The sequence below is a fragment of the Halictus rubicundus genome, unplaced genomic scaffold (assembly GCF_050948215.1).
Source record: "Halictus rubicundus isolate RS-2024b unplaced genomic scaffold, iyHalRubi1_principal scaffold0121, whole genome shotgun sequence".
Lineage (NCBI taxonomy): Eukaryota > Metazoa > Arthropoda > Insecta > Hymenoptera > Halictidae > Halictus > Halictus rubicundus.
Genome location: NW_027488662.1, coordinates 9590 through 148916, shown reverse-complemented (window position 1 = coordinate 148916; position 139327 = coordinate 9590). Strand labels below are relative to the sequence as shown.

At 59.3% G+C, this 139327-nt stretch overlaps 1 protein-coding gene across 1 annotated transcript in view; it reads left to right on the top strand.

Moving 5' to 3' along the window:
* LOC143363779 (uncharacterized) overlaps positions 1 to 3692 on the top strand; it is a 5103-nt gene extending 1411 nt beyond the window's left edge. The window contains exon 1 of the mRNA XM_076804311.1: positions 1 to 3692. This exon is cut by the window's left edge and continues 1411 nt beyond it. Within this exon, the coding sequence (XP_076660426.1) occupies positions 1 to 3692 (3692 nt within the window).
* The last annotated feature ends 135635 nt before the right edge of the window (positions 3693 to 139327 follow it).

Genomic DNA, 139327 nt, shown 5'->3' with positions numbered 1-139327 from the left:
CTCAGGTGGTAGTCGGCGCCGGTGCCAAGGCCACCGCGACCGCACGAGGAAGAACCCGCCTGGACGTCGCCTCGAGACTCCACGCCAACTTCTCCTGCACGGTGGAGGCGCTCATTCTACCTCGGCTGACCTCGTACCGACCGCGCTGCCGCACCTTCGCCTCCGCCTGGCCGCACATCTCGGGACTGACTCTCGCGGACCCGACCTTCAACTCCGCAACCCCCATCGACCTGCTCCTGGGTGCGGACGTATACCCGCAGGTCTTGCTGACGGGCACCAGAAGCGGAGGACATCGAGGTCCGGTCGCACAAGAGACCATATTCGGCTGGATCCTGTCAGGCCCGACGACCAGCCCTGGGCCTTCGACACCAATAGCAACCAGCCACACCGTCACCATCGACGACCTGACCGCTCTCGTCCGGCGCTTTTGGGAGCAAGAAGAGATGCCGCCACCCGCACCGCAGCGGACTGCCGAGGAAGCAGCGTGCGAGGAGCACTTCCAGCGTACCCATTCCCGGCAGCCCGACGGCAGGTACGTCGTGCGTCTGTGCCTGACAACGCCAAACCCAGAGCTGGGGCAGTCACACTGCATCGCCAGGCGCATTCTGCTGGCCAACGAGCGCCGGTTCGCGACGAACCCGCAGCTGCAGGCGTTGTACACCAACTTCATGGAGGAATACCGCACTCTCGGCCACATGCAAGTGATCCCAGCAGCCGACTACACCCCTCGACGTCCACACTTTTACCTGCCTCACCACGGTGTGCTGAAGGCAACTGGCACCTCCACCAAGCTGCGAGTGGTTTTCAACGGGTCTCGCCGCTCCAGCGTTGGGACGTCTATCAACGCACACCTCGCAGCCGGACCCAAACTGCAGCAGGACATTACGAACATTCTGCTCAGGTGGAGGCGCCACAAGGTCGCATTCATCGCGGACATCGAAAAAATGTACCGCCAAATCCGGGTGCACTCAGACGACTGGGATCTCCAACGGATCCTGTGGCGTGACAACGAGAGCGAGCGGATAGACGCCTACCACCTCACGACAGTGACCTACGGCCTGACCTGCGCCCCGTACCTCGCCCTGCGCACGCTGCTGCAGCTAGCCGAAGACGAAAAGCAGCGATTCCCGAGAGGTGCGAGCATACTCCGGACGGCCACCTATGTCGACGACATCCTCGCTGGGGCTGACAGCATCGAGGACGCCGAGAGGACGCAGGGGGAGCTCATCGGCATCTGCAAGGCGGGCGGATTCGTCCTCAAGAAGTGGAGCGCCAACCACTCCGCGCTGCTCTCCGCGCTACCCGCCGACTTCTTGGCAGAGTCGTCCACGATCCCGTGGCATCCTGAGACCGGATGCAGTGCACTAGGACTGACGTGGCACCCCGCCACCGATACCTTGGCGTTCTCGCTGCACGCCCCCTCAGAGACGACCTCGGAGCCGCCCACCAAGCGACGCGTGCTCTCCCAGATCGCCAAGCTGTTCGACCCGCTCGGCTGGCTCGCCCCCTTCGTCGTCCGGGGAAAAATATTCATCCAGGACCTCTGGAAGATCAACCTCGCGTGGGACGAGCGCCTCCCACCCGACACAGCAGCAGCCTGGAACACCCTGAGAGAGGACATGGACGAACTAGCGTGCATCCGGATCCCTCGGTGGCTCGGAGTGGACGACACCGCCGCCACCCGACAGTTGCACGCATTTGTGGACGCGTCCGAGAAGGCATACGCCGCCGCTGTCTACATCCGCATCGAAGACTCCCACGGGGTCGCACGAGCACACCTCGTCGCCGCCAAAACCAAGGTCGCCCCACTGAAGACGGTTTCGCTGCCACGACTGGAGCTGTGCGCCGCCACACTTGGAGCGCGCCTCCTGGTGCACATCCGGCAGGAGATCCAGGTGCCCATTGATGCCGTCCACCTCTGGAGCGACTCCACCGTCGCGCTGGCCTGGCTCCAGGGAGAACCAACCCGCTGGCGCACCTACATCGCGAACCGCGTGTCGGAGGTCCAGACCGCACTGCCCGACGGTCACCTCCACCACGTGGGGACCAAGGACAACCCTGCGGACTGCGCCTCACGAGGCGTCGCAGCAGCTCAGCTGGCAAGCCACCCGCTCTGGTGGCACGGACCAAGCTGGCTCACCAGCCCAGAGGCGGGCTGGAACACCGCGCCTCCGCCGCACTGTACCACCGAGGAAGAGAGAACGCCGGCCACGTGCCTCCAGACGAGCCGCCAGGAGGACCCAGAGCTTCTCCTTCGGTTCTCGACCTTGGACCGGCTGCTCCGGGCCACCAGCTGGTGCCTCCGGTGGACCAGCCCTTCCCGGCGCGACGCAACTGCATCTCCGCCGCACCTGCGCCCCGACGAGCTCCGCCGAGCCGAGGAAACGTGGATACGGCTGGTGCAGCGCCTCCACTTCGCCACCGAACTCACCGCCGTCGAACAACAGAAGCCAGTCCCGGGAGGGAGTGGACTCCGCAAACTAACACCGTTCCTCGACGAATACGGCATTCTGCGCGTGGGAGGGCGACTCCACAACGCCCTCCTGCCGTACAACGAGCAGCACCCTATCATCCTGCCCGCAGGATGCCATTTGACCCAGCTGGTCATCGAGAGCGCCCACCTCCGGACGCTGCACGGCGGAGTGCAACTGACCCTCGCAGCCCTCCGCCAAAAGTACTGGATCCCCCAAGGCCGGCGACAGGTGAAGCGGTGCACCTCACACTGCCTCCGGTGCATCCGATGGCGGGCGGCGCCGGCGACGCAGGTGATGGGCAACCTCCCAACACAGCGGGTCACCCCCTCTCGGCCCTTCCAGCACGTCGGACTGGACTACGCAGGGCCCTTCCAGCTGAAGACGACCCCCGGACGCGGCCACAAGGCCACCAAAGGCTACGTGGCCGTATTCATTTGTTTCAGCACGAGGGCCGTCCACATCGAAGCTGTGTCGGATTACTCCACCGCCGCCTTCCTGGCGGCCTTCCGCCGCTTCACGGGCCGCCGCGGAACCTGCAGCAGCCTGACAAGCGACTGCGGCACCAACTTCGTTGGCGCGGACCGGGAATTGCGGCGCCTCTTCATGGCCTCGACGCGAGAAGCTGCAAGCATCGGCCGGCAGCTCGCGAAGGACGGCGTGACGTGGAAGTTCATCCCCCCGGGCGCCCCACACTTTGGCGGGCTCTGGGAAGCAGCAGTCCGGTCCCTGAAGCACCACCTCCGCAGAGTCGTCGCCGACGACCCCCTCACTTACGAGGAATTCTCCACCCTCCTCTGCCAGGTGGAGGCCTGCCTCAACTCCCGGCCGCTGCAAGCTCTCACCGATGACCCGGAGGACCTCACCCCGCTGACGCCAGGACACTTCCTCGTCGGCGGCCCACTGACGGCTGTACCAGAACCGACGCTACTGGAGGTGCCAAGGTCGCGGCTAACCCGTTGGCAACTGCTCCAGCAACGCCTGGAACACTTCTGGCGCCGATGGGCAGCGGAATACCTGCACCAATTGCAGACCAGGCCGAAGTGGACCACCGCGGAAACCTCTCTCAAACTCGAGGACCTAGTCCTCATAAAGTCGGAGCTGACCCCCCCCCCTCCAGATGGCCGCTGGGGCGCATCGACGAGGTCCACCCAGGAGCCGACGGACACGTTCGCGTCGCCACCGTCAAAACAGCGACCAGCAGATACCAACGGCCGGTGACAAAGCTCATCCCCCTGCATCGCGCGGCAGACGCGTAAACGACGGGCTCCTCGCGGACAATATCCTTCCGACAACGTGTACCCCACCGCAACGTAGTATGTAAGCTCACCGCCCTGCATTTCATCGCGTCGTTCATTCATTCACCAACGGTCATTAGCATCCCGCTCACCCGCGCGCGTTCATTTCGTTCGACGATTGTCGAAGGCGGGCGGAATGTTCGAAATCACTGCAGGCGTTACCGAGAATCTCGGTAACGCAAACATCATTTCTTGTGCCATAGTTTTTGCGACCTAATCCGCAGGCGAGCGGCCTCGGTGCGACCGTGTCTCGGCGTTGACAATAGCCAGCTGATCGAGCACGGCGCCGAGACCGGGTGAACGCACTCAGACGTAAACTTTGTGTTTACGCCTAAACGTTTACTTGTCGCGTGAGCCACCGTTCCCATATTCCAAAATATCAAACCCGTCACCCACCGTCCTTGTTTCCTGTGCAGTAGCGGCCGTTAGGGCATTGCCCTCGTGCGCTAGCTAACGTTCGACACTGCCAAATCCTTTGTCATTTTCAAAAACCCCACTCCTTATTCCTTCCGACGCCGGTGGCCACGCACAGTATAAATAACCCGCGATAACCGCGAAACGAGGTCTTTAGACACGCTCGATCGCTCGATCACAGTCTCGCTTTACTTTCGCTTATTCGTGCGCTCCACGACACTTCACTCTCCCAAATCGTGCGCTTCACGATTTGCGCGTTACATCTCCGACTACTATCTATTCTCCGCTTTCTTGTACCTCTGCACTTCACCGCTATCTTGTATACTTTCCACTTTATTCTTAATACATTATTTATTATTTCATACAGTCCACTTTTATTCTCTACCTGTCTCTATCGCAACCTATACCTCTTTCCTTTCGCTATAGTTCCAAACAGAGGTTTTATTGACGAAAAAGGTGAGGAACCGAAAATAGAGCCGCGAGGAGTCGGTTTTTACATCTCTGAAAAATCTCTTTTCAAAAAAAAATCCGCGGAAGTGAGTGAAAATTAATCCGATTTTTACTTTTTATTTCCGAAAATAGGTAAAATCCCAGTGGAGGTTAACAGATTTGTGCTAGTCAACAATTTTGGTGAAAATTAGTGACAAATACTGAAAAAGTGTAGTGGTGGACAATTTTGCAAAGGGGAAAAACGTTAAAATACAGCAGAAGCTGCCGGGGCGGCTCCCCCCCTTAAATTAACGTAAAAATTTAGAAAAAATTAGGAAATTAGCAAAAACAGTTAAAATAGGGTAATTAGTGAAATTTAGAATAATTAAAAGTAGAATTAGCAGAATTTTAGCGTTTATTTAATCAGTAGGTACGTAGAAATACAGATTTACCGATTTAATTTCGTTAGTTTCTAGTTAAAAATAAGAGAATAGTTAGTTTATAAAGTAAATAATTAAAATTAATTAAACAAGTAGTGAGTAACATTTATAGTAACTAGGGTATAATACAATAGCAAATATGTACAAATAATATAGTTAGAAACTAGTTAGTTAATAAATTAAATAATTAAATAAATTAAATAAATAGTTAATAGCATTGATAGTAAATAGGGTATGTTCAGGATTCAAGCGTTGGAATACGGCGGCTATTGTCTTGGCGGGCGACCGCTGTTTCATACGGTTTTTGTCTCGTATATCAACACGCGGCAAGAACGCGTGTCGCTCTCATTGACCGGATTTCAACGCTTGAATCCTTCAAATCGAGACAAACAAGGATTATCCGATTCGGGAGCACCAATCACGGTGCTCCACATTCGATGGTCCTTGTTATTTAAGGCACCTGCGCGTGCCTTCTCGCTCTCTTCAGGTTCGCCTCTCGCATCGCTCCTGTAACTTTCGTCAGTCGTCACGGTATATTCTAATCGTCCGGTATTAGTTCTCGCGCCCGTTCGCTGATCTCTCGCGCTCTCAAAATACTCGTTCGTATTTTTCTCGCGCTCTTTCGCGCCGCGTTACGAGCCTTCTGCTTCGCGCCAAGATTTCCGTCGTCCGCGTCGAAGATTTCCGCCTCGCGACGGCACGTGTTTCGTGTCGTTCAAGATCTCCGCTTCGCGATCCGACGGCAGAAGTTGGCTCGCTCAAGATCTCCGCTCGTCCGCCGGCTCGCGTCTCTCACGGCGCATTGTAAGTGCGAGTACTGTAATAAAAGTGCAGTTACACCTTTAATCCTCGCTCTCTCTCTCTCTCTGTCTCAACCTCTCATTGACCCATCCTGTGGATTCATTTGCGCGCTCAAATCTGAGTGGTCCCGGCAGCAGGCTGCTCCGACCGTCGGTCGACGCCGAAACAGGGTATAATAAAATAGCGTATATGTACAAAGAATTAAATTACAAACTCCGGTTAAAAAGATAGAGACGGCAGAAGAGGTTGAAGCTTCGGCGGCACGCTTTTACTGCTCCTAAAACAAAAGAAAGTAAATTGAAATTAGTTTCTCGACCTGAAAGGATAAAATTTACATGAAATAAACGCTCAGAACGTGATTAGTGACTAATTAAGGATCAGGAAAGCAACTGTTAGAAGAGAAAGTAGAGTTAATGAACGTGTAATAAGCGAAAAAAGATAAAAAGCAGGAAAAACAAAAGACTAATAGGAAAGGTAGAGGATAGGTAAATTTGCTCCGATTAGGCTGAAAATTAATACACAAGTATTATCGAGTACGGGCTACAAATGAAGGGAAATCGGAGAGCTTCTCTCCCCCCTGCGACAGAATTTCGATTTCCCCCTCCCCTTTCCGAGATATTGGAAAAGGGAGGGTCGTTTTGAGGGAGGATCGGAAGGGCAAGTAGGGGAATAGGTAGAGGGTGCCGAACCCTTCGAAACGAGCCCTCACACGACCTAATCGGAGCAAGTTGAGTTTGGCCATATACCGGGTGTCCGAAAGGCACTTGGAGAAAATCGGAGAAACTGAGGTCGTGGGTCCCTCCGAGGGGTGATTACGCATAGGGGTAGGGAGAGGGGGAATGCTGGTTCCCCAGGGTAAAAAAATTTCGCCGATACCCCCCACCCCTTTTTCCGAAATACGGGCCCCTGCTAGGCGAAATATACGTCTGATTAAAAAATACTCTTCAGACCGATTGACAGACACCTCGAGACCTATACGTGCGAAAAATAAAAAGTGGGGGTTCGCTAGCGAAAAACCCCCACTTCGCTCTTGTGCGGACCACAAAAAAAAAGCATTTTTTCGGGCAAAAAGGGCTAGAAATCGGAGATAGGGAAGTAAATACGAAGTATACCGTGCGCGCTATACTTAATACCCCGTTTTACCCCAATTTCGATGCGTTTTGTCACAATGTGTACGTCGAGTTTCAAGCGTTAATATATTATATTTTAAGCGAGCGAACGTAGTTTAAAAAAAAAAAGGCGATAGAATTAGACTGCGAACACGCGTAAAACTAGAACAGTAGGGTAGAATTAAGTTTAGTAAAACTGAGTAGATTTAAGCAAAATAATATTGTTATAACCATCAGTCTGTGAAATCTAAAAAATATAGGAAATTTCGATACTAAAAAAAAAAAAAAAAAGAAAGGGTTAGGGTTAGGGTTAGGGTTGGGGTGGGGACCGAGGGGATACCCCCCCCCCGGAGGGGGGCGGAGAGGGTAGGGAGGGCGCGGGGGTCTCCCCCGCGCCAACGTGTGCCCCCGGTTGTGGGGGGCGGAGTGGGGCTGGCGCGGGGAGTCTCCCCGCGCCCTGTTATGCCCCCACAACTGGGGGCGGTGAACTCGGGGGCCCGGGGTGTGAGCTGACCCGGGCCCCCGGGGGGGAGCATAGCTCCCCCCGTGATAGGCCGACACCCCCCGGGTTAGTTTCCCGGTGTAGGGGGGTGTCGGTCCGTCCCTCCCCGATTGGGGAGGGGGATCCGTGGGGGGTTTGGGGAAAGGAAGGGTCGGGGCGTGCCGGATCGCGCCTCCGACGGCCCTTCCTCCCGGTGGCGGCGTCTTCTTGCCTCGGCCGGGGCTGGTTCCTTCAGGATACCGGCTCCGAACGGGGCACGAAGACTCCGGGAGCTGTGGGGGGACCGAGCTGGGGCTCGGGAAGCCCAATCCGAATGCTCCAGGGACGGGGACACCGGGCGGGTCCCTCCGCCCGGGGTCTTATAGCGTAGGCAGTGGGGGAGGTTAACTCCTCCCCCGGGGCATGATGATAGCTGGGAGGTGTCCTGTTGAGTACTCGCGTGATCCAGGCACCTCCCGTGTAGCTTAGGTGGGCGTGAGGTTTTAGTGGGTAGTCCCCGGGGGTTCGTCCTCCGGTGAGAATCCCACATAACCCCGGCTTCCCCCAGGGAGTCGGGGTATGTATAAAACATTTCCTCACGATAAAAAAAAAAAAAAAAAAAAAAAAGGGACCGAGGGGATATGGGCTTAGTAGTGGTGACTCGGATCCACTACTAGGTATGCCACAGTGGTGGCGGTCATATCCCTAAAATCCTCTACGCTCCACCTCCTCGTGGTGGTCCCTGGGAACACACATAGTTGTGTGTTGCTAACGGAGCGAGGGGTATTCCGCGGGAAGTAGTCCCAATGACGTGTGAGGCGATGCCGGCGGGATCTTCGGATCCTGGCAGGGCCTCCCTTGCCGGTAAGGCTCACACGGAGGGATGAAAACCGCGGAATGGGTCCTGCGATAACGACCGGGGAGGTCGCCGCAGGGCCCTTGCCGTAAACCGGTGGTCATGTTTTGCCGGAACGGTGGTCTTGCCTTAATCAGCCGGGCCGCGAGGATGATAACCTCTATAAAAAATCCCCAACCCTAAGCTTAGGTGCGCGGTGAGAGGGTACGCCCTGGTAACAGGGCGTGGCTGGTGGGGTACACCAGTCGCGAGCGCACCAACAACCACTGGATACCTGGCGCCTCCAGTGCGTATCTAGCCTTACCCGGGTAGTGGGGGCTCTGCCCGGGTGGACCTTATTTCCCGCCATATTCGTGGGATCTTTATGGATTGTTACAATAATAAAAATGAAGAGGGTAAGGAGGGGGAACCACACCCGGAAGTGGTTGAGGGGGGAGCTGTGGTGGCACCTGTGCCACCACAGGTTATGGGGCAGCCGGCCCCGGCGGTACCCACGCCGTTGGTGATGGGACCGCCGCTTCTTCCGGTTCCCCGGGATCTCAGGCCCCGGCCTGGGAGGGGGACTCCGATCCCGGACCTGGAGGATGACGGGCTGTCGATCATCTCCGTGACAGCCTCCTCCAGTGGCGCTGGGAAAAAGCGCAAGCGGGATCGCGAGCGTGAGCGTCTGGAGGATCCAGCGCGGCCGGATATACGGAGCCTGCTCCCCGGGGAGCTGACCGCTCTAATGGTAGAGCGGTCCGACGAGGTCCGCGAGCTGGCCGAGAGGTCCGGCAATCTTAAGGGCACGTACCTTAAGGCCTTCCGGGAAGCCTCCGGCGATATCAAGGCATGCGCGCGGGAGATGGACCGTAGGGGTGTCCAGGGTGGACACCCTGCGGCTTGCTCCTGCGTTACGCCCGTAGCGAGCCCCGGGGAGAGCGCTCTCCGGGAGAGATGCGCGGCGTTGGAGAGGGAGCTCCGGGGGACCCGCGACTCGCTGGAGGCCATCAGGGGAGAACTGATGGCCGTAAAGCGGTTGCGGGACGCTCCTCTCCTGCCGGCTCCCGGCGCCGGCGTGGCCACCATGGCGCTCGCATCGGACGTTATAGCGCAGATGCGGGCCCTCATGGAGGAGGGTCTGAGATCCCTCCGCGAGGAACTGCGGAGGGATTTGCGTCGCGTGGTTGGCGCGTGCGGGGCCTCTCAGCCACTGCCGCCGGCGCCTCCGACGCCGCCGCGGCCCGCCCCTGCACCGGCGCCGCCGACGCCTGCACCCGCTCCTACCCCGGCGTCGGGAGGGGCGGGAAAGAAGAAGAAGAAGAAGAAGAAGAAGAAGAAGAAGAAAGGCGGAAATTCTGCGGGGGGGAGCGCCCCCGTCGCCACCCCGCCCCCGCCCCTTCTCCGCCAGCACCGGGTGTCCCCGATAAAGGGGATACCTGGTCAGAAGTCGTCAGGAAGAAGGGAAAGGCCAAGACCAAGGCTGCGTCCCAGGCTGCGGCATCCGCGGCCGGCACCTCCAAGGCCAGGAAGGCCGTTGCCCCCGCCCCGAGGGGGGGGGGGAAACCAGTGGCCAGGGTGAAGGCCCCTCTCCGCGCGGCGGCGGTCACCTTGACCGTCCCCGAGGGGAGCAAGGCCTCGTATGAGGAGGCCTTGAGGAGGGCCCGCCAGGGCATCGACTTAGATGCCCTAGGCATCGGGGCCCTCAATTGGAAGCGGGCGGTCACCGGGGGCCTCATTATTGAGGTCCCTGGTGCCGACGGGGGCCCGAAGGCCGACGCCCTGGCGGCCAGGATGGCCACCGTCCTGGGAGGGATGGAGGTGAGGGTCTCCAGGCCCGTCAAAAAGGCGGAGTTTCGCCTCACGGGCCTGGAGGTGTCGGTCACCCCCCAGGAGGTGACGGCGGCGGTGGCGGAGGCCGGGGGCTGTGCCGCCGAGTCCGTCAGGGTGGGCGAGCTCAAAGCTCCGCCCAACGGACTCGGCACTGTTTGGGTACAGTGCCCGGCCGTGGCCGCGCTGGCCATAGAAAAGGCCGGCAGGGTGCGAGTGGGGTGGTCCACCGCCCAGGTGGTAGTTTTGGCTCCGCGTCCGTTGCAGTGTTTTCGCTGCCTGGCCCTAGGCCATGTACGGCAGCGATGCACTGCGGAGGTCGACCGCAGCGGTCACTGTTACCGCTGCGGGGACGCCAACCACCGGGCGGTGGAATGCAGGGCGCCACCACACTGCGTGGTGTGCGCTGCGGTAGGCAGGCCGGCGGGCCACAAGGCAGGGGGCAAGGCGTGCTCCCCGCCGCCCAAAAAGAAGAAGGGCGCAAAGGGGGACGGTGTGGCGTCCCCCAAAACCGGCTGGGGCTTATGATAGCCCCGTATATAGCCGGTCCAGTGCTGGTCCTGGGTGACTTCAACGCGAAGTCCACCACTTGGGGCAACCCCGGGACCAGCGCCCGAGGCGGAGTCCTGGAAGACTGGGCGGAGGGGGTGGAGCTCCGGCTGTTAAACCGGGGCTCCGTGCCTACGTGCGTGAGGTGGAACGGCTGGTCCATCGTGGATGTGTCCTTCGCGACCGCCGCCGCCTCGCGCCGGGTGTCCGATTGGCGGGTCTGGGATGGAGAGACCTTGTCCGACCACGCCTACGTCCTGATGGACGTGGCCGTGGTCTCGGACTCGCCATTGGACGCGCCCCTCCGACGTGGCATCCCGTCGGCGCCCAGATGGGCGCTGAAACGACTAGACGGGGACCTCCTGAGGGCCGTGATTATCGGCTCCGCCTGGCCGTCGGCCAGGGAGCGCGGGGCAGATGTGGGGGTGGCTTGGATCCGGGACACGTTGCAGATGATCTGTGACGTGGCGATGCCCCGGGTTCGAGCTCAGCCCCCGAGAAAGTCTGTTTACTGGTGGTCGGGGGAGCTGGCCGAACTTCGCAGTTCGGCCGGCCGAGCCCGCCGCCGGTACACCCGCGCCCGTCGCCGCCATTTCCTGGGCGGCGACGCGGAGCCGAGGGTCGCCGAGCTGTACAGGGAGTTCAGATCGGCGGCCGTGGCCCTCAAGCGTGCGATTGCCGCTGCTAAGGCCAAGGCCTGGGATGAGCTCCTGCTCACCCTCCGTGACGATCCGTGGGGGCGCCCGTATAAGGCGGTGCTTGGGAAGCTCCGCCCCTGGGCGTCCCCGGTCGCGGAGAGGCTAGACCCGGAATTCCTGGGGCGCGTCGTGGATACCCTCTTCCCCCGCAGCGATGGGGAGGAGGGGGGGAGGGAATGCGCCCCGGAGCCGACCACAGAATTGTCGGATGAGTTCCGGGTCACCGAGTGGGAGCTGTACCGGGCCATCCGGGAGCTCCGGGCTGGGGGCAAGAAGGCCCCTGGCCCCGATGGGGTTCCCGGTGGTGTAATGGCCTTAGCTCTGGATGTCCTCGCCCCGGCGTTCAGGAGCGTCATGGACGCGAGCCTGCGCCGGGGAGTCTTCCCCAAAGAGTGGAAGAAAGCGTGCCTGGTTCTCCTCCAAAAGGAGGGGAAACCCGCAGAGTCTCCCTCTGCCTACCGGCCGGTGTGTTTACTCGACGAGGCGGGCAAGCTGTTCGAAAGAATAATTGCCGCCCGCCTCGTCGAGCATCTGTCGCGGGGTGGTCCCGACCTGAGCGACAGCCAGTATGGATTCCGGAGGGGGCGCTCCACAATTGACGCCCTGGAGCGTCTGCGCCTCCTCCGGGAACGGGCTGTCGCTCGGGGCAGGGTGTTGATAGCCGTGTCGTTGGATATATCTAACGCCTTCAACGCCCTGCCCTGGAGGGAGATAGTGGGGGCGATGGAATATTTCCAGGTGCCCCCCTATCTCCGGAAGGTGGTCGGCGACTATCTCCGCGGCAGAGAGGTGGTGTTTACCGGCCGGTATAGCGTTGTGCACACGAGGGAGACGCACCGCGGCGTCCCGCAGGGGTCGGTCCTCGGACCGCTCCTGTGGAACTTGGCGTACGACGCGGTGCTGCGGGTTGTCCTCCCCCCGGATACGGGTGTCATCTGCTATGCGGATGACACCCTGGTTTATGCCGAGGGGGGGGACTGGAGGAGGACCAGGCACCTGTGTGAGGCCGCCCTGGACTGCGTGGTCGGGCGAATCCGGGGGATGGGACTGACCGTGGCCGCCGCAAAGACCGAGGCGATCTGGATGTATGGATCGCCTCGGCCGTGGCGGCTACCCCGTGGTCGAGATCTCCGGGTTCGCGTCGCTGAAACCTCCGTCGCGATCGGGCCCAGGATGAGGTACCTGGGCCTGATCATAGACGGCCGCTGGCGATTCGATGGACACTTCGAGCTCCTCGCCCCCCGACTAAAGAAGACGGCGGCCGCATTGGCGCGGCTGCTGCCAAATGTCGGGGGGCCGGATTTGAAAGTACGCCGCCTCTATGTGGAGGTGGTGCGGTCTATAGCCCTGTATGGGGCCCCCGTGTGGCACCGCTCGCTCGAGGCCAGCACGCCCAGCCGCAAACTCTTAGAAAGAGTGCGGCGGCGGCTGGCCTTGCGGGTCATACGGGGGTACCGCACCATCTCCACCGAGGCGGCGGGACTCCTCGCCGTGATTCCACCCTTCACTGTGGTGGCGGCGGAGCGGGCGAAGTTATACCAGATCGCCCGCTCCTTCCGCCGCCCGCCGGGGGTGGAACTCACGCGCGAGGAGGAGGAGGAGCTCGAGGGCCAGAATCGCCAGGCCCGGACGGAAAGTTTATCGGAGTGGAGGGCGCAGCTAACGCCCTCCACACGTCCGATTGTCCGGGCCCTCCTGCCCATATTTTATATATGGTGCGGGAGGCGGGGAAGGTTGACCTTCCGCCTCACGCAGGTGCTCTCCGGCCATGGCTGTTTTGGAGAGTACCTGCACAGAATGGGGCGGGAGCCGACGGCGCAGTGCCATCACTGCGGCGAAGATGTCGACACGGCGCGGCACACTCTGGAGGAGTGCCCTGCTTGGGGTTCGGGCCGCGCCGTGTCCTGCGAGCCGCAGTGGGCGGGTGGGACCTCGCGCTGCCGACCGTGGTCGACCACATGGTCGACTGCGTGGGGTCATGGAATGCGGTGGCCTCCTTCTGCGAGGACGTTATCAAGCAGAAGGAGGCCGCCGAGCGGGCCCGGTAACGGGACCCGGGCTCCGCGAGGAGGGTGTGGGCGCGGGGACGACCCCCGCGCCGGCGTGTGCCCCCCACGAGGGGGGCGGTGAGGGATGGGAGGGCGCGGGGTTCTCCCCCGCGCCAACGTGTGCCCCCGGTGGTGAGGGGCGGAGGGGGTCTGGCGCGGGGAGTCTACCCGCGCCCTGTTATGCCCCCACAACTGGGGGCGGTGAACTCGGGGGCCCGGGGTGTGAGCTGACCCGGGCCCCCGGGGGGGAGCATAGCTCCCCCCGTGATAGGCCGACACCCCCCGGGTTAGTTTCCCGGTGTAGGGGGGTGTCGGTCCGTCCCTCCCCGATTGGGGGGGGGGGGATCCGTGGGGGGTATTGGGTGAGGAAGGGTCGGGGCGTGCCGGATCACGCCTCCGACGGCCCTTCCTTCCGGTGGCGGCGTCCTCTTGCTCTGGCCGGGGCTGGTTCCTTCGGGACACCGGCCCCGAGCGGGGCACGAGGACTCCGGGAGCTGTGGGTGGACCGAGCTGGGGCTCGGGAAGCACAATCCGAAGGCTCCAGGGATGGGGACACCGGGCGGGTCCCTCCCGGTTTTAGTGGGTAGTCTCCGGGGGCTTCGCCCCCCGGAGAGAATCCCACATAACCCCGGCTTCCCCCAGGGAGTCGGGGTATGTATAAAACATTTCCTCACGAAAAAAAAAGGGTTAGGGTTGGGGACCAAGGGGATATGGGCTTAGTAGTGGTGATTCGGATCCACTGCTAGGTATACCACAGTGGTGGTGGTCATATCCCTAAAATCCTCTACGCTCCGCCTCCTCGTGGTGGTCCCTGGGAACACACATGTAACCGTATCGATTACATATCGATATGTATCGATCGGGCGGCGTGTCGCATGAGCAACGCGGACACCCACCGCGACGTCCCTGGTCGTCCTGTCATCCTTCTCTTAATGAAGGATCGCAGGATCCCCCACTAATTAGCGTGCGCGCGCATCGATCCCCACGCGATACGGATCGAATGAGGTCGATGCGCGAGAGAATTATGACACTCTACGTCTGGGCGCGAGCTTGTTCGGGTTCGGGAATTTCGGGCTGTCCGGTACGCAGCGAGCGAGTCAAACCGACTGCGTTCCTTCGTCTCGTGAAATCCTCAAACTGAGGAAGTGTCGTATAAACCGCACGACACGGGTCCATAAAGTCCTACGAGCGGCAATCAACGGCCGTAGCGATTAATCAAATAATAACTACAACGAGACGAGCGAAGCTGTATCGGTCTCGAGTCGTATTCTCCACAAAGGGAAGTTAATTTTCTTGCTCGTTTCGGGATATCTCCGTGCGGAGCTTCGCGATACGGTAATCAGAGTAAGTACGGTAAACGTCTTTCCACCGATACCGGATAGTCTCCGAACCCACTGACTAGTGACGACGGAGGCGATCCTCAGGGTCGGCTGTCTGACCGACGCCTCGTACGTGTCGTCATTCGGGCACTTTTCCTGCGTGAGCAGCGAGTGCTCGTATGCTACGACGACTCACGTTCGTTCGGGAAATTCGCGATACGGTAATCAGAGTAAGTACGGTTAACGTCTTTCCACCGATACCGGATAGTCTCCGAACCCACTGACTAGTGACGACGGAGGCGATCCTCAGGGTCGGCTGTCTGACCGACGCCTCGTACGTGTCGTCATTCGGGCACTTTTCCTGCGTGAGCAGCGAGTGCTCGTATGCTACGACGACTCACGTTCGTTCGGGAAATTCGCGATACGGTAATCAGAGTAAGTACGGTTAACGTCTTTCCACCGATACCGGATAGTCTCCGAACCCACTGACTAGTGACGACGGAGGCGATCCTCAGGGTCGGCTGTCTGACCGACGCCTCGTACGTGTCGTCATTCGGGCACTTTTCCTGCGTGAGCAGCGAGTGCTCGTATGCTACGACGACTCACGTTCGTTCGGGAAATTCGCGATACGGTAATACGATTAAAGTATAAGAAAGGGACCCAGACGTGGAGCCAGGATAGGGCTCGGGCAACTGCCTATGCGAAGGCACGATTCTACGAAGTCGCGATCGATTAGGCGCGAATTGCGAACAGCATTGATCTCGCAACCGTCGTATTGCGGTTACTGTACATATAAAGAAAAACAGAATATATCTTATTTCTACCTCCAACATCGTCTCCGAATGATTCAAAGTTAGTTTGAACCTCTCCGTCTTCCAGTGCCTGGAGGCACGAACCTTATCTTACTAGGGTTGTAACCGTCCCTATTTCTCTATCGGAAGCTCAACATTGATACGATTTCTCTCACGTGCCTTCTTCGTGCGGAGGCGACAGCGTGCGCGTGGAAAGACACGGCAGGAACACGAAGAAGAAGAATAAAACGGTTACACACATAGTTGTGTGTTGCTAACGGAGCGAGGGGTATTCCGCGGGAAGTAGTTCCTTTGACGTGTGAGGCGATGCCGGCGGGATCTTCGGATCCTGGCAGGGCCTCCCTTGCCGGTAAGGCTCACACGGAAGGATGAAAAACCGCGGAATGGGTCCTGCGATAACGACCGGGGAGGTCGCCGCAGGGCCCTTGCCGTAAACCGGTGGTCATGTTTTACCGGAACGGTGGTCTTGCCTTAACCGGCCGGGCCGCGAGGATGATAACCTCTATAAAAAATCCCCAACCCTAAGCTTCGGTGCGCGGCGAGAGGGTACGCCCTGGCAACAGGGCGTGGCTGGTGGGGTACACCAGTCGCGAGCGCACCAACAACCACTGGATACCTGGCGCCTCCAGTGCGTATATAGCCTTACCCGGGTAGTGGGGGCTCTGCCCGGGTGGACCTCTTTTCCCGCCACGCTCGTGGGATTATTATGGATACGTCAATAAATAAAAATGATGAGGTTAAGGAGGGGGAACCACACCCGGAAGTGGTTGAGGGGGGAGCTGTGGTGGCAGTGCCACCACAGGTTATGGGGCCACCGGCCCCAGTGGATGGAGACCGGCCCAAGGCCAAACCGGTCAGAGGTTTGGCGGGACGCGGCGGGCTCGACGGGGAGGGGGACCGTGGATCGGTCGGCTCGATCAGGTCGATTTTATCGATCAGGTCGGCCAGTACGACCCCCTCGACCAGCGGCGCGGGCGCTAAGCGCCCGCTCCCCCTGACTCCGGGGAGGTCTTCGCCGACCCCAGCCGACAAACGGAATAAGCTGGACGAGGATGGGAGGTTTTCCGAGCTTCCCCGTCCGGAGGTGAGAAGTCTGCTCCCCGGGGAGCTGACCGCTCTCCTCGTCGAGCTCGCCAACGAAAACCGGGACATGGCCGGGAGGAGTCGGAACCTAAAAGGGACGTACGTCAAAGGGTTCCGCGACACCTCCGACCTGATCGAGGAGGTGGCCAATGAGATAGACCGCAGGGGCTTCCCGGGGGGAATCCCTGCGGCTGGCTCTGGCCCCTCCTCCCTCACGGATCCCGAGACCGGCTTCCTGCGGGAGCGCTGCGCGGCCCTTGAGAGGGAGTTGCGGGAGACCCGCGACTCCCTCGAAGCCATCAGAGGGGAGCTGATGGCTGTCAAACGGCTGCGCGACGCTCCCCCCTGCCGGTACCCGCTGTCGTCGGGGATGCCGGGGCGCCCGCGTCGTACCTGATGGTCCAGATGCGGGCGCTCATGGAGGCTGGGCTGAGCTCCATCCGCCAAGAAATGCGGGTGGAGCTCCGGCGCGCGGTCGCGGCCGTTGCCCCGGCTGCGGGGGCGAGTAAGCCGCCCCGCCCGTCGCCCCGCGTGCCGCTGGCCCCGCCGGGGCCTGCGCCTGCGCCTGCGCCTGCGCCTGCCCCTGCGCCTGCGCCTGCGCCTGCGCCTGCGCCTGCGCCTGCGCCTGCACCTGCGCCTGCGCCTGCGCCTGCCCCTTCGGGGCAGAAAAAGGCTAAAAAGAAGAAGGGCAAGAAGGCTGGGGAGATCCCCCAGCCTCCGGTCGCCCGTCCGGCGCCGCCCCTGGCACCGAAGCCGGGCATCCCGGAAGAGGAGACCTGGGCCAAGGTCCTGGGGAGGAAGGCCAAGGCTGCGGCCAAGGCGCCGGCGGGCGCCCAAAGGAAAGGGAAGGCCGCTGCCCCCGCGAAGACGGAGGCGAAGATAAAGGCTCCCCCCCGGTCAGCGGCGGTGATGATCACCGTTCCGGAGGGGAGCAAGGCCTCCTACGAGGAGGCCATTAGGAGGGCCCGCCAGGGCGTCGACCTCGACGCCCTTGGCATTGGGGCCCTCAACTGGAAGCGTGCTGTCACCGGGGGCCTCATCATCGAGGTCCCTGGTGCCGACGGGGGCCCCAAGGCCGACGCCTTGGCGGCCAAGATGGCTGCCGTCCTGGGGGGGATGGAGGTGAGGGTCTCCAGGCCCGTGAAGAAGGCGGAATTCCGCCTCACGGGCCTGGAGGTATCAGTCACCCCCCAGGAGGTAACGGAGGCGGTGGCGAAGGCCGGGGGCTGCGCCGCCGAGTCCGTCAGGGTGGGGGAGCTGAAGGCTCCGCCCAACGGACTCGGCACGATCTGGGTGCAGTGCCCGGCCGTGGCCGCGCTGGCGGTGGAGAAGGCCGGCAAGGTGCGGGTTGGGTGGTCCACCGCCCAGGTGGTGGTGCTAGCTCCGAGACCGCTGCAATGCTTTCGCTGCCTGGCCTTAGGCCACGTACGGCAGCGATGCACGGCGGCGGTCGACCGCAGCGGTCATTGTTACCGCTGCGGGGATGCATCCCACCGGGCGGTGGACTGCAAGGCCCCTCCGCACTGCGTGGTGTGCGCGGCCGTGGGGAGACCGGCGGGGCACAAGGCGGGGAGCAAAGCGTGCTCCCCGCCTCCCAAACAGAAGAAGGGCGCAAAGGGGGGCGGTGTGGCGCCCCCACAAAGCGCGACGAAGGGGACTGCCGGGAAAGCAGTAGCCACCCCCACCACCTCCACTGAGACAGTGGAGATGGAGGTGGCGGCAGTCCCCAGCGGGGAGGGGGTCCCATGCCCCCCGCCACCCTCGTCGGTGGCTGAGAAGGGGAGACCGGCTGAAGCCAATTAATGGCCACGCCCAGCCGGTCCCCCCAGTTGGTAGTCCAGGCCAACCTCAACCACTGCTGCCGGGCGCAGGACCTGATGGTCCAGTGCCTGGAGGAGTGGGGGGTTGGCCTGGCCGTCGTCTCGGAGCCGTACACCGTCCCGGACCATCCACACTGGTTCGGTGACGCTAACGGCTCCGTGGCGGTGTGGGCACGTCGACATTCGGCGACCGTACCCCCCTGCTCCGTGGTCGAACGGGGCAGGGGGATGGTAATGGTGAAGTGGGGAAGACTTCTGGTCGTGGGGTGCTACAGCTCACCCAGTTATGACTCCGCCGCAATCGGGAGGTTCCTGGACCGGCTGGGGCTTATGATAGCCCCACATTTAGCCGGTCCGGTGTTGGTCCTGGGGGACTTCAATGCCAGGTCCACCACATGGGGAAACCCCGGGACCAACGCCCGAGGCGGAGTCCTAGAAGACTGGGCGGAGGGGATGGAGCTCCGGTTGTTAAACCGGGGCTCCGTGCCTACGTGCGTGAGGTGGAACGGCTGGTCGATAGTGGATGTATCGTTCGCGACCGCCGCCGCCTCTCGCCGTGTGTCCAACTGGCGGGTCTGGGATGGAGAAACTTTGTCGGACCACTGCTACATCCTGATGGACGTGGCAGTGGTCTCGGACCCGCCGATGGACACGCCCCTCAGGCGTGGCACCCCGTCAGCGCCCAGATGGGCGCTGAAACGACTAGACGGGGACCTACTGAGGGCCGCAATTATCGGCTCCGCCTGGCCACCGGCCAGGGAGCGCGGGGCACAAAAGGGGGCAACTTGGATCCGGGACACGTTGCAAATGATTTGCGACGTGGCGATGCCCCGGGTCCGAGCTCAGCCCCCGAGAAAGTCAACATACTGGTGGTCGGGGGAGCTGGCCGAACTACGCAGTTCGGCCGGCCGAGCCCGCCGCCAGTACACCCGCGCCCGTCGCCGCCATTTTCTGGGCGGCGACGCGGAGCCGAGGGTCGCCGAGCTGTACAGGGAGTACAGATCCGCGGCCGTGGCCCTCAAGCGTGCTATAGCCGCTGCTAAGGCCAAGGCCTGGGAAGAGCTCCTGCTTACCCTCCGTGACGACCCATGGGGACGCCCATACAAGGCGGTGCTTGGGAAGCTCCGCCCCTGGGCGTCCCCGGTCACGGAGAGGTTAGACCCGGAACTCTTGGGGCGCGTCGTAGATACCCTCTTCCCCCGCAGCGATGGGGAAGAGGTGAGGAGGGAACGCGCCCCGGAGCCGACCACAGAATGGTCGGATGAGTTCCGGGTCACCGAGTGGGAGCTTGACCGGGCCGTCCGGGAACTCCGGGCTGGAGGCAAGAAGGCCCCCGGCCCCGATGGGGTTCCCGGTGGTGTAATGGCCTTGGCCCTAAGGGTCCTCGCCCCGGCGTTCAGGAGCGTCATGGACGCGAGCCTGCGCCGGGGAGTCTTCCCCACAGTGTGGAAAAGTGCGTGCCTGGTTCTCCTCCACAAGGAGGGGAAACCCGCAGAGTCTCCCCCTGCATACCGGCCGGTATGTTTACTCGACGAGGCGGGCAAGCTGTTCGAAAGAATAATTGCTGCCCGCCTCGTCGAGCACCTGTCGCGAGGTGGTCCCGACCTGAGCGACAGCCAGTACGGGTTCCGGAGGGGGCGCTCCACGATAGACGCCTTGGAGCGCCTGCGTCTCCTCCGTGAACGGGCTGTCGCTCGGGGCAGGGTGTTGATTGCGGTGTCGTTGGACATCTCCAACGCTTTCAACTCCCTGCCCTGGAAGGAGATAGCGGGGGCGATGGAATATTTCCAGGTGCCCCCCTATCTCCGGGAGGTGGTCGGCGACTACCTCCGCGGCAGAGAGGTGGTGTTTACCGGCCGGTACAAGATCGTGCATATGAGGGAGATGCACCGCGGGGTTCCGCAGGGGTCGGTCCTCGGGCCGCTCCTGTGGAACCTGGCATTCGACGCGGTGCTGCGGGTTGTCCTCCCCCCGGGTACGGGTGTCATCTGTTATGCAGATGACACCCTAGTATACGCGGAGGGGGAGGATTGGAGGAGAACCAGGCACCTGGCAGAGGCTGCCCTGGACTGCGTTGTCGGGCGAATCCGGAGGATGGGGCTAACCGTGGCCGCCGCAAAGACCGAGGCGATCTGGCTGTATGGATCGCCTCGGCCGTGGCGGCTGCCCCGAGGTCAAGACCTCCGGATTCGTGTCGCCGAGACCTCCGTCGAGATCGGGCCCAGTATGAGATACCTGGGCCTGGTCATCGACGGCCGCTGGCGTTTCGTGGAGCACTTCGAGCTCCTCGCCCCCCGATTAGAGAGGACGGCATCCGCCCTTGCGCGGCTGCTGCCTAATATCGGGGGGCCGGAGCTGAATGTCCGCCGCCTCTATATGGAGGTGGTGCGGTCCATTGCCCTATATGGGGCCCCCGTGTGGCACCGCTCGCTCGGGGCCAGCCAGAAAAGCCAAGACCTCTTAGAAAGAGTGCGGCGACGGCTGGCCCTGCGGGCCATACGGGGGTACCGCACCATCTCTGGGGAGGTGGCGGGCCTCCTCGCCGTGGTTCCACCACTCCATTTGGTGGCGGCGGAGCGGGCGAAACTATACTATATCGCCCGCTCGTTTCGCCGCCCGCCGGGGGTGGAACTCACGAGCGAGGAGGAGGAGGAGCTCGGGGCTCAGAAACGCCAGGCCCGGGCGGACGTATTTGCGGAGTGGAGGGTGCTCCTGGCACCCTCCACACGTCCGATTGTCCGGGCCCTCCTGCCCATATTTCTTATATGGTGCGGGAGGCGGGGAAGGCTGACCTTCCGCCTCACGCAGGTGCTCTCCGGTCACGGTTGTTTCGGAGAGTACCTGCATAGGATGGGGCGGGAGCCGACCACGCAGTGCCACCACTGCGACGAGAATGTGGACACGGCGCGGCACACCTTAGAGGAGTGCCCGGCCTGGGCCGAGCCGCGCCGTGTCCTTAGAGACGCAGTGGGCGGGTGGGACCTCTCGCTGCCGACCGTGGTCGACCACATGGTCGACAGCGAGGGGTCGTGGAGAGCGGTGGCCTCCTTCTGTGAGGTTGTAATGACCCAGAAGGAGGCCGCCGAGCGGGCCCGGGAACGGGACCCGGGCTCGGCGAGGAGGGTTTGGGCGCGGGGACGACCCCCGCGCCGACGTGTGGCCCCCAGGAGGGGGGCGGCGACGGCTGGGAGGGCGCGGGGGTCTCCCCCGCGCCAACGTGTGCCCCCGGCTGTGGGGGGCGGAGTGGGTCTGGCGCGGGGAGTTTCCCCGCGCCCTGTTATGCCCCCAGAACTGGGGGCGGAGAACTTAGGGGCCCGGGGTGTGAGCTGACCCGGGCCCCCGGGGGGAGCATAGCTCCCCCGTGATTGGCCGACACCCCCGGGTTATTTTCCCGGTGTAGGGGGGTGTCGGTCCGTCCCTCCCCCATTGGGGAGGGGGATCCGTGGGGGGTTTGGGGAAAGGAAGGGTCGGGGCGTGCCGGATCGCGCCTCCGACGGCCCTTCCTCCCGGTGGCGGCGTCTTCTTGCCTCGGCCGGGGCTGGTTCCTTCGGGATACCGGCTCCGAGCGGGGCACGAAGACTCCGGGAGCTGTGGGTGGACCGAGCTGGGGCTCGGGAAGCTCAATCCGAAGGCTCCAGGGATGGGGACACCGGGCGGGTCCCTCCGCCCGGGGTCTTATAGCGTAGGCAGTGGGGGAGGCTAACCCCCTCCCCCGGGGTGGCATGTATTAGCTGGGAGGTGTCCTGTTGAGTACTCGCGTGATCCAGGCACCTCCCCTTTAGCTTAGGTGGGCGTGGGTTTTTAGTGGGTACCCCTTGGGGATTTCCCCCAAGGGCAGTCCCACATAACCCCGACTCCCCCCAGGGAGTCGGGGAATGCGTAAAGCATTTTCCCACGGAAAAAAAAAAAAAAAAGGGTTAGGGTTACGGTTAGGGTTAGGGTTAGGGTTAGGGTTAGGGTTGGGGACCTAGGGGATATGGGCTTGGCAGTGGTGACTCGGATCCACTGCTAGGTATGCCACAGTGGTGGCGGTCATATTCCTAAAATCCTCCACGCTCCACCTCCTCGCGGTGGTCCCTGGGCACTCACGACTGTGGGTGGCTAACGGAGCGGGGGGTACGCGGCAGGAAGTAGCCTCGACGATGTGCGAGGCAATGCCGGCGGGATCTTCGGATCCTGGTAGGGGCACCCTTGCCGGTAAGGTTCGCACGGAGGGGCGAAAACTGCCGAGTTGGGACGGGATATTCGGTGACGGACCAGGGCAAGGCTGGGTGGTTCACAAAATTGACATGGACGGCACAAAGGAAAAGAGTTTAGTTTACGGTGCAGGGGAGGGATACCCCAGTACCGGCGCGACTGTTGGTGGGCGAGCAGGCCACAGCGCGTCGTTATCCAACGACTGCGAGCCGAAGGTGGTGGACCACTGGGCCCCTTCGGAGGTAAATACTACCAGCGAAGCTGTGGTGACGGAAACGTCATCACAGATTTCGGGAGATTCGGACGCGGGCGTGTCGCGCGCGGGAGCCGAGATGCGGGGGGCGGACGGAGCTCCGACGGGGAAGCGGCCCCGGCTGGAGCCGTCCGTGGCAGGAGGGGGGCTGCAGACGCGCAGCGGGAGGGTCGTCGGGGGGACCCCTGAGGAGGGCTCCTCGGGGGCGGGTGCTGAGCAGGTGCTCAGCGACCGCGCCGAGAGGGGCCAGCTCCACAAAATCGCGGAGCTAATGGAGTCCGCGGGGAAGCTGCCGACGGCGCAGCTGGCGGAGGAGGTGGAGGACGCGATGAGACGTGTGGAGGGCGTCTCCACCGTCTCCAGGGGCCTCAAGGGCAATTTTGCCAAGGAGCTCAGAGATTGCTCCGCGCTGGCCAGGGCCTATTGCACTACGCTGGTGCAGCGGGCATACACTGGCACGGCGTGGGGCAATAGCCAGGAGGTCGCCCGTCTCCGCCAACAGACCGAGGCCCTCGCCAAGGAGGTACAGGACCTCCGGGCGAGGCTTCGCGTCGCGGAGGCGGAGAAGCGGGCGGTCGCGGGAAAGACGGCCCCTGGGGCGGTACCCTCCGCCTCCTCAGGCGGGACCGCGGGGACGGGACCGGCGGCGGAAGCGGCGACGCGGGCGGCGGAGGGGGCGGGGGTACTGGACCCTCAAGCCCTTCTCCTCCGCGTCGACGCGATGGTGGCGGCCAGGAATGCCGAGCTGGAAACGAGAATGGAGAATCGTTTCCGGGCAATCCTGGCCGGGATGGTTCCGGCTCTCCAGGGCAGGGGGGGAGGGACGCGCGATGCCCCGCCGGTGGCTTCTCCGCCGGCGGTGGTCGAAACCAAGAGGACTGGGCCGGTGGTGGTGTCCAGCGCCGGGGTGGTGCCACCCGTGGACATCCCGCCGCCGGTCGACCCAGCCTCCTGGTCGGTGGCGAAGTCGAAGTCCGCGAGGAAGGCGGAGAGGAGGCGGGCAGCGGCGGAGGAGAGGGCGGCCATAGCCCTCGCCGCCGAGTTGGCGGCCGCTGCTTCGGCGAAACGGAGGACGGCGACCGGGGGTTCGGCGGTCGGCACGCGAAAGGGGGCCGGCGCGATCACGGCGAAGCCGTCAAGTGGGAGGGTTGTTGCCCTGGGGCGCGCCCCCAAGTCCGGGGCCGTGGCGATCACGATCCCCGAGAGCTGTAAGCTCACCTACGCGGGAGTGATCGCCAGGGCCAGAGAGGCAATAGACCTCAAGGCGCTGGGGATTGAGTCGGGGGTGCTCCCCAGGAGGACCAAGACGGGGGGGATCCTCCTGGAGGTAAAGGGCCCGGAGGGCCAAGAGAAGGCACGGGCCCTCTCCACGAGGGTCTCTGAGGCCTTACAAGGGACTGGGGTTAAAGTCGTCCAGGCCGTCAAGCGAGGCGAGTTGCGCGTCGCTGGCCTGGACGACTCGGTTAGCGCAAGGGAGGTCGCGGCGGCACTTGCGGCTGCGGGGGGGTGCTCGGAGGCCGAGTTCCGGGTCGGAGAGATCCGGAGGTCCGCCTCTGAGCGGGTGCTGGGCTCCTGTTGGGCCCAGGGCCCCCTCGCGGCCGTCAGGAAGGTGGTGGCGGGGGGCCGGCTGCTGGTCGGCTGGTCCTCGGCGCGGGTGGAGGCACTGAGGGAGCGACCCCTTCAGTGCTTCCGCTGCTTGGAGACGGGGCACACGCGGTCGACCTGTAAAAGCACGGTCGACAGGAGCGCGAGGTGCTATCGGTGCGGTGCGACCGAGCACCGCGCCTCGGCCTGCGGGGCTGCCCCCAGATGCCCGCTCTGCGCGGATCTGGGGAGGCCCTCGAACCACAGGTTCGGGGCCAAAGCGTGTGCCCCGGCTCCGAGGAGGGGTCGCGCGGCGGTGAAGGGAAGAGGGGAAAAGTCGGCGGCTGCACCCGCGCAGCAGCAGCCGACTACACCGGGGGCCCAGTCCCACCAGGGGGGGGAGCCTGCAGAGCAAATGTCAGGGTAGGCTGTTTTCAGGCCTATTCCGGTTCTGCAGGCGAACCTCAACCACTCGCGTGCGGCCCAGGACTTGTTTGTCCAGGCCGTGCGCGAGCGGGGGACTGGGTTGGCAGTGGCGGCGGAGCCGTACTCCGTTCCCGATCACCCCTTCTGGGTGGGGGACGAGGCCGGCTCCGTCGCCATAGTGGCGGAGGGCCGCCGCGGGTCCCCGTCGATCTCCCTTCTGGAGAGAGGCGAGGGATTCGTGGCGGTGCGGTGGGGGGACATCGCGGTCGTCGGAGTTTATATCTCGCCGAACCGTGGCCTCGATCATTTTCGGGGGTTCCTGGGCGGGCTGAGTAGCTGCATCGCGCGGTGCAGCGCCCGTCCGGTTCTCGTCCTGGGAGACTTCAATGCCCACGCGGTATCGTGGGGGAGTCCCAGGACGACCACTAGGGGAAGCGAGGTGTTAGACTGGGCGTCCGGCCTGGATCTCCGGTTGATTAACCGGGGATCCACGCCGACGTGCGTGCGGCCGCAGGGTGTCTCTATTGTCGATCTGACATGGGGGACGCCGTCGGCCGTGCGCCGAGTGTCGGGATGGAGGGTGGCGGAAGAACTAGAGCTGGCCTCTGACCACACGCCCATAGTCATGGACGTGTGGCCCGCCGCCCTCTACGCGCGGGATTCCCGGCACGGCCAGGTGGACCGACGGCCGCGATGGGCGTGGAACAGGGCGGACGAGGACCTGTTCCGGGCCGCTGTCGCCGCGGTAACGTGGGGGGGGCCCCAGCCGGCTGGGGGGGCACCGGCGCGCGGGGCGGAGCGGCTCCGGGAGGTGATGACGGCGGTGTGCGACACCGCGGTGCCCCGGAGCCGGTCCGACCATAGAAGGGCGGCGTACTGGTGGTCCGCGGGCATTGCAGAGCTTCGGCGTGCCTGCAATGCCGCGCGGCGCCAGTATGGCCGAGCGCGCAGGAGGCGCGACGACGAGGAGGCGAGGCTCCACGGGGAGTACCGAGCCGCGCTCGGGACTCTCCGGAGGGCCATCGCGAAGGCCAAGGCGGACGCGTGGTCGGAGCTCGTCGGCACGGTGGACGCGGATCCGTGGGGGCGCCCGTATAAGCTTGTAATGAGCAAGCTGCGCGCGTGGGCCCCCCCACTGACGGAATCGATGGACCCTCCCTTACTCGAGGAGGTGGTGACGTCTCTCTTCCCGCGTGAGGGGGGACAGCGACACCGCCTCCATCCGGGCCAGGAGCCTCTCTCCTGGTCCGCGGAGTGGGAGGTGTCAGCCGGCGAGCTCGGGGAGGCGGTGACCAGGGCCCGTCGGGTGGGCCGCAAGGCCCCGGGTCCTGACGGGGTGTCGGGCCGCGCGTTGGTCTTGGCATTGGAGGGGGGGCTCGCTCCCGAACTCAGGCGGCTGTTAAACAGTTGTCTGAGGGAGGGAGTGTTCCCCCCACTATGGAAGTCGGGCAGGCTGGTCCTCCTTCCAAAGGCGGGCAAGTCCCGGGACTCGCCCTCCGGGTACCGGCCAATTTGCTTGCTGGACGAGGCGGGGAAGTTGTTCGAGCGCGTTCTCGTTGGACGCCTCGTCCGGCACCTGTCGGGGGGAGGAGTCCCCGATCTGAGCGAGGCGCAGTTCGGCTTCCGGGGGGGTCTCTCCACCGTCGACGCAATTCGGCGGGTGAGGGCTCTCTCGGGGGCCTGTACGGAGGGGGGCGGTGTTGCGTTGGCGATCTCCTTGGATATCGCCAACGCGTTCAACACCGTCCCCTGGGATAGAATTTCGGAGGCCCTGGTCTTCCACCAGGTGCCTCCGTACCTTAGGAGGGTGATCGGGGACTATCTCTCCGACAGGAGCATAGAATATCCTGGCCGGTACGGGATGATTCGCAGGAGCGTCGTGCGGGGGGTTCCACAGGGCTCGGTGTTGGGCCCGTTGCTGTGGAACCTCGCGTACGACAGCGTCCTGCGGGAGGGGATGCCTCCCGGTGTCAGCCTAACGTGTTACGCCGACGACACGTTGGTGCTTGCCACCGGGAGGTATACGAAGGAGGCCGTCTGCCTGGCGGAGCGCGGCGCGTGGCGCGCGGTACGCGCGATCCGGTCTCTGGGCCTAGAGGTGTCCGTCGCTAAGACCAGGGCCATGTGGTTTTACCACCGGGCCCGGCTGGCGGCGCCTCCCCAGTGCTGGATCGCCGTGGGGGGGGGAGCGGTCGAGGTCGGGTTCCAGATGCGGTACCTGGGACTCGAGCTCGACGGCCTGTGGCGTTTCTGCCGCCACATCGAGTCGCTAGTGCCCCGGGCGGAGAGGGCGACCGCTGCGCTCGGTCGTCTTCTCCCGAATCTCGGGGGACCCTGTGGACGGGTGCGTCGCCTGTTCGCGGTGGTGGTGCGGGTTTTAGTCCTGTACGGAGCCCCTGTGTGGGCGTACGATGTCTTGGCCGGGGGGCGTAGCGGTGTGCGAGCACTGCTGCGCCGAATCGAGCGCAGGCTGGCCATTGGCATCGTGCGGGGGTATCGCACCATCTCTTACGCGACGGCGATGGTGATGTCGGGGCTTATCCCCCTCGAGCTGGAGGCCCGCGTGTTGTCGGACGTACACGGGTACGCCAGGGACCTCCAGCGGAGGGGGATGGCTCCGGATCAGGTGGCGCTCGATGTGGCGGAGTACAGGGGCCGCGCTCGGCGGGCCGCCGCCCGGGAATGGCGCGAAAGCCTTCACGGGACGGAGGAAGGAGGGAGGCGGGCCGTTCGGGCCATCCTCCCCGTGTTCGACCGGTGGAACAGGGGATGGATGGGGCATAGGGTCTCCTACCGAGTGACGCAGGTGATGACCGGGCACGGTTGCTTCGGTGTGTACCTGTGTCGCATCGGGCGGGAGGCCGAGGAGGCGTGTCACCACTGCGGCGAGTCGCGGGACACGGCGCAGCACACTCTGGAGGAGTGTCCAGCGTGGGCGGGTGAGCGCCGTGCTCTGCGGCGCGCAGTGGGCCATGACCTCTCGCTTCCGGCTGTCGTCTCGGCGGCAGCGGGCGGCGAGGGGGCGTGGAGAGGGTTCGCCTCCTTCTGCGAGCAGGTAATGCTGCAGAAGGAGGCTGCGGAACGGGGTCGTGAGCGAAATCACGATCCCGGCCGAAGGGGTGGGAGAAGGAGACGCAGGGCACGCCCCGGGGGCGTGCCTCCGTTGCGGCGTCCTTAACGCGGGCGGGGGCGCCCTTGGTGATCTCGAGGCGGGGGACCGACGGTCTCCTTATACTCGGTTGCCAATGGCGTCCCCGGAGGCCGTCGGACGTCTCGGGCGGGGGCCCGGACGTCCATCGGGCGGCCTAAATGGGGGGGAAGGCTTCACGTCGTCCGTTGCGTGGCGCCTTCGGATAGAGTAGGATAGGGTGGAGGCCGCGTCCCCCACCCAGGGAGGAATGCTAAGGCGGGGGCACACCGGATAGACATGCGCGCGCGGACCACGGGTGCCCCCAGGAGCCTAGGGACGGACGGGGAGGAGTTAGTGGGTATACTCGGCATTGCACCCACCAGCCGAGGAGTCCCACATAACCCGGCCCACTCCCCCCCCGGGAGGGGTCGGGTATCCGTAATAGTGATTACCTCCTCGGAAAAAAAAAAAAAAAAAAAAAAAAAAAAAAAAAATAGGGTTAGGGTTAGGGTTAGGGTTAGGGTTAGGGTTAGGGTTAGGGTTGGGGACCTAGGGGATATGGGCTTGGCAGTGGTGACTCGGATCCACTGCTAGGTATGCCACAGTGGTGGCGGTCATATTCCTAAAATCCTCCACGCTCCACCTCCTCGCGGTGGTCCCTGGGCACTCACGACTGTGGGTGGCTAACGGAGCGGGGGGTACGCGGCAGGAGGTAGCCTCGACGATGTGCGAGGCAATGCCGGCGGGATCTTCGGATCCTGGTAGGGGCACCCTTGCCGGTAAGGTTCGCACGGAGGGGCGAAAACTGCCGAGTTGGGACGGGATTTTCGGTGACGGACCAGGGCAAGGCTGGGTGTTTCACAAAATTGACATGGACGGCACAAAGGAAAAGAGTTTAGTTTACGGTGCAGGGGAGGGATACCCCAGTACCGGCGCGACTGTTGGTGGGCGAGCAGGCCACAGCGCGTCGTTATCCAACGACTGCGAGCCGAAGGTGGTGGACCACTGGGCCCCTTCGGAGGTAAATACTACCAGCGAAGCTGTGGTGGCGGAAACGTCATCACAGATTTCGGGAGATGCGGACGCGGGCGTGTCGCGCGCGGGAGCCGAGATGCGGGGGGCGGACGGAGCTCCGACGGGGAAGCGGCCCCGGCTGGAGCCGTCCGTGGCAGGAGGGGGGCTGCAGACGCGCAGCGGGAGGGTCGTCGGGGGGACCCCTGAGGAGGGCTCCTCGGGGGCGGGTGCTGAGCAGGTGCTCAGCGACCGCGCCGAGAGGGGCCAGCTCCACAAAATCGCGGAGCTAATGGAGTCCGCGGGGAAGCTGCCGACGGCGCAGCTGGCGGAGGAGGTGGAGGACGCGATGAGACGTGTGGAGGGCGTCTCCACCGTCTCCAGGGGCCTCAAGGGCAATTTTGCCAAGGAGCTCAGAGATTGCTCCGCGCTGGCCAGGGCCTATTGCACTACGCTGGTGCAGCGGGCATACACTGGCACGGCGTGGGGCAATAGCCAGGAGGTCGCCCGTCTCCGCCAACAGACCGAGGCCCTCGCCAAGGAGGTACAGGACCTCCGGGCGAGGCTTCGCGTCGCGGAGGCGGAGAAGCGGGCGGTCGCGGGAAAGACGGCCCCTGGGGCGGTACCCTCCGCCTCCTCAGGCGGGACCGCGGGGACGGGACCGGCGGCGGAAGCGGCGACGCGGGCGGCGGAGGGGGCGGGGGTACTGGACCCTCAAGCCCTTCTCCTCCGCGTCGACGCGATGGTGGCGGCCGGGAATGCCGAGCTGGAAACGAGAATGGAGAATCGTTTCCGGGCAATCCTGGCCGGGATGGTTCCGGCTCTCCAGGGCAGGGGGGGAGGGACGCGCGATGCCCCGCCGGTGGCTTCTCCGCCGGCGGTGGTCGAAACCAAGAGGACTGGGCCGGTGGTGGTGTCCAGCGCCGGGGTGGTGCCACCCGTGGACATCCCGCCGCCGGTCGACCCAGCCTCCTGGTCGGTGGCGAAGTCGAAGTCCGCGAGGAAGGCGGAGAGGAGGCGGGCAGCGGCGGAGGAGAGGGCGGCCATAGCCCTCGCCGCCGAGTTGGCGGCCGCTGCTTCGGCGAAACGGAGGACGGCGACCGGGGGTTCGGCGGTCGGCACGCGAAAGGGGGCCGGCGCGATCACGGCGAAGCCGTCAAGTGGGAGGGTTGTTGCCCTGGGGCGCGCCCCCAAGTCCGGGGCCGTGGCGATCACGATCCCCGAGAGCTGTAAGCTCACCTACGCGGGAGTGATCGCCAGGGCCAGAGAGGCAATAGACCTCAAGGCGCTGGGGATTGAGTCGGGGGTGCTCCCCAGGAGGACCAAGACGGGGGGGATCCTCCTGGAGGTAAAGGGCCCGGAGGGCCAAGAGAAGGCACGGGCCCTCTCCACGAGGGTCTCTGAGGCCTTACAAGGGACTGGGGTTAAAGTCGTCCAGGCCGTCAAGCGAGGCGAGTTGCGCGTCGCTGGCCTGGACGACTCGGTTAGCGCAAGGGAGGTCGCGGCGGCACTTGCGGCTGCGGGGGGGTGCTCGGAGGCCGAGTTCCGGGTCGGAGAGATCCGGAGGTCCGCCTCTGAGCGGGTGCTGGGCTCCTGTTGGGCCCAGGGCCCCCTCGCGGCCGTCAGGAAGGTGGTGGCGGGGGGCCGGCTGCTGGTCGGCTGGTCCTCGGCGCGGGTGGAGGCACTGAGGGAGCGACCCCTTCAGTGCTTCCGCTGCTTGGAGACGGGGCACACGCGGTCGACCTGTAAAAGCACGGTCGACAGGAGCGCGAGGTGCTATCGGTGCGGTGCGACCGAGCACCGCGCCTCGGCCTGCGGGGCTGCCCCCAGATGCCCGCTCTGCGCGGATCTGGGGAGGCCCTCGAACCACAGGTTCGGGGCCAAAGCGTGTGCCCCGGCTCCGAGGAGGGGTCGCGCGGCGGTGAAGGGAAGAGGGGAAAAGTCGGCGGCTGCACCCGCGCAGCAGCAGCCGACTACACCGGGGGCCCAGTCCCACCAGGGGGGGGAGCCTGCAGAGCAAATGTCAGGGTAGGCTGTTTTCAGGCCTATTCCGGTTCTGCAGGCGAACCTCAACCACTCGCGTGCGGCCCAGGACTTGTTTGTCCAGGCCGTGCGCGAGCGGGGGACTGGGTTGGCAGTGGCGGCGGAGCCGTACTCCGTTCCCGATCACCCCTTCTGGGTGGGGGACGAGGCCGGCTCCGTCGCCATAGTGGCGGAGGGCCGCCGCGGGTCCCCGTCGATCTCCCTTCTGGAGAGAGGCGAGGGATTCGTGGCGGTGCGGTGGGGGGACATCGCGGTCGTCGGAGTTTATATCTCGCCGAACCGTGGCCTCGATCATTTTCGGGGGTTCCTGGGCGGGCTGAGTAGCTGCATCGCGCGGTGCAGCGCCCGTCCGGTTCTCGTCCTGGGAGACTTCAATGCCCACGCGGTATCGTGGGGGAGTCCCAGGACGACCACTAGGGGAAGCGAGGTGTTAGACTGGGCGTCCGGCCTGGATCTCCGGTTGATTAACCGGGGATCCACGCCGACGTGCGTGCGGCCGCAGGGTGTCTCTATTGTCGATCTGACATGGGGGACGCCGTCGGCCGTGCGCCGAGTGTCGGGATGGAGGGTGGCGGAAGAACTAGAGCTGGCCTCTGACCACGCGCCCATAGTCATGGACGTGTGGCCCGCCGCCCTCTACGCGCGGGATTCCCGGCACGGCCAGGTGGACCGACGGCCGCGATGGGCGTGGAACAGGGCGGACGAGGACCTGTTCCGGGCCGCTGTCGCCGCGGTAACGTGGGGGGGGGCCCCAGCCGGCTGGGGGGGCACCGGCGCGCGGGGCGGAGCGGCTCCGGGAGGTGATGACGGCGGTGTGCGACACCGCGGTGCCCCGGAGCCGGTCCGACCATAGAAGGGCGGCGTACTGGTGGTCCGCGGGCATTGCAGAGCTTCGGCGTGCCTGCAATGCCGCGCGGCGCCAGTATGGCCGAGCGCGCAGGAGGCGCGACGACGAGGAGGCGAGGCTCCACGGGGAGTACCGAGCCGCGCTCGGGACTCTCCGGAGGGCCATCGCGAAGGCCAAGGCGGACGCGTGGTCGGAGCTCGTCGGCACGGTGGACGCGGATCCGTGGGGGCGCCCGTATAAGCTTGTAATGAGCAAGCTGCGCGCGTGGGCCCCCCCACTGACGGAATCGATGGACCCTCCCTTACTCGAGGAGGTGGTGACGTCTCTCTTCCCGCGTGAGGGGGGACAGCGACACCGCCTCCATCCGGGCCAGGAGCCTCTCTCCTGGTCCGCGGAGTGGGAGGTGTCAGCCGGCGAGCTCGGGGAGGCGGTGACCAGGGCCCGCCGGGTGGGCCGCAAGGCCCCGGGTCCTGACGGGGTGTCGGGCCGCGCGTTGGTCTTGGCATTGGAGGGGGGGCTCGCTCCCGAACTCAGGCGGCTGTTCAACAGTTGTCTGAGGGAGGGAGTGTTCCCCCCACTATGGAAGTCGGGCAGGCTGGTCCTCCTTCCAAAGGCGGGCGAGTCCCGGGACTCGCCCTCCGGGTACCGGCCAATTTGCTTGCTGGACGAGGCGGGGAAGTTGTTCGAGCGCGTTCTCGTTGGACGCCTCGTCCGGCACCTGTCGGGGGGAGGAGTCCCCGATCTGAGCGAGGCGCAGTTCGGCTTCCGGGGGGGTCTCTCCACCGTCGACGCAATTCGGCGGGTGAGGGCTCTCTCGGGGGCCTGTACGGAGGGGGGCGGTGTTGCGTTGGCGATCTCCTTGGATATCGCCAACGCGTTCAACACCGTCCCCTGGGATAGAATTTCGGAGGCCCTGGTCTTCCACCAGGTGCCTCCGTACCTTAGGAGGGTGATCGGGGACTATCTCTCCGACAGGAGCATAGAATATCCTGGCCGGTACGGGATGATTCGCAGGAGCGTCGTGCGGGGGGTTCCACAGGGCTCGGTGTTGGGCCCGTTGCTGTGGAACCTCGCGTACGACAGCGTCCTGCGGGAGGGGATGCCTCCCGGTGTCAGCCTAACGTGTTACGCCGACGACACGTTGGTGCTTGCCACCGGGAGGTATACGAAGGAGGCCGTCTGCCTGGCGGAGCGCGGCGCGTGGCGCGCGGTACGCGCGATCCGGTCTCTGGGCCTAGAGGTGTCCGTCGCTAAGACCAGGGCCATGTGGTTTTACCACCGGGCCCGGCTGGCGGCGCCTCCCCAGTGCTGGATCGCCGTGGGGGGGGGAGCGGTCGAGGTCGGGTTCCAGATGCGGTACCTGGGACTCGAGCTCGACGGCCTGTGGCGTTTCTGCCGCCACATCGAGTCGCTAGTGCCCCGGGCGGAGAGGGCGACCGCTGCGCTCGGTCGTCTTCTCCCGAACCTCGGGGGACCCTGTGGACGGGTGCGTCGCCTGTTCGCGGTGGTGGTGCGGGTTTTAGTCCTGTACGGAGCCCCTGTGTGGGCGTACGATGTCTTGGCCGGGGGGCGTAGCGGTGTGCGAGCACTGCTGCGCCGAATCGAGCGCAGGCTGGCCATTGGCATCGTGCGGGGGTATCGCACCATCTCTTACGCGACGGCGATGGTGATGTCGGGGCTTATCCCCCTCGAGCTGGAGGCCCGCGTGTTGTCGGACGTACACGGGTACGCCAGGGACCTCCAGCGGAGGGGGATGGCTCCGGATCAGGTGGCGCTCGATGTGGCGGAGTACAGGGGCCGCGCTCGGCGGGCCGCCGCCCGGGAATGGCGCGAAAGCCTTCACGGGACGGAGGAAGGAGGGAGGCGGGCCGTTCGGGCCATCCTCCCCGTGTTCGACCGGTGGAACAGGGGATGGATGGGGCATAGGGTCTCCTACCGAGTGACGCAGGTGATGACCGGGCACGGTTGCTTCGGTGTGTACCTGTGTCGCATCGGGCGGGAGGCCGAGGAGGCGTGTCACCACTGCGGCGAGTCGCGGGACACGGCGCAGCACACTCTGGAGGAGTGTCCAGCGTGGGCGGGTGAGCGCCGTGCTCTGCGGCGCGCAGTGGGCCATGACCTCTCGCTTCCGGCTGTCGTCTCGGCGGCAGCGGGCGGCGAGGGGGCGTGGAGAGGGTTCGCCTCCTTCTGCGAGCAGGTAATGCTGCAGAAGGAGGCTGCGGAACGGGGTCGTGAGCGAAATCACGATCCCGGCCGAAGGGGTGGGAGAAGGAGACGCAGGGCACGCCCCGGGGGCGTGCCTCCGTTGCGGCGTCCTTAACGCGGGCGGGGGCGCCCTTGGTGATCTCGAGGCGGGGGACCGACGGTCTCCTTATACTCGGTTGCCAATGGCGTCCCCGGAGGCCGTCGGACGTCTCGGGCGGGGGCCCGGACGTCCATCGGGCGGCCTAAATGGGGGGGAAGGCTTCACGTCGTCCGTTGCGTGGCGCCTTCGGATAGAGTAGGATAGGGTGGAGGCCGCGTCCCCCACCCAGGGAGGAATGCTAAGGCGGGGGCACACCGGATAGACATGCGCGCGCGGACCACGGGTGCCCCCAGGAGCCTAGGGACGGACGGGGAGGAGTTAGTGGGTATACTCGGCATTGCACCCACCAGCCGAGGAGTCCCACATAACCCGGCCCACTCCCCCCCGGGAGGGGTCGGGTATCCGTAATAGTGATTACCTCCTCGGAAAAAAAAAAAAAAAAAAAAAAAAAAAAAAAAAAAAAAAAATAGGGTTAGGGTTAGGGTTAGGGTTAGGGTTAGGGTTAGGGTTAGGGTTAGGGTTAGGGTTAGGGTTAGGGTTAGGGTTAGGGTTAGGGTTAGGGTTAGGGTTAGGGTTAGGGTTAGGGTTAGGGTTAGGGTTAGGGTTAGGGTTAGGGTTAGGGTTAGGGTTAGGGTTAGGGTTGGGGACCTAGGGGATATGGGCTTGGCAGTGGTGACTCGGATCCACTGCTAGGTATGCCACAGTGGTGGCGGTCATATTCCTAAAATCCTCCACGCTCCACCTCCTCGCGGTGGTCCCTGGGCACTCACGACTGTGGGTGGCTAACGGAGCGGGGGGTACGCGGCAGGAAGTAGCCTCGACGATGTGCGAGGCAATGCCGGCGGGATCTTCGGATCCTGGTAGGGGCACCCTTGCCGGTAAGGTTCGCACGGAGGGGCGAAAACTGCCGAGTTGGGACGGGATTTTCGGTGACGGACCAGGGCAAGGCTGGGTGTTTTACAAAATTGACATGGACGGCACAAAGGAAAAGAGTTTAGTTTACGGTGCAGGGGAGGGATACCCCAGTACCGGCGCGACTGTTGGTGGGCGAGCAGGCCACAGCGCGTCGTTATCCAACGACTGCGAGCCGAAGGTGGTGGACCACTGGGCCCCTTCGGAGGTAAATACTACCAGCGAAGCTGTGGTGACGGAAACGTCATCACAGATTTCGGGAGATTCGGACGCGGGCGTGTCGCGCGCGGGAGCCGAGATGCGGGGGGCGGACGGAGCTCCGACGGGGAAGCGGCCCCGGCTGGAGCCGTCCGTGGCAGGAGGGGGGCTGCAGACGCGCAGCGGGAGGGTCGTCGGGGGGACCCCTGAGGAGGGCTCCTCGGGGGCGGGTGCTGAGCAGGTGCTCAGCGACCGCGCCGAGAGGGGCCAGCTCCACAAAATCGCGGAGCTAATGGAGTCCGCGGGGAAGCTGCCGACGGCGCAGCTGGCGGAGGAGGTGGAGGACGCGATGAGACGTGTGGAGGGCGTCTCCACCGTCTCCAGGGGCCTCAAGGGCAATTTTGCCAAGGAGCTCAGAGATTGCTCCGCGCTGGCCAGGGCCTATTGCACTACGCTGGTGCAGCGGGCATACACTGGCACGGCGTGGGGCAATAGCCAGGAGGTCGCCCGTCTCCGCCAACAGACCGAGGCCCTCGCCAAGGAGGTACAGGACCTCCGGGCGAGGCTTCGCGTCGCGGAGGCGGAGAAGCGGGCGGTCGCGGGAAAGACGGCCCCTGGGGCGGTACCCTCCGCCTCCTCAGGCGGGACCGCGGGGACGGGACCGGCGGCGGAAGCGTCGACGCGGGCGGCGGAGGGGGCGGGGGTACTGGACCCTCAAGCCCTTCTCCTCCGCGTCGACGCGATGGTGGCGGCCAGGAATGCCGAGCTGGAAACGAGAATGGAGAATCGTTTCCGGGCAATCCTGGCCGGGATGGTTCCGGCTCTCCAGGGCAGGGGGGGAGGGACGCGCGATGCCCCGCCGGCGGCTTCTCCGCCGGCGGTGGTCGAAACCAGGAGGACTGGGCCGGTGGTGGTGTCCAGCGCCGGGGTGGTGCCACCCGTGGACATCCCGCCGCCGGTCGACCCAGCCTCCTGGTCGGTGGCGAAGTCGAAGTCCGCGAGGAAGGCGGAGAGGAGGCGGGCAGCGGCGGAGGAGAGGGCGGCCATAGCCCTCGCCGCCGAGTTGGCGGCCGCTGCTTCGGCGAAACGGAGGACGGCGACCGGGGGTTCGGCGGTCGGCACGCGAAAGGGGGCCGGCGCGATCACGGCGAAGCCGTCAAGTGGGAGGGTTGTTGCCCTGGGGCGCGCCCCCAAGTCCGGGGCCGTGGCGATCACGATCCCCGAGAGCTGTAAGCTCACCTACGCGGGAGTGATCGCCAGGGCCAGAGAGGCAATAGACCTCAAGGCGCTGGGGATTGAGTCGGGGGTGCTCCCCAGGAGGACCAAGACGGGGGGGATCCTCCTGGAGGTAAAGGGCCCGGAGGGCCAAGAGAAGGCACGGGCCCTCTCCACGAGGGTCTCTGAGGCCTTACAAGGGACTGGGGTTAAAGTCGTCCAGGCCGTCAAGCGAGGCGAGTTGCGCGTCGCTGGCCTGGACGACTCGGTTAGCGCAAGGGAGGTCGCGGCGGCACTTGCGGCTGCGGGGGGGTGCTCGGAGGCCGAGTTCCGGGTCGGAGAGATCCGGAGGTCCGCCTCTGAGCGGGTGCTGGGCTCCTGTTGGGCCCAGGGCCCCCTCGCGGCCGTCAGGAAGGTGGTGGCGGGGGGCCGGCTGCTGGTCGGCTGGTCCTCGGCGCGGGTGGAGGCACTGAGGGAGCGACCCCTTCAGTGCTTCCGCTGCTTGGAGACGGGGCACACGCGGTCGACCTGTAAAAGCACGGTCGACAGGAGCGCGAGGTGCTATCGGTGCGGTGCGACCGAGCACCGCGCCTCGGCCTGTGGGGCTGCCCCCAGATGCCCGCTCTGCGCGGATCTGGGGAGGCCCTCGAACCACAGGTTCGGGGCCAAAGCGTGTGCCCCGGCTCCGAGGAGGGGTCGCGCGGCGGTGAAGGGAAGAGGGGAAAAGTCGGCGGCTGCACCCGCGCAGCAGCAGCCGACTACACCGGGGGCCCAGTCCCACCAGGGGGGGGAGCCTGCAGAGCAAATGTCAGGGTAGGCTGTTTTCAGGCCTATTCCGGTTCTGCAGGCGAACCTCAACCACTCGCGTGCGGCCCAGGACTTGTTTGTCCAGGCCGTGCGCGAGCGGGGGACTGGGTTGGCAGTGGCGGCGGAGCCGTACTCCGTTCCCGATCACCCCTTCTGGGTGGGGGACGAGGCCGGCTCCGTCGCCATAGTGGCGGAGGGCCGCCGCGGGTCCCCGTCGATCTCCCTTCTGGAGAGAGGCGAGGGATTCGTGGCGGTGCGGTGGGGGGACATCGCGGTCGTCGGAGTTTATATCTCGCCGAACCGTGGCCTCGATCATTTTCGGGGGTTCCTGGGCGGGCTGAGTAGCTGCATCGCGCGGTGCAGCGCCCGTCCGGTTCTCGTCCTGGGAGACTTCAATGCCCACGCGGTATCGTGGGGGAGTCCCAGGACGACCACTAGGGGAAGCGAGGTGTTAGACTGGGCGTCCGGCCTGGATCTCCGGTTGATTAACCGGGGATCCACGCCGACGTGCGTGCGGCCGCAGGGTGTCTCTATTGTCGATCTGACATGGGGGACGCCGTCGGCCGTGCGCCGAGTGTCGGGATGGAGGGTGGCGGAAGAACTAGAGCTGGCCTCTGACCACACGCCCATAGTCATGGACGTGTGGCCCGCCGCCCTCTACGCGCGGGATTCCCGGCACGGCCAGGTGGACCGACGGCCGCGATGGGCGTGGAACAGGGCGGACGAGGACCTGTTCCGGGCCGCTGTCGCCGCGGTAACGTGGGGGGGGCCCCAGCCGGCTGGGGGGGCACCGGCGCGCGGGGCGGAGCGGCTCCGGGAGGTGATGACGGCGGTGTGCGACACCGCGGTGCCCCGGAGCCGGTCCGACCATAGAAGGGCGGCGTACTGGTGGTCCGCGGGCATTGCAGAGCTTCGGCGTGCCTGCAATGCCGCGCGGCGCCAGTATGGCCGAGCGCGCAGGAGGCGCGACGACGAGGAGGCGAGGCTCCACGGGGAGTACCGAGCCGCGCTCGGGACTCTCCGGAGGGCCATCGCGAAGGCCAAGGCGGACGCGTGGTCGGAGCTCGTCGGCACGGTGGACGCGGATCCGTGGGGGCGCCCGTATAAGCTTGTAATGAGCAAGCTGCGCGCGTGGGCCCCCCCACTGACGGAATCGATGGACCCTCCCTTACTCGAGGAGGTGGTGACGTCTCTCTTCCCGCGTGAGGGGGGACAGCGACACCGCCTCCATCCGGGCCAGGAGCCTCTCTCCTGGTCCGCGGAGTGGGAGGTGTCAGCCGGCGAGCTCGGGGAGGCGGTGACCAGGGCCCGCCGGGTGGGCCGCAAGGCCCCGGGTCCTGACGGGGTGTCGGGCCGCGCGTTGGTCTTGGCATTGGAGGGGGGGCTCGCTCCCGAACTCAGGCGGCTGTTCAACAGTTGTCTGAGGGAGGGAGTGTTCCCCCCACTATGGAAGTCGGGCAGGCTGGTCCTCCTTCCAAAGGCGGGCGAGTCCCGGGACTCGCCCTCCGGGTACCGGCCAATTTGCTTGCTGGACGAGGCGGGGAAGTTGTTCGAGCGCGTTCTCGTTGGACGCCTCGTCCGGCACCTGTCGGGGGGAGGAGTCCCCGATCTGAGCGAGGCGCAGTTCGGCTTCCGGGGGGGTCTCTCCACCGTCGACGCAATTCGGCGGGTGAGGGCTCTCTCGGGGGCCTGTACGGAGGGGGGCGGTGTTGCGTTGGCGATCTCCTTGGATATCGCCAACGCGTTCAACACCGTCCCCTGGGATAGAATTTCGGAGGCCCTGGTCTTCCACCAGGTGCCTCCGTACCTTAGGAGGGTGATCGGGGACTATCTCTCCGACAGGAGCATAGAATATCCTGGCCGGTACGGGATGATTCGCAGGAGCGTCGTGCGGGGGGTTCCACAGGGCTCGGTGTTGGGCCCGTTGCTGTGGAACCTCGCGTACGACAGCGTCCTGCGGGAGGGGATGCCTCCCGGTGTCAGCCTAACGTGTTACGCCGACGACACGTTGGTGCTTGCCACCGGGAGGTATACGAAGGAGGCCGTCTGCCTGGCGGAGCGCGGCGCGTGGCGCGCGGTACGCGCGATCCGGTCTCTGGGCCTAGAGGTGTCCGTCGCTAAGACCAGGGCCATGTGGTTTTACCACCGGGCCCGGCTGGCGGCGCCTCCCCAGTGCTGGATCGCCGTGGGGGGGGGAGCGGTCGAGGTCGGGTTCCAGATGCGGTACCTGGGACTCGAGCTCGACGGCCTGTGGCGTTTCTGCCGCCACATCGAGTCGCTAGTGCCCCGGGCGGAGAGGGCGACCGCTGCGCTCGGTCGTCTTCTCCCGAACCTCGGGGGACCCTGTGGACGGGTGCGTCGCCTGTTCGCGGTGGTGGTGCGGGTTTTAGTCCTGTACGGAGCCCCTGTGTGGGCGTACGATGTCTTGGCCGGGGGGCGTAGCGGTGTGCGAGCACTGCTGCGCCGAATCGAGCGCAGGCTGGCCATTGGCATCGTGCGGGGGTATCGCACCATCTCTTACGCGACGGCGATGGTGATGTCGGGGCTTATCCCCCTCGAGCTGGAGGCCCGCGTGTTGTCGGACGTACACGGGTACGCCAGGGACCTCCAGCGGAGGGGGATGGCTCCGGATCAGGTGGCGCTCGATGTGGCGGAGTACAGGGGCCGCGCTCGGCGGGCCGCCGCCCGGGAATGGCGCGAAAGCCTTCACGGGACGGAGGAAGGAGGGAGGCGGGCCGTTCGGGCCATCCTCCCCGTGTTCGACCGGTGGAACAGGGGATGGATGGGGCATAGGGTCTCCTACCGAGTGACGCAGGTGATGACCGGGCACGGTTGCTTCGGTGTGTACCTGTGTCGCATCGGGCGGGAGGCCGAGGAGGCGTGTCACCACTGCGGCGAGTCGCGGGACACGGCGCAGCACACTCTGGAGGAGTGTCCAGCGTGGGCGGGTGAGCGCCGTGCTCTGCGGCGCGCAGTGGGCCATGACCTCTCGCTTCCGGCTGTCGTCTCGGCGGCAGCGGGCGGCGAGGGGGCGTGGAGAGGGTTCGCCTCCTTCTGCGAGCAGGTAATGCTGCAGAAGGAGGCTGCGGAACGGGGTCGTGAGCGAAATCACGATCCCGGCCGAAGGGGTGGGAGAAGGAGACGCAGGGCACGCCCCGGGGGCGTGCCTCCGTTGCGGCGTCCTTAACGCGGGCGGGGGCGCCCTTGGTGATCTCGAGGCGGGGGACCGACGGTCTCCTTATACTCGGTTGCCAATGGCGTCCCCGGAGGCCGTCGGACGTCTCGGGCGGGGGCCCGGACGTCCATCGGGCGGCCTAAATGGGGGGGAAGGCTTCACGTCGTCCGTTGCGTGGCGCCTTCGGATAGAGTAGGATAGGGTGGAGGCCGCGTCCCCCACCCAGGGAGGAATGCTAAGGCGGGGGCACACCGGATAGACATGCGCGCGCGGACCACGGGTGCCCCCAGGAGCCTAGGGACGGACGGGGAGGAGTTAGTGGGTATACTCGGCATTGCACCCACCAGCCGAGGAGTCCCACATAACCCGGCCCACTCCCCCCCGGGAGGGGTCGGGTATCCGTAATAGTGATTACCTCCTCGGAAAAAAAAAAAAAAAAAAAAAAAAAAAAAAAAAAAAAAAAATAGGGTTAGGGTTAGGGTTAGGGTTAGGGTTAGGGTTAGGGTTAGGGTTAGGGTTAGGGTTAGGGTTAGGGTTAGGGTTAGGGTTAGGGTTAGGGTTAGGGTTAGGGTTAGGGTTAGGGTTAGGGTTAGGGTTAGGGTTAGGGTTAGGGTTAGGGTTAGGGTTAGGGTTAGGGTTGGGGACCTAGGGGATATGGGCTTGGCAGTGGTGACTCGGATCCACTGCTAGGTATGCCACAGTGGTGGCGGTCATATTCCTAAAATCCTCCACGCTCCACCTCCTCGCGGTGGTCCCTGGGCACTCACGACTGTGGGTGGCTAACGGAGCGGGGGGTACGCGGCAGGAAGTAGCCTCGACGATGTGCGAGGCAATGCCGGCGGGATCTTCGGATCCTGGTAGGGGCACCCTTGCCGGTAAGGTTCGCACGGAGGGGCGAAAACTGCCGAGTTGGGACGGGATTTTCGGTGACGGACCAGGGCAAGGCTGGGTGTTTTACAAAATTGACATGGACGGCACAAAGGAAAAGAGTTTAGTTTACGGTGCAGGGGAGGGATACCCCAGTACCGGCGCGACTGTTGGTGGGCGAGCAGGCCACAGCGCGTCGTTATCCAACGACTGCGAGCCGAAGGTGGTGGACCACTGGGCCCCTTCGGAGGTAAATACTACCAGCGAAGCTGTGGTGACGGAAACGTCATCACAGATTTCGGGAGATTCGGACGCGGGCGTGTCGCGCGCGGGAGCCGAGATGCGGGGGGCGGACGGAGCTCCGACGGGGAAGCGGCCCCGGCTGGAGCCGTCCGTGGCAGGAGGGGGGCTGCAGACGCGCAGCGGGAGGGTCGTCGGGGGGACCCCTGAGGAGGGCTCCTCGGGGGCGGGTGCTGAGCAGGTGCTCAGCGACCGCGCCGAGAGGGGCCAGCTCCACAAAATCGCGGAGCTAATGGAGTCCGCGGGGAAGCTGCCGACGGCGCAGCTGGCGGAGGAGGTGGAGGACGCGATGAGACGTGTGGAGGGCGTCTCCACCGTCTCCAGGGGCCTCAAGGGCAATTTTGCCAAGGAGCTCAGAGATTGCTCCGCGCTGGCCAGGGCCTATTGCACTACGCTGGTGCAGCGGGCATACACTGGCACGGCGTGGGGCAATAGCCAGGAGGTCGCCCGTCTCCGCCAACAGACCGAGGCCCTCGCCAAGGAGGTACAGGACCTCCGGGCGAGGCTTCGCGTCGCGGAGGCGGAGAAGCGGGCGGTCGCGGGAAAGACGGCCCCTGGGGCGGTACCCTCCGCCTCCTCAGGCGGGACCGCGGGGACGGGACCGGCGGCGGAAGCGTCGACGCGGGCGGCGGAGGGGGCGGGGGTACTGGACCCTCAAGCCCTTCTCCTCCGCGTCGACGCGATGGTGGCGGCCAGGAATGCCGAGCTGGAAACGAGAATGGAGAATCGTTTCCGGGCAATCCTGGCCGGGATGGTTCCGGCTCTCCAGGGCAGGGGGGGAGGGACGCGCGATGCCCCGCCGGCGGCTTCTCCGCCGGCGGTGGTCGAAACCAGGAGGACTGGGCCGGTGGTGGTGTCCAGCGCCGGGGTGGTGCCACCCGTGGACATCCCGCCGCCGGTCGACCCAGCCTCCTGGTCGGTGGCGAAGTCGAAGTCCGCGAGGAAGGCGGAGAGGAGGCGGGCAGCGGCGGAGGAGAGGGCGGCCATAGCCCTCGCCGCCGAGTTGGCGGCCGCTGCTTCGGCGAAACGGAGGACGGCGACCGGGGGTTCGGCGGTCGGCACGCGAAAGGGGGCCGGCGCGATCACGGCGAAGCCGTCAAGTGGGAGGGTTGTTGCCCTGGGGCGCGCCCCCAAGTCCGGGGCCGTGGCGATCACGATCCCCGAGAGCTGTAAGCTCACCTACGCGGGAGTGATCGCCAGGGCCAGAGAGGCAATAGACCTCAAGGCGCTGGGGATTGAGTCGGGGGTGCTCCCCAGGAGGACCAAGACGGGGGGGATCCTCCTGGAGGTAAAGGGCCCGGAGGGCCAAGAGAAGGCACGGGCCCTCTCCACGAGGGTCTCTGAGGCCTTACAAGGGACTGGGGTTAAAGTCGTCCAGGCCGTCAAGCGAGGCGAGTTGCGCGTCGCTGGCCTGGACGACTCGGTTAGCGCAAGGGAGGTCGCGGCGGCACTTGCGGCTGCGGGGGGGTGCTCGGAGGCCGAGTTCCGGGTCGGAGAGATCCGGAGGTCCGCCTCTGAGCGGGTGCTGGGCTCCTGTTGGGCCCAGGGCCCCCTCGCGGCCGTCAGGAAGGTGGTGGCGGGGGGCCGGCTGCTGGTCGGCTGGTCCTCGGCGCGGGTGGAGGCACTGAGGGAGCGACCCCTTCAGTGCTTCCGCTGCTTGGAGACGGGGCACACGCGGTCGACCTGTAAAAGCACGGTCGACAGGAGCGCGAGGTGCTATCGGTGCGGTGCGACCGAGCACCGCGCCTCGGCCTGTGGGGCTGCCCCCAGATGCCCGCTCTGCGCGGATCTGGGGAGGCCCTCGAACCACAGGTTCGGGGCCAAAGCGTGTGCCCCGGCTCCGAGGAGGGGTCGCGCGGCGGTGAAGGGAAGAGGGGAAAAGTCGGCGGCTGCACCCGCGCAGCAGCAGCCGACTACACCGGGGGCCCAGTCCCACCAGGGGGGGGAGCCTGCAGAGCAAATGTCAGGGTAGGCTGTTTTCAGGCCTATTCCGGTTCTGCAGGCGAACCTCAACCACTCGCGTGCGGCCCAGGACTTGTTTGTCCAGGCCGTGCGCGAGCGGGGGACTGGGTTGGCAGTGGCGGCGGAGCCGTACTCCGTTCCCGATCACCCCTTCTGGGTGGGGGACGAGGCCGGCTCCGTCGCCATAGTGGCGGAGGGCCGCCGCGGGTCCCCGTCGATCTCCCTTCTGGAGAGAGGCGAGGGATTCGTGGCGGTGCGGTGGGGGGACATCGCGGTCGTCGGAGTTTATATCTCGCCGAACCGTGGCCTCGATCATTTTCGGGGGTTCCTGGGCGGGCTGAGTAGCTGCATCGCGCGGTGCAGCGCCCGTCCGGTTCTCGTCCTGGGAGACTTCAATGCCCACGCGGTATCGTGGGGGAGTCCCAGGACGACCACTAGGGGAAGCGAGGTGTTAGACTGGGCGTCCGGCCTGGATCTCCGGTTGATTAACCGGGGATCCACGCCGACGTGCGTGCGGCCGCAGGGTGTCTCTATTGTCGATCTGACATGGGGGACGCCGTCGGCCGTGCGCCGAGTGTCGGGATGGAGGGTGGCGGAAGAACTAGAGCTGGCCTCTGACCACACGCCCATAGTCATGGACGTGTGGCCCGCCGCCCTCTACGCGCGGGATTCCCGGCACGGCCAGGTGGACCGACGGCCGCGATGGGCGTGGAACAGGGCGGACGAGGACCTGTTCCGGGCCGCTGTCGCCGCGGTAACGTGGGGGGGGCCCCAGCCGGCTGGGGGGGCACCGGCGCGCGGGGCGGAGCGGCTCCGGGAGGTGATGACGGCGGTGTGCGACACCGCGGTGCCCCGGAGCCGGTCCGACCATAGAAGGGCGGCGTACTGGTGGTCCGCGGGCATTGCAGAGCTTCGGCGTGCCTGCAATGCCGCGCGGCGCCAGTATGGCCGAGCGCGCAGGAGGCGCGACGACGAGGAGGCGAGGCTCCACGGGGAGTACCGAGCCGCGCTCGGGACTCTCCGGAGGGCCATCGCGAAGGCCAAGGCGGACGCGTGGTCGGAGCTCGTCGGCACGGTGGACGCGGATCCGTGGGGGCGCCCGTATAAGCTTGTAATGAGCAAGCTGCGCGCGTGGGCCCCCCCACTGACGGAATCGATGGACCCTCCCTTACTCGAGGAGGTGGTGACGTCTCTCTTCCCGCGTGAGGGGGGACAGCGACACCGCCTCCATCCGGGCCAGGAGCCTCTCTCCTGGTCCGCGGAGTGGGAGGTGTCAGCCGGCGAGCTCGGGGAGGCGGTGACCAGGGCCCGTCGGGTGGGCCGCAAGGCCCCGGGTCCTGACGGGGTGTCGGGCCGCGCGTTGGTCTTGGCATTGGAGGGGGGGCTCGCTCCCGAACTCAGGCGGCTGTTCAACAGTTGTCTGAGGGAGGGAGTGTTCCCCCCACTATGGAAGTCGGGCAGGCTGGTCCTCCTTCCAAAGGCGGGCAAGTCCCGGGACTCGCCCTCCGGGTACCGGCCAATTTGCTTGCTGGACGAGGCGGGGAAGTTGTTCGAGCGCGTTCTCGTTGGACGCCTCGTCCGGCACCTGTCGGGGGGAGGAGTCCCCGATCTGAGCGAGGCGCAGTTCGGCTTCCGGGGGGGTCTCTCCACCGTCGACGCAATTCGGCGGGTGAGGGCTCTCTCGGGGGCCTGTACGGAGGGGGGCGGTGTTGCGTTGGCGATCTCCTTGGATATCGCCAACGCGTTCAACACCGTCCCCTGGGATAGAATTTCGGAGGCCCTGGTCTTCCACCAGGTGCCTCCGTACCTTAGGAGGGTGATCGGGGACTATCTCTCCGACAGGAGCATAGAATATCCTGGCCGGTACGGGATGATTCGCAGGAGCGTCGTGCGGGGGGTTCCACAGGGCTCGGTGTTGGGCCCGTTGCTGTGGAACCTCGCGTACGACAGCGTCCTGCGGGAGGGGATGCCTCCCGGTGTCAGCCTAACGTGTTACGCCGACGACACGTTGGTGCTTGCCACCGGGAGGTATACGAAGGAGGCCGTCTGCCTGGCGGAGCGCGGCGCGTGGCGCGCGGTACGCGCGATCCGGTCTCTGGGCCTAGAGGTGTCCGTCGCTAAGACCAGGGCCATGTGGTTTTACCACCGGGCCCGGCTGGCGGCGCCTCCCCAGTGCTGGATCGCCGTGGGGGGGGGAGCGGTCGAGGTCGGGTTCCAGATGCGGTACCTGGGACTCGAGCTCGACGGCCTGTGGCGTTTCTGCCGCCACATCGAGTCGCTAGTGCCCCGGGCGGAGAGGGCGACCGCTGCGCTCGGTCGTCTTCTCCCGAACCTCGGGGGACCCTGTGGACGGGTGCGTCGCCTGTTCGCGGTGGTGGTGCGGGTTTTAGTCCTGTACGGAGCCCCTGTGTGGGCGTACGATGTCTTGGCCGGGGGGCGTAGCGGTGTGCGAGCACTGCTGCGCCGAATCGAGCGCAGGCTGGCCATTGGCATCGTGCGGGGGTATCGCACCATCTCTTACGCGACGGCGATGGTGATGTCGGGGCTTATCCCCCTCGAGCTGGAGGCCCGCGTGTTGTCGGACGTACACGGGTACGCCAGGGACCTCCAGCGGAGGGGGATGGCTCCGGATCAGGTGGCGCTCGATGTGGCGGAGTACAGGGGCCGCGCTCGGCGGGCCGCCGCCCGGGAATGGCGCGAAAGCCTTCACGGGACGGAGGAAGGAGGGAGGCGGGCCGTTCGGGCCATCCTCCCCGTGTTCGACCGGTGGAACAGGGGATGGATGGGGCATAGGGTCTCCTACCGAGTGACGCAGGTGATGACCGGGCACGGTTGCTTCGGTGTGTACCTGTGTCGCATCGGGCGGGAGGCCGAGGAGGCGTGTCACCACTGCGGCGAGTCGCGGGACACGGCGCAGCACACTCTGGAGGAGTGTCCAGCGTGGGCGGGTGAGCGCCGTGCTCTGCGGCGCGCAGTGGGCCATGACCTCTCGCTTCCGGCTGTCGTCTCGGCGGCAGCGGGCGGCGAGGGGGCGTGGAGAGGGTTCGCCTCCTTCTGCGAGCAGGTAATGCTGCAGAAGGAGGCTGCGGAACGGGGTCGTGAGCGAAATCACGATCCCGGCCGAAGGGGTGGGAGAAGGAGACGCAGGGCACGCCCCGGGGGCGTGCCTCCGTTGCGGCGTCCTTAACGCGGGCGGGGGCGCCCTTGGTGATCTCGAGGCGGGGGACCGACGGTCTCCTTATACTCGGTTGCCAATGGCGTCCCCGGAGGCCGTCGGACGTCTCGGGCGGGGGCCCGGACGTCCATCGGGCGGCCTAAATGGGGGGGAAGGCTTCACGTCGTCCGTTGCGTGGCGCCTTCGGATAGAGTAGGATAGGGTGGAGGCCGCGTCCCCCACCCAGGGAGGAATGCTAAGGCGGGGGCACACCGGATAGACATGCGCGCGCGGACCACGGGTTGCCCCCAGGAGCCTAGGGACGGACGGGGAGGAGTTAGTGGGTATACTCGGCATTGCACCCACCAGCCGAGGAGTCCCACATAACCCGGCCCACTCCCCCCCGGGAGGGGTCGGGTATCCGTAATAGTGATTACCTCCTCGGAAAAAAAAAAAAAAAAAAAAAAAATAGGGTTAGGGTTAGGGTTAGGGTTAGGGTTAGGGTTAGGGTTAGGGTTAGGGTTAGGGTTAGGGTTAGGGTTAGGGTTAGGGTTAGGGTTAGGGTTAGGGTTAGGGTTAGGGTTAGGGTTAGGGTTAGGGTTAGGGTTAGGGTTAGGGTTAGGGTTAGGGTTAGGGTTAGGGTTAGGGTTAGGGTTAGGGTTAGGGTTAGGGTTAGGGTTAGGGTTAGGGTTAGGGTTAGGGTTAGGGTTAGGGTTAGGGTTAGGGTTAGGGTTAGGGTTAGGGTTAGGGTTAGGGTTAGGGTTAGGGTTAGGGTTAGGGTTAGGGTTAGGGTTGGGGACCTAGGGGATATGGGCTTCGCAGTGGTGACTCGGATCCACTGCTAGGTATGCCACAGTGGTGGCGGTCATATTCCTAAAATCCTCCACGCTCCACCTCCTCGCGGTGGTCCCTGGGCACTCACGACTGTGGGTGGCTAACGGAGCGGGGGGTACGCGGCAGGAAGTAGCCTCGACGATGTGCGAGGCAATGCCGGCGGGATCTTCGGATCCTGGTAGGGGCACCCTTGCCGGTAAGGTTCGCACGGAGGGGCGAAAACTGCCGAGTTGGGACGGGATTTTCGGTGACGGACCAGGGCAAGGCTGGGTGTTTCACAAAATTGACATGGACGGCACAAAGGAAAAGAGTTTAGTTTACGGTGCAGGGGAGGGATACCCCAGTACCGGCGCGACTGTTGGTGGGCGAGCAGGCCACAGCGCGTCGTTATCCAACGACTGCGAGCCGAAGGTGGTGGACCACTGGGCCCCTTCGGAGGTAAATACTACCAGCGAAGCTGTGGTGACGGAAACGTCATCACAGATTTCGGGAGATGCGGACGCGGGCGTGTCGCGCGCGGGAGCCGAGATGCGGGGGGCGGACGGAGCTCCGACGGGGAAGCGGCCCCGGCTGGAGCCGTCCGTGGCAGGAGGGGGGCTGCAGACGCGCAGCGGGAGGGTCGTCGGGGGGACCCCTGAGGAGGGCTCCTCGGGGGCGGGTGCTGAGCAGGTGCTCAGCGACCGCGCCGAGAGGGGCCAGCTCCACAAAATCGCGGAGCTAATGGAGTCCGCGGGGAAGCTGCCGACGGCGCAGCTGGCGGAGGAGGTGGAGGACGCGATGAGACGTGTGGAGGGCGTCTCCACCGTCTCCAGGGGCCTCAAGGGCAATTTTGCCAAGGAGCTCAGAGATTGCTCCGCGCTGGCCAGGGCCTATTGCACTACGCTGGTGCAGCGGGCATACACTGGCACGGCGTGGGGCAATAGCCAGGAGGTCGCCCGTCTCCGCCAACAGACCGAGGCCCTCGCCAAGGAGGTACAGGACCTCCGGGCGAGGCTTCGCGTCGCGGAGGCGGAGAAGCGGGCGGTCGCGGGAAAGACGGCCCCTGGGGCGGTACCCTCCGCCTCCTCAGGCGGGACCGCGGGGACGGGACCGGCGGCGGAAGCGGCGACGCGGGCGGCGGAGGGGGCGGGGGTACTGGACCCTCAAGCCCTTCTCCTCCGCGTCGACGCGATGGTGGCGGCCAGGAATGCCGAGCTGGAAACGAGAATGGAGAATCGTTTCCGGGCAATCCTGGCCGGGATGGTTCCGGCTCTCCAGGGCAGGGGGGGAGGGACGCGCGATGCCCCGCCGGTGGCTTCTCCGCCGGCGGTGGTCGAAACCAAGAGGACTGGGCCGGTGGTGGTGTCCAGCGCCGGGGTGGTGCCACCCGTGGACATCCCGCCGCCGGTCGACCCAGCCTCCTGGTCGGTGGCGAAGTCGAAGTCCGCGAGGAAGGCGGAGAGGAGGCGGGCAGCGGCGGAGGAGAGGGCGGCCATAGCCCTCGCCGCCGAGTTGGCGGCCGCTGCTTCGGCGAAACGGAGGACGGCGACCGGGGGTTCGGCGGTCGGCACGCGAAAGGGGGCCGGCGCGATCACGGCGAAGCCGTCAAGTGGGAGGGTTGTTGCCCTGGGGCGCGCCCCCAAGTCCGGGGCCGTGGCGATCACGATCCCCGAGAGCTGTAAGCTCACCTACGCGGGAGTGATCGCCAGGGCCAGAGAGGCAATAGACCTCAAGGCGCTGGGGATTGAGTCGGGGGTGCTCCCCAGGAGGACCAAGACGGGGGGGATCCTCCTGGAGGTAAAGGGCCCGGAGGGCCAAGAGAAGGCACGGGCCCTCTCCACGAGGGTCTCTGAGGCCTTACAAGGGACTGGGGTTAAAGTCGTCCAGGCCGTCAAGCGAGGCGAGTTGCGCGTCGCTGGCCTGGACGACTCGGTTAGCGCAAGGGAGGTCGCGGCGGCACTTGCGGCTGCGGGGGGGTGCTCGGAGGCCGAGTTCCGGGTCGGAGAGATCCGGAGGTCCGCCTCTGAGCGGGTGCTGGGCTCCTGTTGGGCCCAGGGCCCCCTCGCGGCCGTCAGGAAGGTGGTGGCGGGGGGCCGGCTGCTGGTCGGCTGGTCCTCGGCGCGGGTGGAGGCACTGAGGGAGCGACCCCTTCAGTGCTTCCGCTGCTTGGAGACGGGGCACACGCGGTCGACCTGTAAAAGCACGGTCGACAGGAGCGCGAGGTGCTATCGGTGCGGTGCGACCGAGCACCGCGCCTCGGCCTGTGGGGCTGCCCCCAGATGCCCGCTCTGCGCGGATCTGGGGAGGCCCTCGAACCACAGGTTCGGGGCCAAAGCGTGTGCCCCGGCTCCGAGGAGGGGTCGCGCGGCGGTGAAGGGAAGAGGGGAAAAGTCGGCGGCTGCACCCGCGCAGCAGCAGCCGACTACACCGGGGGCCCAGTCCCACCAGGGGGGGGAGCCTGCAGAGCAAATGTCAGGGTAGGCTGTTTTCAGGCCTATTCCGGTTCTGCAGGCGAACCTCAACCACTCGCGTGCGGCCCAGGACTTGTTTGTCCAGGCCGTGCGCGAGCGGGGGACTGGGTTGGCAGTGGCGGCGGAGCCGTACTCCGTTCCCGATCACCCCTTCTGGGTGGGGGACGAGGCCGGCTCCGTCGCCATAGTGGCGGAGGGCCGCCGCGGGTCCCCGTCGATCTCCCTTCTGGAGAGAGGCGAGGGATTCGTGGCGGTGCGGTGGGGGGACATCGCGGTCGTTTATATCTCGCCGAACCGTGGCCTCGATCATTTTCGGGGGTTCCTGGGCGGGCTGAGTAGCTGCATCGCGCGGTGCAGCGCCCGTCCGGTTCTCGTCCTGGGAGACTTCAATGCCCACGCGGTATCGTGGGGGAGTCCCAGGACGACCACTAGGGGAAGCGAGGTGTTAGACTGGGCGTCCGGCCTGGATCTCCGGTTGATTAACCGGGGATCCACGCCGACGTGCGTGCGGCCGCAGGGTGTCTCTATTGTCGATCTGACATGGGGGACGCCGTCGGCCGTGCGCCGAGTGTCGGGATGGAGGGTGGCGGAAGAACTAGAGCTGGCCTCTGACCACACGCCCATAGTCATGGACGTGTGGCCCGCCGCCCTCTACGCGCGGGATTCCCGGCACGGCCAGGTGGACCGACGGCCGCGATGGGCGTGGAACAGGGCGGACGAGGACCTGTTCCGGGCCGCTGTCGCCGCGGTAACGTGGGGGGGGCCCCAGCCGGCTGGGGGGGCACCGGCGCGCGGGGCGGAGCGGCTCCGGGAGGTGATGACGGCGGTGTGCGACACCGCGGTGCCCCGGAGCCGGTCCGACCATAGAAGGGCGGCATACTGGTGGTCCGCGGGCATTGCAGAGCTTCGGCGTGCCTGCAATGCCGCGCGGCGCCAGTATGGCCGAGCGCGCAGGAGGCGCGACGACGAGGAGGCGAGGCTCCACGGGGAGTACCGAGCCGCGCTCGGGACTCTCCGGAGGGCCATCGCGAAGGCCAAGGCGGACGCGTGGTCGGAGCTCGTCGGCACGGTGGACGCGGATCCGTGGGGGCGCCCGTATAAGCTTGTAATGAGCAAGCTGCGCGCGTGGGCCCCCCCACTGACGGAATCGATGGACCCTCCCTTACTCGAGGAGGTGGTGACGTCTCTCTTCCCGCGTGAGGGGGGACAGCGACACCGCCTCCATCCGGGCCAGGAGCCTCTCTCCTGGTCCGCGGAGTGGGAGGTGTCAGCCGGCGAGCTCGGGGAGGCGGTGACCAGGGCCCGTCGGGTGGGCCGCAAGGCCCCGGGTCCTGACGGGGTGTCGGGCCGCGCGTTGGTCTTGGCATTGGAGGGGGGGCTCGCTCCCGAACTCAGGCGGCTGTTCAACAGTTGTCTGAGGGAGGGAGTGTTCCCCCCACTATGGAAGTCGGGCAGGCTGGTCCTCCTTCCAAAGGCGGGCAAGTCCCGGGACTCGCCCTCCGGGTACCGGCCAATTTGCTTGCTGGACGAGGCGGGGAAGTTGTTCGAGCGCGTTCTCGTTGGACGCCTCGTCCGGCACCTGTCGGGGGGAGGAGTCCCCGATCTGAGCGAGGCGCAGTTCGGCTTCCGGGGGGGTCTCTCCACCGTCGACGCAATTCGGCGGGTGAGGGCTCTCTCGGGGGCCTGTACGGAGGGGGGCGGTGTTGCGTTGGCGATCTCCTTGGATATCGCCAACGCGTTCAACACCGTCCCCTGGGATAGAATTTCGGAGGCCCTGGTCTTCCACCAGGTGCCTCCGTACCTTAGGAGGGTGATCGGGGACTATCTCTCCGACAGGAGCATAGAATATCCTGGCCGGTACGGGATGATTCGCAGGAGCGTCGTGCGGGGGGTTCCACAGGGCTCGGTGTTGGGCCCGTTGCTGTGGAACCTCGCGTACGACAGCGTCCTGCGGGAGGGGATGCCTCCCGGTGTCAGCCTAACGTGTTACGCCGACGACACGTTGGTGCTTGCCACCGGGAGGTATACGAAGGAGGCCGTCTGCCTGGCGGAGCGCGGCGCGTGGCGCGCGGTACGCGCGATCCGGTCTCTGGGCCTAGAGGTGTCCGTCGCTAAGACCAGGGCCATGTGGTTTTACCACCGGGCCCGGCTGGCGGCGCCTCCCCAGTGCTGGATCGCCGTGGGGGGGGGAGCGGTCGAGGTCGGGTTCCAGATGCGGTACCTGGGACTCGAGCTCGACGGCCTGTGGCGTTTCTGCCGCCACATCGAGTCGCTAGTGCCCCGGGCGGAGAGGGCGACCGCTGCGCTCGGTCGTCTTCTCCCGAATCTCGGGGGACCCTGTGGACGGGTGCGTCGCCTGTTCGCGGTGGTGGTGCGGGTTTTAGTCCTGTACGGAGCCCCTGTGTGGGCGTACGATGTCTTGGCCGGGGGGCGTAGCGGTGTGCGAGCACTGCTGCGCCGAATCGAGCGCAGGCTGGCCATTGGCATCGTGCGGGGGTATCGCACCATCTCTTACGCGACGGCGATGGTGATGTCGGGGCTTATCCCCCTCGAGCTGGAGGCCCGCGTGTTGTCGGACGTACACGGGTACGCCAGGGACCTCCAGCGGAGGGGGATGGCTCCGGATCAGGTGGCGCTCGATGTGGCGGAGTACAGGGGCCGCGCTCGGCGGGCCGCCGCCCGGGAATGGCGCGAAAGCCTTCACGGGACGGAGGAAGGAGGGAGGCGGGCCGTTCGGGCCATCCTCCCCGTGTTCGACCGGTGGAACAGGGGATGGATGGGGCATAGGGTCTCCTACCGAGTGACGCAGGTGATGACCGGGCACGGTTGCTTCGGTGTGTACCTGTGTCGCATCGGGCGGGAGGCCGAGGAGGCGTGTCACCACTGCGGCGAGTCGCGGGACACGGCGCAGCACACTCTGGAGGAGTGTCCAGCGTGGGCGGGTGAGCGCCGTGCTCTGCGGCGCGCAGTGGGCCATGACCTCTCGCTTCCGGCTGTCGTCTCGGCGGCAGCGGGCAGCGAGGGGGCGTGGAGAGGGTTCGCCTCCTTCTGTGAGCAGGTAATGCTGCAGAAGGAGGCTGCGGAACGGGGTCGTGAGCGAAATCACGATCCCGGCCGAAGGGGTGGGAGAAGGAGACGCAGGGCACGCCCCGGGGGCGTGCCTCCGTTGCGGCGTCCTTAACGCGGGCGGGGGCGCCCTTGGTGATCTCGAGGCGGGGGACCGACGGTCTCCTTATACTCGGTTGCCAATGGCGTCCCCGGAGGCCGTCGGACGTCTTGGGCGGGGGCCCGGACGTCCATCGGGCGGCCTAAATGGGGGGGAAGGCTTCACGTCGTCCGTTGCGTGGCGCCTTCGGATAGAGTAGGATAGGGTGGAGGCCGCGTCCCCCACCCAGGGAGGAATGCTAAGGCGGGGGCACACCGGATAGACATGCGCGCGCGGACCACGGGTGCCCCCAGGAGCCTAGGGACGGACGGGGAGGAGTTAGTGGGTATACTCGGCATTGCACCCACCAGCCGAGGAGTCCCACATAACCCGGCCCACTCCCCCCCGGGAGGGGTCGGGTATCCGTAATAGTGATTACCTCCTCGGAAAAAAAAAAAAAAAAAAAAAAAAAAAAAAATAGGGTTAGGGTTAGGGTTAGGGTTAGGGTTAGGGTTAGGGTTAGGGTTAGGGTTAGGGTTAGGGTTAGGGTTAGGGTTAGGGTTAGGGTTAGGGTTAGGGTTAGGGTTAGGGTTAGGGTTAGGGTTAGGGTTAGGGTTAGGGTTAGGGTTAGGGTTAGGGTTAGGGTTAGGGTTAGGGTTAGGGTTAGGGTTAGGGTTAGGGTTAGGGTTAGGGTTAGGGTTAGGGTTAGGGTTAGGGTTAGGGTTAGGGTTAGGGTTAGGGTTAGGGTTAGGGTTAGGGTGGGGGACCAAGGGGATATGGGGGGGACCAAGGGGATATGGGCTTAGTAGTGGTGATTCGGATCCACTGCTAGGTATACCACAGTGGTGGTGGTCATATCCCTAAAATCCTCTACGCTCCACCTCCTCGTGGTGGTCCCTGGGAACACACATAGTTGTGTGTTGCTAACGGAGCGAGGGGTATTCCGCGGGAAGTAGTTCCTTTGACGTGTGAGGCGATGCCGGCGGGATCTTCGGATCCTGGCAGGGCCTCCCTTGCCGGTAAGGCTCACACGGAGGGATGAAAAACCGCGGAATGGGTCCTGCGATAACGACCGGGGAGGTCGCCGCAGGGCTCTTGCCGTAAACCGGTGGTCATGTTTTACCGGAACGGTGGTCTTGCCTTAACCGGCCGGGCCGCGAGGATGATAACCTCTATAAAAAATCCCAACCCTAAGCTTCGGTGCGCGGTGAGAGGGTACGCCCTGGCAACAGGGCGTGGCTGGTGGGGTACACCAGTCGCGAGCGCACCAACAACCACTGGATACCTGGCGCCTCCAGTGCGTATATAGCCTTACCCGGGTAGTGGGGCTCTGCCCGGGTGGACCTCATTTCCCGCCATTCTCGTGGACGAACTATGGAATATTCAAACACAAACATAGAGGGTAAGGAGGGGGTACCACACCCGGAAGTGGTTGAGGGGGGAGCTGTGGTGGCACCAGTGCCACCACAGGTTATGGGCAGCCGGCCCCGGCGGTACCCACGCCGTTGGTGATGGGACCGCCGCTTCTTCCGGTTCCCCGGGATCTCAGGCCTCGGCCTGGGAGGGGGACTCCGATTCTGGACCTGGAGGATGACGGGCTGTCGATCATCTCCGTGACAGCCTCCTCCAGTGGCGCTGGGAAAAAGCGCAAGCGGGATCGCGAGCGTGAGCGTCTGGAGGATCCAGCGCGGCCGGATATACGGAGCCTGCTCCCCGGGGAGCTGACCGCTCTAATGGTAGAGCGGTCCGACGAGGTCCGCGAGCTGGCCGAGAGGTCCGGCAATCTTAAGGGCACGTACCTTAAGGCCTTCCGGGAGGCCTCCGGCGATATCAAGGCATGCGCGCGGGAGATGGACCGTAGGGGTGTCCAGGGTGGACACCCTGCGGCTTGCTCCTGCGTTACGCCCGTAGCGAGCCCCGGGGAGAGCGCTCTCCGGGAGAGATGCGCGGCGTTGGAGAGGGAGCTCCGGGGGACCCGCGACTCGCTGGAGGCCATCAGGGGAGAACTGATGGCCGTAAAGCGGTTGCGGGACGCTCCTCTCCTGCCGGCTCCCGGCGCCGGCGTGGCCACCATGGCGCCCGCATCGGACGTTATGGCGCAGATGCGGGCCCTCATGGAGGAGGGTCTGAGATCCCTCCGCGAGGAACTGCGGAGGGATTTGCGTCGCGTGGTTGGCGCGTGCGGGGCCTCTCGGCCACTGCCGCCGGCGCCTCCGACGCCGCCGCGGCCCGCACCGGCGCCGGCGCCGCCGACGCCTGCACCCGCTCCTACCCCGGCGTCGGGAGGGGCGGGAAAGAAGAAGAAGAAGAAGAAGAAGAAAGGCGGAAATTCTGCGGGGGGGAGCGCCCCCGTCGCCACCCCGACCCCCGCCCCTTCTCCGCCAGCACCGGGTGTCCCCGATAAAGGGGATACCTGGTCAGAAGTCGTTAGGAAGAAGGGCAAGGGCAAGGCCAAGGCTGCGTCCCAGGCTGCGGCATCCGCAGCCGGCACCTCCAAGGCCAGGAAGGCTGTTGCCCCCGCCCCGAAGGGGGGGAAACCAGTTTCCAGGGTGAAGGCCCCTCCCCGCGCGGCGGCGGTCACCTTGACCGTCCCCGAGGGGAGCAAGGCCTCGTATGAGGAGGCCGTGAGGAGGGCCCGCCAGGGCATCGACTTAGATGCCCTAGGCATCGGGGCCCTCAATTGGAAGCGGGCGGTCACCGGGGGCCTCATTATTGAGGTCCCTGGTGCCGACGGGGGCCCGAAGGCCGACGCCTTGGCGGCCAGGATGGCCACCGTCCTGGGAGGGATGGAGGTGAGGGTCTCCAGGCCCGTCAAAAAGGCGGAGTTTCGCCTCACGGGCCTGGAGGTGTCGGTCACCCCCCAGGAGGTGACGGCGGCGGTGGCGGAGGCCGGGGGCTGTGCCGCCGAGTCCGTCAGGGTGGGCGAGCTCAAAGCTCCGCCCAACGGACTCGGCACTGTTTGGGTACAGTGCCCGGCCGTGGCCGCGCTGGCCATAGAAAAGGCCGGCAGGGTGCGAGTGGGGTGGTCCACCGCCCAGGTGGTAGTTTTGGCTCCGCGTCCGTTGCAGTGTTTTCGCTGCCTGGCCCTAGGCCATGTACGGCAGCGATGCACTGCGGAGGTCGACCGCAGCGGTCACTGTTACCGCTGCGGGGACGCCAACCACCGGGCGGTGGAATGCAGGGCGCCACCACACTGCGTGGTGTGCGCTGCGGTAGGCAGGCCGGCGGGCCACAAGGCGGGGAGCAAGGCGTGCTCCCCGCCGCCCAAAAAGAAGAAGGGCGCAAAGGGGGACGGTGTGGCGTCCCCCAAAAGCGCGGCGCCGATTACCCCGGGGGGGAAGTCGGCCGCTCCCCCAAACCCAAAGGAGGGGGAGACGATGGAGGTGGAGGCGGGCCCTAGCGGGACCGCAGAGGAGGGGACCAGCACAGAGGCCAACTAATGGCCCACATTCCGCGCAGGTCTCCTCTACCGGTACTCCAGGCCAACCTCAACCACTGCCACCGGGCGCAGGACCTGATGGTCCAGTGCCTGGAGGAGTGGGGGGTTGGCCTGGCCGTCGCCACGGAGCCCTACAGGATCCCGGACCACCCACACTGGTCCGGTGACGTTGACGGCTCCGTGGCGATATGGTGGCGTCGCCACTCGGCGACTGTGCCCCCCTGTTCCGTGGTCGAACGGGGCAGGGGGATGGTTATGGTAAAGTGGGGAAGATTTCTGGTCGTGGGGTGCTACAGCTCACCCAGTTATGACTCCGCCGAATTAGGGATGTTCCTGGACCGGCTGGGGCTAATGATAGCCCCTTATATAGCCGGTCCAGTGTTGGTCCTGGGGGACCTCAATGCGAGGTCCTCCACCTGGGGTAACCCCGGGACCAGCGCCCGAGGCGGAGTCCTGGAAGACTGGGCGGAGGGGATGGAGCTCCGGTTGTTAAACCGGGGCTCCGTGCCTACGTGCGTGAGGTGGAATGGCTGGTCCATAGTGGACGTGTCATTCGCGACGGCCGCCGCCTCACGCCGTGTGTCCAATTGGCGGGTCTGGAGTGGAGAGACCTTGTCGGACCACAGCTACGTCCTGATGGACGTGGCTGTGGTCTCGGACTCGCCATTGGACACGCCCCTCCGACGTGGCACCCCGTCAGCGCCCAGATGGGCGCTGAAACGACTGGACGGGGACCTCCTGAGGGCCGCGATTATCGGCTCCGCCTGGCCTTCGGCCAGGGAGCGCGAGGCAGACGAGGGGGCGGCTTGGATCCGGGGCACGTTGCAGATGATCTGTGACGTGGCGATGCCCCGGGTCCGAGCTCAGCCCCCGAGAAGATCAGTTTACTGGTGGTCGGGGGAGCTGGCCGAACTTCGCAGCTCGGCCGGCCGAGCCCGCCGCCAGTATGCCCGCGCCCGTCGCCGCCATTTTCTGGGCGGCGACGCGGAGCCGAGGGTCGCCGAGCTGTACAGGGAGTACAGATCGGCGGCCGTGGCCCTCAAGCGTGCGATTGCCGCTGCTAAGGCCAAGGCCTGGGATGAGCTCCTGCTCACCCTCCGTGAGGATCCGTGGGGACGCCCGTATAAGGCGGTGCTTGGGAAGCTCCGCCCCTGGGCGTCCCCGGTCACGGAGCGGTTAGACCCGGAACTTCTGGGGCGCGTAGTGGATACCCTCTTCCCCCTGAGTGAGGGGGGGAGGGAACGCGCCCCGGGTCCGGCCATTGAATGGTCGGACGAATTCCGGGTCACCGAGTGGGAGCTGTACCAGGCCGTCCGGGAGCTCCGGGCCAGGGGCAAGAAGGCCCCTGGCCCCGATGGGGTTCCCGGTGGTATAATGGCCTTAGCTATGGAGGTCCTCGCCCCGGCGTTCAGGAGCGTCATGGACGCGAGCCTGCGCCGGGGAGTCTTCCCCACGGTGTGGAAAGAGGCGTGCCTGGTTCTCCTCCAAAAGGAGGGGAAACCCGCAGAGTCTCCCTCTGCATACCGGCCGGTTTGCTTACTCGACGAGGCGGGCAAGATATTCGAAAGGATAATTGCCGCCCGCCTCGTCGAGCATCTGTCGCGGGGTGGTCCCGACCTGAGCGACAGCCAGTATGGGTTCCGGAGGGGGCGCTCCACTATAGACGCCCTGGAGCGTCTGCGCCTCCTCCGTGAGCGGGCTGTCGCTCGGGGCAGGGTGTTGATTGCGGTGTCGTTAGACATATCTAACGCCTTCAACGCCCTGCCCTGGTCGGAGATAATGGGGGCGCTGGACTATTTCCAGGTGCCCCCTTATCTCCGGGAGGTGGTCGGCGACTATCTCCGCGACAGAGAGGTGGTATTTACCGGCCGGTATGGTATTGTGCACTCGAGGGAGACGCACCGCGGCGTTCCACAGGGGTCGGTCCTCGGACCGCTCCTGTGGAACTTGGCGTACGACGCGGTGCTGCGGGTTGTCCTCCCCCCGGATACGGGTGTCATCTGCTATGCGGATGACACCCTGGTTTATGCCGAGGGGGAGGATTGGAGGAGGACCAGGCACCTCGGAGAGGCCGCCCTGGACTGCGTGATCGGGCGAATCCGGAGAATGGGGTTGACCGTGGCCGCCACAAAAACCGAGGCGATTTGGTTGTATTCGCCTCGGGTGTGGCGGCTACCCCGTGGTCAAGATCTCCGGATTCGTGTCGCTGAAACCTCCGTCGCGATCGGGCCCAGGATGAGGTACCTGGGCCTGATCATAGACGGCCGCTGGCGATTTGATGGACACTTCGAGCTCCTCGCCCCCCGACTAGAGAGGACGGCAGCCGCATTGGCGCGGCTGCTGCCGAATGTCGGGGGGCCGGATTTGAAAGTACGCCGCCTCTATGTGGAGGTGGTGCGGTCTATAGCCCTGTATGGGGCCCCCGTATGGCACCGCTCGCTCGAGGCCAGCACGCCTAGCCGCAAACTCTTCGAAAGAGTGCGGCGGCGGCTGGCCTTGCGGGTCATACGGGGGTACCGCACCATCTCCACCGAGGCGGCGGGACTCCTCGCCGTGATTCCACCCTTCACTGTGGTGGCGGCGGAGCGGGCGAAGCTATACCACATCGCCCGCTCCTTCCGCCGCCCGCCGGGGGTGGAACTCACGCGCGAGGAGGAGGAGGAGCTCGAGGGCCAGAATCGCCAGGCCCGGACGGAAAGTTTATCGGAGTGGAGGGCGTTGCTAACGCCCTCCACACGTCCGATTGTCCGGGCCCTCCTGCCCATATTTTACATATGGTGCGGGAGGCGGGGAAGGTTGACCTTCCGCCTCACGCAGGTGCTCTCCGGCCACGGTTGCTTCGGAGAGTACCTGCATAGAATGGGGCGGGAGCCGACTACGCAGTGCCACCACTGCGACGAGGATGTGGACACGGCGCGGCACACCTTAGAGGAGTGCCCGGCCTGGGCCGGGCCGCGCCGTGTCCTTAGACACGCAGTGGGCGGGTGGGACCTCTCGCTGCCGACCGTGGTCGACCACATGGTCGACAGCGAGGGGTCGTGGAATGCGGTGGCCTCCTTCTGTGAGGTAGTAATGACCCAGAAGGAGGCCGCCGAGCGGGCCCGGGAGCGGGACCCGGGCTCCGCGAGGAGGGTGTGGGCGCGGGGACGACCCCCGCGCCGACGTGTGCCCCCCCGGATGGGGGCGGAGAGGGTAGGGAGGGCGCGGGGGTCTCCCCCGCGTCAACGTGTGCCCCCGGTTGTGGGGGGCGGAGTGGGGCTGGCGCGGGGAGTCTCCCCGCGCCCTGTTATGCCCCCACAACTGGGGGCGGTGAACTCGGGGGCCCGGGGTGTGAGCTGACCCGGGCCCCCGGGGGGGAGCATAGCTCCCCCCGTGATAGGCCGGCACCCCCCGGGTTAGTTTCCCGGTGTAGGGGGGTGTCGGTCCGTCCCTCCCCGATTGGGGAGGGGGATCCGTGGGGGGTACTGGGTGAGGAAGGGTCGGGGCGTGCCGGATCACGCCTCCGACGGCCCTTCCTTCCGGTGGCGGCGTCTTCTTGCCCCGGCCGGGGCTGGTTCCTTCGGGATACCGGCCCCGAGCGGGACACGAAGACTCCGGGAGCTGTGGGTGGACCGAGCTGGGGCTCGGGAAGCCCAATCCGAAGGCTCCAGGGATGGGGACACCGGGCGGGTCCCTCCGCCCGGGGTCTTATAGCGTAGGCAGTGGGGGAGGCTAACCCCCTCCCCCGGGGTGGCATGTATTAGCTGGGAGGTGTCCTGTTGAGTACTCGCGTGATCCAGGCACCTCCCATGTAGCTTAGGTGGGCGTGAGGTTTTAGTGGGTAGTCTCCGGGGGCTCCACCCCCCGGAGAGAATCCCACATAACCCCGGCTTCCCCCAGGGAGCCGGGGTATGTATAAAACATTTCCTCACGATAAAAAAAAAAAAAAAAAAAAGGGTTAGGGTTAGGGTTAGGGTTAGGGTTAGGGTTAGGGTTAGGGTTAGGGTTAGGGTTAGGGTTAGGGTTAGGGTTAGGGTTAGGGTTAGGGTTAGGGTTAGGGTTAGGGTTAGGGTTAGGGTTAGGGTTAGGGTTAGGGTTAGGGTTAGGGTTAGGGTTAGGGTTAGGGTTAGGGTTAGGGTTAGGGTTAGGGTTAGGGTTAGGGTTAGGGTTAGGGTTAGGGTTAGGGTTAGGGTTAGGGTTAGGGTTAGGGTTAGGGTTAGGGTTAGGGTTAGGGTTAGGGTTAGGGTTAGGGTTAGGGTTAGGGTTAGGGTTAGGGTTAGGGTTAGGGTTAGGGTTAGGGTTAGGGTTAGGGTTAGGGTTAGGGTTAGGGTCCCGTGAAGAAGGCGGAATTCCGCCTCACGGGCCTGGAGGTTTCCGTGACCCCCCAGGAGGTAGTGGAGGCGGTCTCAAAAGCCGGGGGCTGCACCGCCGAGTCCGTTAGGGTAGGGGAGCTTAAGGCTCCCCCCAGCGGGCTCGGCACCGTATGGGTGCAGTGCCCGGCCGTGGCGGCCCTGGCCATCGAAAAGGCCGGGAAATTGCGCGTGGGGTGGTCCACCGCCCAGGTGGTTGTGCTGGCGGCCCGGCCGCTGCAGTGCTTCCGCTGCCTTGCCCTTGGGCATGTTCGGCAGCGGTGCACTGCGGAGGTCGACCGCAGCGGTCACTGCTACCGCTGCGGTGACGCCTCCCACCGGGCGGTGGACTGTAAGGCGCCACCCCACTGCGTGGTCTGCGCGGCCTTGGGGAGACCGGCGGGCCACAAGGCGGGGAGCAAGGCGTGCTCCCCGCCACCAAAGGCCAAGAAGGGCAAAAAGGGGGCGGGCGGTGTGGCGCCCACCCCAGTTACGCCACCGGATACCCCGGTGGCAAAAGCGGCCGTTCCCCCAACCTCCAAGGGGGAGTCGATGGAGGTGGAGGCGGCCCCCAGCGGGGCGGGGGGTAATGACCCCCCGCCACCCGCACCGGCGGCTAAGGAGGGGACCAGCGCGAAGGCCAATTAATGGCCCATATTCCGCGCTGGTCCCCTCTCCCGGTACTCCAGGCCAACCTCAACCACTGCCGCCAGGCGCAGGACCTAATGGTCCAATGCCTGGAGGAGTGGGGGGTTGGCCTGGCCGTCGCCACGGAGCCGCACAGAGTCCCGGACCACCCACACTGGTCCGGGGACGATGACGGCTCCGTGGCGATATGGTGGCGTCGCCACTCGGCGACTGTGCCCCCCTGCTCCGTGGTCGAACGGGGCAGGGGGATGGTTATGGTAAAGTGGGGAAGATTTCTGGTCGTGGGGTGCTACAGCTCACCCAGTTATGACTCCGCCGAATTAGGGATGTTCCTGGACCGGCTGGGGCTTATGATAGCCCCGTATATGTCCGGTCCAGTGTTGGTCCTGGGGGACCTCAATGCGAGGTCCTCCACCTGGGGTAACCCCGGGACCAACGCCCGAGGCGGAGTCCTGGAAGACTGGGCGGAGGGGATGGAGCTCCGGTTGTTAAACCGGGGCTCCGTGCCTACGTGCGTGAGGTGGAATGGCTGGTCCATAGTGGACGTGTCATTCGCGACGGCCGCCGCCTCACGCCGTGTGTCCAATTGGCGGGTCTGGAGTGGAGAGACCTTGTCGGACCACAGCTACGTCCTGATGGACGTGGCTGTGGTCTCGGACTCGCCATTGGACACGCCCCTCCGACGTGGCACCCCGTCAGCGCCCAGATGGGCGCTGAAACGACTGGACGGGGACCTCCTGAGGGCCGTGATTATCGGCTCCGCCTGGCCTTCGGCCAGGGAGCGCGAGGCAGACGAGGGGGCGGCTTGGATCCGGGGCACGTTGCAGATGATCTGTGACGTGGCGATGCCCCGGGTCCGAGCTCAGCCCCCGAGAAGATCAGTTTACTGGTGGTCGGGGGAGCTGGCCGAACTTCGCAGTTCGGCCGGCCGAGCCCGCCGCCAGTATGCCCGCGCCCGTCGCCGCCATTTTCTGGGCGGCGACGCGGAGCCGAGGGTCGCCGAGCTGTACAGGGAGTACAGATCGGCGGCCGTGGCCCTCAAGCGTGCGATTGCCGCTGCTAAGGCCAAGGCCTGGGATGAGCTCCTGCTCACCCTCCGTGAGGATCCGTGGGGACGCCCGTATAAGGCGGTGCTTGGGAAGCTCCGCCCCTGGGCGTCCCCGGTCACGGAGCGGTTAGACCCGGAACTTCTGGGGCGCGTAGTGGATACCCTCTTCCCCCTGAGTGAGGGGGGGAGGGAACGCGCCCCGGGTCCGGCCATTGAATGGTCGGACGAATTCCGGGTCACCGAGTGGGAGCTGTACCAGGCCGTCCGGGAGCTCCGGGCCAGGGGCAAGAAGGCCCCTGGCCCCGATGGGGTTCCCGGTGGTATAATGGCCTTAGCTATGGAGGTCCTCGCCCCGGCGTTCAGGAGCGTCATGGACGCGAGCCTGCGCCGGGGAGTCTTCCCCACGGTGTGGAAAGAGGCGCGCCTGGTTCTCCTCCAAAAGGAGGGGAAACCCGCAGAGTCTCCCTCTGCATACCGGCCGGTTTGTTTACTCGACGAGGCGGGCAAGCTATTCGAAAGGATAATTGCCGCCCGCCTCGTCGAGCACCTGTCGCGGGGTGGTCCCGACCTGAGCGACAGCCAGTATGGGTTCCGGAGGGGGCGCTCCACTATAGACGCCCTGGAGCGTCTGCGCCTCCTCCGTGAACGGGCTGTCGCTCGGGGCAGGGTGTTGATTGCGGTGTCGTTAGACATATCTAACGCCTTCAACGCCCTGCCCTGGTCGGAGATAATGGGGGCGCTGGACTATTTCCAGGTGCCCCCTTATCTCCGGGAGGTGGTCGGCGACTATCTCCGCGACAGAGAGGTGGTATTTACCGGCCGGTATGGTATTGTGCACTCGAGGGAGACGCACCGCGGCGTTCCACAGGGGTCGGTCCTCGGACCGCTCCTGTGGAACTTGGCGTACGACGCGGTGCTGCGGGTTGTCCTCCCCCCGGATACGGGTGTCATCTGCTATGCAGATGACACCCTGGTTTATGCCGAGGGGGAGGATTGGAGGAGGACCAGGCACCTCGGAGAGGCCGCCCTGGACTGCGTGATCGGGCGAATCCGGAGAATGGGGTTGACCGTGGCCGCCACAAAAACCGAGGCGATTTGGTTGTATTCGCCTCGGGTGTGGCGGCTACCCCGTGGTCAAGATCTCCGGATTCGTGTCGCTGAAACCTCCGTCGCGATCGGGCCCAGGATGAGGTACCTGGGCCTGATCATAGACGGCCGCTGGCGATTTGATGGACACTTCGAGCTCCTCGCCCCCCGACTAGAGAGGACGGCAGCCGCATTGGCGCGGCTGCTGCCGAATGTCGGGGGGCCGGATTTGAAAGTACGCCGCCTCTATGTGGAGGTGGTGCGGTCTATAGCCCTGTATGGGGCCCCCGTATGGCACCGCTCGCTCGAGGCCAGCACGCCTAGCCGCAAACTCTTCGAAAGAGTGCGGCGGCGGCTGGCCTTGCGGGTCATACGGGGGTACCGCACCATCTCCACCGAGGCGGCGGGACTCCTCGCCGTGATTCCACCCTTCACTGTGGTGGCGGCGGAGCGGGCGAAGCTATACCACATCGCCCGCTCCTTCCGCCGCCCGCCGGGGGTGGAACTCACGCGCGAGGAGGAGGAGGAGCTCGAGGGCCAGAATCGCCAGGCCCGGACGGAAAGTTTATCGGAGTGGAGGGCGCTGCTAACGCCCTCCACACGTCCGATTGTCCGGGCCCTCCTGCCCATATTTTATATATGGTGCGGGAGGCGGGGAAGGTTGACCTTCCGCCTCACGCAGGTGCTCTCCGGCCACGGTTGCTTCGGAGAGTACCTGCACAGAATGGGGCGGGAGCCGACTACGCAGTGCCACCACTGCGGCGAAGATGTCGACACGGCGCGGCACACTCTGGAGGAGTGCCCTGCTTGGGCCGGGCCGCGCCGTGTCCTGAGAGCCGCAGTGGGCGGGTGGGACCTCGCGCTGTCGACCGTGGTCGACCACATGGTCGACAGCGTGGGGTCGTGGAATGCGGTGGCCTCCTTCTGTGAGGACGTGATGTCCCGGAAGGAGGCCGCCGAGCGGGCCCGGGAGCGGGACCCGGGCTCCGCGAGGAGGGTGTGGGCGCGGGGACGACCCCCGCGCCGACGTGTGCCCCCCAGGAGGGGGGCGGAGAGGGTTGGGAGGGCGCGGGGGTCTCCCCCGCGTCAACGTGTGCCCCCGACGGTGGGGGGCGGGGTGGGGTTGGCGCGGGGAATTTCCCCGCGCCCTGTTACGCCCCCACAACTGGGGGCGGTGTACTTGGGGGCCCGGGGTGTGAGCTGACCCGGGCCCCCGGGGGGGAGCATAGCTCCCCCCGTGATAGGCCGACACCCCCCGGGTTAGTTTCCCGGTGTAGGGGGGTGTCGGTCCGTCCCTCCCCGATTGGGGAGGGGGATCCGTGGGGGGATTGGGGAAAGGAAGGGTCGGGGCGTGCCGGATCACGCCTCCGACGGCCCTTCCTTCCGGTGGCGGCGTCTTCTTGTCTCGGCCGGGGCTGGTTCCTTCGGGACACCGGTCCCGAGCGGGGCACGAAGACACCGGGAGCTGTGGGTGGACCGAGCTGGGGCTCGGGAAGCCCAATCCGAAGGCTCCAGGGATGGGGACACCGGGCGGGTCCCTCCGCCCGGGGTCTTATAGCGTAGGCAGTGGGGGAGGCTAACCCCCTCCCCCGGGGTATGATGATAGCTGGGGGGTGTCCTGTTGAGTACTCGCGTGATCCAGGCACCTCCCGTGTAGCTTAGGTGGGCGTGAGGTTTTAGTGGGTAGTCTCCGGGGGCTCCGCCCCCCGGAGAGAATCCCACATAACCCCGGCTTCCCCCAGGGAGTCGGGGTATGTATAAAACATTTCCTCACGATAAAAAAAAAAAAAAAAAAAAAAAAAAGGGTTAGGGTTAGGGTTAGGGTTAGGGTTAGGGTTAGGGTTAGGGTTAGGGTTAGGGTTAGGGTTAGGGTTAGGGTTAGGGTTAGGGTTAGGGTTAGGGTTAGGGTTAGGGTTAGGGTTAGGGTTAGGGTTAGGGTTAGGGTTAGGGTTAGGGTTAGGGTTAGGGTTAGGGTTAGGGTTAGGGTTAGGGTTAGGGTTAGGGTTAGGGTTAGGGTTAGGGTTAGGGTTAGGGTTAGGGTTAGGGTTAGGGTTAGGGTTAGGGTTAGGGTTAGGGTTAGGGTTAGGGTTAGGGTTAGGGTTAGGGTTAGGGTTAGGGTTAGGGTTAGGGTTAGGGTTAGGGTTAGGGTTAGGGTTAGGGTTAGGGTTAGGGTTAGGGTTAGGGTTAGGGTTAGGGTTAGGGTTAGGGTTAGGGTTAGGGTTAGGGTTAGGGTTAGGGTTAGGGTTAGGGTTAGGGTTAGGGTTAGGGTTAGGGTTAGGGTTAGGGTTAGGGTTAGGGTTAGGGTTAGGGTTAGGGTTAGGGTTAGGGTTAGGGTTAGGGTTAGGGTTAGGGTTAGGGTTAGGGTTAGGGTTAGGGTTAGGGTTAGGGTTAGGGTTAGGGTTAGGGTTAGGGTTAGGGTTAGGGTTAGGGTTAGGGTTAGGGTTAGGGTTAGGGTTAGGGTTAGGGTTAGGGTTAGGGTTGCTGCAGACGCGCAGCGGGAGGGTCGTCGGGGGGACCCCTGAGGAGGGCTCCTCGGGGGCGGGTGCTGAGCAGGTGCTCAGCGACCGCGCCGAGAGGGGCCAGCTCCACAAAATCGCGGAGCTAATGGAGTCCGCGGGGAAGCTGCCGACGGCGCAGCTGGCGGAGGAGGTGGAGGACGCGATGAGACGTGTGGAGGGCGTCTCCACCGTCTCCAGGGGCCTCAAGGGCAATTTTGCCAAGGAGCTCAGAGATTGCTCCGCGCTGGCCAGGGCCTATTGCACTACGCTGGTGCAGCGGGCATACACTGGCACGGCGTGGGGCAATAGCCAGGAGGTCGCCCGTCTCCGCCAACAGACCGAGGCCCTCGCCAAGGAGGTACAGGACCTCCGGGCGAGGCTTCGCGTCGCGGAGGCGGAGAAGCGGGCGGTCGCGGGAAAGACGGCCCCTGGGGCGGTACCCTCCGCCTCCTCAGGCGGGACCGCGGGGACGGGACCGGCGGCGGAAGCGGCGACGCGGGCGGCGGGGGGGGCGGGGGTACTGGACCCTCAAGCCCTTCTCCTCCGCGTCGACGCGATGGTGGCGGCCAGGAATGCCGAGCTGGAAACGAGAATGGAGAATCGTTTCCGGGCAATCCTGGCCGGGATGGTTCCGGCTCTCCAGGGCAGGGGGGGAGGGACGCGCGATGCCCCGCCGGTGGCTTCTCCGCCGGCGGTGGTCGAAACCAAGAGGACTGGGCCGGTGGTGGTGTCCAGCGCCGGGGTGGTGCCACCCGTGGACATCCCGCCGCCGGTCGACCCAGCCTCCTGGTCGGTGGCGAAGTCGAAGTCCGCGAGGAAGGCGGAGAGGAGGCGGGCAGCGGCGGAGGAGAGGGCGGCCATAGCCCTCGCCGCCGAGTTGGCGGCCGCTGCTTCGGCGAAACGGAGGACGGCGACCGGGGGTTCGGCGGTCGGCACGCGAAAGGGGGCCGGCGCGATCACGGCGAAGCCGTCAAGTGGGAGGGTTGTTGCCCTGGGGCGCGCCCCCAAGTCCGGGGCCGTGGCGATCACGATCCCCGAGAGCTGTAAGCTCACCTACGCGGGAGTGATCGCCAGGGCCAGAGAGGCAATAGACCTCAAGGCGCTGGGGATCGAGTCGGGGGTGCTCCCCAGGAGGACCAAGACGGGGGGGATCCTCCTGGAGGTAAAGGGCCCGGAGGGCCAAGAGAAGGCACGGGCCCTCTCCACGAGGGTCTCTGAGGCCTTACAAGGGACTGGGGTTAAAGTCGTCCAGGCCGTCAAGCGAGGCGAGTTGCGCGTCGCTGGCCTGGACGACTCGGTTAGCGCAAGGGAGGTCGCGGCGGCACTTGCGGCTGCGGGGGGGTGCTCGGAGGCCGAGTTCCGGGTCGGAGAGATCCGGAGGTCCGCCTCTGAGCGGGTGCTGGGCTCCTGTTGGGCCCAGGGCCCCCTCGCGGCCGTCAGGAAGGTGGTGGCGGGGGGCCGGCTGCTGGTCGGCTGGTCCTCGGCGCGGGTGGAGGCACTGAGGGAGCGACCCCTTCAGTGCTTCCGCTGCTTGGAGACGGGGCACACGCGGTCGACCTGTAAAAGCACGGTCGACAGGAGCGCGAGGTGCTATCGGTGCGGTGCGACCGAGCACCGCGCCTCGGCCTGCGGGGCTGCCCCCAGATGCCCGCTCTGCGCGGATCTGGGGAGGCCCTCGAACCACAGGTTCGGGGCCAAAGCGTGTGCCCCGGCTCCGAGGAGGGGTCGCGCGGCGGTGAAGGGAAGAGGGGAAAAGTCGGCGGCTGCACCCGCGCAGCAGCAGCCGACTACACCGGGGGCCCAGTCCCACCAGGGGGGGGAGCCTGCAGAGCAAATGTCAGGGTAGGCTGTTTTCAGGCCTATTCCGGTTCTGCAGGCGAACCTCAACCACTCGCGTGCGGCCCAGGACTTGTTTGTCCAGGCCGTGCGCGAGCGGGGGACTGGGTTGGCAGTGGCGGCGGAGCCGTACTCCGTTCCCGATCACCCCTTCTGGGTGGGGGACGAGGCCGGCTCCGTCGCCATAGTGGCGGAGGGCCGCCGCGGGTCCCCGTCGATCTCCCTTCTGGAGAGAGGCGAGGGATTCGTGGCGGTGCGGTGGGGGGACATCGCGGTCGTCGGAGTTTATATCTCGCCGAACCGTGGCCTCGATCATTTTCGGGGGTTCCTGGGCGGGCTGAGTAGCTGCATCGCGCGGTGCAGCGCCCGTCCGGTTCTCGTCCTGGGAGACTTCAATGCCCACGCGGTATCGTGGGGGAGTCCCAGGACGACCACTAGGGGAAGCGAGGTGTTAGACTGGGCGTCCGGCCTGGATCTCCGGTTGATTAACCGGGGATCCACGCCGACGTGCGTGCGGCCGCAGGGTGTCTCTATTGTCGATCTGACATGGGGGACGCCGTCGGCCGTGCGCCGAGTGTCGGGATGGAGGGTGGCGGAAGAACTAGAGCTGGCCTCTGACCACACGCCCATAGTCATGGACGTGTGGCCCGCCGCCCTCTACGCGCGGGATTCCCGGCACGGCCAGGTGGACCGACGGCCGCGATGGGCGTGGAACAGGGCGGACGAGGACCTGTTCCGGGCCGCTGTCGCCGCGGTAACGTGGGGGGGGCCCCAGCCGGCTGGGGGGGCACCGGCGCGCGGGGCGGAGCGGCTCCGGGAGGTGATGACGGCGGTGTGCGACACCGCGGTGCCCCGGAGCCGGTCCGACCATAGAAGGGCGGCGTACTGGTGGTCCGCGGGCATTGCAGAGCTTCGGCGTGCCTGCAATGCCGCGCGGCGCCAGTATGGCCGAGCGCGCAGGAGGCGCGACGACGAGGAGGCGAGGCTCCACGGGGAGTACCGAGCCGCGCTCGGGACTCTCCGGAGGGCCATCGCGAAGGCCAAGGCGGACGCGTGGTCGGAGCTCGTCGGCACGGTGGACGCGGATCCGTGGGGGCGCCCGTATAAGCTTGTAATGAGCAAGCTGCGCGCGTGGGCCCCCCCACTGACGGAATCGATGGACCCTCCCTTACTCGAGGAGGTGGTGACGTCTCTCTTCCCGCGTGAGGGGGGACAGCGACACCGCCTCCATCCGGGCCAGGAGCCTCTCTCCTGGTCCGCGGAGTGGGAGGTGTCAGCCGGCGAGCTCGGGGAGGCGGTGACCAGGGCCCGTCGGGTGGGCCGCAAGGCCCCGGGTCCTGACGGGGTGTCGGGCCGCGCGTTGGTCTTGGCATTGGAGGGGGGGCTCGCTCCCGAACTCAGGCGGCTGTTCAACAGTTGTCTGAGGGAGGGAGTGTTCCCCCCACTATGGAAGTCGGGCAGGCTGGTCCTCCTTCCAAAGGCGGGCAAGTCCCGGGACTCGCCCTCCGGGTACCGGCCAATTTGCTTGCTGGACGAGGCGGGGAAGTTGTTCGAGCGCGTTCTCGTTGGACGCCTCGTCCGGCACCTGTCGGGGGGAGGAGTCCCCGATCTGAGCGAGGCGCAGTTCGGCTTCCGGGGGGGTCTCTCCACCGTCGACGCAATTCGGCGGGTGAGGGCTCTCTCGGGGGCCTGTACGGAGGGGGGCGGTGTTGCGTTGGCGATCTCCTTGGATATCGCCAACGCGTTCAACACCGTCCCCTGGGATAGAATTTCGGAGGCCCTGGTCTTCCACCAGGTGCCTCCGTACCTTAGGAGGGTGATCGGGGACTATCTCTCCGACAGGAGCATAGAATATCCTGGCCGGTACGGGATGATTCGCAGGAGCGTCGTGCGGGGGGTTCCACAGGGCTCGGTGTTGGGCCCGTTGCTGTGGAACCTCGCGTACGACAGCGTCCTGCGGGAGGGGATGCCTCCCGGTGTCAGCCTAACGTGTTACGCCGACGACACGTTGGTGCTTGCCACCGGGAGGTATACGAAGGAGGCCGTCTGCCTGGCGGAGCGCGGCGCGTGGCGCGCGGTACGCGCGATCCGGTCTCTGGGCCTAGAGGTGTCCGTCGCTAAGACCAGGGCCATGTGGTTTTACCACCGGGCCCGGCTGGCGGCGCCTCCCCAGTGCTGGATCGCCGTGGGGGGGGGAGCGGTCGAGGTCGGGTTCCAGATGCGGTACCTGGGACTCGAGCTCGACGGCCTGTGGCGTTTCTGCCGCCACATCGAGTCGCTAGTGCCCCGGGCGGAGAGGGCGACCGCTGCGCTCGGTCGTCTTCTCCCGAACCTCGGGGGACCCTGTGGACGGGTGCGTCGCCTGTTCGCGGTGGTGGTGCGGGTTTTAGTCCTGTACGGAGCCCCTGTGTGGGCGTACGATGTCTTGGCCGGGGGGCGTAGCGGTGTGCGAGCACTGCTGCGCCGAATCGAGCGCAGGCTGGCCATTGGCATCGTGCGGGGGTATCGCACCATCTCTTACGCGACGGCGATGGTGATGTCGGGGCTTATCCCCCTCGAGCTGGAGGCCCGCGTGTTGTCGGACGTACACGGGTACGCCAGGGACCTCCAGCGGAGGGGGATGGCTCCGGATCAGGTGGCGCTCGATGTGGCGGAGTACAGGGGCCGCGCTCGGCGGGCCGCCGCCCGGGAATGGCGCGAAAGCCTTCACGGGACGGAGGAAGGAGGGAGGCGGGCCGTTCGGGCCATCCTCCCCGTGTTCGACCGGTGGAACAGGGGATGGATGGGGCATAGGGTCTCCTACCGAGTGACGCAGGTGATGACCGGGCACGGTTGCTTCGGTGTGTACCTGTGTCGCATCGGGCGGGAGGCCGAGGAGGCGTGTCACCACTGCGGCGAGTCGCGGGACACGGCGCAGCACACTCTGGAGGAGTGTCCAGCGTGGGCGGGTGAGCGCCGTGCTCTGCGGCGCGCAGTGGGCCATGACCTCTCGCTTCCGGCTGTCGTCTCGGCGGCAGCGGGCGGCGAGGGGGCGTGGAGAGGGTTCGCCTCCTTCTGCGAGCAGGTAATGCTGCAGAAGGAGGCTGCGGAACGGGGTCGTGAGCGAAATCACGATCCCGGCCGAAGGGGTGGGAGAAGGAGACGCAGGGCACGCCCCGGGGGCGTGCCTCCGTTGCGGCGTCCTTAACGCGGGCGGGGGCGCCCTTGGTGATCTCGAGGCGGGGGACCGACGGTCTCCTTATACTCGGTTGCCAATGGCGTCCCCGGAGGCCGTCGGACGTCTCGGGCGGGGGCCCGGACGTCCATCGGGCGGCCTAAATGGGGGGGAAGGCTTCACGTCGTCCGTTGCGTGGCGCCTTCGGATAGAGTAGGATAGGGTGGAGGCCGCGTCCCCCACCCAGGGAGGAATGCTAAGGCGGGGGCACACCGGATAGACATGCGCGCGCGGACCACGGGTGCCCCCAGGAGCCTAGGGACGGACGGGGAGGAGTTAGTGGGTATACTCGGCATTGCACCCACCAGCCGAGGAGTCCCACATAACCCGGCCCACTCCCCCCCGGGAGGGGTCGGGTATCCGTAATAGTGATTACCTCCTCGGAAAAAAAAAAAAAAAAAAAAAAAAAAAATAGGGTTAGGGTTAGGGTTAGGGTTAGGGTTAGGGTTAGGGTTAGGGTTAGGGTTAGGGTTAGGGTTAGGGTTAGGGTTAGGGTTAGGGTTAGGGTTAGGGTTAGGGTTAGGGTTAGGGTTAGGGTTAGGGTTAGGGTTAGGGTTAGGGTTAGGGTTAGGGTTAGGGTTAGGGTTAGGGTTAGGGTTAGGGTTAGGGTTAGGGTTAGGGTTAGGGTTAGGGTTAGGGTTAGGGTTAGGGTTAGGGTTAGGGTTAGGGTTAGGGTTAGGGTTAGGGTTAGGGTTAGGGTTAGGGTTAGGGTTAGGGTTAGGGTTAGGGTTAGGGTTAGGGTTAGGGTTAGGGTTAGGGTTAGGGTTAGGGTTAGGGTTAGGGTTAGGGTTAGGGTTAGGGTTAGGGTTAGGGTTAGGGTTAGGGTTAGGGTTAGGGTTAGGGTTAGGGTTAGGGTTAGGGTTAGGGTTAGGGTTAGGGTTAGGGTTAGGGTTAGGGTTAGGGTTAGGGTTAGGGTTAGGGTTAGGGTTAGGGTTAGGGTTAGGGTTAGGGTTAGGGTTAGGGTTAGGGTTAGGGTTAGGGTTAGGGTTAGGGTTAGGGTTAGGGTTAGGGTTAGGGTTAGGGTTAGGGTTAGGGTTAGGGTTAGGGTTAGGGTTAGGGTTAGGGTTAGGGTTAGGGTTAGGGTTAGGGTTAGGGTTAGGGTTAGGGTTAGGGTTAGGGTTAGGGTTAGGGTTAGGGTTAGGGTTAGGGTTAGGGTTAGGGTTAGGGTTAGGGTTAGGGTTAGGGTTAGGGTTAGGGTTAGGGTTAGGGTTAGGGTTAGGGTTAGGGTTAGGGTTAGGGTTAGGGTTAGGGTTAGGGTTAGGGTTAGGGTTAGGGTTAGGGTTAGGGTTAGGGTTAGGGTTAGGGTTAGGGTTAGGGTTAGGGTTAGGGTTAGGGTTAGGGTTAGGGTTAGGGTTAGGGTTAGGGTTAGGGTTAGGGTTAGGGTTAGGGTTAGGGTTAGGGTTAGGGTTAGGGTTAGGGTTAGGGTTAGGGTTAGGGTTAGGGTTAGGGTTAGGGTTAGGGTTAGGGTTAGGGTTAGGGTTAGGGTTAGGGTTAGGGTTAGGGTTAGGGTTAGGGTTAGGGTTAGGGTTAGGGTTAGGGTTAGGGTTAGGGTTAGGGTTAGGGTTAGGGTTAGGGTTAGGGTTAGGGTTAGGGTTAGGGTTAGGGTTAGGGTTAGGGTTAGGGTTAGGGTTAGGGTTAGGGTTAGGGTTAGGGTTAGGGTTAGGGTTAGGGTTAGGGTTAGGGTTAGGGTTAGGGTTAGGGTTAGGGTTAGGGTTAGGGTTAGGGTTAGGGTTAGGGTTAGGGTTAGGGTTAGGGTTAGGGTTAGGGTTAGGGTTAGGGTTAGGGTTAGGGTTAGGGTTAGGGTTAGGGTTAGGGTTAGGGTTAGGGTTAGGGTTAGGGTTAGGGTTAGGGTTAGGGTTAGGGTTAGGGTTAGGGTTAGGGTTAGGGTTAGGGTTAGGGTTAGGGTTAGGGTTAGGGTTAGGGTTAGGGTTAGGGTTAGGGTTAGGGTTAGGGTTAGGGTTAGGGTTAGGGTTAGGGTTAGGGTTAGGGTTAGGGTTAGGGTTAGGGTTAGGGTTAGGGTTAGGGTTAGGGTTAGGGTTAGGGTTAGGGTTAGGGTTAGGGTTAGGGTTAGGGTTAGGGTTAGGGTTAGGGTTAGGGTTAGGGTTAGGGTTAGGGTTAGGGTTAGGGTTAGGGTTAGGGTTAGGGTTAGGGTTAGGGTTAGGGTTAGGGTTAGGGTTAGGGTTAGGGTTAGGGTTAGGGTTAGGGTTAGGGTTAGGGTTAGGGTTAGGGTTAGGGTTAGGGTTAGGGTTAGGGTTAGGGTTAGGGTTAGGGTTAGGGTTAGGGTTAGGGTTAGGGTTAGGGTTAGGGTTAGGGTTAGGGTTAGGGTTAGGGTTAGGGTTAGGGTTAGGGTTAGGGTTAGGGTTAGGGTTAGGGTTAGGGTTAGGGTTAGGGTTAGGGTTAGGGTTAGGGTTAGGGTTAGGGTTAGGGTTAGGGTTAGGGTTAGGGTTAGGGTTAGGGTTAGGGTTAGGGTTAGGGTTAGGGTTAGGGTTAGGGTTAGGGTTAGGGTTAGGGTTAGGGTTAGGGTTAGGGTTAGGGTTAGGGTTAGGGTTAGGGTTAGGGTTAGGGTTAGGGTTAGGGTTAGGGTTAGGGTTAGGGTTAGGGTTAGGGTTAGGGTTAGGGTTAGGGTTAGGGTTAGGGTTAGGGTTAGGGTTAGGGTTAGGGTTAGGGTTAGGGTTAGGGTTAGGGTTAGGGTTAGGGTTAGGGTTAGGGTTAGGGTTAGGGTTAGGGTTAGGGTTAGGGTTAGGGTTAGGGTTAGGGTTAGGGTTAGGGTTAGGGTTAGGGTTAGGGTTAGGGTTAGGGTTAGGGTTAGGGTTAGGGTTAGGGTTAGGGTTAGGGTTAGGGTTAGGGTTAGGGTTAGGGTTAGGGTTAGGGTTAGGGTTAGGGTTAGGGTTAGGGTTAGGGTTAGGGTTAGGGTTAGGGTTAGGGTTAGGGTTAGGGTTAGGGTTAGGGTTAGGGTTAGGGTTAGGGTTAGGGTTAGGGTTAGGGTTAGGGTTAGGGTTAGGGTTAGGGTTAGGGTTAGGGTTAGGGTTAGGGTTAGGGTTAGGGTTAGGGTTAGGGTTAGGGTTAGGGTTAGGGTTAGGGTTAGGGTTAGGGTTAGGGTTAGGGTTAGGGTTAGGGTTAGGGTTAGGGTTAGGGTTAGGGTTAGGGTTAGGGTTAGGGTTAGGGTTAGGGTTAGGGTTAGGGTTAGGGTTAGGGTTAGGGTTAGGGTTAGGGTTAGGGTTAGGGTTAGGGTTAGGGTTAGGGTTAGGGTTAGGGTTAGGGTTAGGGTTAGGGTTAGGGTTAGGGTTAGGGTTAGGGTTAGGGTTAGGGTTAGGGTTAGGGTTAGGGTTAGGGTTAGGGTTAGGGTTAGGGTTAGGGTTAGGGTTAGGGTTAGGGTTAGGGTTAGGGTTAGGGTTAGGGTTAGGGTTAGGGTTAGGGTTAGGGTTAGGGTTAGGGTTAGGGTTAGGGTTAGGGTTAGGGTTAGGGTTAGGGTTAGGGTTAGGGTTAGGGTTAGGGTTAGGGTTAGGGTTAGGGTTAGGGTTAGGGTTAGGGTTAGGGTTAGGGTTAGGGTTAGGGTTAGGGTTAGGGTTAGGGTTAGGGTTAGGGTTAGGGTTAGGGTTAGGGTTAGGGTTAGGGTTAGGGTTAGGGTTAGGGTTAGGGTTAGGGTTAGGGTTAGGGTTAGGGTTAGGGTTAGGGTTAGGGTTAGGGTTAGGGTTAGGGTTAGGGTTAGGGTTAGGGTTAGGGTTAGGGTTAGGGTTAGGGTTAGGGTTAGGGTTAGGGTTAGGGTTAGGGTTAGGGTTAGGGTTAGGGTTAGGGTTAGGGTTAGGGTTAGGGTTAGGGTTAGGGTTAGGGTTAGGGTTAGGGTTAGGGTTAGGGTTAGGGTTAGGGTTAGGGTTAGGGTTAGGGTTAGGGTTAGGGTTAGGGTTAGGGTTAGGGTTAGGGTTAGGGTTAGGGTTAGGGTTAGGGTTAGGGTTAGGGTTAGGGTTAGGGTTAGGGTTAGGGTTAGGGTTAGGGTTAGGGTTAGGGTTAGGGTTAGGGTTAGGGTTAGGGTTAGGGTTAGGGTTAGGGTTAGGGTTAGGGTTAGGGTTAGGGTTAGGGTTAGGGTTAGGGTTAGGGTTAGGGTTAGGGTTAGGGTTAGGGTTAGGGTTAGGGTTAGGGTTAGGGTTAGGGTTAGGGTTAGGGTTAGGGTTAGGGTTAGGGTTAGGGTTAGGGTTAGGGTTAGGGTTAGGGTTAGGGTTAGGGTTAGGGTTAGGGTTAGGGTTAGGGTTAGGGTTAGGGTTAGGGTTAGGGTTAGGGTTAGGGTTAGGGTTAGGGTTAGGGTTAGGGTTAGGGTTAGGGTTAGGGTTAGGGTTAGGGTTAGGGTTAGGGTTAGGGTTAGGGTTAGGGTTAGGGTTAGGGTTAGGGTTAGGGTTAGGGTTAGGGTTAGGGTTAGGGTTAGGGTTAGGGTTAGGGTTAGGGTTAGGGTTAGGGTTAGGGTTAGGGTTAGGGTTAGGGTTAGGGTTAGGGTTAGGGTTAGGGTTAGGGTTAGGGTTAGGGTTAGGGTTAGGGTTAGGGTTAGGGTTAGGGTTAGGGTTAGGGTTAGGGTTAGGGTTAGGGTTAGGGTTAGGGTTAGGGTTAGGGTTAGGGTTAGGGTTAGGGTTAGGGTTAGGGTTAGGGTTAGGGTTAGGGTTAGGGTTAGGGTTAGGGTTAGGGTTAGGGTTAGGGTTAGGGTTAGGGTTAGGGTTAGGGTTAGGGTTAGGGTTAGGGTTAGGGTTAGGGTTAGGGTTAGGGTTAGGGTTAGGGTTAGGGTTAGGGTTAGGGTTAGGGTTAGGGTTAGGGTTAGGGTTAGGGTTAGGGTTAGGGTTAGGGTTAGGGTTAGGGTTAGGGTTAGGGTTAGGGTTAGGGTTAGGGTTAGGGTTAGGGTTAGGGTTAGGGTTAGGGTTAGGGTTAGGGTTAGGGTTAGGGTTAGGGTTAGGGTTAGGGTTAGGGTTAGGGTTAGGGTTAGGGTTAGGGTTAGGGTTAGGGTTAGGGTTAGGGTTAGGGTTAGGGTTAGGGTTAGGGTTAGGGTTAGGGTTAGGGTTAGGGTTAGGGTTAGGGTTAGGGTTAGGGTTAGGGTTAGGGTTAGGGTTAGGGTTAGGGTTAGGGTTAGGGTTAGGGTTAGGGTTAGGGTTAGGGTTAGGGTTAGGGTTAGGGTTAGGGTTAGGGTTAGGGTTAGGGTTAGGGTTAGGGTTAGGGTTAGGGTTAGGGTTAGGGTTAGGGTTAGGGTTAGGGTTAGGGTTAGGGTTAGGGTTAGGGTTAGGGTTAGGGTTAGGGTTAGGGTTAGGGTTAGGGTTAGGGTTAGGGTTAGGGTTAGGGTTAGGGTTAGGGTTAGGGTTAGGGTTAGGGTTAGGGTTAGGGTTAGGGTTAGGGTTAGGGTTAGGGTTAGGGTTAGGGTTAGGGTTAGGGTTAGGGTTAGGGTTAGGGTTAGGGTTAGGGTTAGGGTTAGGGTTAGGGTTAGGGTTAGGGTTAGGGTTAGGGTTAGGGTTAGGGTTAGGGTTAGGGTTAGGGTTAGGGTTAGGGTTAGGGTTAGGGTTAGGGTTAGGGTTAGGGTTAGGGTTAGGGTTAGGGTTAGGGTTAGGGTTAGGGTTAGGGTTAGGGTTAGGGTTAGGGTTAGGGTTAGGGTTAGGGTTAGGGTTAGGGTTAGGGTTAGGGTTAGGGTTAGGGTTAGGGTTAGGGTTAGGGTTAGGGTTAGGGTTAGGGTTAGGGTTAGGGTTAGGGTTAGGGTTAGGGTTAGGGTTAGGGTTAGGGTTAGGGTTAGGGTTAGGGTTAGGGTTAGGGTTAGGGTTAGGGTTAGGGTTAGGGTTAGGGTTAGGGTTAGGGTTAGGGTTAGGGTTAGGGTTAGGGTTAGGGTTAGGGTTAGGGTTAGGGTTAGGGTTAGGGTTAGGGTTAGGGTTAGGGTTAGGGTTAGGGTTAGGGTTAGGGTTAGGGTTAGGGTTAGGGTTAGGGTTAGGGTTAGGGTTAGGGTTAGGGTTAGGGTTAGGGTTAGGGTTAGGGTTAGGGTTAGGGTTAGGGTTAGGGTTAGGGTTAGGGTTAGGGTTAGGGTTAGGGTTAGGGTTAGGGTTAGGGTTAGGGTTAGGGTTAGGGTTAGGGTTAGGGTTAGGGTTAGGGTTAGGGTTAGGGTTAGGGTTAGGGTTAGGGTTAGGGTTAGGGTTAGGGTTAGGGTTAGGGTTAGGGTTAGGGTTAGGGTTAGGGTTAGGGTTAGGGTTAGGGTTAGGGTTAGGGTTAGGGTTAGGGTTAGGGTTAGGGTTAGGGTTAGGGTTAGGGTTAGGGTTAGGGTTAGGGTTAGGGTTAGGGTTAGGGTTAGGGTTAGGGTTAGGGTTAGGGTTAGGGTTAGGGTTAGGGTTAGGGTTAGGGTTAGGGTTAGGGTTAGGGTTAGGGTTAGGGTTAGGGTTAGGGTTAGGGTTAGGGTTAGGGTTAGGGTTAGGGTTAGGGTTAGGGTTAGGGTTAGGGTTAGGGTTAGGGTTAGGGTTAGGGTTAGGGTTAGGGTTAGGGTTAGGGTTAGGGTTAGGGTTAGGGTTAGGGTTAGGGTTAGGGTTAGGGTTAGGGTTAGGGTTAGGGTTAGGGTTAGGGTTAGGGTTAGGGTTAGGGTTAGGGTTAGGGTTAGGGTTAGGGTTAGGGTTAGGGTTAGGGTTAGGGTTAGGGTTAGGGTTAGGGTTAGGGTTAGGGTTAGGGTTAGGGTTAGGGTTAGGGTTAGGGTTAGGGTTAGGGTTAGGGTTAGGGTTAGGGTTAGGGTTAGGGTTAGGGTTAGGGTTAGGGTTAGGGTTAGGGTTAGGGTTAGGGTTAGGGTTAGGGTTAGGGTTAGGGTTAGGGTTAGGGTTAGGGTTAGGGTTAGGGTTAGGGTTAGGGTTAGGGTTAGGGTTAGGGTTAGGGTTAGGGTTAGGGTTAGGGTTAGGGTTAGGGTTAGGGTTAGGGTTAGGGTTAGGGTTAGGGTTAGGGTTAGGGTTAGGGTTAGGGTTAGGGTTAGGGTTAGGGTTAGGGTTAGGGTTAGGGTTAGGGTTAGGGTTAGGGTTAGGGTTAGGGTTAGGGTTAGGGTTAGGGTTAGGGTTAGGGTTAGGGTTAGGGTTAGGGTTAGGGTTAGGGTTAGGGTTAGGGTTAGGGTTAGGGTTAGGGTTAGGGTTAGGGTTAGGGTTAGGGTTAGGGTTAGGGTTAGGGTTAGGGTTAGGGTTAGGGTTAGGGTTAGGGTTAGGGTTAGGGTTAGGGTTAGGGTTAGGGTTAGGGTTAGGGTTAGGGTTAGGGTTAGGGTTAGGGTTAGGGTTAGGGTTAGGGTTAGGGTTAGGGTTAGGGTTAGGGTTAGGGTTAGGGTTAGGGTTAGGGTTAGGGTTAGGGTTAGGGTTAGGGTTAGGGTTAGGGTTAGGGTTAGGGTTAGGGTTAGGGTTAGGGTTAGGGTTAGGGTTAGGGTTAGGGTTAGGGTTAGGGTTAGGGTTAGGGTTAGGGTTAGGGTTAGGGTTAGGGTTAGGGTTAGGGTTAGGGTTAGGGTTAGGGTTAGGGTTAGGGTTAGGGTTAGGGTTAGGGTTAGGGTTAGGGTTAGGGTTAGGGTTAGGGTTAGGGTTAGGGTTAGGGTTAGGGTTAGGGTTAGGGTTAGGGTTAGGGTTAGGGTTAGGGTTAGGGTTAGGGTTAGGGTTAGGGTTAGGGTTAGGGTTAGGGTTAGGGTTAGGGTTAGGGTTAGGGTTAGGGTTAGGGTTAGGGTTAGGGTTAGGGTTAGGGTTAGGGTTAGGGTTAGGGTTAGGGTTAGGGTTAGGGTTAGGGTTAGGGTTAGGGTTAGGGTTAGGGTTAGGGTTAGGGTTAGGGTTAGGGTTAGGGTTAGGGTTAGGGTTAGGGTTAGGGTTAGGGTTAGGGTTAGGGTTAGGGTTAGGGTTAGGGTTAGGGTTAGGGTTAGGGTTAGGGTTAGGGTTAGGGTTAGGGTCCCCCCTGTTCCGTGGTCGAACGGGGCAGGGGGATGGTTATGGTAAAGTGGGGAAGATTTCTGGTCGTGGGGGGCTACAGCTCACCCAGTTATGACTCCGCCGAATTAGGGATGTTCCTGGACCGGCTGGGGCTAATGATAGCCCCTTATATAGCCGGTCCAGTGTTGGTCCTGGGGGACCTCAATGCGAGGTCCTCCACCTGGGGTAACCCCGGGACCAGCGCCCGAGGCGGAGTCCTGGAAGACTGGGCGGAGGGGATGGAGCTCCGGTTGTTAAACCGGGGCTCCGTGCCTACGTGCGTGAGGTGGAATGGCTGGTCCATAGTGGACGTGTCATTCGCGACGGCCGCCGCCTCACGCCGTGTGTCCAATTGGCGGGTCTGGAGTGGAGAGACCTTGTCGGACCACAGCTACGTCCTGATGGACGTGGCTGTGGTCTCGGACTCGCCATTGGACACGCCCCTCCGACGTGGCACCCCGTCAGCGCCCAGATGGGCGCTGAAACGACTGGACGGGGACCTCCTGAGGGCCGCGATTATCGGCTCCGCCTGGCCTTCGGCCAGGGAGCGCGAGGCAGACGAGGGGGCGGCTTGGATCCGGGGCACGTTGCAGATGATCTGTGACGTGGCGATGCCCCGGGTCCGAGCTCAGCCCCCGAGAAGATCAGTTTACTGGTGGTCGGGGGAGCTGGCCGAACTTCGCAGCTCGGCCGGCCGAGCCCGCCGCCAGTATGCCCGCGCCCGTCGCCGCCATTTTCTGGGCGGCGACGCGGAGCCGAGGGTCGCCGAGCTGTACAGGGAGTACAGATCGGCGGCCGTGGCCCTCAAGCGTGCGATTGCCGCTGCTAAGGCCAAGGCCTGGGATGAGCTCCTGCTCACCCTCCGTGAGGATCCGTGGGGACGCCCGTATAAGGCGGTGCTTGGGAAGCTCCGCCCCTGGGCGTCCCCGGTCACGGAGCGGTTAGACCCGGAACTTCTGGGGCGCGTAGTGGATACCCTCTTCCCCCTGAGTGAGGGGGGGAGGGAACGCGCCCCGGGTCCGGCCATTGAATGGTCGGACGAATTCCGGGTCACCGAGTGGGAGCTGTACCAGGCCGTCCGGGAGCTCCGGGCCAGGGGCAAGAAGGCCCCTGGCCCCGATGGGGTTCCCGGTGGTATAATGGCCTTAGCTATGGAGGTCCTCGCCCCGGCGTTCAGGAGCGTCATGGACGCGAGCCTGCGCCGGGGAGTCTTCCCCACGGTGTGGAAAGAGGCGTGCCTGGTTCTCCTCCAAAAGGAGGGGAAACCCGCAGAGTCTCCCTCTGCATACCGGCCGGTTTGCTTACTCGACGAGGCGGGCAAGATATTCGAAAGGATAATTGCCGCCCGCCTCGTCGAGCATCTGTCGCGGGGTGGTCCCGACCTGAGCGACAGCCAGTATGGGTTCCGGAGGGGGCGCTCCACTATAGACGCCCTGGAGCGTCTGCGCCTCCTCCGTGAGCGGGCTGTCGCTCGGGGCAGGGTGTTGATTGCGGTGTCGTTAGACATATCTAACGCCTTCAACGCCCTGCCCTGGTCGGAGATAATGGGGGCGCTGGACTATTTCCAGGTGCCCCCTTATCTCCGGGAGGTGGTCGGCGACTATCTCCGCGACAGAGAGGTGGTATTTACCGGCCGGTATGGTATTGTGCACTCGAGGGAGACGCACCGCGGCGTTCCACAGGGGTCGGTCCTCGGACCGCTCCTGTGGAACTTGGCGTACGACGCGGTGCTGCGGGTTGTCCTCCCCCCGGATACGGGTGTCATCTGCTATGCGGATGACACCCTGGTTTATGCCGAGGGGGAGGATTGGAGGAGGACCAGGCACCTCGGAGAGGCCGCCCTGGACTGCGTGATCGGGCGAATCCGGAGAATGGGGTTGACCGTGGCCGCCACAAAAACCGAGGCGATTTGGTTGTATTCGCCTCGGGTGTGGCGGCTACCCCGTGGTCAAGATCTCCGGATTCGTGTCGCTGAAACCTCCGTCGCGATCGGGCCCAGGATGAGGTACCTGGGCCTGATCATAGACGGCCGCTGGCGATTTGATGGACACTTCGAGCTCCTCGCCCCCCGACTAGAGAGGACGGCAGCCGCATTGGCGCGGCTGCTGCCGAATGTCGGGGGGCCGGATTTGAAAGTACGCCGCCTCTATGTGGAGGTGGTGCGGTCTATAGCCCTGTATGGGGCCCCCGTATGGCACCGCTCGCTCGAGGCCAGCACGCCTAGCCGCAAACTCTTCGAAAGAGTGCGGCGGCGGCTGGCCTTGCGGGTCATGCGGGGGTACCGCACCATCTCCACCGAGGCGGCGGGACTCCTCGCCGTGATTCCACCCTTCACTGTGGTGGCGGCGGAGCGGGCGAAGCTATACCACATCGCCCGCTCCTTCCGCCGCCCGCCGGGGGTGGAACTCACGCGCGAGGAGGAGGAGGAGCTCGAGGGCCAGAATCGCCAGGCCCGGACGGAAAGTTTATCGGAGTGGAGGGCGTTGCTAACGCCCTCCACACGTCCGATTGTCCGGGCCCTCCTGCCCATATTTTACATATGGTGCGGGAGGCGGGGAAGGTTGACCTTCCGCCTCACGCAGGTGCTCTCCGGCCACGGTTGCTTCGGAGAGTACCTGCATAGAATGGGGCGGGAGCCGACTACGCAGTGCCACCACTGCGACGAGGATGTGGACACGGCGCGGCACACCTTAGAGGAGTGCCCGGCCTGGGCCGAGCCGCGCCGTGTCCTTAGACACGCAGTGGGCGGGTGGGACCTCTCGCTGCCGACCGTGGTCGACCACATGGTCGACAGCGAGGGGTCGTGGAATGCGGTGGCCTCCTTCTGTGAGGTAGTAATGACCCAGAAGGAGGCCGCCGAGCGGGCCCGGGAGCGGGACCCGGGCTCCGCGAGGAGGGTGTGGGCGCGGGGACGACCCCCGCGCCGACGTGTGCCCCCCCGGATGGGGGCGGAGAGGGTAGGGAGGGCGCGGGGGTCTCCCCCGCGTCAACGTGTGCCCCCGGTTGTGGGGGGCGGAGTGGGGCTGGCGCGGGGAGTCTCCCCGCGCCCTGTTATGCCCCCACAACTGGGGGCGGTGAACTCGGGGGCCCGGGGTGTGAGCTGACCCGGGCCCCCGGGGGGGAGCATAGCTCCCCCCGTGATAGGCCGGCACCCCCCGGGTTAGTTTCCCGGTGTAGGGGGGTGTCGGTCCGTCCCTCCCCGATTGGGGAGGGGGATCCGTGGGGGGTACTGGGTGAGGAAGGGTCGGGGCGTGCCGGATCACGCCTCCGACGGCCCTTCCTTCCGGTGGCGGCGTCTTCTTGCCCCGGCCGGGGCTGGTTCCTTCGGGATACCGGCCCCGAGCGGGACACGAAGACTCCGGGAGCTGTGGGTGGACCGAGCTGGGGCTCGGGAAGCCCAATCCGAAGGCTCCAGGGATGGGGACACCGGGCGGGTCCCTCCGCCCGGGGTCTTATAGCGTAGGCAGTGGGGGAGGCTAACCCCCTCCCCCGGGGTGGCATGTATTAGCTGGGAGGTGTCCTGTTGAGTACTCGCGTGATCCAGGCACCTCCCATGTAGCTTAGGTGGGCGTGAGGTTTTAGTGGGTAGTCTCCGGGGGCTCCACCCCCCGGAGAGAATCCCACATAACCCCGGCTTCCCCCAGGGAGCCGGGGTATGTATAAAACATTTCCTCACGATAAAAAAAAAAAAAAAAAGGGTTAGGGTTAGGGTTAGGGTTAGGGTTAGGGTTAGGGTTAGGGTTAGGGTTAGGGTTAGGGTTAGGGTTAGGGTTAGGGTTAGGGTTAGGGTTAGGGTTAGGGTTAGGGTTAGGGTTAGGGTTAGGGTTAGGGTTAGGGTTAGGGTTAGGGTTAGGGTTAGGGTTAGGGTTAGGGTTAGGGTTAGGGTTAGGGTTAGGGTTAGGGTTAGGGTTAGGGTTAGGGTTAGGGTTAGGGTTAGGGTTAGGGTTAGGGTTAGGGTTAGGGTTAGGGTTAGGGTTAGGGTTAGGGTTAGGGTTAGGGTTAGGGTTAGGGTTAGGGTTAGGGTTAGGGTTAGGGTTAGGGTTAGGGTTAGGGTTAGGGTTAGGGTTAGGGTTAGGGTTAGGGTTAGGGTTAGGGTTAGGGTTAGGGTTAGGGTTAGGGTTAGGGTTAGGGTTAGGGTTAGGGTTAGGGTTAGGGTTAGGGTTAGGGTTAGGGTTAGGGTTAGGGTTAGGGTTAGGGTTAGGGTTAGGGTTAGGGTTAGGGTTAGGGTTAGGGTTAGGGTTAGGGTTAGGGTTAGGGTTAGGGTTAGGGTTAGGGTTAGGGTTAGGGTTAGGGTTAGGGTTAGGGTTAGGGTTAGGGTTAGGGTTAGGGTTAGGGTTAGGGTTAGGGTTAGGGTTAGGGTTAGGGTTAGGGTTAGGGTTAGGGTTAGGGTTAGGGTTAGGGTTAGGGTTAGGGTTAGGGTTAGGGTTAGGGTTAGGGTTAGGGTTAGGGTTAGGGTTAGGGTTAGGGTTAGGGTTAGGGTTAGGGTTAGGGTTAGGGTTAGGGTTAGGGTTAGGGTTAGGGTTAGGGTTAGGGTTAGGGTTAGGGTTAGGGTTAGGGTTAGGGTTAGGGTTAGGGTTAGGGTTAGGGTTAGGGTTAGGGTTAGGGTTAGGGTTAGGGTTAGGGTTAGGGTTAGGGTTAGGGTTAGGGTTAGGGTTAGGGTTAGGGTTAGGGTTAGGGTTAGGGTTAGGGTTAGGGTTAGGGTTAGGGTTAGGGTTAGGGTTAGGGTTAGGGTTAGGGTTAGGGTTAGGGTTAGGGTTAGGGTTAGGGTTAGGGTTAGGGTTAGGGTCCCAGCTTGGGCTGAGCCGCGCCGTGTCCTTAGAGCCGCGGTGGAAGGGTCGGACCTCTCGCTGTCGACCGTGGTCGACCACATGGTCGACAGCGTGAGGTCGTGGAAGGCGGTGGCCTCCTTCTGCGATGATGTGATCAAGCAGAAGGAGGCCGCCGAGCGGGCCCGGGAACGGGACCCGGGCTCCGCGAGGCGTATTTGGGCGCGGGGACGACCCCCGCGCCGACGTGTGCCCCCCAGTAGGGGGGCGGAGAGGGTAGGGAGGGCGCGGGGGTCTCCCCCGCGTCAACGTGTGCCCCCGGTTGTGGGGGGCGGAGTGGGGCTGGCGCGGGGAGTTTCCCCGCGCCCTATTATGCCCCCACAACTGGGGGCGGTGAACTCGGGGGCCCGGGGTGTGAGCTGACCCGGGCCCCCGGGGGGGAGCATAGCTCCCCCCGTGATAGGCCGACACCCCCCGGGTTAGTTTCCCGGTGTAGGGGGGTGTCGGTCCGTCCCTCCCCGATTGGGGAGGGGGATCCGTGGGGGGTATTGGGTGAGGAAGGGTCGGGGCGTGCCGGATCACGCCTCCGACGGCCCTTCCTTCCGGTGGCGGCGTCTTCTTGCCTCGGCCGGGGCTGGTTCCTTCGGGATACCGGCCCCGAGCGGGGCACGAAGACTCCGGGAGCTGTGGGTGGACCGAGCTGGGGCTCGGGAAGCCCAATCCGAAGGCTCCAGGGATGGGGACACCGGGCGGGTCCCTCCGCCCGGGGTCTTATAGCGTAGGCAGTGGGGGAGGTTAACCCCTCCCCCGGGGTATGATGATAGCTGGGAGGTGTCCTGTTGAGTACTCGCGTGATCCAGGCACCTCCCGTGTAGCTTAGGTGGGCGTGAGGTTTTAGTGGGTAGTCTCCGGGGGCTCCGCCCCCCGGAGAGAATCCCACATAACCCCGGCTTCCCCCAGGGAGTCGGGGTATGTATAAAACATTTCCTCACGATAAAAAAAAAAAAAAAAAAAAAAAAAAAGGGTTAGGGTTAGGGTTAGGGTTAGGGTTAGGGTTAGGGTTAGGGTTAGGGTTAGGGTTAGGGTTAGGGTTAGGGTTAGGGTTAGGGTTAGGGTTAGGGTTAGGGTTAGGGTTAGGGTTAGGGTTAGGGTTAGGGTTAGGGTTAGGGTTAGGGTTAGGGTTAGGGTTAGGGTTAGGGTTAGGGTTAGGGTTAGGGTTAGGGTTAGGGTTAGGGTTAGGGTTAGGGTTAGGGTTAGGGTTAGGGTTAGGGTTAGGGTTAGGGTTAGGGTTAGGGTTAGGGTTAGGGTTAGGGTTAGGGTTAGGGTTAGGGTTAGGGTTAGGGTTAGGGTTAGGGTTAGGGTTAGGGTTAGGGTTAGGGTTAGGGTTAGGGTTAGGGTTAGGGTTAGGGTTAGGGTTAGGGTTAGGGTTAGGGTTAGGGTTAGGGTTAGGGTTAGGGTTAGGGTTAGGGTTAGGGTTAGGGTTAGGGTTAGGGTTAGGGTTAGGGTTAGGGTTAGGGTTAGGGTTAGGGTTAGGGTTAGGGTTAGGGTTAGGGTTAGGGTTAGGGTTAGGGTTAGGGTTAGGGTTAGGGTTAGGGTTAGGGTTAGGGTTAGGGTTAGGGTTAGGGTTAGGGTTAGGGTTAGGGTGAGGTTTTCCGAGCTTCCCCGTCCGGAGGTGAGAAGTCTGCTCCCCGGGGAGTTGACCGCTCTCCTCGTCGAGCTGGCCAATGAAAACCGGGACATGGCCGGGAGGAGTCGCAACCTAAAAGGGACGTTCGTCAAAGGGTTCCGCGACTCCTCCGACCTGATCGAGGAGGTGGCCAATGAGATTGACCGCAGGGGCTTCCCGGGGGGAATCCCTGCGGCTGGCTCTGGCCCCTCCTCCCTCACGGATCCCGAGACCGGCTTCCTGCGGGAGCGTTGCGCGGCCCTTGAGAGGGAGTTGCGGGAGACCCGCGACTCCCTCGAAGCCATCAGAGGGGAGCTGATGGCTGTCAAGCGGCTGCGCGACGCTCCCCCCCTGCCGGTACCCGCTGTCGTCGGGGATGCCGGGGCGCCCGCGTCGGACCTGATGGTCCAGATGCGGGCGCTCATGGAGGCTGGGCTGAGCTCCATCCGCCAAGAAATGCGGGTGGAGCTCCGGCGCGCGGTCGCGGCCGTTGTCCCGGCTGCGGGGGCGAGTAAGCCGCCCCGCCCGTCGCCCCGCGTGCCGCTGGCCCCGCCGGGGCCTACGCCTGCGCCTGCACCTGTGCCTGCGCCTGCGCCGCCGACGCCGGCCCCTGCCCCTTCGGGGCAGAAAAAGACAAAAAAGAAGAAGGGCAAGAAGGCTGGGGAGATCCCCCAGCCTCCGGTCGCCCGTCCGGCGCCGCCCCCAGCACCGAAGCCGGGTCTCCCGAAAGAGGAGACCTGGGCAGAGGTCCTGGGGAGGAAGGCCAAGGCTGCGGCCAAGGCCGTCGCCGCCGTGACCGCTGCGGCTGCAGCGGCCAGGGCGCCGGCGGGCGCCCCCAGCAAAAGAAAGGCCGCTGCCCCCGCCTCGAAAGGCGGGAAGGCGGCGGCCAAGATAAAGGCTCCCCCCCGGTCAGCGGCGGTGACGATCACCGTCCCGGAGGGGAGCAAGGCCTCCTACGAGGAGGCCATTAGGAGGGCCCGCCAGGGCGTCGACCTCGACGCCCTGGGCATTGGGGCCCTTAATTGGAAGCGTGCGGTCACCGGGGGCCTCATAATCGAGGTCCCTGGTGCCGACGGGGGCCCCAAGGCCGACGCCTTGGCGGCCAAGATGGCTGCCGTCCTGGGGGGGATGGAGGTTAGGGTCTCCAGGCCCGTGAAGAAGGCGGAATTCCGCCTCACGGGCCTGGAGGTGTCGGTGACCCCCCAGGAGGTAACGGAGGCGGTGGCGAAGGCCGGGGGCTGCGCCGCCGAGTCCGTGAGGGTGGGGGAGCTGAAGGCTCCGCCCAACGGACTCGGCACGGTTTGGGTGCAGTGCCCGGCCGTGGCCGCGGTAGCCATCGAGAAGGCCGGCAAGGTTCGCGTTGGGTGGTCCACCGCCCAGGTGGTGGTCCTTGCTCCACGACCGCTGCAGTGCTTTCGCTGCCTGGCCTTAGGCCACGTACGGCAGCGATGCACAGCAGCGGTCGACCGCAGCGGTCATTGCTACCGCTGCGGGGATGCATCCCACCGGGCGGTGGACTGCAAAGCCACACCGCATTGCGTGGTGTGTGCGGCCGTGGGGAGACCGGCGGGACACAAGGCGGGGAGCAAAGCGTGCTCCCCGCCTCCCAAACAGAAGAAGGGCGCAAAGGGGGGCGGTGTGGCGCCCCCCCAAAGCGCGACGAAGGGGACTGCCGGGGAGGCAGTAGCCGCCCCCACCACCTCCACGGAGACAGTGGAGATGGAGGTGGAGGCAGTCCCCAGCGGGGAGGGGGTCTCAGGCCCCCCGCCACCCTCGTCGGTGGCTGAAAAGGGGAGACCGGCTGAAGCCAAGTAATGGCCACGTCCAGCCGGTCCCCCCAGTTGGTAGTCCAGGCCAACCTCAACCACTGCTGCCGGGCACAGGACCTGATGGTCCAGTGCCTGGAGGAGTGGGGGGTTGGCCTGGCCGTCGCCACGGAGCCGTACAGAGTCCCGGACCATCCACACTGGTCCGGTGACGCTGACGGCTCCGTGGCGGTGTGGTGGCGTCGCCACTCGGCGACTGTGCCCCCCTGCTCCGTGGTCGAACGGGGCAGGGGGATGGTTATGGTTAAATGGGGAAGACTTCTGGTCGTGGGGTGCTACAACTCACCCAGTTGTGACTCCGCCGAACTCGGGATGTTCCTGGACCGGCTGGGGCTAATGATAGCCCCATATATAGCCGGTCCGGTGCTGGTCCTGGGGGACCTCAATGCGAGGTCCACCACCTGGGGTAACCCCGGGACCAGCGCCCGAGGCGGAGTCCTGGAAGACTGGGCGGAGGGGATGGAGCTCCGGTTATTAAACCGGGGCTCCGTACCTACGTGCGTGAGGTGGAACGGCTGGTCGATTGTTGACGTGTCGTTCGCGACGGCCGCCGCCTCACGCCGTGTGTCCAACTGGCGGGTCTGGGATGGAGAGACCCTGTCTGACCACAGCTACGTCCTGATGGACGTGGCTGTGGTCTCGGACTCGCCATTGGACACGCCCCTCCGACGTGGCACCCCGTTAGCGCCCAGATGGGCGCTGAAACGACTAGACGGGGACCTCCTGAGGGCCGTGATAATCGGCTCCGCCTGGCCTTCGGCCAGGGAGCGCGAGGCAGACGAGGGGGCGGCTTGGATCCGGGGCACGTTGCAGATGATCTGTGACGTGGCGATGCCCCGGGTCCGAGCTCAGCCCCCGAGAAAGTCAGTCTACTGGTGGTCGGGGGAGCTGGCCGAACTCCGCAGTTCGGCTGGCCGAGCCCGCCGCCAGTATACCCGCGCCCGTCGCCGCCATTTTCTGGGCGGCGACGCGGAGCCGAGGGTCGCCGGGCTGTACAGGGAGTACAGATCGGCGGCCGTGGCCCTCAAGCGTGCGATTGCCGCTGCTAAGGCCAAGGCCTGGGATGAGCTCCTGCTCACCCTCCGTGAGGATCCGTGGGGACGCCCGTATAAGGCGGTGCTTGGGAAGCTCCGCCCCTGGGCGTCCCCGGTCACGGAGCGGTTAGACCCGGAACTTCTGGGGCGCGTAGTGGATACCCTCTTCCCCCTGAGTGAGGGGGGGAGGGAGCGCGCCCCGGGTCCGGCCACTGAATGGTCGGACGAATTCCGGGTCACCGAGTGGGAGCTGTACCAGGCCGTCCGGGAGCTCCGGGCCAGGGGCAAGAAGGCCCCTGGCCCCGATGGGGTTCCCGGTGGTGTAATGGCCTTAGCTATGGAGGTCCTCGCCCCGGCGTTCAGGAGCGTCATGGACGCGAGCCTGCGCCGGGGAGTCTTCCCCACGGTGTGGAAAGAGGCGTGCCTGGTTCTCCTCCAAAAGGAGGGGAAACCCGCAGAGTCTCCCTCTGCATACCGGCCGGTTTGTTTACTCGACGAGGCGGGCAAGATATTCGAAAGGATAATTGCCGCCCGCCTCGTCGAGCATCTGTCGCGGGGTGGTCCCGACCTGAGCGACAGCCAGTATGGGTTCCGGAGGGGGCGCTCCACTATAGACGCCCTGGAGCGTCTGCGCCTCCTCCGTGAGCGGGCTGTCGCTCGGGGCAGGGTGTTGATTGCGGTGTCGTTGGACATCTCCAACGCTTTCAACGCCCTGCCCTGGTCGGAGATAATGGGGGCGCTGGACTATTTCCAGGTGCCCCCTTATCTCCGGGAGGTGGTCGGCGACTATCTCCGCGACAGAGAGGTGGTGTTTACCGGCCGGTATGGTGTCGTGCACTCGAGGGAGACGCACCGCGGCGTTCCACAGGGGTCGGTCCTAGGACCGCTCCTGTGGAACTTGGCGTACGACGCGGTGCTGCGGGTTGTCCTCCCCCCGGATACGGGTGTCATCTGCTATGCAGATGACACCCTGGTTTATGCCGAGGGGGAGGATTGGAGGAGGACCAGGCACCTCGGAGAGGCCGCCCTGGACTGCGTGGTCGGGCGAATCCGGAGAATGGGGTTGACCGTGGCCGCCACAAAAACCGAGGCGATTTGGTTGTATTCGCCTCGGGTGTGGCGGCTACCCCGTGGTCAAGATCTCCGGATTCGTGTCGCTGAAACCTCCGTCGCGATCGGGCCCAGGATGAGGTACCTGGGCCTGATCATAGACGGCCGCTGGCGATTTGATGGACACTTCGAGCTCCTCGCCCCCCGACTAGAGAGGACGGCAGCCGCATTGGCGCGGCTGCTGCCGAATGTCGGGGGGCCGGATTTGAAAGTACGCCGCCTCTATGTGGAGGTGGTGCGGTCTATAGCCCTGTATGGGGCCCCCGTATGGCACCGCTCGCTCGAGGCCAGCACGCCTAGCCGCAAACTCTTCGAAAGAGTGCGGCGGCGGCTGGCCTTGCGGGTCATACGGGGGTACCGCACCATCTCCACCGAGGCGGCGGGACTCCTCGCCGTGATTCCACCCTTCACTGTGGTGGCGGCGGAGCGGGCGAAGCTATACCACATCGCCCGCTCCTTCCGCCGCCCGCCGGGGGTGGAACTCACGCGCGAGGAGGAGGAGGAGCTCGAGGGCCAGAATCGCCAGGCCCGGACGGAAAGTTTATCGGAGTGGAGGGCGCTGCTAACGCCCTCCACACGTCCGATTGTCCGGGCCCTCCTGCCCATATTTTACATATGGTGCGGGAGGCGGGGAAGGTTGACCTTCCGCCTCACGCAGGTGCTCTCCGGCCACGGCTGTTTTGGAGAGTACCTGCACAGAATGGGGCGGGAGCCGACGGCGCAGTGCCACCACTGCGGCGAAGATGTCGACACGGCGCGGCACACTCTGGAGGAGTGCCCAGCTTGGGCCGAGCCGCGCCGTGTCCTTAGAGCCGCGGTGGAAGGGTGGGACCTCTCGCTGTCGGCCGTGGTCGACCACATGGTCGACAGCGTGAGGTCGTGGAAGGCGGTGGCCTCCTTCTGCGATGATGTGATCAAGCAGAAGGAGGCCGCCGAGCGGGCCCGGGAACGGGACCCGGGCTCCGCGAGGAGGGTGTGGGCGCGGGGACGACCCGCGCGCCGGCGTGTGCCCCCCACGAGGGGGGCGGTGAGGGATGGGAGGGCGCGGGGGTCTCCCCCGCGTCAACCATTGCCCCCGGGAGTGGGGGGCGGAGGAGGTTTGGCGCGGGGAGTATCCCCGCGCCCTGTTTCGCCCCCACCTGTGGGGGCGCTGAATTTGGGGGCCCGGGGTGCGAGCTGACCCGGGCCCCCGGGGGGAGTGTAGCTCCCCCCGTGATTGGCCGACACCCCCCGGGATAGTTTCCCGGTTAGTGGGGGGTGTCGGTCCCCCCTCCCCCCGATAGGGGAGGGGGACCGTGGGGGGTTTTTGGGGAAAGGAAGGGTCGGGGCGTGCCGGATCGCGCCTCCGACGGCTCTTCCTTCCGGTGGCGGCGTCCTCTTGCTCTGGCCGGGGCTGGTTCCTTCGGGACACCGGCCCCGAGCGGGGTACGAGGACTCCGGGAGCTGTGGGTGGACCGAGCTGGGGCTCGGGAAGCCCAATCCGAAGGCTCCAGGGATGGGGACACCGGGCGGGTCCCTCCGCCCGGGGTCTTATAGAGTAGGCAGTGGGGGAGGCTAACCCCCTCCCCCGGGGTGGCATGTATTAGCTGGGAGGTGTCCTGTTGAGTACTCGCGTGATCCAGGCACCTCCCGTGTAGCTTAGGTGGGCGTGAGGTTTTAGTGGGTAGTCTCCGGGGGCTCCGCCCCCCGGAGAGAATCCCACATAACCCCGGCTTCCCCCAGGGAGCCGGGGTATGTATAAAACATTTCCTCACGATAAAAAAAAAAAAAAAAAAAAAGGGTTAGGGTTAGGGTTAGGGTTAGGGTTAGGGTTAGGGTTAGGGTTAGGGTTAGGGTTAGGGTTAGGGTTAGGGTTAGGGTTAGGGTTAGGGTTAGGGTTAGGGTTAGGGTTAGGGTTAGGGTTAGGGTTAGGGTTAGGGTTAGGGTTAGGGTTAGGGTTAGGGTTAGGGTTAGGGTTAGGGTTAGGGTTAGGGTTAGGGTTAGGGTTAGGGTTAGGGTTAGGGTTAGGGTTAGGGTTAGGGTTAGGGTTAGGGTTAGGGTTAGGGTTAGGGTTAGGGTTAGGGTTAGGGTTAGGGTTAGGGTTAGGGTTAGGGTTAGGGTTAGGGTTAGGGTTAGGGTTAGGGTTAGGGTTAGGGTTAGGGTTAGGGTTAGGGTTAGGGTTAGGGTTAGGGTTAGGGTTAGGGTTAGGGTTAGGGTTAGGGTTAGGGTTAGGGTTAGGGTTAGGGTTAGGGTTAGGGTTAGGGTTAGGGTTAGGGTTAGGGTTAGGGTTAGGGTTAGGGTTAGGGTTAGGGTTAGGGTTAGGGTTAGGGTTAGGGTTAGGGTTAGGGTTAGGGTTAGGGTTAGGGTTAGGGTTAGGGTTAGGGTTAGGGTTAGGGTTAGGGTTAGGGTTAGGGTTAGGGTTAGGGTTAGGGTTAGGGTTAGGGTTAGGGTTAGGGTTAGGGTTAGGGTTAGGGTTAGGGTTAGGGTTAGGGTTAGGGTTAGGGTTAGGGTTAGGGTTAGGGTTAGGGTTAGGGTTAGGGTTAGGGTTAGGGTTAGGGTTAGGGTTAGGGTTAGGGTTAGGGTTAGGGTTAGGGTTAGGGTTAGGGTTAGGGTTAGGGTTAGGGTTAGGGTTAGGGTTAGGGTTAGGGTTAGGGTTAGGGTTAGGGTTAGGGTTAGGGTTAGGGTTAGGGTTAGGGTTAGGGTTAGGGTTAGGGTTAGGGTTAGGGTTAGGGTTAGGGTTAGGGTTAGGGTTAGGGTTAGGGTTAGGGTTAGGGTTAGGGTTAGGGTTAGGGTTAGGGTTAGGGTTAGGGTTAGGGTTAGGGTTAGGGTTAGGGTTAGGGTTAGGGTTAGGGTTAGGGTTGGGGACCTAGGGGATATGGGCTTGGCAGTGGTGACTCGGATCCACTGCTAGGTATGCCACAGTGGTGGCGGTCATATTCCTAAAATCCTCCACGCTCCACCTCCTCGCGGTGGTCCCTGGGCACTCACGACTGTGGGTGGCTAACGGAGCGGGGGGTACGCGGCAGGAAGTAGCCTCGACGATGTGCGAGGCAATGCCGGCGGGATCTTCGGATCCTGGTAGGGGCACCCTTGCCGGTAAGGTTCGCACGGAGGGGCGAAAACTGCCGAGTTGGGACGGGATTTTCGGTGACGGACCAGGGCAAGGCTGGGTGTTGCACAAAATTGACATGGACGGCACAAAGGAAAAGAGTTTAGTTTACGGTGCAGGGGAGGGATACCCCAGTACCGGCGCGACTGTTGGTGGGCGAGCAGGCCACAGCGCGTCGTTATCCAACGACTGCGAGCCGAAGGTGGTGGACCACTGGGCCCCTTCGGAGGTAAATACTACCAGCGAAGCTGTGGTGACGGAAACGTCATCACAGATTTCGGGAGATTCGGACGCGGGCGTGTCGCGCGCGGGAGCCGAGATGCGGGGGGCGGACGGAGCTCCGACGGGGAAGCGGCCCCGGCTGGAGCCGTCCGTGGCAGGAGGGGGGCTGCAGACGCGCAGCGGGAGGGTCGTCGGGGGGACCCCTGAGGAGGGCTCCTCGGGGGCGGGTGCTGAGCAGGTGCTCAGCGACCGCGCCGAGAGGGGCCAGCTCCACAAAATCGCGGAGCTAATGGAGTCCGCGGGGAAGCTGCCGACGGCGCAGCTGGTGGAGGAGGTGGAGGACGCGATGAGACGTGTGGAGGGCGTCTCCACCGTCTCCAGGGGCCTCAAGGGCAATTTTGCCAAGGAGCTCAGGGATTGCTCCGCGCTGGCCAGGGCCTATTGCACTACGCTGGTGCAGCGGGCATACACTGGCACGGCGTGGGGCAATAGCCAGGAGGTCGCCCGTCTCCGCCAACAGACCGAGGCCCTCGCCAAGGAGGTACAGGACCTCCGAGCGAGGCTTCGCGTCGCGGAGGCGGAGAAGCGGGCGGTCGCGGGAAAGACGGCCCCTGGGGCGGTACCCTCCGCCTCCTCAGGCGGGACCGCGGGGACGGGACCGGCGGCGGAAGCGGCGACGCGGGCGGCGGAGGGGGCGGGGGTACTGGACCCTCAAGCCCTTCTCCTCCGCGTCGACGCGATGGTGGCGGCCAGGAATGCCGAGCTGGAAACGAGAATGGAGAATCGTTTCCGGGCAATCCTGGCCGGGATGGTTCCGGCTCTCCAGGGCAGGGGGGGAGGGACGCGCGATGCCCCGCCGGTGGCTTCCCCGCCGGCGGTGGTCGAAACCAGGAGGACTGGGCCGGTGGTGGTGTCCAGCGCCGGGGTGGTGCCACCCGTGGACATCCCGCCGCCGGTCGACCCAGCTTCCTGGTCGGTGGCGAAGTCGAGGTCCGCGAGGAAGGCGGAGAGGAGGCGGGCAGCGGCGGAGGAGAGGGCGGCCATAGCCCTCGCCGCCGAGTCGGCGGCCGCTGCTTCGGCGAAACGGAGGACGGCGACCGGGGGTTCGGCGGTCGGCACGCGAAAGGGGGCCGGCGCGATCACGGCGAAGCCGTCAAGTGGGAGGGTTGTTGCCCTGGGGCGCGCCCCCAAGTCCGGGGCCGTGGCGATCACGATCCCCGAGAGCTGTAAGCTCACCTACGCGGGAGTGATCGCCAGGGCCAGAGAGGCAATAGACCTCAAGGCGCTGGGGATTGAGTCGGGGGTGCTCCCCAGGAGGACCAAGACGGGGGGGATCCTCCTGGAGGTAAAGGGCCCGGAGGGCCAAGAGAAGGCACGGGCCCTCTCCACGAGGGTCTCTGAGGCCTTACAAGGGACTGGGGTTAAAGTCGTCCAGGCCGTCAAGCGAGGCGAGTTGCGCGTCGCTGGCCTGGACGACTCGGTTAGCGCAAGGGAGGTCGCGGCGGCACTTGCGGCTGCGGGGGGGTGCTCGGAGGCCGAGTTCCGGGTCGGAGAGATCCGGAGGTCCGCCTCTGAGCGGGTGCTGGGCTCCTGTTGGGCCCAGGGCCCCCTCGCGGCCGTCAGGAAGGTGGTGGCGGGGGGCCGGCTGCTGGTCGGCTGGTCCTCGGCGCGGGTGGAGGCACTGAGGGAGCGACCCCTTCAGTGCTTCCGCTGCTTGGAGACGGGGCACACGCGGTCGACCTGTAAAAGCACGGTCGACAGGAGCGCGAGGTGCTATCGGTGCGGTGCGACCGAGCACCGCGCCTCGGCCTGTGGGGCTGCCCCCAGATGCCCGCTCTGCGCGGATCTGGGGAGGCCCTCGAACCACAGGTTCGGGGCCAAAGCGTGTGCCCCGGCTCCGAGGAGGGGTCGCGCGGCGGTGAAGGGAAGAGGGGAAAAGTCGGCGGCTGCACCCGCGCAGCAGCAGCCGACTACACCGGGGGCCCAGTCCCACCAGGGGGGGGAGCCTGCAGAGCAAATGTCAGGGTAGGCTGTTTTCAGGCCTATTCCGGTTCTGCAGGCGAACCTCAACCACTCGCGTGCGGCCCAGGACTTGTTTGTCCAGGCCGTGCGCGAGCGGGGGACTGGGTTGGCAGTGGCGGCGGAGCCGTACTCCGTTCCCGATCACCCCTTCTGGGTGGGGGACGAGGCCGGCTCCGTCGCCATAGTGGCGGAGGGCCGCCGCGGGTCCCCGTCGATCTCCCTTCTGGAGAGAGGCGAGGGATTCGCGGCGGTGCGGTGGGGGGACATCGCGGTCGTCGGAGTTTATATCTCGCCGAACCGTGGCCTCGATCATTTTCGGGGGTTCCTGGGCGGGCTGAGTAGCTGCATCGCGCGGTGCAGCGCCCGTCCGGTTCTCGTCCTGGGAGACTTCAATGCCCACGCGGTATCGTGGGGGAGTCCCAGGACGACCACTAGGGGAAGCGAGGTGTTAGACTGGGCGTCCGGCCTGGATCTCCGGTTGATTAACCGGGGATCCACGCCGACGTGCGTGCGGCCGCAGGGTGTCTCTATTGTCGATCTGACATGGGGGACGCCGTCGGCCGTGCGCCGAGTGTCGGGATGGAGGGTGGCGGAAGAACTAGAGCTGGCCTCTGACCACACGCCCATAGTCATGGACGTGTGGCCCGCCGCCCTCTACGCGCGGGATTCCCGGCACGGCCAGGTGGACCGACGGCCGCGATGGGCGTGGAACGGGGCGGACGAGGACCTGTTCCGGGCCGCTGTCGCCGCGGTAACGTGGGGGGGGCCCCAGCCGGCTGGGGGGGCACCGGCGCGCGGGGCGGAGCGGCTCCGGGAGGTGATGACGGCGGTGTGCGACACCGCGGTGCCCCGGAGCCGGTCCGACCATAGAAGGGCGGCATACTGGTGGTCCGCGGGCATTGCAGAGCTTCGGCGTGCCTGCAATGCCGCGCGGCGCCAGTATGGCCGAGCGCGCAGGAGGCGCGACGACGAGGAGGCGAGGCTCCACGGGGAGTACCGAGCCGCGCTCGGGACTCTCCGGAGGGCCATCGCGAAGGCCAAGGCGGACGCGTGGTCGGAGCTCGTCGGCACGGTGGACGCGGATCCGTGGGGGCGCCCGTATAAGCTTGTAATGAGCAAGCTGCGCGCGTGGGCCCCCCCACTGACGGAATCGATGGACCCTCCCTTACTCGAGGAGGTGGTGACGTCTCTCTTCCCGCGTGAGGGGGGACAGCGACACCGCCTCCATCCGGGCCAGGAGCCTCTCTCCTGGTCCGCGGAGTGGGAGGTGTCAGCCGGCGAGCTCGGGGAGGCGGTGACCAGGGCCCGTCGGGTGGGCCGCAAGGCCCCGGGTCCTGACGGGGTGTCGGGCCGCGCGTTGGTCTTGGCATTGGAGGGGGGGCTCGCTCCCGAACTCAGGCGGCTGTTCAACAGTTGTCTGAGGGAGGGAGTGTTCCCCCCACTATGGAAGTCGGGCAGGTTGGTCCTCCTTCCAAAGGCGGGCAAGTCCCGGGACTCGCCCTCCGGGTACCGGCCAATTTGCTTGCTGGACGAGGCGGGGAAGTTGTTCGAGCGCGTTCTCGTTGGACGCCTCGTCCGGCACCTGTCGGGGGGAGGAGTCCCCGATCTGAGCGAGGCGCAGTTCGGCTTCCGGGGGGGTCTCTCCACCGTCGACGCAATTCGGCGGGTGAGGGCTCTCTCGGGGGCCTGTACGGAGGGGGGCGGTGTTGCGTTGGCGATCTCCTTGGATATCGCCAACGCGTTCAACACCGTCCCCTGGGATAGAATTTCGGAGGCCCTGGTCTTCCACCAGGTGCCTCCGTACCTTAGGAGGGTGATCGGGGACTATCTCTCCGACAGGAGCATAGAATATCCTGGCCGGTACGGGATGATTCGCAGGAGCGTCGTGCGGGGGGTTCCACAGGGCTCGGTGTTGGGCCCGTTGCTGTGGAACCTCGCGTACGACAGCGTCCTGCGGGAGGGGATGCCTCCCGGTGTCAGCCTAACGTGTTACGCCGACGACACGTTGGTGCTTGCCACCGGGAGGTATACGAAGGAGGCCGTCTGCCTGGCGGAGCGCGGCGCGTGGCGCGCGGTACGCGCGATCCGGTCTCTGGGCCTAGAGGTGTCCGTCGCTAAGACCAGGGCCATGTGGTTTTACCACCGGGCCCGGCTGGCGGCGCCTCCCCAGTGCTGGATCGCCGTGGGGGGGGGAGCGGTCGAGGTCGGGTTCCAGATGCGGTACCTGGGACTCGAGCTCGACGGCCTGTGGCGTTTCTGCCGCCACATCGAGTCGCTAGTGCCCCGGGCGGAGAGGGCGACCGCTGCGCTCGGTCGTCTTCTCCCGAATCTCGGGGGACCCTGTGGACGGGTGCGCCGCCTGTTCGCGGTGGTGGTGCGGGTTTTAGTCCTGTACGGAGCCCCTGTGTGGGCGTACGATGTCTTGGCCGGGGGGCGTAGCGGTGTGCGAGCACTGCTGCGCCGAATCGAGCGCAGGCTGGCCATTGGCATCGTGCGGGGGTATCGCACCATCTCTTACGCGACGGCGATGGTGATGTCGGGGCTTATCCCCCTCGAGCTGGAGGCCCGCGTGTTGTCGGACGTACACGGGTACGCCAGGGACCTCCAGCGGAGGGGGATGGCTCCGGATCAGGTGGCGCTCGATGTGGCGGAGTACAGGGGCCGCGCTCGGCGGGCCGCCGCCCGGGAATGGCGCGAAAGCCTTCACGGGACGGAGGAAGGAGGGAGGCGGGCCGTTCGGGCCATCCTCCCCGTGTTCGACCGGTGGAACAGGGGATGGATGGGGCATAGGGTCTCCTACCGAGTGACGCAGGTGATGACCGGGCACGGTTGCTTCGGTGTGTACCTGTGTCGCATCGGGCGGGAGGCCGAGGAGGCGTGTCACCACTGCGGCGAGTCGCGGGACACGGCGCAGCACACTCTGGAGGAGTGTCCAGCGTGGGCGGGTGAGCGCCGTGCTCTGCGGCGCGCAGTGGGCCATGACCTCTCGCTTCCGGCTGTCGTCTCGGCGGCAGCGGGCGGCGAGGGGGCGTGGAGAGGGTTCGCCTCCTTCTGCGAGCAGGTAATGCTGCAGAAGGAGGCTGCGGAACGGGGTCGTGAGCGAAATCACGATCCCGGCCGAAGGGGTGGGAGAAGGAGACGCAGGGCACGCCCCGGGGGCGTGCCTCCGTTGCGGCGTCCTTAACGCGGGCGGGGGCGCCCTTGGTGATCTCGAGGCGGGGGACCGACGGTCTCCTTATACTCGGTTGCCAATGGCGTCCCCGGAGGCCGTCGGACGTCTCGGGCGGGGGCCCGGACGTCCATCGGGCGGCCTAAATGGGGGGGAAGGCTTCACGTCGTCCGTTGCGTGGCGCCTTCGGATAGAGTAGGATAGGGTGGAGGCCGCGTCCCCCACCCAGGGAGGAATGCTAAGGCGGGGGCACACCGGATAGACATGCGCGCGCGGACCACGGGTGCCCCCAGGAGCCTAGGGACGGACGGGGAGGAGTTAGTGGGTATACTCGGCATTGCACCCACCAGCCGAGGAGTCCCACATAACCCGGCCCACTCCCCCCCCCGGGAGGGGTCGGGTATCCGTAATAGTGATTACCTCCTCGGAAAAAAAAAAAAAAAAAAAAAAAAAAAAAAAAAAAAAAAAAAATAGGGTTAGGGTTAGGGTTAGGGTTAGGGTTAGGGTTAGGGTTAGGGTTAGGGTTAGGGTTAGGGTTAGGGTTAGGGTTAGGGTTAGGGTTAGGGTTAGGGTTAGGGTTAGGGTTAGGGTTAGGGTTAGGGTTAGGGTTAGGGTTAGGGTTAGGGTTAGGGTTAGGGTTAGGGTTAGGGTTAGGGTTAGGGTTAGGGTTAGGGTTAGGGTTAGGGTTAGGGTTAGGGTTAGGGTTAGGGTTAGGGTTAGGGTTAGGGTTAGGGTTAGGGTTAGGGTTAGGGTTAGGGTTAGGGTTAGGGTTAGGGTTAGGGTTAGGGTTAGGGTTAGGGTTAGGGTTAGGGTTAGGGTTAGGGTTAGGGTTAGGGTTAGGGTTAGGGTTAGGGTTAGGGTTAGGGTTAGGGTTAGGGTTAGGGTTAGGGTTAGGGTTAGGGTTAGGGTTAGGGTTAGGGTTAGGGTTAGGGTTAGGGTTAGGGTTAGGGTTAGGGTTAGGGTTAGGGTTAGGGTTAGGGTTAGGGTTAGGGTTAGGGTTAGGGTTAGGGTTAGGGTTAGGGTTAGGGTTAGGGTTAGGGTTAGGGTTAGGGTTAGGGTTAGGGTTAGGGTTAGGGTTAGGGTTAGGGTTAGGGTTAGGGTTAGGGTTAGGGTTAGGGTTAGGGTTAGGGTTAGGGTTAGGGTTAGGGTTAGGGTTAGGGTTAGGGTTAGGGTTAGGGTTAGGGTTAGGGTTAGGGTTAGGGTTAGGGTTAGGGTTAGGGTTAGGGTTAGGGTTAGGGTTAGGGTTAGGGTTAGGGTTAGGGTTAGGGTTAGGGTTAGGGTTAGGGTTAGGGTTAGGGTTAGGGTTAGGGTTAGGGTTAGGGTTAGGGTTAGGGTTAGGGTTAGGGTTAGGGTTAGGGTTAGGGTTAGGGTTAGGGTTAGGGTTAGGGTTAGGGTTAGGGTTAGGGTTAGGGTTAGGGTTAGGGTTAGGGTTAGGGTTAGGGTTAGGGTTAGGGTTAGGGTTAGGGTTAGGGTTAGGGTTAGGGTTAGGGTTAGGGTTAGGGTTAGGGTTAGGGTTAGGGTTAGGGTTAGGGTTAGGGTTAGGGTTAGGGTTAGGGTTAGGGTTAGGGTTAGGGTTAGGGTTAGGGTTAGGGTTAGGGTTAGGGTTAGGGTTAGGGTTAGGGTTAGGGTTAGGGTTAGGGTTAGGGTTAGGGTTAGGGTTAGGGTTAGGGTTAGGGTTAGGGTTAGGGTTAGGGTTAGGGTTAGGGTTAGGGTTAGGGTTAGGGTTAGGGTTAGGGTTAGGGTTAGGGTTAGGGTTAGGGTTAGGGTTAGGGTTAGGGTTAGGGTTAGGGTTAGGGTTAGGGTTAGGGTTAGGGTTAGGGTTAGGGTTAGGGTTAGGGTTAGGGTTAGGGTTAGGGTTAGGGTTAGGGTTAGGGTTAGGGTTAGGGTTAGGGTTAGGGTTAGGGTTAGGGTTAGGGTTAGGGTTAGGGTTAGGGTTAGGGTTAGGGTTAGGGTTAGGGTTAGGGTTAGGGTTAGGGTTAGGGTTAGGGTTAGGGTTAGGGTTAGGGTTAGGGTTAGGGTTAGGGTTAGGGTTAGGGTTAGGGTTAGGGTTAGGGTTAGGGTTAGGGTTAGGGTTAGGGTTAGGGTTAGGGTTAGGGTTAGGGTTAGGGTTAGGGTTAGGGTTAGGGTTAGGGTTAGGGTTAGGGTTAGGGTTAGGGTTAGGGTTAGGGTTAGGGTTAGGGTTAGGGTTAGGGTTAGGGTTAGGGTTAGGGTTAGGGTTAGGGTTAGGGTTAGGGTTAGGGTTAGGGTTAGGGTTAGGGTTAGGGTTAGGGTTAGGGTTAGGGTTAGGGTTAGGGTTAGGGTTAGGGTTAGGGTTAGGGTTAGGGTTAGGGTTAGGGTTAGGGTTAGGGTTAGGGTTAGGGTTAGGGTTAGGGTTAGGGTTAGGGTTAGGGTTAGGGTTAGGGTTAGGGTTAGGGTTAGGGTTAGGGTTAGGGTTAGGGTTAGGGTTAGGGTTAGGGTTAGGGTTAGGGTTAGGGTTAGGGTTAGGGTTAGGGTTAGGGTTAGGGTTAGGGTTAGGGTTAGGGTTAGGGTTAGGGTTAGGGTTAGGGTTAGGGTTAGGGTTAGGGTTAGGGTTAGGGTTAGGGTTAGGGTTAGGGTTAGGGTTAGGGTTAGGGTTAGGGTTAGGGTTAGGGTTAGGGTTAGGGTTAGGGTTAGGGTTAGGGTTAGGGTTAGGGTTAGGGTTAGGGTTAGGGTTAGGGTTAGGGTTAGGGTTAGGGTTAGGGTTAGGGTTAGGGTTAGGGTTAGGGTTAGGGTTAGGGTTAGGGTTAGGGTTAGGGTTAGGGTTAGGGTTAGGGTTAGGGTTAGGGTTAGGGTTAGGGTTAGGGTTAGGGTTAGGGTTAGGGTTAGGGTTAGGGTTAGGGTTAGGGTTAGGGTTAGGGTTAGGGTTAGGGTTAGGGTTAGGGTTAGGGTTAGGGTTAGGGTTAGGGTTGAGTACGATTCGAGTCCTCGCAGGAGACAGTCGGGAAACCCGTACTTCAGATCGGTTCCACGCTTTTTTCTGAATTAAAAGAGGAAATTAAATTGAATAACAAATTTAGTATATAAAGTAAATAAATTGAAGCAAAAACTAATACGGTTTTATTGATGAAAAAGGTAGAAACCAGTGGATAAAAACAGATTTGTGCTAAGTGGACACTTTTTGGGAAATTAGTTACAAATACTGTAAAAGTGTAGTGGTGGACAAACTTTGCCAAGGGGAAAGCCGTTAAAATACGGCAGAAGCTGCCGGGGCGGTTCCCCCCCTTAAAAGTAAAGTAAATAGTTTAAACAATTAGGAAAGTAGGAAAAATAGATTTCGTTAGCTTTAGTTGAAAAATAAAGGGATAGTTAGAGTAGAGTAGAGTAGAGAATAGTAAAGGGTAATACTTATAGCAAATAGATACAAATTATATAATTAGAATTTAGTCAGTTAATAAGTTAAGTAATTAAATAAATTAAATTAAATAATAAGTTAAAAGCATTAATAGTAAATAGTAAGTAGGGTATAATAGTATAGTGTAGATGTACGAAGAATAAAATTACGAATTCTAGTTAGAAAGATAGAGACGGCAGTAGAGGGTGAAGCTCCGGCGGCACGTTTCTACTGCTGCTGAAACAAAAGAAAGCGAAAGAAAATTAGTTTAGATACCTGAAGGGATAAAAGGTACACGGAATAAACAATCGGAACGTGTTTAGGGACTGAATAAGGAATAGAAAAGCAACCGCTATAAGAGAAAGTAGAGTTAACGTGCGAGAATTAAGCGAAAAAAGATAAAAAACACGGAAAACAAAAGAAGAATAGGAAAGGTAGAGAATAGGCAAAGTTGATCCGATTAGGCTGAAAATTAATATATAAATATTATCGAGTACGGGCAATAAGTGAAGGGAATTCGGAGAGCTTCTCTCCCCCCTGCGACAGAATTTCGGTTTCCCCCTCCCCTTTCTGAGATATTGGAAAAGGGAGGGTCGTTTTGAGGGAGGACCGGAAGGGAAAGTAGGGGAACAGGTAGAGGGTGCCGAGCCCTTCGAAACGAGCCGTCACACGACCTAATCAGATCAAGTAGAGTTTGGCCATATACCGGGTGTCCGAAAGGCACTTAGACGAAACCGGATAAACTGAGGTCGTGGGTCCCCTCAGGGGGCAAGAAGGGACAGGGGGCGATAGAAGGGGAATAAAAATTCCCCAGGGTGAAAAAATTTCGCCGATACCCCCCCTTTTTCACGAAAAACAGGCCCCTGCTAGGCGAAATAGACGTCTGACCGAAAAACTTTCTTCAGACCGATCGACACACACCTCGAGACATACACGAACGAAAAATAAAAAGTGGGGGTTCGCTAACGGAAAACCCCCTCTTCGCTCTTGGGCGGAACATAAAAAAGCAGCTTTTTCGAAGGAAAAAAGGGTTAGAAAGCGAAATTAAGGAAGCTATTACTAAGTATACCGTGCGCGCTGTACTTAGTAATCCGTTTCAACCCAAATTCGATACGTTTTGAAAAAATTAGTACGTCGAGTTTCATGCGGTAACTCAGTTTATTTTAAGCGAGCGAACGTAGTTTTTTAAATAAAGATAAGGCGATAGAAATAGGTTGCGATCAAGCGTAAAATTAGAATAGTAAGATAGAATTAAGTGTAGTTAAATCGAATAGTTTTAAGTTAAGAATTTTGTCATAATCACGAGTTGCAAAAGTTAAAATACAGAGGAAATTTCGATATTAATCTCTATTCTAGTTTCTTATCCCAGATCAACCTCCTGATTTATATACCTATAAGAATTAGGATAAGGAAAGGAACGAAGGGGTAGGACAGGATAAGATAGGGATAGCTATTGAAATAAAATATAAAAATCCCTTCTGATAGGTGAGGAAAGTTTAGGAATAAGGGGGGGGCGTAAGCCCTCGAGGGAGAAATTATGGACAAATTCTTTTCTCCCAAAACCCCGAACACCACGGATAACAAAAACCTTCCGGTCGAACAAAAAATGGAAAAAACGGGGGAAAAAAGACAGAGGTCAAGTAAGGACGAGGAAGACTCGGGATCTAGTACGGACGCGTCTTTTGTATCCCCGGTGGTGAGGAAGCAGAACAAAAAAACCAGGAAAGAAGATAATTTAAATAAAACAGTTTTGGATATCTCATCGGATGAGGAGGAGGGGAGTAACCAGGAAGACATCCTACAAGCAATAAAAGATTTGGGAAAATTATTAGCCAAAACTAAAATATCAACGAGAGAATTAAAAAATTACACTGCGGATCCTAACAGTAAAACTAAAAGCATTATTAAACTTCATGCTGGCCAGGCTGATAGAAATACGGAATCAATTATAATTAAATTAAAAAATATAGAACTAAGATTAGAAAATAAAAAATTAAAGTATAGCATTCATCTTAGGGATATAGGTACCCAGAGCTCGCCTGCCCAGACCGGATACGGCCCTACGGCAACCGAGGAAACGAAACCCAGGGGAGGAAAGGGAATGAACACAGGGAAAAAAGGAAAACTTCCAAGAGGTGGAATTACAAGCGAGGACCGAGATACGGAAACAGAAGACGACAGGATAGAAAGAAGAAGGGAAGAAAAGGGTTATAATACAGATTATCAAGAAGACAACCCCAGAGAAGCCGAGAAATTCACACTAGTAGAGAGGAAAAAGAAGGCAGAAGAGAAAAGACAAGCGAATAAAAAGAAGAAAGAAGAAGAAGAAGCTCTGAGAAGAAGAAATGAGGAGGAAAGGGAAAGGGAGAGAAAAAGAAAGATCCCGGCACCCCCGAAAACAGAAGCAATCATGATCAAATCTGGCGGAACAAAGACGTTCGCAGATTTATTTAAGGAATTAAAAAATAATGCAGGAAATAAGATGGAAGGCATCCAAACCGTGAGGAAATCGCGAGGCGGAGATTTGATTATTGAAATGGAGAAGGACGCTAATAGTGCAGGGTTCGAAAAAATAGTGAAAGAAACCTTGGGAGGGGAGCACGCCGTCAGAAGGCTAACCCCGAAGGTAGCCTTTGAAATTAAGGACGTCGACCCGACCTTGGAAAGAGAGGAAATAATAGCGGAACTAGCTAAGGAAATCAATTTAGAACTACACGAGGTGGAGCTAAAAACTGCTAGGTTCACCTTCGGTGGGACTAAAACAATTATTATTAATCTTCCGGCGAAAGCCTTAGAAAAGCTGGAAAACAAAAATAAAATTAAAATAGGATTTACCAGCTGCAGAATCACCAGGACGCAGAATTTGGTAAGATGTTTCAGATGTCATGACTTCGGGCATTTATCATACAATTGCAGATTAGATATCCAGGGCCAGGAAATATGCAGACGATGCGGGGTTACTGGCCACCAAATAAACGGGTGCCAGGCGATAAGATGCTGTGTACTCTGCACCAGGAAAGGCATCCCAGCAGCCAAGGCCGAGCATGTCGCGGGGGCGGTAAACTGCCCCCAGTACAAATTATATCTGCAGCAGCTAGCTGGGAGCAATAAATAAAATTCAATTTAAAAATATTACTAATTAATTTGAACCATTGCAGACTGGCACATTGCCTGCTGACCCAGACAGCAATGGAAGAAAAGGCGGACCTGGTTCTGATCTCCGAGCCCCTATTTAACCCGGGAAGCTGGCTATACTCAAAAAAAGGCAACGCAGCATTATGGATCACGGGATACAATGGGAGCAAAAGACAAGAGGATGCGGACAGAATAGAAGACGATTACATAGCCGTAAGAATGAAAAACATAGTATTTATAAGTACCTACCTTTCACCTAACACTACTGAGGAAATATACGCACTAAAAATAAAGAAAATATTAGAGTATGCCAGGCAAGAGAAGTCATTAGGAAGAAGCATTGTCCTCGGGGGGGATTTTAATGCAAGATCTCCCGCCTGGGGCTCGGAGGAGCAGAATGCTAAGGGTACAATCCTCTTAGATTCCCTTCTAAATAGCGGAATCGCCCCGGTGAGGCCCTGGGGAGGACCTACCTTCGAAAGAGGAAGCTCGGTCTCCTATCTGGATTTCGTGGCAGCAACACCTGAGATCGTGGGAAACGATGGTTTGACATCCAGAGTCCTGAACAAAGAGTCGGCCTCTGACCATAAATATATTCTTACGAATCTAAAAATGAAAGAATCTATTAGACCAGAGAATAATCAAAAAATTTACAGGTGGAGAATTAACCCCCAGGGCCTCAACAAACTGAGAGAAACCCTGAATAATATCCTGGAAGAAGAAGAGCTAAATGCAGAGGAAGATTGGACAGTACAAAAACAAGGAAAATTTATAGCCGCAACTATAAGAGCGTGTAACGAGGCAATAGACAAAACAGAGCAGGGCAGGGGAACCGGACCAAGAAATAACCCGTGGTGGACCCCGGAAATAAAGGAAATTAGAAAAAAAGTACAAAACTTAAGAAGAAGAGTACAGAGAGCGAGGAAAAGAAAAAGAGAGGAGGAAAGAGAAATCCTGACGTTCCTTTACAAAAAGGAAAAGAAGAAACTACAATCCACCATAAGTAAGGAAAAGATCAGATCATGGAAGGAACTCTGTGAATCCATTGAAAAGGACCCCTGGGGGAAACCCTATAAAGCCATAATTAGAAGAGCCAAAAAGGGCAACCCCCCGGCGACACTGTCGATGGATTTTGCAAGGGAAGTTATGAAAGGACTTTTTCCACAGGACAATAGTAGAAATAATTGCCAGGAAACAAACAATACTTACCATGATGCGGAGAACAATCATCAAGGCCCAGGAAACGAAGATCCAGATCCGGGTGACAGGGACGACGAGAACCTAGAGGGAGAACCTGAAACAGAAAGAATAAATGAACATCTTCAAAATAATGATTTTCCGGAAATCACGCATGAAGAACTTAAAGCGGCGGCGGCCCTCCTGAAAACAGGAAAGGCAGCGGGTATGGACGGCATACCACCTGAACTAATTAAAATAATGGTACAATTTAGACCGGACAGATTCCGGATATTATATAACAGCATCATCAGAAGAAGTACTATACCATCTGCTTGGAAGGAGGCGAAGACCATCCTGTTAAGGAAAGACGGAAAGGACCCTTCAGAACCTTCGGCGTACAGACCTATATGTATTATAGACTCGATGGCTAAGCTATTCGAATACATACTAAAGAAAAGGATGCTTGAAAAATTAGGAGACGAACCCTTCGATCAAAACCAGTTCGGATTTTCAAAGGGCAAGTCTACCCTCCAGCCCATGGAAAGGATCAGAGCTGCAGCTATTGAATCCTCTAATAAGCAGAGATTCGGGGCTATGATAGCCCTGGATGTTAAGAACGCATTCAACTCCCTAAAATGGGAAGCAATAATAGAGGAAATGAGGAAGAGATCCCTTCCCGAATACATGGTAAGTTTAATAAGAAATTATTTCAGGAATAGAGTCGTAACGTACCAGACGGAGGAGGGACCGGTAAGGCTCCCTATGTGTATGGGGGTTCCACAGGGATCGGTCTTGGGTCCCCTGCTCTGGAACTTAGTTTACGATGGTCTTCTGAAGCGTCCTCTGCCTCCAATGACGATGAGGTTAGCCTTCGCAGATGACGTCGTAATAATTGCCCAGGCTGCAACTATTAACAGACTTAAAATAAGAGCTGAATCTATAATAGAAGACACCAAGACATGGATGGAAACAGCAGGCCTGGCACTAGCAGGAAGTAAAACGGAAGTCATGATGCTAAACAGGAAGAACGTTGGGGAAAACTTCACTATAAAAATAGACGACATCGAAGTTAAACCTAAATCGCATCTAAAGTACCTAGGCGTCATTTTTGACGAAGGAAAAAACTTTAAAAAGCATATAGAAACGGCTTCCAACAAAGCAATTCGGACGCTGGCTGCCCTGAGCGGCTTGATGACAAACGCGATGAAGGCTAAACAAGCAACCAGAAGACTATATTATATGACTATAGAATCCATCGTGCTCTACGGAGCCCCCATCTGGTCAACGGTTTTGGAAAACTACAGCAGCGGGAGTCTACTCGTTAGAACGCAAAAAATCGCCCTGTCTAGAGTTATCTCGTCATATAGGACTGTACCTGCTCAAACTTTGTGTGTTCTAGCAGGAATCACGCCATGGATATTCAAGATTCAGGAAAGGAGAAAATTGTTCGAATTGGAGGAAACAATTAATAGAGACATAGGAGTAATAAGAACGAGATTGAGAAGAGGGCTCCCCATTCGTGACGACTTCCCAGAAATGGCAGGATTAGAAGAGGGGGACGGATCGGAGGAAGAAATCCTACAGCTCAAGGCAACCCTTAAAAAAGCGGCGAGAAAAACGGTCAAGGATGAATCCATGGTCGATTGGCAAAGAGCATGGGAGACAGAGCTAGTCGGAAGATGGACATTTAAATTAATTCCCCAAATTAAGACTTGGACAGAGAGGAAACACGGAGAACTTGATTTTTATTTAACTCAGGCCCTAACGGGTCATGGTGTCTTTAATGTTTTTAGAAAAAGAATCGGCAAGGCGGTATCCGAGGATTGCTGGTACCATCCAGGAACACCGGACACCCCAGAACATACCTTGTTTTCCTGCCAAACATGGGAAGAAGAAAGAAGGGAACTAAGGACAGCACTGGGCACCAGAGAGGAAGTCCTAGGTCCTGATAACATCATCGACGTCATCTGCAAAGAGCAAATAGCATGGACGGCGTTTGCTACATTCTGCAGGGAAATCCTGCGTAAAAAAGAAGCAGAAGAAAGGAGAAGGGAGCAGCAGGGGCTGGATTCCCAGGAAACAAGGGAAATCGCAGCAGACCTGGAATCAGAGGACCCGAACCGTCTAGCTGGATTATAAAAGAAGTACAAGCTAAGTAGAAATTTAATTATAAGTACAATTGTAAAGTAGATATAAGAAATAGATGTAAAAACCAGTAATTATAGTAATAGGATTAGAACTTCTCTCTCACTCTCTCTCGCTTGCAGGACACTGATGGAGCGGGGGCGGGGGGACCCCCCCGATGCACTCGTGAACAAAGGACGAATAGACATAGCGGATCCAGGACAGGAAACGAACCGCGGGGTGAAATGTGGACCAAGGCCTGTGAAAGAAGCTGGAAAGCGGGACCAGGCTAGGGAAAGCAGAAACCTCAAGGCAACCTGAGACCAGAATCGCTGCCCTTCGAAGCCTCACCGGAAAGCGCATCGGGGCTGGCTGAAGAATCAACCCCCCCCCCCCCCCCCCCCGTTTCTCTGCCATCAGGTAGAAACAGCAACATCACTGCGTATTTAGCGTAAACGTGCCCATGCGGGCGAGAGAGAAAATCAGAAAATCAAATAGCGAGTGAGAAAAATAAGAGTAAATAGACAACATATGTATAGAAAATTAGGCTAAAGTAGTATGCGAAAAAATTAGAAATAGGTATAATAGGGAAAATAGAGAGGTAGTATAAAAGTAGAATAATTATGTAAATAGTATATTAGAATAGATCGCTAGTATAAAGAAACTCGACGTACTGCACATCAGGTGAAAAGCGATTACAATTTTAAAAGGGTACAGGAAGTCAATATAGAAGGATCTAACTAGGCTTAAAAAATGAAAATTAAGTAGCCGAGCAGCTACGGATGGGACAATGGTTAATATGGTATCTGAAGATAATGCTAAAATAGGAGAGGTAGAAAAACATAAGAAGATAGCAAAGGCAAAAACGATCCGATAGGAGCAAATGCTCGATAGTAGTATACGTTAAATAGAGATAAAATAAAGTCATTTAGACCTAGATAAAAATACAAACAGTAAAAAACAAGGAGGAAAGAGGACCCGCGAAGCAGGAAATGATTATTAAATAGTAATTAGCTAAACTCAAAATAACACATTAAATATAGAGCGGATTAAAACCAAAATTGGAGTACGTCAGTTTCATAACGACAGAAACAAAAACGAAAAGAGATTTTCCAAAAATATCCGGAAATAGGAAACAAGATGGCCGTATAAATAGATCGAAAACTTTAACAAAATTAAAATCTAGCGATAGGATTACCTACAGTTAGGATCAAAGGGGACATGCCAAAAACCTTAAGATGAAAAGGGTGCCTAGTCGAGCCAGTAAGGGATAAACAATAACGGCAAAATAAACAAACGAATAACTTAAGATAGGTAGTAGACATATTAACCAAAAATGCTAGGCGGGGTTTTTAACCCAATACAAATATTTTAGTGAAGAAAGATTGAAAAAATAACCAGAAACAAAAAACAAGATGGCCGACAAAAAACATCGAAAATTATCAAAATCGGAAAAACTATTTGGGGCAAAAGATAGCTACAGCACTAGATAAAAACCCCACGATGCCAAAAATATAAATTTGTCATTACTAGGATGACAAGGGGGAAAATAAAACAGGGACGATGTACTTGTTATTAATTATTAACTAATGAGGGGACGAAAGGAGGAAGTAACGTAAAATAACACAATTCCCCCATCAGACCAACACTCGCAGGAGTAAATTTCCCAGAACTTTCACCTAATTTGTTGAAAAAATTTCAATTTGTTTATAAACAAAAAGAACAAAAAATACGCAGAGTAAGGGCTAACCCCCTCCCTAAGAGGATAGAATCCAGAATCAGAATCTAGAATTTCCTTATAAGAAGGCCACACAGCCCAAAATAATATTACATAAATTATTATAAATTAAATAATTTAGAAAGGGAAAAAATAAAAATCTAGACAATACAAATTGGACTAGGAGCAAAGGAAAGTACTTAGCAAAAAACAGGAGGTTAAAAGCTTTAAGAATAAAGCCACACGAGTATTTCATGTTAAACGAAAATTGAGAGTGAAGACGTATAACACAGGGTTTGGGATAAATACCTGAGGAGCAATCAATCCGAGTAGGAGAAGCTGAGAAATACGAGAAGCTATAAAAACTAAAAACGACACGATAGGAGCAAACGCCAAATAGAGATAAAAACAAAATTAAGTAGGCCTAGATAATAATACCAAACAGTAAAAACGATGAGGAAATAGAATTCGCGAATAGAGAAATGTTTATTAGAAAATTAGCCAACTTAATTTAAAAATAGTGTAGAAAATATAGAAGGGATTATACCCAAAAACGGAGGGAGACAGTTTCCTAGTGATAGCAATAATAACGAAAAGAAATTTTCCAAAAATAAGCAATAATAGGAAACAAGATGGCGGATAAAATAAATCGAAAATTTGTACAAAACCAGAATCTAACGATGAAATAGCCAACAGATAGACCCAAATAGGATATACCAAAAGCCTTAAGAAGAAAAGGACCCCTAGTTTAACCAGAAAGGGAAAAACAAAAAACGGCAAAATAACAAACAAATAACTCAAGATAGGGATTAGATACAATAACCAAAATTGCTAGGTAGGGTTTTTATGCCAATATAAATAATTGAGAGAAGAAATTTCGGAAAAATAGCCGGAAACAAAAAACAAGATGGCGCCTAAAAAACATCGAAAATTAGGGAAATTGAAAAAACTAGCTCGTGTAATAGCTAGCAAAAGAAGGATATTAGGCCTCCTAGACAATACAATAAAAGAAAATCTTTTAACAAAAGCAGGCGAGACAAAAGAAAAGTAACAAATAAGAAGCAGAATTAAAAAAGCGGATAAATCGATTACAAGCACAGGACAGCAACTAAAGACCATAGCAGAAGTATAGGAGAATTAAGAATAAAATAGATAATAAATAAATTAACAATTAGCACTAGGAAATATCAAAGCAGTAGGCAGGCTACGCAGCATGATGTAAATGCAACGCACCTCAGGAGAGCCGAAATCGATACTATAGATGGAAACTGAAACTGAAATTGAAAAACAGTAAGGCAAACTAAACTTTAAGGAGAAAATAGGAAAAGTCGTTCTTTATTCTTTTGATTTCTAACCCAAACTCAAACTAATTAGTACAAACTCAAGCCAATCAGTTAACAGGTCAGAATTATTCTTGTAATAGAGAATTTCCAGACATAGCAACAATATACGTAAATAAAACAATTAATGAATTAATAAACCAAACAAACAAGATGTATTAAGCAAACAAGAAAGTAGGCTTCCTGAGCAGGTGGGTGCATGGCAGCGGAGTAAAAATACCTAAGGGGCAATTAATTAATTAATTAATTAATCAATTAAATAAGTGTAGGAACGGAACAAAGGAGGAAAACTATTCGATCTGCGGAAATGCGCCGAAAAAGAAAAAACGAAAGCGAGCATAAACACATATAAGCGAAAAGATGAAATAACAGGAAAATACTGTATACCTAGGGAATAACAATAATTATTGTAATAAATTAGGAAATAATGGAGAGCCAAATTGTAAACGTGACACTTTTTCATAGGACTTACACAATCAAATGAGATTTCGGGTAATCAAACGAGATTTCGAGGATTTGAAAACCGAATTAGCAAATTAACATGATAAAAGATAGTACAAAGTAAATTAAAGTAAAGAAAAGCTAGTACAGTTAAATGAATCACTTATAGTATAAAAGAAATAAGATAAAAGGTAAAAGAAATAGAGAACAAATAATGAATTAGCAAAGTAAGGAGAAGACGAATCGACTTGATAGCATATTTCATTTCTCTCCTACTTCTGAATACATTATACGATAAAAACGAAGAGAAATTCCCGAAGTCTCGAAATCAGTGGAGGTCGTATACAAAATAGAAAAAGTGTACACGTAGGCCCCAACCGGTATATCAAGGTAAAGATAAAGAATAATAAGGCGGCCTTGACGGTATAAGAAATTAAAGGACATGCAAATAGAGTTGGATCAGTTAACGGTCGAAAAGGCTGTAAATGTTAACAAGGAAAAACAAGGACACAGAGCGTGCCTCAGGGTTACCCCAAGCCGAGCGGGCGATCAAAGCGAAAAAACAAAACACAGATAAGTAACGGCAACGGTTAACGGTTAGGTCAACAGCGGCGGGACGCGACGACACAAGGGGTATAACAAAAGAGGAAAGGTCAGGACACCGGCGTTCGGTAAAATTTAAATCAGTACGATTCGAGTCCTCGCAGGAGACAGTCGGGAAACCCGTACTTCAGATCGGTTCCACGCTTTTTTCTGAATTAAAAGAGGAAATTAAATTGAATAACAAATTTAGTATATAAAGTAAATAAATTGAAGCAAAAACTAATACGGTTTTATTGATGAAAAAGGTGAGGAACCGAAAACTGGAGCCGCGAAGAACCGGTTTTTCTTTTACATTTTTCCGAAAATTCTAGTTTCATAAACCCGCGGAAGTGAGTGGAAATTAACCCGGTTTTTATTATTTATTTCCGAAAATAGGTAGAAACCAGTGGATAAAAACAGATTTGTGCTAAGTGGACACTTTTTGGGAAATTAGTTACAAATACTGTAAAAGTGTAGTGGTGGACAAACTTTGCCAAGGGGAAAGCCGTTAAAATACGGCAGAAGCTGCCGGGGCGGTTCCCCCCCTTAAAAGTAAAGTAAATAGTTTAAACAATTAGGAAAGTAGGAAAAATAGATTTCGTTAGCTTTAGTTGAAAAATAAAGGGATAGTTAGAGTAGAGTAGAGTAGAGAATAGTAAAGGGTAATACTTATAGCAAATAGATACAAATTATATAATTAGAATTTAGTCAGTTAATAAGTTAAGTAATTAAATAAATTAAATTAAATAATAAGTTAAAAGCATTAATAGTAAATAGTAAGTAGGGTATAATAGTATAGTGTAGATGTACGAAGAATAAAATTACGAATTCTAGTTAGAAAGATAGAGACGGCAGTAGAGGGTGAAGCTCCGGCGGCACGTTTCTACTGCTGCTGAAACAAAAGAAAGCGAAAGAAAATTAGTTTAGATACCTGAAGGGATAAAAGGTACACGGAATAAACAATCGGAACGTGTTTAGGGACTGAATAAGGAATAGAAAAGCAACCGCTATAAGAGAAAGTAGAGTTAACGTGCGAGAATTAAGCGAAAAAAGATAAAAAACACGGAAAACAAAAGAAGAATAGGAAAGGTAGAGAATAGGCAAAGTTGATCCGATTAGGCTGAAAATTAATATATAAATATTATCGAGTACGGGCAATAAGTGAAGGGAATTCGGAGAGCTTCTCTCCCCCCTGCGACAGAATTTCGGTTTCCCCCTCCCCTTTCTGAGATATTGGAAAAGGGAGGGTCGTTTTGAGGGAGGACCGGAAGGGAAAGTAGGGGAACAGGTAGAGGGTGCCGAGCCCTTCGAAACGAGCCGTCACACGACCTAATCAGATCAAGTAGAGTTTGGCCATATACCGGGTGTCCGAAAGGCACTTAGACGAAACCGGATAAACTGAGGTCGTGGGTCCCCTCAGGGGGCAAGAAGGGACAGGGGGCGATAGAAGGGGAATAAAAATTCCCCAGGGTGAAAAAATTTCGCCGATACCCCCCCTTTTTCACGAAAAACAGGCCCCTGCTAGGCGAAATAGACGTCTGACCGAAAAACTTTCTTCAGACCGATCGACACACACCTCGAGACATACACGAACGAAAAATAAAAAGTGGGGGTTCGCTAACGGAAAACCCCCTCTTCGCTCTTGGGCGGAACATAAAAAAGCAGCTTTTTCGAAGGAAAAAAGGGTTAGAAAGCGAAATTAAGGAAGCTATTACTAAGTATACCGTGCGCGCTGTACTTAGTAATCCGTTTCAACCCAAATTCGATACGTTTTGAAAAAATTAGTACGTCGAGTTTCATGCGGTAACTCAGTTTATTTTAAGCGAGCGAACGTAGTTTTTTAAATAAAGATAAGGCGATAGAAATAGGTTGCGATCAAGCGTAAAATTAGAATAGTAAGATAGAATTAAGTGTAGTTAAATCGAATAGTTTTAAGTTAAGAATTTTGTCATAATCACGAGTTGCAAAAGTTAAAATACAGAGGAAATTTCGATATTAATCTCTATTCTAGTTTCTTATCCCAGATCAACCTCCTGATTTATATACCTATAAGAATTAGGATAAGGAAAGGAACGAAGGGGTAGGACAGGATAAGATAGGGATAGCTATTGAAATAAAATATAAAAATCCCTTCTGATAGGTGAGGAAAGTTTAGGAATAAGGGGGGGGCGTAAGCCCTCGAGGGAGAAATTATGGACAAATTCTTTTCTCCCAAAACCCCGAACACCACGGATAACAAAAACCTTCCGGTCGAACAAAAAATGGAAAAAACGGGGGAAAAAAGACAGAGGTCAAGTAAGGACGAGGAAGACTCGGGATCTAGTACGGACGCGTCTTTTGTATCCCCGGTGGTGAGGAAGCAGAACAAAAAAACCAGGAAAGAAGATAATTTAAATAAAACAGTTTTGGATATCTCATCGGATGAGGAGGAGGGGAGTAACCAGGAAGACATCCTACAAGCAATAAAAGATTTGGGAAAATTATTAGCCAAAACTAAAATATCAACGAGAGAATTAAAAAATTACACTGCGGATCCTAACAGTAAAACTAAAAGCATTATTAAACTTCATGCTGGCCAGGCTGATAGAAATACGGAATCAATTATAATTAAATTAAAAAATATAGAACTAAGATTAGAAAATAAAAAATTAAAGTATAGCATTCATCTTAGGGATATAGGTACCCAGAGCTCGCCCTGCCCAGACCGGATACGGCCCTACGGCAACCGAGGAAACGAAACCCAGGGGAGGAAAGGGAATGAACACAGGGAAAAAAAGGAAAACTTCCAAGAGGTGGAATTACAAGCGAGGACCGAGATACGGAAACAGAAGACGACAGGATAGAAAGAAGAAGGGAAGAAAAGGGTTATAATACAGATTATCAAGAAGACAACCCCAGAGAAGCCGAGAAATTCACACTAGTAGAGAGGAAAAAGAAGGCAGAAGAGAAAAGACAAGCGAATAAAAAGAAGAAAGAAGAAGAAGAAGCTCTGAGAAGAAGAAATGAGGAGGAAAGGGAAAGGGAGAGAAAAAGAAAGATCCCGGCACCCCCGAAAACAGAAGCAATCATGATCAAATCTGGCGGAACAAAGACGTTCGCAGATTTATTTAAGGAATTAAAAAATAATGCAGGAAATAAGATGGAAGGCATCCAAACCGTGAGGAAATCGCGAGGCGGAGATTTGATTATTGAAATGGAGAAGGACGCTAATAGTGCAGGGTTCGAAAAAATAGTGAAAGAAACCTTGGGAGGGGAGCACGCCGTCAGAAGGCTAACCCGAAGGTAGCCTTTGAAATTAAGGACGTCGACCCGACCTTGGAAAGAGAGGAAATAATAGCGGAACTAGCTAAGGAAATCAATTTAGAACTACACGAGGTGGAGCTAAAAACTGCTAGGTTCACCTTCGGTGGGACTAAAACAATTATTATTAATCTTCCGGCGAAAGCCTTAGAAAAGCTGGAAAACAAAAATAAAATTAAAATAGGATTTACCAGCTGCAGAATCACCAGGACGCAGAATTTGGTAAGATGTTTCAGATGTCATGACTTCGGGCATTTATCATACAATTGCAGATTAGATATCCAGGGCCAGGAAATATGCAGACGATGCGGGGTTTACTGGCCACCAAATAAACGGGTGCCAGGCGATAAGATGCTGTGTACTCTGCACCAGGAAAGGCATCCCAGCAGCCAAGGCCGAGCATGTCGCGGGGGCGGTAAACTGCCCCCAGTACAAATTATATCTGCAGCAGCTAGCTGGGAGCAATAAATAAAATTCAATTTAAAAATATTACTAATTAATTTGAACCATTGCAGACTGGCACATTGCCTGCTGACCCAGACAGCAATGGAAGAAAAGGCGGACCTGGTTCTGATCTCCGAGCCCCTATTTAACCCGGGAAGCTGGCTATACTCAAAAAAAGGCAACGCAGCATTATGGATCACGGATACAATGGGAGCAAAAGACAAGAGGATGCGGACAGAATAGAAGACGATTACATAGCCGTAAGAATGAAAAACATAGTATTTATAAGTACCTACCTTTCACCTAACACTACTGAGGAAATATACGCACTAAAAATAAAGAAAATATTAGAGTATGCCAGGCAAGAGAAGTCATTAGGAAGAAGCATTGTCCTCGGGGGGGATTTTAATGCAAGATCTCCCGCCTGGGGCTCGGAGGAGCAGAATGCTAAGGGTACAATCCTCTTAGATTCCCTTCTAAATAGCGGAATCGCCCCGGTGAGGCCCTGGGGAGGACCTACCTTCGAAAGAGGAAGCTCGGTCTCCTATCTGGATTTCGTGGCAGCAACACCTGAGATCGTGGGAAACGATGGTTTGACATCCAGAGTCCTGAACAAAGAGTCGGCCTCTGACCATAAATATATTCTTACGAATCTAAAATGAAAGAATCTATTAGACCAGAGAATAATCAAAAATTTACAGGTGGAGAATTAACCCCCAGGGCCTCAACAAACTGAGAGAAACCCTGAATAATATCCTGGAAGAAGAAGAGCTAAATGCAGAGGAAGATTGGACAGTACAAAAACAAGGAAAATTTATAGCCGCAACTATAAGAGCGTGTAACGAGGCAATAGACAAAACAGAGCAGGGCAGGGGAACCGGACCAAGAAATAACCCGTGGTGGACCCCGGAAATAAAGGAAATTAGAAAAAAAGTACAAAACTTAAGAAGAAGAGTACAGAGAGCGAGGAAAAGAAAAAGAGAGGAGGAAAGAGAAATCCTGACGTTCCTTTACAAAAAGGAAAAGAAGAAACTACAATCCACCATAAGTAAGGAAAAGATCAGATCATGGAAGGAACTCTGTGAATCCATTGAAAAGGACCCCTGGGGGAAACCCTATAAAGCCATAATTAGAAGAGCCAAAAAGGGCAACCCCCCGGCGACACTGTCGATGGATTTTGCAAGGGAAGTTATGAAAGGACTTTTTCCACAGGACAATAGTAGAAATAATTGCCAGGAAACAAACAATACTTACCATGATGCGGAGAACAATCATCAAGGCCCAGGAAACGAAGATCCAGATCCGGGTGACAGGGACGACGAGAACCTAGAGGGAGAACCTGAAACAGAAAGAATAAATGAACATCTTCAAAATAATGATTTTCCGGAAATCACGCATGAAGAACTTAAAGCGGCGGCGGCCCTCCTGAAAACAGGAAAGGCAGCGGGTATGGACGGCATACCACCTGAACTAATTAAAATAATGGTACAATTTAGACCGGACAGATTCCGGATATTATATAACAGCATCATCAGAAGAAGTACTATACCATCTGCTTGGAAGGAGGCGAAGACCATCCTGTTAAGGAAAGACGGAAAGGACCCTTCAGAACCTTCGGCGTACAGACCTATATGTATTATAGACTCGATGGCTAAGCTATTCGAATACATACTAAAGAAAAGGATGCTTGAAAAATTAGGAGACGAACCCTTCGATCAAAACCAGTTCGGATTTTCAAAGGGCAAGTCTACCCTCCAGCCCATGGAAAGGATCAGAGCTGCAGCTATTGAATCCTCTAATAAGCAGAGATTCGGGGCTATGATAGCCCTGGATGTTAAGAACGCATTCAACTCCCTAAAATGGGAAGCAATAATAGAGGAAATGAGGAAGAGATCCCTTCCCGAATACATGGTAAGTTTAATAAGAAATTATTTCAGGAATAGAGTCGTAACGTACCAGACGGAGGAGGGACCGGTAAGGCTCCCTATGTGTATGGGGGTTCCACAGGGATCGGTCTTGGGTCCCCTGCTCTGGAACTTAGTTTACGATGGTCTTCTGAAGCGTCCTCTGCCTCCAATGACGATGAGGTTAGCCTTCGCAGATGACGTCGTAATAATTGCCCAGGCTGCAACTATTAACAGACTTAAAATAAGAGCTGAATCTATAATAGAAGACACCAAGACATGGATGGAAACAGCAGGCCTGGCACTAGCAGGAAGTAAAACGGAAGTCATGATGCTAAACAGGAAGAACGTTGGGGAAAACTTCACTATAAAAATAGACGACATCGAAGTTAAACCTAAATCGCATCTAAAGTACCTAGGCGTCATTTTTGACGAAGGAAAAAACTTTAAAAAGCATATAGAAACGGCTTCCAACAAAGCAATTCGGACGCTGGCTGCCCTGAGCGGCTTGATGACAAACGCGATGAAGGCTAAACAAGCAACCAGAAGACTATATTATATGACTATAGAATCCATCGTGCTCTACGGAGCCCCCATCTGGTCAACGGTTTTGGAAAACTACAGCAGCGGGAGTCTACTCGTTAGAACGCAAAAAATCGCCCTGTCTAGAGTTATCTCGTCATATAGGACTGTACCTGCTCAAACTTTGTGTGTTCTAGCAGGAATCACGCCATGGATATTCAAGATTCAGGAAAGGAGAAAATTGTTCGAATTGGAGGAAACAATTAATAGAGACATAGGAGTAATAAGAACGAGATTGAGAAGAGGGCTCCCCATTCGTGACGACTTCCCAGAAATGGCAGGATTAGAAGAGGGGGACGGATCGGAGGAAGAAATCCTACAGCTCAAGGCAACCCTTAAAAAAGCGGCGAGAAAAACGGTCAAGGATGAATCCATGGTCGATTGGCAAAGAGCATGGGAGACAGAGCTAGTCGGAAGATGGACATTTAAATTAATTCCCCAAATTAAGACTTGGACAGAGAGGAAACACGGAGAACTTGATTTTTATTTAACTCAGGCCCTAACGGGTCATGGTGTCTTTAATGTTTTTAGAAAAAGAATCGGCAAGGCGGTATCCGAGGATTGCTGGTACCATCCAGGAACACCGGACACCCCAGAACATACCTTGTTTTCCTGCCAAACATGGGAAGAAGAAAGAAGGGAACTAAGGACAGCACTGGGCACCAGAGAGGAAGTCCTAGGTCCTGATAACATCATCGACGTCATCTGCAAAGAGCAAATAGCATGGACGGCGTTTGCTACATTCTGCAGGGAAATCCTGCGTAAAAAAGAAGCAGAAGAAAGGAGAAGGGAGCAGCAGGGGCTGGATTCCCAGGAAACAAGGGAAATCGCAGCAGACCTGGAATCAGAGGACCCGAACCGTCTAGCTGGATTATAAAAGAAGTACAAGCTAAGTAGAAATTTAATTATAAGTACAATTGTAAAGTAGATATAAGAAATAGATGTAAAAACCAGTAATTATAGTAATAGGATTAGAACTTCTCTCTCACTCTCTCTCGCTTGCAGGACACTGATGGAGCGGGGGCGGGGGGACCCCCCCGATGCACTCGTGAACAAAGGACGAATAGACATAGCGGATCCAGGACAGGAAACGAACCGCGGGGTGAAATGTGGACCAAGGCCTGTGAAAGAAGCTGGAAAGCGGGACCAGGCTAGGGAAAGCAGAAACCTCAAGGCAACCTGAGACCAGAATCGCTGCCCTTCGAAGCCTCACCGGAAAGCGCATCGGGGCTGGCTGAAGAATCAACCCCCCCCCCCCCCCCCCCCGTTTCTCTGCCATCAGGTAGAAACAGCAACATCACTGCGTATTTAGCGTAAACGTGCCCATGCGGGCGAGAGAGAAAATCAGAAAATCAAATAGCGAGTGAGAAAAATAAGAGTAAATAGACAACATATGTATAGAAAATTAGGCTAAAGTAGTATGCGAAAAAATTAGAAATAGGTATAATAGGGAAAATAGAGAGGTAGTATAAAAGTAGAATAATTATGTAAATAGTATATTAGAATAGATCGCTAGTATAAAGAAACTCGACGTACTGCACATCAGGTGAAAAGCGATTACAATTTTAAAAGGGTACAGGAAGTCAATATAGAAGGATCTAACTAGGCTTAAAAAATGAAAATTAAGTAGCCGAGCAGCTACGGATGGGACAATGGTTAATATGGTATCTGAAGATAATGCTAAAATAGGAGAGGTAGAAAAACATAAGAAGATAGCAAAGGCAAAAACGATCCGATAGGAGCAAATGCTCGATAGTAGTATACGTTAAATAGAGATAAAATAAAGTCATTTAGACCTAGATAAAAATACAAACAGTAAAAAACAAGGAGGAAAGAGGACCCGCGAAGCAGGAAATGATTATTAAATAGTAATTAGCTAAACTCAAAATAACACATTAAATATAGAGCGGATTAAAACCAAAATTGGAGTACGTCAGTTTCATAACGACAGAAACAAAAACGAAAAGAGATTTTCCAAAAATATCCGGAAATAGGAAACAAGATGGCCGTATAAATAGATCGAAAACTTTAACAAAATTAAAATCTAGCGATAGGATTACCTACAGTTAGGATCAAAGGGGACATGCCAAAAACCTTAAGATGAAAAGGGTGCCTAGTCGAGCCAGTAAGGGATAAACAATAACGGCAAAATAAACAAACGAATAACTTAAGATAGGTAGTAGACATATTAACCAAAAATGCTAGGCGGGGTTTTTAACCCAATACAAATATTTTAGTGAAGAAAGATTGAAAAAATAACCAGAAACAAAAAACAAGATGGCCGACAAAAAACATCGAAAATTATCAAAATCGGAAAAACTATTTGGGGCAAAAGATAGCTACAGCACTAGATAAAAACCCCACGATGCCAAAAATATAAATTTGTCATTACTAGGATGACAAGGGGGAAAATAAAACAGGGACGATGTACTTGTTATTAATTATTAACTAATGAGGGGACGAAAGGAGGAAGTAACGTAAAATAACACAATTCCCCCATCAGACCAACACTCGCAGGAGTAAATTTCCCAGAACTTTCACCTAATTTGTTGAAAAAATTTCAATTTGTTTATAAACAAAAAGAACAAAAAATACGCAGAGTAAGGGCTAACCCCCTCCCTAAGAGGATAGAATCCAGAATCAGAATCTAGAATTTCCTTATAAGAAGGCCACACAGCCCAAAATAATATTACATAAATTATTATAAATTAAATAATTTAGAAAGGGAAAAAATAAAAATCTAGACAATACAAATTGGACTAGGAGCAAAGGAAAGTACTTAGCAAAAAACAGGAGGTTAAAAGCTTTAAGAATAAAGCCACACGAGTATTTCATGTTAAACGAAAATTGAGAGTGAAGACGTATAACACAGGGTTTGGGATAAATACCTGAGGAGCAATCAATCCGAGTAGGAGAAGCTGAGAAATACGAGAAGCTATAAAAACTAAAAACGACACGATAGGAGCAAACGCCAAATAGAGATAAAAACAAAATTAAGTAGGCCTAGATAATAATACCAAACAGTAAAAACGATGAGGAAATAGAATTCGCGAATAGAGAAATGTTTATTAGAAAATTAGCCAACTTAATTTAAAAATAGTGTAGAAAATATAGAAGGGATTATACCCAAAAACGGAGGGAGACAGTTTCCTAGTGATAGCAATAATAACGAAAAGAAATTTTCCAAAAATAAGCAATAATAGGAAACAAGATGGCGGATAAAATAAATCGAAAATTTGTACAAAACCAGAATCTAACGATGAAATAGCCAACAGATAGACCCAAATAGGATATACCAAAAGCCTTAAGAAGAAAAGGACCCCTAGTTTAACCAGAAAGGGAAAAACAAAAAACGGCAAAATAACAAACAAATAACTCAAGATAGGGATTAGATACAATAACCAAAATTGCTAGGTAGGGTTTTTATGCCAATATAAATAATTGAGAGAAGAAATTTCGGAAAAATAGCCGGAAACAAAAAACAAGATGGCGCCTAAAAAACATCGAAAATTAGGGAAATTGAAAAAACTAGCTCGTGTAATAGCTAGCAAAAGAAGGATATTAGGCCTCCTAGACAATACAATAAAAGAAAATCTTTTAACAAAAGCAGGCGAGACAAAAGAAAAGTAACAAATAAGAAGCAGAATTAAAAAAGCGGATAAATCGATTACAAGCACAGGACAGCAACTAAAGACCATAGCAGAAGTATAGGAGAATTAAGAATAAAATAGATAATAAATAAATTAACAATTAGCACTAGGAAATATCAAAGCAGTAGGCAGGCTACGCAGCATGATGTAAATGCAACGCACCTCAGGAGAGCCGAAATCGATACTATAGATGGAAACTGAAACTGAAATTGAAAAACAGTAAGGCAAACTAAACTTTAAGGAGAAAATAGGAAAAGTCGTTCTTTATTCTTTTGATTTCTAACCCAAACTCAAACTAATTAGTACAAACTCAAGCCAATCAGTTAACAGGTCAGAATTATTCTTGTAATAGAGAATTTCCAGACATAGCAACAATATACGTAAATAAAACAATTAATGAATTAATAAACCAAACAAACAAGATGTATTAAGCAAACAAGAAAGTAGGCTTCCTGAGCAGGTGGGTGCATGGCAGCGGAGTAAAAATACCTAAGGGGCAATTAATTAATTAATTAATTAATCAATTAAATAAGTGTAGGAACGGAACAAAGGAGGAAAACTATTCGATCTGCGGAAATGCGCCGAAAAAGAAAAAACGAAAGCGAGCATAAACACATATAAGCGAAAAGATGAAATAACAGGAAAATACTGTATACCTAGGGAATAACAATAATTATTGTAATAAATTAGGAAATAATGGAGAGCCAAATTGTAAACGTGACACTTTTTCATAGGACTTACACAATCAAATGAGATTTCGGGTAATCAAACGAGATTTCGAGGATTTGAAAACCGAATTAGCAAATTAACATGATAAAAGATAGTACAAAGTAAATTAAAGTAAAGAAAAGCTAGTACAGTTAAATGAATCACTTATAGTATAAAAGAAATAAGATAAAAGGTAAAAGAAATAGAGAACAAATAATGAATTAGCAAAGTAAGGAGAAGACGAATCGACTTGATAGCATATTTCATTTCTCTCCTACTTCTGAATACATTATACGATAAAAACGAAGAGAAATTCCCGAAGTCTCGAAATCAGTGGAGGTCGTATACAAAATAGAAAAAGTGTACACGTAGGCCCCAACCGGTATATCAAGGTAAAGATAAAGAATAATAAGGCGGCCTTGACGGTATAAGAAATTAAAGGACATGCAAATAGAGTTGGATCAGTTAACGGTCGAAAAGGCTGTAAATGTTAACAAGGAAAAACAAGGACACAGAGCGTGCCTCAGGGTTACCCCAAGCCGAGCGGGCGATCAAAGCGAAAAAACAAAACACAGATAAGTAACGGCAACGGTTAACGGTTAGGTCAACAGCGGCGGGACGCGACGACACAAGGGGTATAACAAAAGAGGAAAGGTCAGGACACCGGCGTTCGGTAAAATTTAAATCAGTACGATTCGAGTCCTCGCAGGAGACAGTCGGGAAACCCGTACTTCAGATCGGTTCCACGCTTTTTTCTGAATTAAAAGAGGAAATTAAATTGAATAACAAATTTAGTATATAAAGTAAATAAATTGAAGCAAAAACTAATACGGTTTTATTGATGAAAAAGGTGAGGAACCGAAAACTGGAGCCGCGAAGAACCGGTTTTTCTTTTACATTTTTCCGAAAATTCTAGTTTCATAAACCCGCGGAAGTGAGTGGAAATTAACCCGGTTTTTATTATTTATTTCCGAAAATAGGTAGAAACCAGTGGATAAAAACAGATTTGTGCTAAGTGGACACTTTTTGGGAAATTAGTTACAAATACTGTAAAAGTGTAGTGGTGGACAAACTTTGCCAAGGGGAAAGCCGTTAAAATACGGCAGAAGCTGCCGGGGCGGTTCCCCCCCTTAAAAGTAAAGTAAATAGTTTAAACAATTAGGAAAGTAGGAAAAATAGATTTCGTTAGCTTTAGTTGAAAAATAAAGGGATAGTTAGAGTAGAGTAGAGTAGAGAATAGTAAAGGGTAATACTTATAGCAAATAGATACAAATTATATAATTAGAATTTAGTCAGTTAATAAGTTAAGTAATTAAATAAATTAAATTAAATAATAAGTTAAAAGCATTAATAGTAAATAGTAAGTAGGGTATAATAGTATAGTGTAGATGTACGAAGAATAAAATTACGAATTCTAGTTAGAAAGATAGAGACGGCAGTAGAGGGTGAAGCTCCGGCGGCACGTTTCTACTGCTGCTGAAACAAAAGAAAGCGAAAGAAAATTAGTTTAGATACCTGAAGGGATAAAAGGTACACGGAATAAACAATCGGAACGTGTTTAGGGACTGAATAAGGAATAGAAAAGCAACCGCTATAAGAGAAAGTAGAGTTAACGTGCGAGAATTAAGCGAAAAAAGATAAAAAACACGGAAAACAAAAGAAGAATAGGAAAGGTAGAGAATAGGCAAAGTTGATCCGATTAGGCTGAAAATTAATATATAAATATTATCGAGTACGGGCAATAAGTGAAGGGAATTCGGAGAGCTTCTCTCCCCCCTGCGACAGAATTTCGGTTTCCCCCTCCCCTTTCTGAGATATTGGAAAAGGGAGGGTCGTTTTGAGGGAGGACCGGAAGGGAAAGTAGGGGAACAGGTAGAGGGTGCCGAGCCCTTCGAAACGAGCCGTCACACGACCTAATCAGATCAAGTAGAGTTTGGCCATATACCGGGTGTCCGAAAGGCACTTAGACGAAACCGGATAAACTGAGGTCGTGGGTCCCCTCAGGGGGCAAGAAGGGACAGGGGGCGATAGAAGGGGAATAAAAATTCCCCAGGGTGAAAAAATTTCGCCGATACCCCCCCTTTTTCACGAAAAACAGGCCCCTGCTAGGCGAAATAGACGTCTGACCGAAAAACTTTCTTCAGACCGATCGACACACACCTCGAGACATACACGAACGAAAAATAAAAAGTGGGGGTTCGCTAACGGAAAACCCCCTCTTCGCTCTTGGGCGGAACATAAAAAAGCAGCTTTTTCGAAGGAAAAAAGGGTTAGAAAGCGAAATTAAGGAAGCTATTACTAAGTATACCGTGCGCGCTGTACTTAGTAATCCGTTTCAACCCAAATTCGATACGTTTTGAAAAAATTAGTACGTCGAGTTTCATGCGGTAACTCAGTTTATTTTAAGCGAGCGAACGTAGTTTTTTAAATAAAGATAAGGCGATAGAAATAGGTTGCGATCAAGCGTAAAATTAGAATAGTAAGATAGAATTAAGTGTAGTTAAATCGAATAGTTTTAAGTTAAGAATTTTGTCATAATCACGAGTTGCAAAAGTTAAAATACAGAGGAAATTTCGATATTAAAAAAAAAAAAAAAAAGGGTTAGGGTTAGGGTTAGGGTTAGGGTTAGGGTTAGGGTTAGGGTTAGGGTTAGGGTTAGGGTTAGGGTTAGGGTTAGGGTTAGGGTTAGGGTTAGGGTTAGGGTTAGGGTTAGGGTTAGGGTTAGGGTTAGGGTTAGGGTTAGGGTTAGGGTTAGGGTTAGGGTTAGGGTTAGGGTTAGGGTTAGGGTTAGGGTTAGGGTTAGGGTTAGGGTTAGGGTTAGGGTTAGGGTTAGGGTTAGGGTTAGGGTTAGGGTTAGGGTTAGGGTTAGGGTTAGGGTTAGGGTTAGGGTTAGGGTTAGGGTTAGGGTTAGGGTTAGGGTTAGGGTTGGGGACCTAGGGGATATGGGCTTGGCAGTGGTGACTCGGATCCACTGCTAGGTATGCCACAGTGGTGGCGGTCATACTCCTAAAATCCTCCACGCTCCACCTCCTCGCGGTGGTCCCTGGGCACTCACGACTGTGGGTGGCTAACGGAGCGGGGGGTACGCGGCAGGAAGTAGCCTCGACGATGTGCGAGGCAATGCCGGCGGGATCTTCGGATCCTGGTAGGGGCACCCTTGCCGGTAAGGTTCGCACGGAGGGGCGAAAACTGCCGAGTTGGGACGGGATTTTCGGTGACGGACCAGGGCAAGGCTGGGTGTTTTCACAAAATTGACATGGACGGCACAAAGGAAAAGAGTTTAGTTTACGGTGCAGGGGAGGGATACCCCAGTACCGGCGCGACTGTTGGTGGGCGAGCAGGCCACAGCGCGTCGTTATCCAACGACTGCGAGCCGAAGGTGGTGGACCACTGGGCCCCTTCGGAGGTAAATACTACCAGCGAAGCTGTGGTGACGGAAACGTCATCACAGATTTCGGGAGATTCGGACGCGGGCGTGTCGCGCGCGGGAGCCGAGATGCGGGGGGCGGACGGAGCTCCGACGGGGAAGCGGCCCCGGCTGGAGCCGTCCGTGGCAGGAGGGGGGCTGCAGACACGCAGCGGGAGGGTCGTCGGGGGGACCCCTGAGGAGGGCTCCTCGGGGGCGGGTGCTGAGCAGGTGCTCAGCGACCGCGCCGAGAGGGGCCAGCTCCACAAAATCGCGGAGCTAATGGAGTCCGCGGGGAAGCTGCCGACGGCGCAGCTGGCGGAGGAGGTGGAGGACGCGATGAGACGTGTGGAGGGCGTCTCCACCGTCTCCAGGGGCCTCAAGGGCAATTTTGCCAAGGAGCTCAGGGATTGCTCCGCGCTGGCCAGGGCCTATTGCACTACGCTGGTGCAGCGGGCATACACTGGCACGGCGTGGGGCAATGGCCAGGAGGTCGCCCGTCTCCGCCAACAGACCGAGGCCCTCGCCAAGGAGGTACAGGACCTCCGAGCGAGGCTTCGCGTCGCGGAGGCGGAGAAGCGGGCGGTCGCGGGAAAGACGGCCCCTGGGGCGGTACCCTCCGCCTCCTCAGGCGGGACCGCGGGGACGGGACCGGCGGCGGAAGCGGCGACGCGGGCGGCGGAGGGGGCGGGGGTACTGGACCCTCAAGCCCTTCTCCTCCGCGTCGACGCGATGGTGGCGGCCAGGAATGCCGAGCTGGAAACGAGAATGGAGAATCGTTTCCGGGCAATCCTGGCCGGGATGGTTCCGGCTCTCCAGGGCAGGGGGGGAGGGACGCGCGATGCCCCGCCGGTGGCTTCTCCGCCGGCGGTGGTCGAAACCAGGAGGACTGGGCCGGTGGTGGTGTCCAGCGCCGGGGTGGTGCCACCCGTGGACATCCCGCCGCCGGTCGACCCAGCCTCCTGGTCGGTGGCGAAGTCGAAGTCCGCGAGGAAGGCGGAGAGGAGGCGGGCAGCGGCGGAGGAGAGGGCGGCCATAGCCCTCGCCGCCGAGTTGGCGGCCGCTGCTTCGGCGAAACGGAGGACGGCGACCGGGGGTTCGGCGGTCGGCACGCGAAAGGGGGCCGGCGCGATCACGGCGAAGCCGTCAAGTGGGAGGGTTGTTGCCCTGGGGCGCGCCCCCAAGTCCGGGGCCGTGGCGATCACGATCCCCGAGAGCTGTAAGCTCACCTACGCGGGAGTGATCGCCAGGGCCAGAGAGGCAATAGACCTCAAGGCGCTGGGGATTGAGTCGGGGGTGCTCCCCAGGAGGACCAAGACGGGGGGGATCCTCCTGGAGGTAAAGGGCCCGGAGGGCCAAGAGAAGGCACGGGCCCTCTCCACGAGGGTCTCTGAGGCCTTACAAGGGACTGGGGTTAAAGTCGTCCAGGCCGTCAAGCGAGGCGAGTTGCGCGTCGCTGGCCTGGACGACTCGGTTAGCGCAAGGGAGGTCGCGGCGGCACTTGCGGCTGCGGGGGGGTGCTCGGAGGCCGAGTTCCGGGTCGGAGAGATCCGGAGGTCCGCCTCTGAGCGGGTGCTGGGCTCCTGTTGGGCCCAGGGCCCCCTCGCGGCCGTCAGGAAGGTGGTGGCGGGGGGCCGGCTGCTGGTCGGCTGGTCCTCGGCGCGGGTGGAGGCACTGAGGGAGCGACCCCTTCAGTGCTTCCGCTGCTTGGAGACGGGGCACACGCGGTCGACCTGTAAAAGCACGGTCGACAGGAGCGCGAGGTGCTATCGGTGCGGTGCGACCGAGCACCGCGCCTCGGCCTGTGGGGCTGCCCCCAGATGCCCGCTCTGCGCGGATCTGGGGAGGCCCTCGAACCACAGGTTCGGGGCCAAAGCGTGTGCCCCGGCTCCGAGGAGGGGTCGCGCGGCGGTGAAGGGAAGAGGGGAAAAGTCGGCGGCTGCACCCGCGCAGCAGCAGCCGACTACACCGGGGGCCCAGTCCCACCAGGGGGGGGAGCCTGCAGAGCAAATGTCAGGGTAGGCTGTTTTCAGGCCTATTCCGGTTCTGCAGGCGAACCTCAACCACTCGCGTGCGGCCCAGGACTTGTTTGTCCAGGCCGTGCGCGAGCGGGGGACTGGGTTGGCAGTGGCGGCGGAGCCGTACTCCGTTCCCGATCACCCCTTCTGGGTGGGGGACGAGGCCGGCTCCGTCGCCATAGTGGCGGAGGGCCGCCGCGGGTCCCCGTCGATCTCCCTTCTGGAGAGAGGCGAGGGATTCGTGGCGGTGCGGTGGGGGGACATCGCGGTCGTCGGAGTTTATATCTCGCCGAACCGTGGCCTCGATCATTTTCGGGGGTTCCTGGGCGGGCTGAGTAGCTGCATCGCGCGGTGCAGCGCCCGTCCGGTTCTCGTCCTGGGAGACTTCAATGCCCACGCGGTATCGTGGGGGAGTCCCAGGACGACCACTAGGGGAAGCGAGGTGTTAGACTGGGCGTCCGGCCTGGATCTCCGGTTGATTAACCGGGGATCCACGCCGACGTGCGTGCGGCCGCAGGGTGTCTCTATTGTCGATCTGACATGGGGGACGCCGTCGGCCGTGCGCCGAGTGTCGGGATGGAGGGTGGCGGAAGAACTAGAGCTGGCCTCTGACCACACGCCCATAGTCATGGACGTGTGGCCCGCCGCCCTCTACGCGCGGGATTCCCGGCACGGCCAGGTGGACCGACGGCCGCGATGGGCGTGGAACAGGGCGGACGAGGACCTGTTCCGGGCCGCTGTCGCCGCGGTAACGTGGGGGGGGCCCCAGCCGGCTGGGGGGGCACCGGCGCGCGGGGCGGAGCGGCTCCGGGAGGTGATGACGGCGGTGTGCGACACCGCGGTGCCCCGGAGCCGGTCCGACCATAGAAGGGCGGCATACTGGTGGTCCGCGGGCATTGCAGAGCTTCGGCGTGCCTGCAATGCCGCGCGGCGCCAGTATGGCCGAGCGCGCAGGAGGCGCGACGACGAGGAGGCGAGGCTCCACGGGGAGTACCGAGCCGCGCTCGGGACTCTCCGGAGGGCCATCGCGAAGGCCAAGGCGGACGCGTGGTCGGAGCTCGTCGGCACGGTGGACGCGGATCCGTGGGGGCGCCCGTATAAGCTTGTAATGAGCAAGCTGCGCGCGTGGGCCCCCCCACTGACGGAATCGATGGACCCTCCCTTACTCGAGGAGGTGGTGACGTCTCTCTTCCCGCGTGAGGGGGGACAGCGACACCGCCTCCATCCGGGCCAGGAGCCTCTCTCCTGGTCCGCGGAGTGGGAGGTGTCAGCCGGCGAGCTCGGGGAGGCGGTGACCAGGGCCCGTCGGGTGGGCCGCAAGGCCCCGGGTCCTGACGGGGTGTCGGGCCGCGCGTTGGTCTTGGCATTGGAGGGGGGGCTCGCTCCCGAACTCAGGCGGCTGTTCAACAGTTGTAGTTGTCTGAGGGAGGGAGTGTTCCCCCCACTATGGAAGTCGGGCAGGCTGGTCCTCCTTCCAAAGGCGGGCAAGTCCCGGGACTCGCCCTCCGGGTACCGGCCAATTTGCTTGCTGGACGAGGCGGGGAAGTTGTTCGAGCGCGTTCTCGTTGGACGCCTCGTCCGGCACCTGTCGGGGGGAGGAGTCCCCGATCTGAGCGAGGCGCAGTTCGGCTTCCGGGGGGGTCTCTCCACCGTCGACGCAATTCGGCGGGTGAGGGCTCTCTCGGGGGCCTGTACGGAGGGGGGCGGTGTTGCGTTGGCGATCTCCTTGGATATCGCCAACGCGTTCAACACCGTCCCCTGGGATAGAATTTCGGAGGCCCTGGTCTTCCACCAGGTGCCTCCGTACCTTAGGAGGGTGATCGGGGACTATCTCTCCGACAGGAGCATAGAATATCCTGGCCGGTACGGGATGATTCGCAGGAGCGTCGTGCGGGGGGTTCCACAGGGCTCGGTGTTGGGCCCGTTGCTGTGGAACCTCGCGTACGACAGCGTCCTGCGGGAGGGGATGCCTCCCGGTGTCAGCCTAACGTGTTACGCCGACGACACGTTGGTGCTTGCCACCGGGAGGTATACGAAGGAGGCCGTCTGCCTGGCGGAGCGCGGCGCGTGGCGCGCGGTACGCGCGATCCGGTCTCTGGGCCTAGAGGTGTCCGTCGCTAAGACCAGGGCCATGTGGTTTTACCACCGGGCCCGGCTGGCGGCGCCTCCCCAGTGCTGGATCGCCGTGGGGGGGGGAGCGGTCGAGGTCGGGTTCCAGATGCGGTACCTGGGACTCGAGCTCGACGGCCTGTGGCGTTTCTGCCGCCACATCGAGTCGCTAGTGCCCCGGGCGGAGAGGGCGACCGCTGCGCTCGGTCGTCTTCTCCCGAACCTCGGGGGACCCTGTGGACGGGTGCGTCGCCTGTTCGCGGTGGTGGTGCGGGTTTTAGTCCTGTACGGAGCCCCTGTGTGGGCGTACGATGTCTTGGCCGGGGGGCGTAGCGGTGTGCGAGCACTGCTGCGCCGAATCGAGCGCAGGCTGGCCATTGGCATCGTGCGGGGGTATCGCACCATCTCTTACGCGACGGCGATGGTGATGTCGGGGCTTATCCCCCTCGAGCTGGAGGCCCGCGTGTTGTCGGACGTACACGGGTACGCCAGGGACCTCCAGCGGAGGGGGATGGCTCCGGATCAGGTGGCGCTCGATGTGGCGGAGTACAGGGGCCGCGCTCGGCGGGCCGCCGCCCGGGAATGGCGCGAAAGCCTTCACGGGACGGAGGAAGGAGGGAGGCGGGCCGTTCGGGCCATCCTCCCCGTGTTCGACCGGTGGAACAGGGGATGGATGGGGCATAGGGTCTCCTACCGAGTGACGCAGGTGATGACCGGGCACGGTTGCTTCGGTGTGTACCTGTGTCGCATCGGGCGGGAGGCCGAGGAGGCGTGTCACCACTGCGGCGAGTCGCGGGACACGGCGCAGCACACTCTGGAGGAGTGTCCAGCGTGGGCGGGTGAGCGCCGTGCTCTGCGGCGCGCAGTGGGCCATGACCTCTCGCTTCCGGCTGTCGTCTCGGCGGCAGCGGGCGGCGAGGGGGCGTGGAGAGGGTTCGCCTCCTTCTGCGAGCAGGTAATGCTGCAGAAGGAGGCTGCGGAACGGGGTCGTGAGCGAAATCACGATCCCGGCCGAAGGGGTGGGAGAAGGAGACGCAGGGCACGCCCCGGGGGCGTGCCTCCGTTGCGGCGTCCTTAACGCGGGCGGGGGCGCCCTTGGTGATCTCGAGGCGGGGGACCGACGGTCTCCTTATACTCGGTTGCCAATGGCGTCCCCGGAGGCCGTCGGACGTCTCGGGCGGGGGCCCGGACGTCCATCGGGCGGCCTAAATGGGGGGGAAGGCTTCACGTCGTCCGTTGCGTGGCGCCTTCGGATAGAGTAGGATAGGGTGGAGGCCGCGTCCCCCACCCAGGGAGGAATGCTAAGGCGGGGGCACACCGGATAGACATGCGCGCGCGGACCACGGGTGCCCCCAGGAGCCTAGGGACGGACGGGGAGGAGTTAGTGGGTATACTCGGCATTGCACCCACCAGCCGAGGAGTCCCACATAACCCGGCCCACTCCCCCCCGGGAGGGGTCGGGTATCCGTAATAGTGATTACCTCCTCGAAAAAAAAAAAAAAAAAAAAAAAAAAAAAAAATAGGGTTAGGGTTAGGGTTAGGGTTAGGGTTAGGGTTAGGGTTAGGGTTAGGGTTAGGGTTAGGGTTAGGGTTAGGGTTAGGGTTAGGGTTAGGGTTAGGGTTAGGGTTAGGGTTAGGGTTAGGGTTAGGGTTAGGGTTAGGGTTAGGGTTAGGGTTAGGGTTAGGGTTAGGGTTAGGGTTAGGGTTAGGGTTAGGGTTAGGGTTAGGGTTAGGGTTAGGGTTAGGGTTAGGGTTAGGGTTAGGGTTAGGGTTAGGGTTAGGGTTAGGGTTAGGGTTAGGGTTAGGGTTAGGGTTAGGGTTAGGGTTAGGGTTAGGGTTAGGGTTAGGGTTAGGGTTAGGGTTAGGGTTAGGGTTAGGGTTAGGGTTAGGGTTAGGGTTAGGGTTAGGGTTAGGGTTAGGGTTAGGGTTAGGGTTAGGGTTAGGGTTAGGGTTAGGGTTAGGGTTAGGGTTAGGGTTAGGGTTAGGGTTAGGGTTAGGGTTAGGGTTAGGGTTAGGGTTAGGGTTAGGGTTAGGGTTAGGGTTAGGGTTAGGGTTCCCCGTCAGCGCCCAGATGGGCGCTGAAACGACTGGACGGGGACCTCCTGAGGGCCGCGATTATCGGCTCCGCCTGGCCTTCGGCCAGGGAGCGCGAGGCAGACGAGGGGGCGGCTTGGATCCGGGGCACGTTGCAGATGATCTGTGACGTGGCGATGCCCCGGGTCCGAGCTCAGCCCCCGAGAAGATCAGTTTACTGGTGGTCGGGGGAGCTGGCCGAACTTCGCAGTTCGGCCGGCCGAGCCCGCCGCCAGTATGCCCGCGCCCGTCGCCGCCATTTTCTGGGCGGCGACGCGGAGCCGAGGGTCGCCGAGTTGTACAGTGAGTACAGATCGGCGGCCGTGGCCCTCAAGCGTGCAATTGCCGCTGCTAAGGCCAAGGCCTGGGAAGAGCTCCTGCTCACCCTCCGTGAGGATCCGTGGGGACGCCCGTATAAGGCGGTGCTTGGGAAGCTCCGCCCCTGGGCGTCCCCGGTCACGGAGCGGTTAGACCCGGAACTTCTGGGGCGCGTAGTGGATACCCTCTTCCCCCTGAGTGAGGGGGGGAGGGAACGCGCCCCGGGTCCGGCCATTGAATGGTCGGACGAATTCCGGGTCACCGGGTGGGAGCTGTACCAGGCCGTCCGGGAGCTCCGGGCCAGGGGCAAGAAGGCCCCTGGCCCCGATGGGGTTCCCGGTGGTATAATGGCCTTAGCTATGGAGGTCCTCGCCCCGGCGTTCAGGAGCGTCATGGATGCGAGCCTGCGCCGGGGAGTCTTCCCCACGGTGTGGAAAGAGGCGTGCCTGGTTCTCCTCCAAAAGGAGGGGAAACCCGCAGAGTCTCCCTCTGCATACCGGCCGGTTTGTTTGCTCGACGAGGCGGGCAAGCTATTCGAAAGGATAATTGCCGCCCGCCTCGTCGAGCACCTGTCGCGGGGTGGTCCCGACCTGAGCGACAGCCAGTATGGGTTCCGGAGGGGGCGCTCCACTATAGACGCCCTGGAGCGTCTGCGCCTCCTCCGTGAACGGGCTGTCGCTCGGGGCAGGGTGTTGATTGCGGTGTCGCTAGACATATCTAACGCCTTCAACGCCCTGCCCTGGTCGGAGATAATGGGGGCGCTGGACTATTTCCAGGTGCCCCCTTATCTCCGGGAGGTGGTCGGCGACTATCTCCGCGACAGAGAGGTGGTATTTACCGGCCGGTATGGTATTGTGCACTCGAGGGAGACGCACCGCGGCGTTCCACAGGGGTCGGTCCTCGGACCGCTCCTGTGGAACTTGGCGTACGACGCGGTGCTGCGGGTTGTCCTCCCCCCGGATACGGGTGTCATCTGCTATGCAGATGACACCCTGGTTTATGCCGAGGGGGGGGATTGGAGGAGGACCAGGCACCTCGGAGAGGCCGCCCTGGACTGCGTGATCGGGCGAATCCGGAGAATGGGGTTGACCGTGGCCGCCACAAAAACCGAGGCGATTTGGTTGTATTCGCCTCGGGTGTGGCGGCTACCCCGTGGTCAAGATCTCCGGATTCGTGTCGCTGAAACCTCCGTCGCGATCGGGCCCAGGATGAGGTACCTGGGCCTGATCATAGACGGCCGCTGGCGATTTGATGGACACTTCGAGCTCCTCGCCCCCCGACTAGAGAGGACGGCAGCCGCATTGGCGCGGCTGCTGCCGAATGTCGGGGGGCCGGATTTGAAAGTACGCCGCCTCTATGTGGAGGTGGTGCGGTCTATAGCCCTGTATGGGGCCCCCGTATGGCACCGCTCGCTCGAGGCCAGCACGCCTAGCCGCAAACTCTTCGAAAGAGTGCGGCGGCGGCTGGCCTTGCGGGTCATACGGGGGTACCGCACCATCTCCACCGAGGCGGCGGGACTCCTCGCCGTGATTCCACCCTTCACTGTGGTGGCGGCGGAGCGGGCGAGGCTATACCACATCGCCCGCTCCTTCCGCCGCCCGCCGGGGGTGGAACTCACGCGCGAGGAGGAGGAGGAGCTCGAGGGCCAGAATCGCCAGGCCCGGACGGAAAGTTTATCGGAGTGGAGGGCGTTGCTAACGCCCTCCACACGTCCGATTGTCCGGGCCCTCCTGCCCATATTTTACATATGGTGCGGGAGGCGGGGAAGGTTGACCTTCCGCCTCACGCAGGTGCTCTCCGGCCACGGTTGCTTCGGAGAGTACCTGCACAGAATGGGGCGGGAGCCGACTGCGCAGTGCCACCACTGCGGCGAAGATGTGGACACGGCGCGGCATACCATGGAGGAGTGCCCTGCTTGGGCCGGGCCGCGCCGTGTCCTGCGAGCCGCAGTGGGAGGGTGGGACCTCGCGCTGCCGACCGTGGTCGACCACATGGTCGGCAGCGTGGGGTCGTGGAAGGCGGTGGCCTCCTTCTGCGAGGATGTTATGAAGCAGAAGGAGGCCGCCGAGCGGGCCCGGGAGCGGGACCCGGGCTCCGCGAGGAGGGTGTGGGCGCGGGGACGACCCCCGCGCCGGCGTGTGCCCCCCACGAGGGGGGCGGTTAGGGATGGGAGGGCGCGGGGGTCTCCCCCGCGTCAACCATTGCCCCCGGGAGTGGGGGGCGGAGTGGGGCTGGCGCGGGGAGTTTCCCCGCGCCCTGTTATGCCCCCACAACTGGGGGCGGTGAACTTGGGGGCTCGGGGTGTGAGCTGACCCGGGCCCCCGGGGGGGAGCATAGCTCCCCCCGTGATAGGCCGACACCCCCGGGTTATTTTCCCGATGTAGGGGGTGTCGGTCCGTCCCTCCCCGATTGGGGAGGGGGATCCGTGGGGGGTTCGGGGAAAGGAAGGGTCGGGGCGTGCCGGATCACGCCTCCGACGGCCCTTCCTTCCGGTGGCGGCGTCTTCTTGTCTCGGCCGGGGCTGGTTCCTTCGGGACACCGGCCCCGAGCGGGACACGAAGACTCCGGGAGCTGTGGGTGGACCGAGCTGGGGCTCGGGAAGCCCAATCCGAAGGCTCCAGGGATGGGGACACCGGGCGGGTCCCTCCGCCCGGGGTCTTATAGCGTAGGCAGTGGGGGAGGCTAACCCCCTCCCCCGGGGTATGATGATAGCTGGGGGGTGTCCTGTTGAGTACTCGCGTGATCCAGGCACCTCCCGTGTAGCTTAGGTGGGCGTGAGGTTTTAGTGGGTAGTCTCCGGGGGCTCCGCCCCCCGGAGAGAATCCCACATAACCCCGGCTTCCCCCAGGGAGTCGGGGTATGTATAAAACATTTCCTCACGATAAAAAAAAAAAAAAAAAAAGGGTTAGGGTTAGGGTTAGGGTTAGGGTTAGGGTTAGGGTTAGGGTTAGGGTTAGGGTTAGGGTTAGGGTTAGGGTTAGGGTTAGGGTTAGGGTTAGGGTTAGGGTTAGGGTTAGGGTTAGGGTTAGGGTTAGGGTTAGGGTTAGGGTTAGGGTTAGGGTTAGGGTTAGGGTTAGGGTTAGGGTTAGGGTTAGGGTTAGGGTTAGGGTTAGGGTTAGGGTTAGGGTTAGGGTTAGGGTTAGGGTTAGGGTTAGGGTTAGGGTTAGGGTTAGGGTTAGGGTTAGGGTTAGGGTTAGGGTTAGGGTTAGGGTTAGGGTTAGGGTTAGGGTTAGGGTTAGGGTTAGGGTTAGGGTTAGGGTTAGGGTTAGGGTTAGGGTTAGGGTTAGGGTTAGGGTTAGGGTTAGGGTTAGGGTTAGGGTTAGGGTTAGGGTTAGGGTTAGGGTTAGGGTTAGGGTTAGGGTTAGGGTTAGGGTTAGGGTTAGGGTTAGGGTTAGGGTTAGGGTTAGGGTTAGGGTTAGGGTTAGGGTTAGGGTTAGGGTTAGGGTTAGGGTTAGGGTTAGGGTTAGGGTTAGGGTTAGGGTTAGGGTTAGGGTTAGGGTTAGGGTTAGGGTTAGGGTTAGGGTTAGGGTTAGGGTTAGGGTTAGGGTTAGGGTTAGGGTTAGGGTTAGGGTTAGGGTTAGGGTTAGGGTTAGGGTTAGGGTTAGGGTTAGGGTTAGGGTTAGGGTTAGGGTTAGGGTTAGGGTTAGGGTTAGGGTTAGGGTTAGGGTTAGGGTTAGGGTTAGGGTTAGGGTTAGGGTTAGGGTTAGGGTTAGGGTTAGGGTTAGGGTTAGGGTTAGGGTTAGGGTTAGGGTTAGGGTTAGGGTTAGGGTTAGGGTTAGGGTTAGGGTTAGGGTTAGGGTTAGGGTTAGGGTTAGGGTTAGGGTTAGGGTTAGGGTTAGGGTTAGGGTTAGGGTTAGGGTTAGGGTTAGGGTTAGGGTTAGGGTTAGGGTTAGGGTTAGGGTTAGGGTTAGGGTTAGGGTTAGGGTTAGGGTTAGGGTTAGGGTTAGGGTTAGGGTTAGGGTTAGGGTTAGGGTTAGGGTTAGGGTTAGGGTTAGGGTTAGGGTTAGGGTTAGGGTTAGGGTTAGGGTTAGGGTTAGGGTTAGGGTTAGGGTTAGGGTTAGGGTTAGGGTTAGGGTTAGGGTTAGGGTTAGGGTTAGGGTTAGGGTTAGGGTTAGGGTTAGGGTTAGGGTTAGGGTTAGGGTTAGGGTTAGGGTTAGGGTTAGGGTTAGGGTTAGGGTTAGGGTTAGGGTTAGGGTTAGGGTTAGGGTTAGGGTTAGGGTTAGGGTTAGGGTTAGGGTTAGGGTTAGGGTTAGGGTTAGGGTTAGGGTTAGGGTTAGGGTTAGGGTTAGGGTTAGGGTTAGGGTTAGGGTTAGGGTTAGGGTTAGGGTTAGGGTTAGGGTTAGGGTTAGGGTTAGGGTTAGGGTTAGGGTTAGGGTTAGGGTTAGGGTTAGGGTTAGGGTTAGGGTTAGGGTTAGGGTTAGGGTTAGGGTTAGGGTTAGGGTTAGGGTTAGGGTTAGGGTTAGGGTTAGGGTTAGGGTTAGGGTTAGGGTTAGGGTTAGGGTTAGGGTTAGGGTTAGGGTTAGGGTTAGGGTTAGGGTTAGGGTTAGGGTTAGGGTTAGGGTTAGGGTTAGGGTTAGGGTTAGGGTTAGGGTTAGGGTTAGGGTTAGGGTTAGGGTTAGGGTTAGGGTTAGGGTTAGGGTTAGGGTTAGGGTTAGGGTTAGGGTTAGGGTTAGGGTTAGGGTTAGGGTTAGGGTTAGGGTTAGGGTTAGGGTTAGGGTTAGGGTTAGGGTTAGGGTTAGGGTTAGGGTTAGGGTTAGGGTTAGGGTTAGGGTTAGGGTTAGGGTTAGGGTTAGGGTTAGGGTTAGGGTTAGGGTTAGGGTTAGGGTTAGGGTTAGGGTTAGGGTTAGGGTTAGGGTTAGGGTTAGGGTTAGGGTTAGGGTTAGGGTTAGGGTTAGGGTTAGGGTTAGGGTTAGGGTTAGGGTTAGGGTTAGGGTTAGGGTTAGGGTTAGGGTTAGGGTTAGGGTTAGGGTTAGGGTTAGGGTTAGGGTTAGGGTTAGGGTTAGGGTTAGGGTTAGGGTTAGGGTTAGGGTTAGGGTTAGGGTTAGGGTTAGGGTTAGGGTTAGGGTTAGGGTTAGGGTTAGGGTTAGGGTTAGGGTTAGGGTTAGGGTTAGGGTTAGGGTTAGGGTTAGGGTTAGGGTTAGGGTTAGGGTTAGGGTTAGGGTTAGGGTTAGGGTTAGGGTTAGGGTTAGGGTTAGGGTTAGGGTTAGGGTTAGGGTTAGGGTTAGGGTTAGGGTTAGGGTTAGGGTTAGGGTTAGGGTTAGGGTTAGGGTTAGGGTTAGGGTTAGGGTTAGGGTTAGGGTTAGGGTTAGGGTTGAGTACGATTCGAGTCCTCGCAGGAGACAGTCGGGAAACCCGTACTTCAGATCGGTTCCACGCTTTTTTCTGAATTAAAAGAGGAAATTAAATTGAATAACAAATTTAGTATATAAAGTAAATAAATTGAAGCAAAAACTAATACGGTTTTATTGATGAAAAAGGTAGAAACCAGTGGATAAAAACAGATTTGTGCTAAGTGGACACTTTTTGGGAAATTAGTTACAAATACTGTAAAAGTGTAGTGGTGGACAAACTTTGCCAAGGGGAAAGCCGTTAAAATACGGCAGAAGCTGCCGGGGCGGTTCCCCCCCTTAAAAGTAAAGTAAATAGTTTAAACAATTAGGAAAGTAGGAAAAATAGATTTCGTTAGCTTTAGTTGAAAAATAAAGGGATAGTTAGAGTAGAGTAGAGTAGAGAATAGTAAAGGGTAATACTTATAGCAAATAGATACAAATTATATAATTAGAATTTAGTCAGTTAATAAGTTAAGTAATTAAATAAATTAAATTAAATAATAAGTTAAAAGCATTAATAGTAAATAGTAAGTAGGGTATAATAGTATAGTGTAGATGTACGAAGAATAAAATTACGAATTCTAGTTAGAAAGATAGAGACGGCAGTAGAGGGTGAAGCTCCGGCGGCACGTTTCTACTGCTGCTGAAACAAAAGAAAGCGAAAGAAAATTAGTTTAGATACCTGAAGGGATAAAAGGTACACGGAATAAACAATCGGAACGTGTTTAGGGACTGAATAAGGAATAGAAAAGCAACCGCTATAAGAGAAAGTAGAGTTAACGTGCGAGAATTAAGCGAAAAAAGATAAAAAACACGGAAAACAAAAGAAGAATAGGAAAGGTAGAGAATAGGCAAAGTTGATCCGATTAGGCTGAAAATTAATATATAAATATTATCGAGTACGGGCAATAAGTGAAGGGAATTCGGAGAGCTTCTCTCCCCCCTGCGACAGAATTTCGGTTTCCCCCTCCCCTTTCTGAGATATTGGAAAAGGGAGGGTCGTTTTGAGGGAGGACCGGAAGGGAAAGTAGGGGAACAGGTAGAGGGTGCCGAGCCCTTCGAAACGAGCCGTCACACGACCTAATCAGATCAAGTAGAGTTTGGCCATATACCGGGTGTCCGAAAGGCACTTAGACGAAACCGGATAAACTGAGGTCGTGGGTCCCCTCAGGGGGCAAGAAGGGACAGGGGGCGATAGAAGGGGAATAAAAATTCCCCAGGGTGAAAAAATTTCGCCGATACCCCCCCTTTTTCACGAAAAACAGGCCCCTGCTAGGCGAAATAGACGTCTGACCGAAAAACTTTCTTCAGACCGATCGACACACACCTCGAGACATACACGAACGAAAAATAAAAAGTGGGGGTTCGCTAACGGAAAACCCCCTCTTCGCTCTTGGGCGGAACATAAAAAAGCAGCTTTTTCGAAGGAAAAAAGGGTTAGAAAGCG